The sequence below is a fragment of the Lissotriton helveticus genome, chromosome 3_1 (assembly GCF_964261635.1).
Source record: "Lissotriton helveticus chromosome 3_1, aLisHel1.1, whole genome shotgun sequence".
NCBI classification, from domain to species: domain Eukaryota; kingdom Metazoa; phylum Chordata; class Amphibia; order Caudata; family Salamandridae; genus Lissotriton; species Lissotriton helveticus.
This window is the reverse complement of record NC_136061.1, coordinates 525,267,862-525,412,040: the sequence shown is the minus strand read 5'-3', so window position 1 is coordinate 525,412,040 and position 144,179 is coordinate 525,267,862. Positions and strand designations below refer to the sequence as shown.

General features: G+C 44.4%; 1 long non-coding RNA gene across 1 annotated transcript; it reads right to left on the bottom strand.

The window, feature by feature from the left end:
* Nucleotides 1-129,515: 129,515 nt before the first annotated feature.
* Nucleotides 129,516-131,253, bottom strand: LOC144824649 (uncharacterized). The gene is made up of 5 exons (XR_013609037.1): nucleotides 131,138-131,253; nucleotides 130,946-131,021; nucleotides 130,270-130,382; nucleotides 130,088-130,181; nucleotides 129,516-129,661 (listed from the first exon to the last, which is right to left on the bottom strand). It is a non-coding gene; the product is annotated as an uncharacterized LOC144824649 (long non-coding RNA).
* Nucleotides 131,254-144,179: the final 12,926 nt, after the last annotated feature.

The window sequence follows — 144,179 nt, the reverse complement described above, 5'->3', positions numbered from 1 at the left end:
ACCACTCAGCCCCCCGGCCCCCTAATGCTGAGGCAGAATTGCCACTGCAGCAAAGGACTTAAACTCCTGGAAAGAAAAACATGTAACATTTAATATCATTTCCCACCAATGTTTTCATATATCAGTGTTGCTGAACTCACTCAGTAAAATGTCGCTCATTTCATTAAATCACTTTTAAAGCATGCCTTATAACAATGCACCCAATCCTATGTGGAAGTGCTTATATTAAACATGACATTGCTTTAAGCAGGATAGACAAAGAAATGACACAGTGATGTAAAAGTTTCTTTATTTTTTATACTTACCTAAAAAATAGTAAAAAAGTAAAGTAAATTTCTTTTAAAAACGTAGTACCTGTGGAAGAAAAGTAAAAATAAGATTATAATGTACATTTCATAAAATAAAAAAAAGTAGGAGTCAATAAGAGAGAGGCAGAGAAAACTCTTGGATGTTATTAGTTGTACTTACGTTATAAATATAATATCTGTGGAAGACAGTAAAAAAATATGTTTTAATACATATTTCTAAATTCAATGTAACAAAATAACTCAAACAACATATTAAATGCTTTATTTTTGCTGTCCTCAGAATACATTGATTTTCACTATAAACAGTGATTTCAATATTAATCATCATATAACAGCGGGGAAAAAAAACACAATCAAAATGATTGTGTTTAAAAAACCCATCCGAAATCTCCATACATATTATAAATACCTGAAAAAAACATATCTTAAATGTTTTTCTCAAATTCGCAATTTCTTGAGTAAGCACACTACATCTTCCACAGTTACAAACTAATTAAACTATACGACCTATTTTTAAATATATCTCAAAAAAACACTGTGCAAGTATCTCCTATAAAAATCTATCTTAAGTATCCATTTTCTTCTCTCATACCTTTCCGCATGGCCAAATTGTATAAGTTAACTCATTACCTTTTAAATACCTCTCCCAAAAACTTCCGTCCATATATGTTCTAAAATAATTATCTAAAGTACTCATTTTCTTCTCTCATATTTTTCCACATGGCCAAATACTATGAGTTAAGTAGTTTTTTTCTGAAATTTCTTAATCTTAATCTTATCTATTCTTTTGTGAACCTTTACAGTAAAAATGTGTAACATGCTTTATACCACCAAACATTAACTAAATTTCTACCTGATGTTATCACTATATCAAACACAAATTTCATTTATAGATTTGTAGACCCTCAGTCACATGATATTTGTAAACAAGAAAGTTTCATATCTTTACAGTATTAATCTTCCTACAGCAAGTGATTCTACTGAAATTTGGGTTCCAAAAATAGCAGATAGGAGTTAGTTAAGTCAAAAGGCAAACGTTTCTTAAAAGTCAATTGGGTGTCATTGCAAAGCGTCCAGCCACTTCCACACTTCAAATAAGCTGTGTAATGTCCTGTTGATGTGGAAGGCCCTTCATGAAAAATAATGGCTACAGTTACAAATGTTCTTCTAGAAATAGATACTTGAGTAGCCACAATTTTTTTTATTAAAGTTGACAATTTACTCCCATCAGCTCTGCATCGTTGAAACATTAATATTACATATTGTCCATATCTATGGATAAATAAAGTTGATAACATTTCAGACTTACATTGAGAACAGACCATGTTCTGATGCGCATCTTTAACTAGTTTATTAAAAGACACTTCTTTACAGTCTGGTAATGTTAAATATATAAATCTTTCACTGTGTATATCAGTACTACTTGAAAATGAGCAATTATCACAGTTATGTTCCCATTTATAAGAAAGGCCAAAAAGATTATCAATATCTACACCTTCATCTTCCAAAACTGTAAACATATACATAATAAATTCCTGACAATCTTGCTGAATATTCTGTGAAAATTGATTTACTCCTGCACATATGTCTAAAACATTCCTTAGTTCTGAAACACTTCCTACTTCACTTTCACCACTACTACATTTTTCAAATATAGAATTTAAGGAATAGCAAAATGTTTGCTCCTGATTTTCTACAATCTGTTCCCTAACATTTTTTAGAAAAAAAACAACATTAACTACTACATTTGCATAACAGTTGACACCAGACCTGTTTTCAAACTTAAATCCAACAATCTCTTCAATACTAACCGTTTTCTTATGCCTACCAACAACAGCTACATCTTTTTTTCGTCGTTTCTCAACTACTTCAGCACATTTCTCCTCATTTTTCCTTTTCTGACCAACCATACGCCTTTCAATTAAAGGATATTGAGGTAAACCTGGAGCATATTCTCTTCTTAACCTATTATACTCCTTCACACAATTTAAATCTGCACTAATCTTTGTCTCATCATAATCAATTAAATAAAGTCCACATAAAGTTCTAACTCACGATAAAGCAACATATGCCATACCATCTTTGAATACAGTGCTTCCAATATTTACCAAAGCACAATCTACACTTAAACCTTGAGATTTGTGAATAGTCACTGCATATGCCAAACAAATTGGAAATTGCTTCCGACGGACATATAAGTCTTTCACAAGCAAAAAACGATTTGAACAGCGACTAATTTGCTGAACTTCCTCAATTCCATCAAATTTTATTCTTAAAAATTCAATCTCATCTCTATTTGTATAATTAACAAAACCAACAACATTACCCATTGCTCCATTTACCAATCCTCTTTCTACATGTAAATTTCTCCTTAAAATTATCCGACAGTTTAAACATACATACAGATTTTTCTCTAAGCCAGCAGTTTTAGATATACTTTTTTTGAAGAGAATCCAATTTTAACTTCAACTTTTCAGACAAAACAATAGTACTACCTTCATGCTCTATTCTATCTTTAGCTTCCAGTTTCCTAATTTGTTGATTTTCTAAATTCAACATTTTCTCATTAAAAACTGAACATTCTTTCACAGTTGGCATCAAGCATATCACTGATTTATCTGCTACCTCTTTACTATATATTTTCTCAGGTACATTATCTTCATTAGGAAACAGCTTGGAAAGTAATCGTGTTCGTAGAGTGTGTTTCGCATCTTCAGTTAGTTTTCCAATCCTGATATCTTGAAGAATATTTCCATATTTAGTATCCTTTGCCTGTCGCATATTTTGAATCAGTTCAGTATATTTGAAATGTGACCATATATTAACATTTCCAATACTGCCCAGGCACTTTCTAGTCTCCTCATGCGTAACAGTTTCAAATACAGGTTGTCCTTTCACTGGAGTTAGTTGGAGTAGATCTCCAAAAACTATGACATGTTTACCTCCAAATAACATATCATACTCTGTCTTAAGTATCTGTTGCATTCTTAAATGCACAAAAGCAAGCATTAAATTAGATACCATGCTTACTTCATCAATAATAAGAAGTTTCATTTTTTTAAGCACTCTAGAAACTTCAAAACAAGCTTCTCCAGATAGCTTGTGATATTGTAATTTATTTTCATGTTCAACTGGCAGCATCAGTAAACGATGTAAAGTAATACCTTTAATATTATGTGCTGCCAATCCAGTTGGAGCAGTAACAACACACGACAGTGTTGACTGAGTTCTTTGCTGTAAATATGTAGTAATTCCTTTAATTAGGAAACTTTTACCAGTTCCAGCTTCTCCACTTACATATAATCGAATAGGTTCAAATGACATACATGAGCAATCTTTTCTCTCATGACGAAAGCCATGCTCAATGTGCTCTGTCACTTCATCATATATCTGTCTTTGCTCAATATTAAATTGCTTCTTTAATTCTTCTAAGTTGATTACTTCCTCTTGACCTTGCTGCATTGCTCTTTCCACCTCATCCATGGCAGTGGCTGCTTCATTTTGGATAATTGGTTGTCCCAGTGGATCTTGACTTAATGAAGCCGAACTTTGACTATCTTGTGAACTATCTCTACCAATCTCCGCTGCAATTGTCACTTCTTGCTCTATTTCATCATTCAACATTTGCAGATAATTACTAAAAACAGTACATTCAATACTACTTTTAGATGCGTTGAATGAATCTTCATAATTATCAAAGTCCCCAAGTAGTTCCTCTTCTCTACGCCATGGTTTAAAGAGTTGCAAAAGAGCAAAATAGTAAAATTCTCTTTTGTCAGGTGTTTCGCAACTCAGTTTCCGATGATTAATCAAGTGTCCTTTTCTTTGCTTCACCAGACATCCTTCTTGTCCAATTACAGCATATACACCTTTATCAATGTTCTCTGTAACATTCCTTTTAAACGTGTAGTTTTGAAGTATTTCATACAGACAAATGTTTTCTAGAAGAGTACTTCTATTTGGATAGTATGTATCCAACATATTTGTTTTCAGAATGTCTGTACTGTTTGGTTCTTTCTGGGCTAAATATTCATCTTCTTGCACAGGTTTTAGAACACGGTTTCGTGTTTCTGCAAGACCCAAACTCACCCAGAGAATAGTCCTTGATTTAGCATAAAGACTTGCTGATGATAATCGGTCACAACATTCATATCCAATTTCTCGATGAGACAACATCTTCAAACTGTACGTATACAATTTCTTGCTTAGGCTCTTTTCATGAGAAATGTCTTCCCACATCTCCTTCAGTTCCGTCTTTTCAGATTTTGTGATGTAAGACGTTACTTATCGAGCCACAGCAATAGAGTTGTCTGCAACATATTGTATGTCCATGTTAGCATTCCACATGGACAAAATGACTGGGTTATAGTCATTTATATATTTGGATTCCTCACCTCTTCTTAAATTGTACGTATTTTTAGGTGACCTTCTTCTGATGTTATGTCGCAAAGATGACATCAAATTGTTGACTCTTCCTTTTGAAAGTACCGGTCGTGCAAATCCAAAACGACATTTGGTGTAGAATTTACTCTTTGATTTGAATTTTCGCCGACAATATTTTCCACAACGATGACTTTGAAAGCGTAACACTTTTCCTCCTAAGTCCTTATCAGTTGTACTATTAGGTATGTCACAAGTGGCATACTGTTCAATAAAAGAGAGTACAGTCTCATCCGAGTCTCTTCCAAATTTAGGAGCATCCTTGATCCATAACAGCATATGAATATGAGGAGCACCTCTTGCTTGGTATTGTTTTCTCCAAAAGAAATCCAGTACTTCACCAAGAGGCGGATTTTTCTTGTTTGTAAGAAAATACATCATAGCTTCAAATCTATGATTAAAATATCTGCAAACATTAACCGGATCTAACGAACACAGTTCTCCGGGTGTCTTGTAGTTTATATTTTCTATGTTTGCATTCGCCTCCTGAAGACATTCAAGTAAATCTTCCCAAGCATACTCTGCACAGCTTAGAGTTAAAAACCATGTTGGTGCTCCTAAGTTTCTAAGCATGCACTTCAAATCTCCATGACGACGGTACCAATACTCATTAGTACCACGCTGACAAGCCATTAAATTAATTAGGTGTGAATACAAAACACTATCTTTCTGTTGCACTTTATCCATAAATTCCTTTGCTGAAATATTATGCAGATGAACTCCACTTTTTAAGATATGATTTACTGCATAAGAGGGACCAGATAAGTCACTCTCAAACAGAAGATGAAACAAATATGGAATGCATTGGCGAAACCTCGGATCTTCTGCATATAATCTTGTTGTCCGGTATTCAGATGCAGGAATCTTCATAGGTCGATCATCATATAGTGTACCTTCACCTGTAGGGAATAACTGTGGGAAACAACGACCTTCCAAACTTTCTTCCCACACACTAATCGGATTTCCTTTTGCCTTTTTCATCTGAAATAATTCAATAGCATTCCCTATTGCTTCTTTGGAATGCAGTGGATGAACACTGTAATGTTCATAAATTTCTTCACTTCTGGATAGGTCAACTTTTTCAATTTGTCCAATAGACAAATCACTCTCCTCTTCTTCACTTACATCTTCTTCTTCTACGTATACATCTTTATAGTACTTATTGTTTTGAACTAAATACAACGTTGCCTTTTTGACTTTTCTAACATCCACTAAATCTTGCCAGATTTTCTTACTCTTTGTAGGTACACCATTAACTAGAATAACTAGAGGTTCCTCTTCTACATTTTCAACACCAATTGTTTCCATATTTCTTTTTAAATCAAGTGGCAAATATACAACTCTACCCTTTAATCCTCTTTGTAAATCTGAAGGATTTAATTTACCAGTCTTAGGCTCCATACGAACAATAGCCTGAAAAGGATGTACACATTGGATCAGAATAGTCTCATAAGTATTTAAATCCATCAATTCTGATGGAATATTTATCAACTCTAGATTATTATGAACAGCTCTAGCAGGCATTTTATTTTCATTTAATTTATTATAACAATATTTACAAATACGTTGCTCAAAACCCAAATCAAAATAGTTTTCCACCAACAAATAAGTTGCAAAATCTTTCCATTGACCATTACTTTCATCTTCACTTTTTAAATATAAATCAACTAACCTAGTTTGACTTTTGTAATAAATGCGTCGACAACAGACACAAGAAAAATTTGGTTTCTCACCTGCAATTACCTTAAACTTTATTATTTCCTGTTCAAAATTTTCAATATTAACATGTCCAACATTTTCTAACACATTTCCTTCTATAATTATATCAGTTTCTGCATTACCTTCCTCTGGACCAAAATAACTTACCTCAATTTCTGCACAAATCTTCTTAACATCTAATTCACATCCATACAAAAGAGCAGTATTTAACTGTTTAAGTTTAAGTGCTGGACTTTTTGCATAATACAACTTTCTCACCAATTTTCTCATTTTAGTATGATGCACTGCTAACATCCTGAAGTGATGAAACACACTCTGGCATATTTTTTTAGAAAGACAAGCCAGAGAATGACCTTGCAGACCTATTTTTTCTCGCACTCTGCAATGATCTAATTCTTGCAACATAACAATTTTTTTTCTAAGACTTTCTTTAGTGTACTTACGTAAGAAATTGCGAAAGAAATCAATTGAATCCTGTCGTACACTACAAATGCTACTACAATTCCAACTGTAAACAGGAACATTAGCACGTCCCCCTGAAGCTTCTCCAGCCATCACCTCTTCTGCATTTCTAACCACAATTTTCTCTTTCTCAATTACACATCCCTCCTTCACCTCGTATCCTCGACCACTGGTGTCAACTGCATGCAACAAATCGTTACTTTGAAAGTAACTCTCTTCATTAAAAAATGGTTCAGACGTTGAAGTATGCATCCACTTCCCAGAAAACACTTTACAAAAATTACTCCAATTTATGTGTCTCTTCCATTTACTTTTAGCTTTTAAAACTTGTATTGCCTTATTTAGCGTATTTATTCTATTAAGTACTAAAATAAATAATTTTCTTTTTGTCTCAAACGCGCGCTCAACAATACCCTCTATATATTGTTTCTTCTTAAGAAAAGCAGATCTTCTTTTAGAAACTTTCTCCTTTTGTAATAAATTCGAAACTACTCTGTTGTAAAACATACGCTTCCTGATTTGGCTAAATTGATTCATCCGAGTTTTACTGTACAGATTTTCCTGTCTCCTGATTCCAGAAACATTTTTATCTTTGGTTCCATGTCTCCTTCTCGATACTGGTATACTTTTTTCCTTGTCCACTTCAATACTAACATTTTTCCTTCCACATATTGCTCTCAAAAACTTTTTGGTTTGCTTACCAGGAGCACTCTTCTTTTTATCCGTCCTATGTTCTTTTGATACTTCTTCAATTCCTTTCTTCTTCAAATTGTAAGTCCGTTTATAGAGCTTTCTTTTTTCAGTTCTGGTCGGCATCTTAATTTAAGATTTTGATGAAATTCTCAATCTGTAAAACACAAACATAACAAATATTATAGTTGACTACTAGCATATAACGTACACATTTAAACCACAGATTCATTTTCTAAGTAGAATTAAGAAAATAACAGAAAGTCTCTGAACAGAGTAGGAAATCCTGTAGTGAATGTTGGTTCTTAATTTTATCACACTCCATATCTGTTTTAACATTATAGACAGTTTTTAATTCTAATTTTTAAAGCATACAAACAGTACACTTTTTTCAAGAACTATGGGTCATCGTAGATGTTTTAATCTTTTTTACTACAATCTCTTTTACACTTCATGAGAACATGTCTTATCACTCTCCTAAAGCACATCAACGACGAATAGGACAAGAAAACTGTCTTCAAGAATGCTTTACTATCAAAAAAAAATGTATTTATTGAAATCTTCATAATTTTGTAGAACTTCCACCATTATATCATCAGGGACTTCTTCAAGTCCAAAGTCCTCATCTCCTTCAACCATCTCTAAGTAAGCAGAGTCTAAAGACATGTCCATAAAATATTTTTTTCATCTATTTCCTCTTGAAAGACTGCGTCTAAAATTTCCTCCATCACTTCGTTAATGATTTCAAAATGAATTTGTTTCTCTTCTGAGGAATTCTCCATAACTAGACTCAGTTTATTCTTCTGTATCCTTTTAAAAAAATATAGAGACTAAATTATATCTTTTTTCATAAATGTATAACTTAAAAGTACCTTTACTAATTTTTAAACTACATATATTTTTATAATTTCTAACTTATTAACTCTATATATTTTAAGATATCACGTTCCTCTTCTTTTGAAAAGAAATTGGCAATATAACCCTAAACATTAACACTGATCTTTTTTTTCCATTAAATAATTACTGTTGTTAAAAGACATTTTACTGTACAATTTCTTTTTAGATTTTCTAGATATCACAAATATTGATAATCTGTAGAATTAATTTTTAGAGACCCATTTTTTCAGTTCACCAGTACAAAGAACTATGTAAACTATATGCACTCTGAAGAGAAGGCTCACACTATACAAACCATAGCATTCACTTAACAGATTACTACTTCTCACAGAGACAGTTCCTTTTATGTTTCAACAGCATACTCACCATGTAAAAGTCATAGCATATACAAAATGTCATACTAAGCATGAAGAACAACCTCATAATAAACCTCTGCATGAATATGTAAAACAATGCCTATACATAGTATAATCACAGATATGCAGGAAAGATACCCATCACACCTAGAACCATATCATAATACCTCTTTGTAAATAAAGGAGAAAAACTGCCAAACATAATGCAACAAGATTTCAAAAATCATGAGCACTTCACAAGATTTAAGTAATGGAAACATGAAAGAATTATACTCCAATGATCCGTAAATCTGAACTTAATCAAAAAGAACACATGCACGAAGCCCATTAAAAGATAATTTCAACTGTCAGTGGAGAATATCTCAAAATACATATCTAGTATAAGCAGATACAACCCATGTGAATAATTCAAGATAAAATCATATTCCAAAATGAAATTTTACAAACATTTAAAAAAATCTTCTCCATTATTTTCATGTGCACCCAAAAAAATTGCCTATGCAAAAATACCAACTCACCTGAAAAAAAGAATATAATTCCTCAAATTCTGTAATTCAGAAGGCACGTTGTTGCTTTTCAGCACCAAACACTGTAAAAAAGAAAATAATAAAATTTAATTAACTTATTACAGACTTATTTCTTACACAACATAGAGCCATTATAGCAAAGAACAAGCATAACAGATAAATTCCCCAAGATTCTCTATCATTACAATAAGATACAAAATGTCTCATTTATGAAACCATTGCGCCACAGATATATCACTTTTTCCCATGTTAAAACTCATGCATCAGCGACACAAGGCCTTCATAACTAAAAGCCCATGTGACGGAGAACAAGTGCATAGACAGAAAATACAGGGCCAACCATGGGCATATGCAAGCAGTACACCTGCACAGAACCACCAAACCCCAGGAGCCACCATATTAATATATATCCTTAATATAATAATCCTCTAAGGATGCATACATATTTGCGTAGCGGACCATGGCAGGAATTTGGCGTGCTCTGCCTCTGTTCCACTTCCAAACACCTTGATCCACCCCCCCTCTTCAGTGGGCTGCACGCTCCGCCCCGCCCAAACCCCCTGTTACAGAACCCCCTACCTACGCTCCCTGCACAGGGCTGCCATGACCCTATACCCGCCCCTGGAAAATGTGTAAGACACAGCAACAGTAAAAATCAAAGAATAGGCAACATGCAGAAAAACTACACAGTAGATAAAGAAACGAGGGGCATATTATCAAGGGGGTTTATCTCCGCTTGTTTGGCTTTAAAAGCCAAGAAAGCGGAGATAAAATTATCTCCCTATTACCTAGCTGTCGCTAACACCAGTTAGCGACAGCTAGTAGGAGATAGCATCCATCTTGGGCCCCACTTTGCATGTCAGTGATATTTATCACTAATGACATGCAAAGTGGGCGTGCCAAGATGTTAGCGACTGGAAACAGTCGCTAACATCGCTATCTCCTATTACCAACTTTTGAAGATATTCGTGCTAGGCGCGAATATCTCCAAAAGCTAACACCTGCCCTGAGCAGTTCTTAGCCATGTTATCCAATGGGAGGTGGATAACATGGCTAAGAGCATTAGCTCGGTAATGCATAAATATCGCTGACTTTTCAGCGATATTCATGCATTGCGGCCGTTTTTTATCGCATTTGCGATAAACCTTGGTAATACCAAGGTTTATCTGCGATAAAAATTACCGCAGCGCAGCGGTACATTTTTGTCTCCAACCAAGCAATAGCGATAATTATCGCTATTGCTTGGTAATATGCCCCCATATGTTTAAGATAACCCCATTGAAAAACATGTAGTAATTTTTTTAATCTGCCATGCATCTAGCCCTCCACGACCGCTTTGGAAACTCCTGCTCTAAACCTTTACATTTCATTTTTAAAACAAACGCACGTTTTTTTTCAAAGCTGCATATTAAACGCCTAAACATATATTTAGTCGTCCACATGCAGGCACTTTCAATTACATGACTTATTTAAGTGGAATCCCTGTAATGTTGCATATCTTTCCAAAAATACACCAGTGCCTATTATTATAACGATTTTTTTTCATTCTTCATCAGTGATATTATTTTTTACATATAATGAAAATCACTATGACTTTTTAAACGACAAAGCTTACGCGGTAAAAATCACTCTGCATTTGCTTCCCTTTAAGAATGTAGTTTATCTACCCCACGCATGTGAACCTTGATGTTTTCATCTGGCAGCGAATTCCGGCCTTGAATCACAAGAAATGAACAACAGCCTTATTGTCACAAAAACAAGTTAGCGTAGCATCTGTTTGCGAACATATCTTTCACTTAGCTAATATTCACAGACAACACCATTCCTTATAAAAGAGTGGCCTTCCTTTACAATGTACTAAGGTGACTCCCTTAATTTTAAACACATCCTCCACTTCAAGACACACTATTTTTTTTATAACTACTAACCAATGGTTTAGTGACCGGACTGCCAAAAATTATATCAAGTCATTCTGCTACTATTCACTCCATGCTCTGCGACCTATTTCTGTGGACTTCCTGTTGAACTGCCAGTGCTGCGACGTTTGTGTTCCCATCTCGTTTATTTCAAAATGGATGTCCCTCCTGTCTTCGCAAACAAGCCGGAACACTTAGAACTATTTCGCCAGAAGATGCTTGACTACTACGGCATCTTAGCACTCTCGACTCTGAATACTTCATATCGATTATCATTTCGATATTCCTATTTCACCTGTGTGCAGCCTGTATTTCATTGCCTGAGCTGTGATTTCATGTGGGCCCTGGACTTATGTCTCTGCAACTTGGTACCTCCTGAAGTGAATTACAATCATCTCATGAATCCGTTAATTGATCATGAACAGCTTTGTTGCAACGGAGGGATTATGGCCTTTGCAGCGATACAAGGAGTTCCGGGTCATTGGGATATATTCGCAGCGGCGCAAGATTTCCTGACAGACAGCTACATTGAAAACCCACCGAGCTGTCCTCTGATGGTACTAGAGGCTCCGATAATAACAGATCATGAATGCTGCTTTCCTCTTTTCAATTGGATGGCTGACATGTTTTCGGATCATAACAGTGACTTCTTGTTAGAAGCAGTTGCTGCCTACTTTGCCTATACAATCCTGGGTTGACTGTTATGCAAGCCATTGACGTCCACATTTCGTTTTGCCTCCCTATATTTTTCACGTTTTCTTGGATACTTTCTTAACATGAGCAGACCTATTGGCTTTACTAACAGTGGACATTATGATTTCCTACTGGTTAAATTTTGATCTTTTATGTGGACAAAATTTTTTTTCTTCAGCTACTCGATTTTGAACTTTATTTTTTATTAAAGTCTAATCTCAACAATTCTATTGTATATCTTATCTTATGTTATTTCAAACGTACTCGAACCAAAACTCGCTAATATATGCTACATCTGCCCTAATTAATGTGTAAATATAGAATGAGTTTTTTATAACTGTAAACGCCATTTCGCATTTGAACTGCTTAATTCCGCCTCAGACACCTCTGATCATTTAATTTTCCATAAACTGAAATATTTTGATTACATACATGCACCTCTCGCCATTTTGTCCGTTTTGGCGCGTTTTTTTTCCCTTACACAATAGCATAACAGAAACGTGATAGTGCTTCGCATACAGAGAGCTGATTGATAAAGACATAGGGGTCGATCAGGATGGCGGACGGAAGAGCCACCGCGGCCCTGGAGTAGGCGGAAAAAGCCTTTTCCGTGTCCGCCTGCCGCGGATACTCCGTCCGCCATATCAGGATAGGAAAACGTGTCAAATTTCCGTCCGCGACGGAAAAACACGCTCCGCCGGCCAACTACACACGACCACGCGGCGGACGGAACACATCCAAACGCTCCGCCGTACGCACTGACGTCGAAGACCGTCCCCCAAATCAAGATGGCGTAAAACACACATAAAACCGCTGCGGAAAAACAACCTGTCTTAACACGGCGGAATCCCCACAGCGAACATAGGTGACACAGCCGAGATACCCACCGCAAGCTGACCACCACCATGGACCCGGCGCTACACGCTTTCCCGATGCTCTTCGCGATCCACCACGTCCTAGTCATGGCCTACTATGGACGACGACGCAGGTAAGGTACAAACCATTGGCTGTCTGGAGGGGAACACCAGCAAGGGACGTGACGTAGGGAGGGGGAGTGTCATGTTACCGAAACCACTGATGAGAAGCATATACGAATACACATTAGCAGTACGCAAGCAGGAATGACAACGACAGACCACGAGACTTGATAGACTACCTTTATTGTCAAATAATAGGGGTCAAATCACAGTGTATGCGTGAACATGGGCAAAGTGGGCACCAGAGCAGGTACAACATAGCAGGTAACGAGAGGGCAGCATGCAGTATCAGAGCATCAACAGGGCATTGTGCATTACAGAGCAGGTACATCAGAGGCAGGTAACGAGAGGCCAGTATGCAGTATCAGAGCATCAACAGGGCATTGTGCATTACAGAGCAGGTACATCAGAGGCAGGTAACGAGAGGGCAGTATCAGAGCATCAACAGGGCATTGTGCATTACAGAGCAGGTACATCAGAGGCAGGTAACGAGAGGCCAGTATGCAGTATCAGAGCATCAACAGGGCATTGTGCATTACAGAGCAGGTACATCAGAGGCAGGTAACGAGAGGGCAGTATCAGAGCATCAACAGGGCATTGTAGAGTACAGAGCAGGTACATCATAGGCAGCACGTGAGAGGGGCAAAGTGCATCAACAGTCCATTGCACAGAACAGGCCCATCATAGGCAGCACGTGAGAGGGGCTAAGTGCATCAACAGTCCATTGCACAGAACAGGTTGATAAAAGGCAGCACATGAGAGTGCAGAATGCAGCATCAGAGCATCAACAGGGCATTGTAGAGTACAGAGCAGGTACATCATAGGCAGCACGTGAGAGGGGCAAAGTGCATCAACAGTCCATTGCACAGAACAGGCCCATCATAGGCAGCACGTGAGAGGGGCTAAGTGCATCAACAGTCCATTGCACAGAACAGGCCCATCAGAGGCAGCACGTGAGAGGGGCTAAGTGCATCAACAGTCCATTGCACAGAACAGGCCCATCAGAGGCAGCACGTGAGAGGGGCAGTATGCAGTATCAGAGCATCAACAGGGCATTGTGCATTACAGAGCAGGTACATCAGAGGCAGGTAACGAGAGGGCAGCATGCAGTATCAGAGCATCAACAGGGCATTGTGCATTACAGAGCAGGTACATCAGAGGCAGGTAACGAGAGGGCAGGTTGCAGTATCAGAGCATCAACAGGGCATTGTGCATTACAGAGCAGGTACATCAGAGGCAGGTAACGAGAGGGCAGCATGCAGTATCAGAGCATCAACAGGGCATTGTGCATTACAGAGCAGGTACATCAGAGGCAGGTAACGAGAGGGCAGCATGCAGTATCAGAGCATCAACAGGGCATTGTGCATTACAGAGCAGGTACATCAGAGGCAGGTAACGAGAGGGCAGGTTGCAGTATCAGAGCATCAACAGGGCATTGTAGAGTACAGAGCAGGTACATCAGAGGCAGCACAACTACGTGTCCCTACCAACCCGTCACAGGGACCACAAGAGTGCCACGCAGTTCTCAATGGACACACCATGTGAATTAACATTTGAGTGAAGTGTACAGCACGTCACATCACAGAATCAGGGGGGACTGCGTGAACTACCTGCCTCGGACACACTGGCAGCACCAGCAACAGGAGTGTGAGACACAGCCACAGCCCGAGTGACACACACATGGGCCACGGACCCAGACACACTGGCAGCACCAGCAACAGGAGTGTGAGACACAGCCACAGCCCGAGTGACACACACATGGGCCACGGACCCAGACACACTGGCAGCACCAGCAACAGGAGTGTGAGACACAGCCACAGCCCGAGTGACACACACATGGGCCACGGACCCAGACACACTGGCAGCACCAGCAACAGGAGTGTGAGACACAGCCACAGCCCGAGTGACACACACATGTGCCACGGACCCAGACACACTGGCAGCACCAGCAACAGGAGTGTGAGACACAGCCACAGATGTAGTCACTGACACGTGAGCCACTGACCCAGACAGACTGCCAGCACCAGAAACAGGAGTGTGCAACACAGCCACAGATCTTCTAACTGACACGTGAGCCATAGACCCAGATACACTGCCAGGACCTGCAACAGGAGAGGGCACAACTGACACTGTGCCACCATCTGATACATGAGAGTCAACTGCACCGGCGCCACTGGGACAACTGAAATGATGAGCCACAGGGCTGTATGGGCCAGGAGGCAGGGTGGGCCTGGGAGCTGGGGATAGCTCACCTAGAGCCAAATCGGGGTTTGCAGGTGTCAATGGTGTGTGTCTGCGTTTCTTAGGGAGGTGTGAGTGCACCCTGGACAGGACAGGACTGCCAAGTGGTGGGGACTCCAAAGAATCACCACCCAGTATAGGTGGAGCAACTGCTGCCGGGGATCTGGTTTCGGGGGACGTGCTGGAGCCTGCTTGTCGTTTGCTCTGTGCCTGCCGCCTGGACTCGGAATGATGTGTAATGGGGGATGCAACAACAGGGGACACCCTCCTCTGCTTCTGACTGGCCTGGATGGGAGTGGAGGTATGGGGGGACTCCGCCGCGGAGACATCAGTTTGGCGTTTAGTAGAAAACATCAGCCTCAGTGCAGCCAGGGGTGAAGTATGCCTGTCCTTGATTGCGCCATTGTCCATGCTAGATGCCTTGTCCGTAGGATGTGCCTTATCCTTAGGTGGAGTGTTGTCTCTGGATGTAGCCTGTGCCCTGCTCGCCGCCCTGTTCCTGCCAGCAGACTTGTCGTCTGTGGTGCACCTGCCTCCAGCAGACACCTGCTCCCTGTGTGTGTCGCTGCCCTTGGGAGTGTTCCTATCCACTGCTGTGGGCCTGCTCTTGGGAGTCTCCCTGCTCTTAGTAGGTGCCTTAGTCTTCTCACTGTCCTTGGGAGTGTCCCTTACCTCTGCTGTGGGCCTGCTCTTGGGAGTCTCCCTGCTCTCAGTAGGTGCCTTTGTCTTCTGACTGGCCTTGTCCAAGGAACAGTCCATGGACATGTGAGTATCCCTTGCCTTCGGAGTACCTTTCGTGTTGAATGCCTGTGTAGCTCCGGAAGGCATGTCCCCCAACAACACTTGTGGATCCTGTGTGTGTACTCCAGTGCATCTGACGTCGTCTACGTGAACAGATTTAGCTGATCTAGGGGATGGGGTCTGTGCCCTGCGTGCCCTGACGTGCTGTCTGACGCTGCTTCTAGTGCAATAACCTGTATTTGAGTCCTGCTCTGAATAATCACTACCCCCTGAGACATCCAGCGGTGTAGATGGGGAAACAGAAGTAGCACCCTGTTCATTCGACTGTACTATTGCAGACGACACACTGCTTGCCAATGACTGCACTGTCCTGTGTAGACCTGCAAGATCGCCATGCATCCCTTCCATGAATGCCACCACCTGCCCCAACTTCCTATCATGATCCTGGAAAGCATTTGTCATATTGGTCTGACCCACACACAGCTGTCGCAGCAGATCAACGGCCTCAGCACACAGTGCATTTTGGCTCACCGTGGCAGGGGCAGCGGTGCCTGCACCGAACGCCACTCTGCTCCCCCTACTCCTCCGGCCACGAACAGTACATGGTGCAGTTGGCGGGAGTGTGGGCCCTGTGTGCTGTCTTCCGACAGAAGGTGATGAGTGCCCACTCCCAGTCTGTGACAACAGTGCAGGCTCACCAAGAGTGTCCGACGAGGAGGACGATGGTGTCTCCACATGCGAGTCTTCAGGGACGGTCCTGTCCCCCTCTCCGGCGCTGGCCTCCTCCGTGTCAGTCTGCGTGTGTGCGAAGTCTGAGCCGGACTCATTTCCTCGGCTACTCTCCACCGTCTGTGGCTGAGTGTCCTCTGTCAAAGCTGAAATGCACAGAAAAGATGTGTGAGTCATGGGCACACTCACGTACAGAAGGAACAGGATAGCCAAATCACATAGCAGACAAAGGTTCATGAGCCCTCAGCCTGCACATGGCCCACCCCTACCAGTCATCCTCACATTTTCTGCCATGGGGACATGGACCACTAGGGGATGTGCTTTAACACTCAACTACTAAGCAAGTGGCGTGTCAACATGGCGGACCTGGATGTCAAATGAGTACCACCCAATGGGACCAAAATGCCATCACAGGCATACATACGCAACACGGAACTCAATAGTGTGTCTGTGCACCAATACATGCATAGCACTCACAAGTTTCCTACACAGACAGTATGCTCACCGCTAGTTTGCTGTTGATCGGCACTCAGACTTTCGGCCAGTTCAGGATGCGTCACTGCAATGATACGGTGCATGAGAGGGGTCATGGAGCGTCGGGCCAGACGGGGCGTCCTTGGAATCAGGCCCAGTGTTACTTCCGCTACATTCTTGCTCAGCCTGGAAATGTCGTCCCAGCGTTTGTGGCAGTGTGTATGTCGTCTGTTGCACACCCCCAATGCCCGTACTTCCCGTGCTATGGTCCTCCACAGGTCCTTGCGAAGGTGCAGCTTGACCTACCATGATGGGAGACAAAAGGGTTTAAGTCAGTGGACAGGTGGCCTGTCACACACATAGGGGCAAGACGTTACTGTCAGCAGCCATGCACAATCAGGAACATATGTCTAGCCCACACTACACAGCTAAGATATAAATAGGCCTGATCATTTGGCCCCCTCATGCACACCAACATGTCCCACACTGCACTTACCACCCGTCCCGGTGCGCCGTAGAGGCGTCCATAGTTGCGGAGTACACCGTCCACGAGGACATCAAGCTCCGCGGCGGTGAAGGGTCGAGACCGGATCTCTTTGCCTCTCGACATGGCAAGATCACGGAGTATGGCACTAGAGCAGCAGTCGGTGGTCAGCTCAGCAGCAGCAGCAGCAGGTCGAGGTGATGGTCACAGGCAGCAGTCGGTGGTCAGCTCAGCAGCAGCAGCAGCAGGTCGAGGTGATGGTCACAGGCAGCAGTCGGTGGTCAGCTCAGCAGCAGCAGCAGGTCGAGGTGATGGTCACAGGCAGCACTGGTCCCCAGGGTAGGAAGTTTCATGTTGGCCAAGACACATATATAGGGCCCTCAGCACGTGTCAGTGGCATACGTCGCCAGCAATTGGTCAGCCCTGGAAGCGTGATCGTGAAATGGGCCAATGACTGGCCCTGTTGTTGCGGTGCACAGCTTCCGCTACTTGCGATTGGCCGTATGCGGCCAGCGTCCCTCTTCCCATTGGCTGCATGTGCAGGGACCGTGACGGGCACACATCGGCAACCGCACGTGCAAGCTTCAGGCACGGATGCTTCAGTTGCAACAATGTACTATCACTGGCGCCTCCATGGCGGTGCACGTACACAGCGGGGGAGGTGCAGGCCTATACACCCTGCAGATGTACTCAATGGACATGCCAGTTCATGACCCCCCTTACAGTCACCTTGCATCATCCACCGTACACCGGCCGGAGCGGCCGGCCCATGAACATCCGCCGTGCCCGGCCATGAACACAACCGCCATGGCCGGGCACGGCGGTTGTTCATGGCCGGGCACGGCCATGGCGGTTGTGTTCATGGCCGGGCACGGCGGTTGTTCATGGCCGGGCACGGCCATGGCGGTTGTGTTCATGGCCGGGCACGGCGGTTGTTCATGGCCGGGCACGGCCATGGCGGTTGTGTTCATGGCCGGGCACGGCGGTTGTTCATGGGCCGGCCGCTCCGGCCGGTGTACGGTGGATGATGCAAGGTGACTGTAAGGGGGGTCATGAACTGGCATGTCCATTGAGTACATCTGCAGGGTGTATAGGCCTGCACCTCCCCCGCTGTGTACGTGCCCCGCCATGGAGGCGCCAGTGATAGTACATTGTTGCAACTGAAGCATCCGTGCCTGAAGCTTGCACGTGCGGTTGCCGATGTGTGCCCGTCACGGTCCCTGCACATGCAGCCAATGGGAAGAGGGACGCAGGCCGCATTCTGCCTTTGGGAAGTAGCGGAAGTTGAGCACCGCCATGGCGGCGCCAAATATGTGATCTTGTCAGACGCTGCACCGTGATGTGTTGTGTGCAGTTGCGTCAGGAGGGATGTGAGCGTGATTGTGAAAGGTCATATGTCATACAATATAGCATGTGTGTCCATACAATGGACATCGGTCGGCACACAATGGCCAACAGATGTGCATTCGTACGTGTTGACGTCGGGTTTGACCCTACAGACGTTGTTACATCTTCACAACTACACAGTACATCACGGCTGTGTGGCCAATTCATGCATCTGTTGTCGGTTTATTGTTGTGTCGAGGTGACTACAGTGGTGGTGGTACACATGCATTCCGTGTATGTGATTTATACGTTCTGTCACCATGCATGTCATTACCGTATGCACATCATCATTGGTGGTGGCATTTGTGCTTGATGACATGGCGTGTGTAAACTTATCGTTTGTGTGCATGCAGCTGCATGAGTGTCTGTGATGTGTCTACGATACATTAGGGTGACGACTGGAGTTATGTCAGTAAGGTACACATGTGATGGAGTTGTACACGTATGCGTCGTTTGTACGTTGACCTAAGTTACATCTCTCTCCCACACAGGAGGGCTCCAAATGTGCATCGCCCATACACTCAGCTGGAGGATATGGTAGACGAGGAGGTGATTCGGAAATTCAGGCTGGATCGACGTCGGTTGCTGGAGCTTGTGGCTCAATTGGCTCCTCATCTGCAGCCACGTAGAACGTATCCTGGCTCGTTTACACCCACTGCAAAGGTCATGGCGGTACTACATTTCTTCGCTACTGGCACATTTCAGTATACAGTTGGAGGTGCCGGGGGTATGTCACAGGCAATGTTCAGCACGGTTCTTCGGGATGTGTTAACAGCTATGATGCTGTACAAGGATGAGTACATACATTTCCCACGTCCGGAAGAGTTGCCAGCTGTCAAAGCTGGTTTCTATGCACTGGGCCACATACCTCACGTTGTGGGCTCAATTGATGGCACGCACATCGCGCTCATTCCACCACGGGCACGCGAACAAGTGTTCAGGAATCGCAAACACTTTCATTCGCTGAACGTGCAGGTGGTGTGCCTGGCGAGCAACATCATCTCCCATGTGTGTGCAAGATTTCCTGGATCCGCACATGACGCCCACATCATGCGAACCAGCAATGTCCCACGACTCATGGCAAATCTGCCACCCGGTCAAGCGTGGCTTGTTGGTGAGTGTGCAGTGGGGACTCTTGTGATCTCTGTGTTGCATGGGGTACCCACCATATCTTGTTCTGATGTTTGTCTCTGTCATCCCCCTACATAGGCGACTCGGCTTACCCAAACCGGCCCTGGCTCCTCAGTCCCCTACGTAATCCGAGGACGGCGGGTGAAATGCGGTACAATGAGGCACATGGAAGGACACGGAGAGTCATCGAACGTACCTTTGGACTGCTGAAGTCTAGGTTTCGGTGCCTCGATAAGACCGGAGGGGCACTGCCTTACTCACCAGGAAAAGTATGCAAGATCGTGATTGCCTGCTGCATGCTCCACAACCTGGCAGTACGCAATGACATTGAACTGCTGTTGGACCCTGAAGACGAAGGAGTTCCTCGGCCTCCCATCCCACCCATGTCGACTGATGAGGATAGTGGTGAGGAGGAAGGTGTGGACCAGAGGCGCCAGCTCATTGATCGCTACTTCCCTTGAATGTGAGTATCTACCTCTAGTGGCGGTTGACAATGCCTCATGTATGTTTTCTGGTGTTGTGTGGATATGGGGTTATTCAGCTGGGTGTGGTTTGTGATGGTTGCACATGTGTGTCTTCATGTCTTTGGACATAGGAGTGTCCATGATGTGTGTGCTCCCATCCCATGCTTGTGTGATGGTTGTCGTTTGTGTAATGTTGCTGTGCATTGTGTTGTGATGTGTGTGAATCTCTTTACTGACGTGTGTTTGCTGTCTCTGGTTTTCTCTAGGTCACTCCCGCAGCGCCATGATCATGTGCGACTATGATCCCTGTACCTGTTTACGTCTGTATCTGATGGCAATCATGTGAATAAACATGGAGGCAAAACATCATTGTGTGAGTAAATGCAATTTATTGACAGGTTGTGCTTTTGTGCTGGTGAATATTTACAAGTAAGTGGGAGGGAGGGAGTTGGAGTTGTAGGTAATGGCAGATGAAATGTCCGTGCTGACACCACATTGGGGGGTGTCAGGCTAGTCCAGCAGACCAGTGGCAATGATTGTCTATGTGGGACAGAATGGTTTGCAGGGTGAATGTCTGGCACAGGCAGTGGCATTGTCAAGGTCGTCCCCTCTTGGAGCGTGTGCCTGGCGCTCCAACACTGCTCTCAGCAACTTCCTGCCTCGGCCGCCCCCTCCGTCTCGGAGGTGGTACAGAGGCAGCTGGGAGGGCAGGTTGGTGATGGGCCACATCCGTCGCCAGGGGCTCAGGTGGTGGTGGCGGCGGTGGAGGCGGAGGCGGAGGTGACGGGGGAGGCGGAGGTGACGGTGGCGGTGGCGCTGACACACATGGTGGAGGGGGGGGGTTGTTCCGGGCAACCCATTCCCTCCACATCGTTGCCTGCTGGCCCATGATCACCAACATCTGGCCAAGGATGCCAGAGATCTCGCGCAGGCTGTTGGTGTTGTCCACTGAGTCCTCGTGAACACGATCAGCGTTTGCCTGGGACCGGTCGTATGAGGCCTGGCACCTGGCAAGAGCTTGTAGGGACTGTGCCACTGGCTCGGGTAGCTGTCCCTCCTCTGACCGGCGGTGTGTGGGTCGCCTGATTGGCAGTTGTCCCGTTGCCTGTGTTTGTGGCCCACTCACCCTGCTTGTGTGTGGGGCCGTTGGACCAGCGTTGCGCGCTGGGTCATGCTGGGTGGCACCGGCAGGAGTCGTGGTGCTGGTGGTAGTGGTGGTAGTGGTGGTACTGGTGGTACTGGTGGTACTGGTGGTGGTGGGGACTGTGCAGATCACAGAGACGGGTGCCGCGGGAGTCACACATGCGACGTTGGTCGGTCCCGGGAGTCCCTGTGAGCCAGATGGCCCTGGCTGCGTGCTTGGTCCCGCTCCATCCTCCGCCCCGGAGCTGCCTGTGTCGTCGTCGGCAGAGAGTCCTGTAGGTGTGGGAGGCGAGGCTGGCGGCCGGGTACTGCTTTCCCCAGTCAGTTGACGATCACCTGAGGGACAAGATCGAGCAGGTCAGTAATGTGGACAGTACATGGTTACATTGATTTGTAGACATTTCTGTTTCCTGTCGCACACACCCCACCCTCCACCACCACCGCCACCCTCCCCGTGCACATGGGGGCCTGTTGGGAGTTGTAGTTTGGGCCTCTCACACACCCCACCCTCCACCACCGCCACCCTCCCCGTGCACATGGGGGCCTGTTGGGAGTTGTAGTTTGGGCCTCTCACACACCCCACCCTCCACCACCGCCACCCTCCCCGTGCACATGGGGGCCTGTTGGGAGTTGTAGTTTGGGCCTCTCACACACCCCACCCTCCACCACCGCCACCCTCCCCGTGCACATGGGGGCCTGTTGGGAGTTGTAGTTTGGGCCTCTCACACACCCCACCCTCCACCACCGCCACCACCACCGCCACCCTCCCCGTGCACATGGGGGCCTGTTGGGAGTTGTAGTTTGGGCCTCTCACACACCCCACCCTCCACCACCGCCACCCTCCCCGTGCACATGGGGGCCTGTTGGGAGTTGTAGTTTGGGCCTCTCACACACCCCACCCTCCACCACCGCCACCCTCCCCGTGCACATGGGGGCCTGTTGGGAGTTGTAGTTTGGGCCTCTCACACACCCCACCCTCCACCACCGCCACCCTCCCCGTGCACATGGGGGCCTGTTGGGAGTTGTAGTTTGGGCCTCTCACACACCCCACCCTCCACCACCGCCACCCTCCCCGTGCACATGGGGGCCTGTTGGGAGTTGTAGTTTGGGCCTCTCACACACCCCACCCTCCACCACCGCCACCACCACCACCACCCTCCCCGTGAACATGGGGGCCTGTTGGGAGTTGTAGTTTGGGCCTCTCACACACCCCACCCTCCACCACCGCCACCACCACCACCACCCTCCCCGTGAACATGGGGGCCTGTTGGGAGCCATGGACATGTTAGTGTGTTGGTGTCCGACGTGCATGGGTTGGGGCGTGGGGGATGTTTCTTCTCAGTTGTGTGAGCCTGACCATGTCGTGCTGATCGTGGTGCTTGGTTTGTACTCACCAGTCTCTTCTCCTTCGTCAAGGCCGTCTAGGCTCTCTGGGTGTAGTATCACCAGCACCTTCTCCTCCCAATCGGTGTAGGGTATGGGCTCCGGGGGTGTGCCACCGCCAGTAAGATTGGCTCTGGCGTGGTTTTTCGCTCGGATGCCCTTGACCCTGGTCTTACGGTCATGCCACCGCCTCTGAATGTCGTGCTTGGTCCTCGGCACAGTCCCCGACGCATTCACACGAGTGACGATCCTGTCCCACATGTGGTTCTTTTGCGCCACGGTCGTCTGCTGGACTTGGGCCCCGAAGATGTTGGGCTCCACACGGATAATTTCATCTACCATTACCCGCAACTCTGTCTCCGTGAATTTGGGGGTTTTTTTGGGTGCCATGGTGTGTGGTGCTCAGTGTGTGAGTTGAGTGAGTTGGGAGGTGCAGGTGTGTGGTGTGTGATGTGTAGGATTTGTGTGGTGGGTGTTTGTGTGGTAGGGTGGTGGGTGGGTGTCTTCTATGTGATTTTATGTGAGTTAGCAGTGTCTCGAATGGCCCTCTTGCTGGCAGCAATGCTGTGGTGCAAGGGATTGTGGTTGTGTGGGGGTGTCTTTTTATAGTCGTGTCTCGATGGTTGTTGGCAGTCAGGTGGTAGGTGGGCGTGTTGACTTGTGTGCATTATTGGATAATTGGGACGTGTCATGGTGGCTTGTGCTGGGGGGGGGGCCTTGTCAATGTTCGTATGTTTGCTTAGGACTTGCGGTGCACTTTCATACATTTGTTAGGCGCTAGGGATGTTGTGCGTGTTGGCCTTCCGCCCTGATGCTGTGGTTCTCATTGCATTGTTTCCGCCGCGGACGTGGATGGCTGTGAGTTCCGTTGTACGGGCGGATTTATCCTAATTGCGGCCACGGAGTATTCTCAGGGATGGCGGTACATGTTTTATTTTCCGCGGTCATTTCCGTCCGCGGCAGTGGTTGTTCATTGGACTCCGTCAGACCCGTGTGATGCCTCCCACTTCCCGAGTGTGCCCTGGTCACTCCCTGTCTATGTGCCCTTAAATGCAAAAGTGAGCGAAAGAACACAAATAAGATTGAATCCCATATACGTCTACTAGGGGGAAAAACAACCAATACATAAGCCACCAGAATATACCCCTCTAGGCCGTTTTCCCCCTCCCTCCCTAGTTAAATCTTGATCAAATACCACACCAGGTTAAATCTACATTTAAACTGACAAACCAAGAGCCTTTTAGCCAATAGGTAGTTCTTTCAAATAGTCCTCAGCCTGTATCTCAGAAGTAAAAACCCGGATTTTGCCACGAAAAATAACTTTAAGCCGTGCGGGGTTCATTAAGAACACCTCGCACCCCTTCTTTTGAAAGGGGGTGATCAATGAACGGAGCCGCCACCTCCGTTCCACTGTTGCGTGGCAAAAATCAAGGCGCACAAAAAAAGTATGACCTTCAGCAGTTCTTTTGGCATCAGGACGTTCTTTTTCAAAGATGGCTTGCCGTAGCAAAAAAGTGCCAAAAAAAATCAAGATAGCCCTAGGCTTTGCTCCCGGATCAGGATACTTTTTTTAGATAAGGGGAAAACGATGCGCTCTTTGAATCTCAGTGTCCCATGACCCATGAGAGAGCTCCGGAAAAGCGGCTTGAAACAGCTTTATCACAAAACCTCTAATATCCTGACCCTCTTTTTTCTCTTCGATTCCTAAAAGTCTAAGGTTATTCCTTCGAAGCCTATTTTCGGAGTCTTCCAACTTCCACAATATGTCTGTCAGTCTATCGTCATTGGCCGTTGTTTGAGTCTCAGTCTTCTGTAGCCCTGACTCTAGCTCCACAATCCTTTCCTCGAGCGCAGCTGTCCTAGCAATGACTTCGGAGCATGCTTTGGTGTTTTTCCGGATAGCCCCCTGGATCTTCATTGTAGCCAACTGGGCCCTCTTGTGTTCCTGTCGAGCTTCACTTTGTATCGATTTAAACATAGCATAAATCAGGGTATTGGATGGGGGAGAGTAAGTTTAATTGCGGTCTTTCTCTTTTCCATGGGCCCTAGATCTCCCTGATCCTGTAAGACTAGTAGTAGCCTGGGCGTAGTCCCACTGAAGGTTGTTACTTACTTCAGAGCCTTCACTGTCTCCATCCCCTGAAACCTGGATAAGTGACAGCTTTGCTTTACAATGGCGGGGTGTAGCCCTTTTAAGTGTATCCGCTGTATTTGGTGGACTAACACTCTCCTCGTCCGATGACAAATCCCCACTGATGAAGCCCCCAGTGGACTCCCCCTCAGACTCCTCAGCCACTGAGAAGAAGTTATCCACATCCAAAACCTCCAGCAGGCTACCTTCTTTCGGCTCCTCTTTCCCCCTGCTTTCTCCCCAGCGGGGGTCTGGAAGATACCTGACACCCCCTCCTCCAGCAACGGTCTCTGAGGGGAGCTTGATACCCCTGTGTTAATAAGACCCTCAAGCCCCTCACCATCTCTTGTTGCAGGTTCCGCGACTAAAATGGCTTTTTCCTGGTCTCCAGCACTCTTATCGCCCCATCACCCTTTTTAACTAGCTCAAAGATAATACCTCAATCATCGCTGCATCCAGTTTTTTTTATCAATAATATGTGTATCAGCAGGAGAGGTTATTGTTAAAAGGGGAACCTGTGTCCCATTTTTTACAGAGACAGTTATTCCCGTAAACATATCCGGGACCGTTACAGCTTTCCCCCTTGCAGTTCCATCAATTGCCCCCACCTGTGCCCCCAATTGTGCAGAGTCCTTGATTCTGGAGGCGGCGCTGGAAGGCACTTTCCCCACAGTTTTGTCCGCTGGTTTCTCTATTTGCTTCCCTTTCACCAACTCGGACTTTTTACCACTCACCGCCGCTGCAGTTTTAACTACAGTCTTCTCCATCATGTCAGGTCTCCCCGCTTTCTCCGCTTTCTCCACCTTCTCCGCTTTCTCGGTGGGCAGGTTCTTTCACGCGGTAGCGCCAGTTGCGGGAAATTCTCCCGGCATTTTCCCGGTCGCTGATAGAGTGTTCCCATTCTTGCGGTGAGGCATCGCGGTGATTTCGGCCGTCCTGCTGCTAGTATTCCGTGTTCTCCGTGTTCTCTCTGCACGCCACACCCGCCACACCCCCAGGTGTACACGGCTCCGAAGGGCGGTGATTGCCAGCCGTGCTGACCGGAGCCAGAGTTTCTTCGTACTAAGATCGACCAGCATGGGGTTTTCTCACTCGCAGTTCGCCTCCTTAACGCCAGTTAAATAAACCGGGACTCAGAGCTACAAAATCAGGCAAATCTCTCGCTCATGGACTACAACTGCTCCTTCACACGACCTCAGACAGGGAGTGACCCTCACTCAGATCAAGCGGCCACCATCTTGCCTCAGGACAAACTGTTTTTAAAACACTTCTGCATGATGACACAAGGAACTCTTTGGGAAGTATTGGAAATGTAAATATGTGGATAACCTTTGAATATAAAGAATTTGTTAAGAATATGTGACAAGCAAATGATGAAGATTATGGAAATCTTCTTAAATATATAAGAATTTGTGGCTTGATGAAATGTGGTAAACAACTTTTAGAAACAAGATTACTAAAAAAATTGTTTACAACTGGAAATACAGCAGCTGAAGAAAAGTGCAATATGCTTGCTGAAAACAAGTCTGTAGTTTGTCTAATGCCTACACTGTAAAAGTGTTCTACATTTATTCAACAACTTCTCAAACTGGACAAAACATCACTTGTGTGAAGCTATTGACAAAATTGAACATCCGGGAGTGACAATTCTTCTTACTGACACACTACAGGCTAAATTTCACTCGTTGGAAAATTCTGTATCTAAAACTTAAGGATTAGAAAAGACTTTACATGTATGTAGAAACTGTCAAGTAATTTTGCGGTGTAATTTGAATGTAGAAGAGGGATTATTAAATGGAGCAATGGGTAAAGCTATAGATTTTGTAAATGTTCAAAATTGAGATGGAATAGAAATGTTGCTTATAAAATTTGATCAGATTAATGAGGTGAGACAGATTGGGTGTTGTATTGTACGTTTTTGCTTGTAAAAGACTTGTATGTTCGCAGACAAGAGTTTTCTGTGCCTCTAGCACATGCAGTAACTATTCATAAATCTCAAGGTTTGGGGTAGACAGAGCTTTTGATGATATTGGAAATACAGTGTTTAAAGAAGGAATAGCATACGTTGCATTGCCTTGAGTTGGAACTTTGGTTTGTATTTGATAGATTTTGGTGAGAAAAATGTTACTGCTGATGCAAATTGTGTAAGAGAGAGTACAATCACTTAAGAAGACTTTATGCTCCTGATTTAGGTGAAAATCTCATATAAGAGAAACGTGTAGTGTGTCCAAAATGAAAATATGTCAAAAATGCAACTGAGGTTCAAGAAAAGAAAACAACTGAAGAGAAAGTTCAAAGTGTAAAGAAAAAAATGGAAAGTGTTGATGACATTGTAGGATACCAGTTGGAAAACAGTTCAGGTATCAACTGTTATGTTAATGTAATTCTGAATGTTGTGTTTCATCTAGCAGATCTTCACCATGATTCCATGGATAATTGTGAAAAATTATTCTGTTCTGCACTACAACATCTATTTGTACAGTTGGTTAGTGACAGAAGTAAAACTCTCAGTGTTTCTGGCATTCGGCATCTTTTAGATATATGTAGTGGTTCAGTGACATTTACTTTCAACATACAAAAAGATGCCAAAAATTATTAATGCTGATGCTTGGAGCATTAAAAGATGACGGAATAGACATTAATAACTTATTTGGAGTACATTATTAATGGGAGCATAACTGTGAAGAGTGTTCATTTTGTTCTACTACTCAAATACAAGCAGAACAATTCCTTTACTTAAGAGTACCAGCCTGTTAATCAGTACCTTTTAACAAATTGACAAAAACAGCAAATCAGGATATGACATGCTCACAATGTAAGTCAAAGATATTGTCTAAGTTACATTTAAAAACATTTGGAAAATATCTAATTTTCATGTTACAACACTGTAGAGCACATAAAAGAAAACTGAATTTCAAAATTATAGATTTTAAAAGAAGTCAAATATCTATTTCAGGAAGAACTTTTACACCAGTGGCTATTATTTTTCATGATGGACCCACTACAACATCTGGATACTATACTGTTTATTTGAAGTGTAACAAGGGATGGACGCTTTGCAGTGCCCACCTGGAATTCAAACCTGGATTGCCTTGTCAACTACCAAATAGTTATATGTTATTTCTGCAGCCAAAGTTTTGAGTGCATTGTTCAACATATGGGGAAGATGTCAAAAGAAAGTAAAGATCACTGCAAAGTATCAGTGTTTATGTTTAATGTTATAATTATAATTTGACCCACTTGATATTACTTATAGAAAATTGTGTTTGCAAGCAAATAGTGTATATATTTGTTGTCCATATTGTAGCAGATGTAAAGAAGGTAATACATTTGTGAAATGTATTTCATATAAATTATAGAGTTAATGTAGATGAAGGAAGTGATTATCAAACTGTAGATAGGAAAACAGATAGCTACACATATTTATAATGATGTTCTATGCTGATTTGTTTTTTCTACAATCAATTTGATAGGTTTTTTCCCCCTCTGTTCAATGATGACACTACATTGGACTTACTGTGTATGGTGAACTTAAGTAGAATCTGAGAACAGCAAAAAAGTGAAACTGAGAATATTATGTAATTCTAAATTTATGTTGTGTTCCCAAAAATATATAGTATTATAATTTCTTTTAGACTTGGCATCTTATGCAATGTTTCCCCTGAGATTTTGTTTTCCTACCTCCCGATTTGGACTCTGTTTTTGCTGGCTTATTGTCTCTGCGCACTTTCTCACTGCTGATCAGAGTTAAAGTTCAAGTACTCCAGTTGTAAATTGTGTTATGGATTGGTGTTTCCATGACTGGCATATTTGACTTACATGTTTGTCCCTTGTAAAGTGCACTGAGTGTGCCAGGGTCTGTAAATCAAATGCTGTTAGTGGGCTGCAGCACTGGATTGTGCCACCCACATAATCAGCATGTAAATGTAACTCTGGCCTGCCATTGCAGAGCTCTGTGCAGTCTGGGACTGTCAGGTCGACTTGGCAAGTGTACCCACTTGCCAGGCCCTAAACTTCCCTTTTCCTACATGTCAGTCACCCCTAGGGTAAGCCCAAGGTACCCCTGTGGGCAGGGTGCAGTGTATGTGAAAGGTAGGATATGCCCTGGTGTGTGTGGCATTTCCTGATAGTGAATTACTGCCAATTTAGTTTTACACTACTGCAAGGCTACCGGTTCCCATAGGACAGAATGGGGAGTTTGTTTATAACATCTTATGAACATAACTGGCCCTGGGAACAAGGTAGAGAAATACAGTTTAGTATGACTGAACTCAGAATCTAAAGAGCATCTTTTTGTAAAGCTGATTTTTACATTCTGTGTTTCAGAATACCACTTTTAGAAAGTAGGTATTTTCTTTCTTAGCCATCTTCTGTGCCAATGTGTATTGACTGTCTGGCTTTGGAGTGATAGGGGCTGGGGAGAAGCAGTGGCTCCACAGAGTCTAAATGGGTCAGGGATGATCTGAATCGACCTGGGCTGCATTCAGAGTTGTGGGAGAAGTTGTCACTAGCACCTGAATAGGGCTGGTCTGCTTTTAGAGTGGTGGTTGGAGATTTCCCTTGTACCTGAGTAGGCCCTGTCTGCCTTGGACAATGCTGTCCCCACCTCCTGCTGGGAAGCTAGACCAGAGAGGACCAAACTGTTTTTGACTAAGCACAGAAACTCCCTGCCTGAGAGGACAAAGGAATTCGGAGTATAAATATTGGGGCCCAGACCCAAGAACTTAAGAACTATTTTGGACCAAGAAGAAGTACCACTTTACTGAGTGCTTTGTTGTGTTGGCTTGCTGTGGCTGCTTCTGTCTTGGGCAGTGAGAGGATTGGACTGAACTTTCTATAATGTCTTTCTTTGAGTATCTCCAAGGGCTTGAGTAGAGCTTGCCCCCTGTTCAAGAAGTCTCAGGAACAGCAAAGACTTCAAGTTCTTCTGTCATCAGCACTGGGGACTGTGTGTTTTGTGCTGCAACAGAAGAAAAAGCAACCTGACGCCACCTATGATGCTGCTGCCAACTCCTTGTCCTGAAGGCATGGCAGAGGGCAGCACCGTAATTCCCCACCGAAACCCTGGTCTCCCCGACGATGCCATCCAATGCCGCCACCGAGCAGCCGCTCTCACCGCGACCTGTAGGCACTGCACACCACACAGCCTCGCTTCACGATGCCACCTTGGTATCTCCGACAACGCCACTTCATGCTGACATTGACGCTGCTGCCTGCACCGTGGTTTGAGGGAACCACTTTTAACATTATACGATGCACCGCCCTCATCCCGCACTGTAGCCATGGCCTACCGACGGCAGCGCCCTCGACTCCAGTTCATCAGCCGACGACAGCACTTTAGCAATGATGACACAGCTGCCTGCAATCTGAGCTGCTAGCACCATGACAAGCACCGCATCACTTGACACGTGACCCTCGTCTCATCGACAATGCCACCTGATGCCACCAACGAGCTGCTGCTCCCACTGCAACCTGAGGGCATCGTACGCCGAACCGCTGCACTTTACACTGCAGCACCCGATGCCCGCCGATGCCAGCGCTCCTGACTACAACCACGAGGAGTTCGAGCTGCAATGCGTGTGATTTCAAGGGCCTGACAACTCCTGCAACGACCTCTGGAACCGACGCCTGCATTCTGGATAAGGTTTAAGGAGGATGTCACCGCTGACACAAGCCATCGTGCCCAGCAGCTTAAAAAGACCACTCCATTCGGAGCATTGAGACATCGGTTTATCTATAACCGCAACACGGGATCCCCGCCGGTCCTCCCCCTTATATCCTCCTTGAACCACGCTCCCCGGTGGCAGGCTCTGCCACGGGCATTGACCCTTCACATCCACCCGGGGCCCATTCCCCCGCCAGCAACCGGTCAAGTTACGTTGACCGTCGGATCCTAGGCACGCCAGGTTCTCTTTTCTCCAAGGACCTTGTGAAACCTTCCTCTTCCAGTATCATTGGCCACAGCCACGCCGACCTACTTAGGTCCACTGCAACCTTACCACCCTTGCCTGTACTCAAGGCTTGCATATCTAAATACTCAGGCAATGTAATTTTAGTCCTGATGATGATCCTTTTATTTATGTACAGGATCAAAACGCCGTCCACTGTTAATGTAGTCACACACCAGTCTTTCCATTGTGTCACCTATTTGTGTTTACTACATGGGGTTAGCTAGGCTACTCTCAAATTCTTTAGCAAGCGTCCCCTCGCTATAAAATTGCCTGGATTCACCTCCTTTTTATTTCATTTGGTTTTGTCCTTTATGTGTTATATGTATTGGATACAGGACTGTATCCCACTGTATAATTGTTCACCTTACCCTTATTGATTTTCTTACATTGATTAAATCAGTGTCCGGCTGGAAACATTTTTGCTTATAGCACACATCGTTGTCTATAATTTATTATTTGCTTTTTGCGTATTATATTAAGTTAAAGACCTTTGTTGCCTTATAATACTATCACCCCTGGTCCTTGACTACCTAGAGGGTTCCCTTGTTTCTTTAAACTGTCGATTGTAACTGGAGGCCGAGACTCATACATTCTCCTAATTTTAAGTACTGGAGACCAGATCAGCCAGTCTTCTCAAAAAAGGATTGGAGTCTAAGAGAATAATCTTTTAAAGTTTTATAGCGTGTCTTTTTTGGAAGTCTGGAAGTTTTTAAAAACACTCGGGTTAGAGATCCAATTTCTTGTGTCATTTTGTCTATAAAAAAGCTGTCATTAGTACAATTAGATCCTATGAAGCCAGACACTAAATTCAATAAGACAGCCTCATAGTAAGTCCTCAAGTGAGGTAGCGCTAAGCCCCCTTGTCCTACAGGTAATTGGACTACATTTAATTTCACCTTCGGAGCTTTCCTACCCCAAATAAATTCCCGAAGGATAGTATAAATTTGATTAAAATATAACTGATTTATTTTAATCAGGACATAAAAAAATAGAAAAATAAGCAGAGGGAGTACAGACATTTGAATCATTGAGACTCTACCCACAATCGAAAGTGTGAGTAATGTCCATTGTTCTAGCAGCTTCTTAACCTTGCCCTTCATTTTTAGATAATTCAACTCAAATAACTGATGATGCTGATTAGATATGTATATCCCAAGATATCTCATGGGATCAGTTTTTGTTTCTTGTATCCTTAGACAAGATGAAAAAGAATTCACATCAGCATTAAGGGCCAGAACCTCGGTTTTTCTGGCATTTATTTTATATCCACCTATTTGCTCAAACTCTGAGAATTCCCTCAGAGCTGTTTCGAGGTTCTCTCTATCAGGAATCAGATATAAAATAATTTCATTGGCAAAAAGTTTTACTTTAGCCATACCAGGTATAGGGGGTTGGATAGCAGCATTATTTCGAATCTTTAAAACCAGAGGTTCTATAAAAAAGCTAAAAAGTAAAGGCGAGAGCGGGCAGCCCTACCGGGTTCCACGGTTGATATTTATGGCTCCTGCACAGTTTGAGTTAATTATAACCTGGGCGGAGGCTCCTTGGTATATATTTCATAGCATATAAACTACCTGTGCAGGAAACCCGAACCGGCCCAAGGCAAAAAATAAAGTCTTCCAGTTCACAAGATCGAAGGCTTTCTCCGCATCAACCATTATTATACTAGCCGGGACGGAATTCGTGTTAAAATAATCCAGTGCATATATTAATAACTGGGTATTAGCCGCCATTGATCTCCCGGCTATAAAGCCGGTTTGATCACTGTGAATTATTTCTTGGGCGGCCAGTAAAAAGCATTCTGCCCATACCTTCATCAAAGTTTTATAGTCAGAATTTAACAGACTAATGGGCCTATATGAATTCACATCTTCTGGGGTTTTATCCTTTTTTACGAAGAAACAATTATTGCTTCTTTAAAAACCTCTGGGACTTCACCACCTTTCTTAACAAAGTTAAATAAGTTTATAACACTCAATAGGAAAGCCGTCCTGCCCACAAGCTTTTGCCCCGGCAGTTGATTTAATGGCTGCTAAAATCTCAATAGCTTCTACTTCCCTTCCTAATTCACCAATCTGATTATCTGATAATTTGGGGACATTCATATTACTAAAAGAATACTAGATTTAGTCCTCCTCCACTAAATACTCAGTAGAGTATAGCTGGCGAAAATGTTTCAAAAAATCTGTGAAATATTACTGCTATCAGCTATTTCTTGGCAAGTCAGAGGATCCATAATTTTAGTTATCATAGATAATTCTTGTTTTTTCCTTCTGGAATTTGCCAGAAATGTACCAATTAACTGGCTTCTTCATAAACCTTCTGTTAAAAAAATGTGTGAATTGCAAACCTCTTCTAAAATAAAAAAGTCCCTCAGCGCTGTTCTTGCCTGCTCATATCGATTTGGAAGAAGCTGAAGTTGGAGAGCATACTCTCGATCCACTTCAGTTTGCAACTGGGCCATCTTAGTCCTCTGGGTACTGGACTGGGCGGCCGTGTAAGCTATTATCTGTTCACGAGCTGCTGCCTTAAATCCCCCCCACAGAGAAATCCCAGAAGCAGTATTCTCATTAATCAGAAAATATTCCAAGATCCACTTTCTAAATCCCTGAACACATTCTTCATTTTCCAATAGGAGATGATCCACCTGACACCTTGGACGTTCCCTACCTCTTCCCCCAAGCACCAAATCTGTCCCAACATAGGCATGGTCTGAAAACGGGTTACAGCCTATCCATGCATCTTGAATCAGAAGGGATCTGGAAGTGAGAAAATAATCTATTCGAGATGCTGTCCGAAAGCGGTGTGAGGAGCAGGTGTAGAATTCTTTATCTAGATGGACTTTCCGCCATGGGACCACCAATTGATATTCTTGAACAATGGTTCCCATTATTTTCTTTGTATTAGGTTTTTAGTTGTTTTTTATTTTTATTCGAGGTGTCTTTCCTAATATCCTGTATATAATTAGTCCCCACTAAATACCACCTACCCGGGGGATCCGATCAATAAAGCATTAATCTGAGTCAGGGGTAAAATTTCATCTGAATCAGGACCATAACAATTTATAAAATGTAACGTTTCCCCCTGTAACTTGGCTACTACCCATATCCACCTCCCATGTATATCCCTATGTACTTGTGTGAATTCCCAGAGAAGTTTTTTAGAAAAGTAGATTGCTACCCCTCTAACTGCAAAACCTGAAGAAGCAAAAAAAGCTTTAGAAAAAATCTTAGGTATAAACTGATTAGGAGAATTAGATTTAAAATGCTTCTGTAAAAACAATTTAGTGAAGATAACCATCTAATGAGAGCACCATATTTCCTTTTGTTTAATACACCATTAGTGTTGACTGACAGGATCTTACATTAACTGGTCTCCATAATTAGCCCTAACTTGTGCAATTCCTATACTTTCCGAACCTTTTACTCATCCTCTTTTCATGCTGTGCCCCGCTTCCCACCCCAGAAAAGAAATACTCACCCCTTCAAATGTGGAAAAAACCCCACCACCCAGGCTACCCACATTTCACACCTCCCATCAGACTTCCTGGGTGTCATAAAATTACACCCACAGTGACCCTGCAGATCCCTGGCCCCCGGCAATCTTAAAGAAAAATAATCCATGTAAGTGTATACCAGAGTCAATACGCTAAATATTGCCATTGCCACTGATAACTCTATATATATATATATATATATATATATAAGTCAATATTCACATGCTAGACCCTGTTGAATTCTCTTTTAGCAAAGCCTGTGCTTATTACAGGTCTGAAAAGGTAAAAAACTTTCCTTTAACTAGAACTCTTAGTTTTGACTGTTGAGCAATTGATGCTTGCGCACCATGGGTTTTAAACAAATGCAAGATTTTAACAAATTCTTTTCTCCTGCATGCAGCGGCAGCAGTCATATCTGAAAATATGCGGCATTTGTTAGTCCCATCCACAGGAAACTGTCTTTGCTGAATGGCTCTTGTCAGAACACTCTCCTAGATGTGAAAGTCCGCGAAATTAAGCAGAATAGTTCTAGGTATTGTAGAATTAGGAAAAGGTTGCGCTGGAACACGGTGAGCTTGTGTAAGAGTGAGGTCACCCTCAAAGTCAGGCAGAACCTTCTGTTTAATAAATGTGTTGACCCATTGGAGGGGTTGGGAGCCTTCTATCCCTTCTGGAACACCAACAATCCGGAGGTTGGATCTCCGAGAATGAATCTCCAGTTCCTCCGATTTATTCTCGAGGTAGTTTTTCTTTTTAGCCGCCTCTTTTGCCTCTCCCATGACCACATTCATTTGATCCTCCAATGCGGAAATTCTGACTTCTGCCTCCTGCAATCTAATGGGAAAGCCAGATATTACATCCTCAATTTTTCCCAATCTTTGGTGCAGGGCAAGGAATTTATTTGCTGCGCTTTTTTCATTTCATGTATTTCTTCCAAGATTAAATTCAACATGTCTCTGATGTCTAGTTGATAAACCCCCGTGGTCTCCATATTTTGACTGGAGTTACTTAGCTAGTCATCAGTGCCAATCCTCAAACTGCCCACCTTAGGATTTACCTGTACTAATGCAGCTTCTGGCCATTCCTGTCCTTGAGGTCCTGATTGAGGATGGAGTTGGAATTGTTGATGCGGCTGTGATGACAACGAGTTCGCAGAGGTTTCAATCATGTTCTTTTTAACTTTATCTGCTGAATCTAAGGCCTGCTAGGGAATTTACCTAGACTATGGGGCCGATTAGGATCGCGGACGGACTTGAGTCCGTCCGCGACCCCTGAGGAGGAGGGAACGTCCGCAAGGGCTGCGGCGTTCCCTCCGAGCAGATTAGGATGTGACCGCCAGTGTGGCGGTCACATCCTCTATATTTAACATTGTGGCGGATGCAGCTTCAAGCTGCACCCGCCGCAATGTTAAAAATGCATGCATCGCATTTGCATGCACAAAGCAGCAGGCACTGTGCAGTGCCTGCTGCTTTGTGCATGCAAATGCAGGGGGGTACCATAGGTACCCCCCATGTGCACCCCCCACCCCCTTTCACCCAGGAGGCCCGCAACGGGCCCCCAAAGTGAAAGTCCGTATGCTTTTCCACGGCGGAAAAGCCGCCGCGGAAAAGCATGTATTCACCACCATCCTAATATGGCTGGCGGTGTCTGATAGACACCGCCAGCCATGTTAGAGCTTTTCCGCCGCGGTCGGAAGGCGACCGCGGCGGAAAAGCTGCGGACAGAATTCCAGACCCACCAGCCATCCTAATTTGGCGGTGGGTCTTTGGAGGCTCCGCAGCGGTTTTTCCGCATCCTCCGGGCCGGCGGTGGCTTCCGCCGGCCCGGAGGATGCGGAAAAACCGCAATCATAATCGACCCCACAGCCTTTTCTATTGCACTCAAAGAGGCAGAACGTGCATAGGGTGCTGCTATGGCTTGCCCTTGAGTTGGATCCTGCTGTTGCTGTTGCTATTTGACTCCTAAGTGCTCGGTATCAAAATGTTGCTGCATCGCTGCCTGGTCTTTAGGCGCCAATGATCCTGGTGAGATTGATCTTATCTCTGGCAGTGGAGTTTTGGGTGATATTAAAGCTGAGCCCAAGATCAATGAAGAGGGTGGGGAGGAGGATTGTTGGTGTGGAAGTTGTAGAGTTTCTGAGGTAGTTTTTTTTTATAAACAGTGGAAATGTCTTCACTTCTTTTGCACTTTTCTTCGGGATGCCTTGAACTGGACTAGTTGATAGAGCAACTGCTTTTGTCTGCTCCAACGTATCGTTCTCCTGTTAAACCACTGATTCTACTAGTTCAGGCTGCCCCTGTCCCTGTCCCCGTCCCTCACACTGGGGAGAGGCTAAGGCTAAGGTGGTGGAGGGTTCATCCTCTGAACTCTCAAGAGTGCTGTCAATACCATGGGAGGAGGAGTTGTTATCTTTGTCTTTATCCTTGGGTGCTTGCAGTGAAGATTTTGTTACCAATGCTCGGTGTGTTATCACTTTAAGGCGAGATTCAGCATCTGTTTATTAGATTTACTAACAGCATTTCCATCTTTCTGGGGCTTGCCAATTTTCCCTCACTACACCCACTACACCCTTATCTTCAAAATGCAGTAATCTTCTGTTCTTCTGTACTTCTGCAGCTGCCCTTGTAATCTCTCTTTCCACTTGAATCTGGCACTAGATTGCCATCAAATTGTTAATAACTTGCCAGGGATTTTTAAAAAAAATCTATTTTTTTCCCTTTCTTAATCACAAGCGTCCTCCCACAGTCTCCTCACCTCCTTTCCTGTCTCCTTACTCCGGTTTTATCTATGTGTCAGTGAAAAAAACTGCCTCACGCATCTTCCTGCTGCTAGAATGATAGCAGCCACAGAGGGGAGGAAAACCTGATCCAGGATACACAGCAAAGCTCTGAAGGGCTCTGAAGGGCCGCACACCAACTGTGTCCCACAGGCTGCTTGCACGCCGACTTCCCCACTGTTGCCTCGGCCGCCGCAAAACCACCTCAAGTCGCTGAGGTTCGGGAGACATCCCGAACCTCAGCGCCCTCGCATTCTCAATGCGCTGTATCTCCATTCTTCCATGCTGCCAGAAAAAAATCGCTGGTATCCTTGTTTGTTCTTTTCATTGTTTTTTTTTTATTTGTTCTGGTGGGTGGCCTATACTTTCAGTAGGGGGCTATTTGTTTCTTTGTAAGTAATTTTTCTTTGTTTATAAAGGAAACATGTTGCACAGTTCACTACATTTTCTCCAACTTTTGAAATCAATTTGCAATAACTATTTAATTCACTAGCCCAGTAGTCTGCCAATAAGCCTTTCAGCCAATAGGCCCAGAGCTACATATGGGTGTATGAAACAACTGTCTCTGTGGTATCTGTTGAATTTAAACATCATGTAGGGCATGAGTGGCATTGAATGGAAGTGCAAAATGTATTTTATTTGGTATTTCACTTTTTTTCATGTCTGTTAAAAAATGCCTTTGTTGGATGTGTATGGTTGTGTAATTTGCAAAACTTTTTTAACCCTGTGGATTTTTGTTTTTATTTCAAATTCTATTTATTAGAATTCCCTTTGAGATTGAAACACAAAGCATGACATACGCAACATTAGTCAAGGAAAAAACAGCCCAGAGTTACAGATCACACATGTAGGTAACAGCTTCTTCATGAGGTCTGTGGCGACTACACTTTTAAAAATCAACATAATCATAACATGTTGCAATCTGGCCATTGCTTATGAGCACCAATCAACCCTCTGTCTCGCAAAACTAGCACGGAGCGTTCGTGGTCACAGATGAGCCTCAGGCTGCCTCTTTTCCCTCGTAGGGGATCTCTTCCAACCTCTGATCCACTGTCGTGCTGTCCGCCCAATGGGTCTCCTTGGTGACTCTTCTGGGCACCCTGGCCTGGTAGGGCCCTGGGGTCACACTTTCAATGCTGAGTCAGCAGGGGGACCGGCCTAGTATCCACCGGAGTACTGCCAGTGGCCTTCAGTGTTGTGCTTTCCACAGCACGGCGGCCATGTTAGGGTCAGGCACCAGGCAGCTTAAGATCAATCTTAACGGGGGCCTCTGGGAGCTCCTCCCAGTAATTGCTTGTGATCTCGGGACCCCACCTGCCAGCACAACTCAGTGCCCCCTTTTTACTGTCCTTGCCATGTACGAGTCATTAGATAGGTGCCCCCAGGACTCGATCCACTCCGGCCGCAGGGCATCAGAATCTTTCCGCTGCTCTCTGTAGACACTATGCCTCTACGTGGCGTCTTGCTGGTGTGGGGAGATGTGGCCCGCATTTGAGGAGTCTGTGCATCTGCATATTATGGATCAGATCCCTCGCGGAGTATTCCCGCTTCAACGTGCAAAGCCCACCATTTTGCGAATTCGGGACCCCCCTAGCAGGGTCTACTTCCGCTACCTTCGCTATTTTTTTAGGGTGCAGTGGGGCATCTGAGCTGGACAGGGAGCACCCTCGCTTGCGCCCAATAGTCTGCCTGCCCCACTGATTCCGAACAAAATTTTTGCGGCATTCCTGTCCACAGTTTCTAGAGTCTCCAAAATTACCCACTGTAGATCATTCACAGTGTGGCCTGATTCTTTATAGTGGGTTGACATCTTTGTGGTTGTTTTCTTACAGTTCACATTACTGCGATGTTCACAAAGCCTTTGTTTAGCTTTTCGGCAAGTCATGCCGATGTATCTCATTTGGCACGCACAAGTTATCATATAAATGACATGACTTGTGTTGCAGTTCGTGTGTCTTTTTAATTTCCAATTAAAATCAGGAAGCAGCTGTAGTTCCTTTGTGGGTTTTGTAGTATCGCAGGCTGTACACGTTCCACATGGGAAATGGCCTGTTACTGGACTGTTATTCCACAATCCTGGTATCTCTTTATTTTTCTTTGGCGGGGGTCTTGTGTGTACCAATAAGTCCTTGAGGTTGCGACTTCTCTTATTGGCAAACATCGGTTTGGGCCAATTCAGATCGTTGGAGGTCACTATTCTCCAGTTTCTGTTGATTATTTTTTTCACTTGATTAGTGACTGGGCTATAGATAGTTACGCATGTGATCCTTTCTTCCTTCAGTCTTGGACAAGTCTCTAAAAGTGCTTTGCGGGCAAGTTTCTTGCATGTGTTGATCACCTTTTTTGGGTATTGGCGAACCAGTAGTTTCTCATATAGATCACTTGCTTGACTTTTGTAATCAGAGATTGAGCTGCAATTCCTTTTTAAACGAAGGAATTCACTATACGGGAGATTTTCCCGTAAGGGTCTCGGATGAAAGCTTTGGAAAGACAGCAGGCTGTTCTTGGCCGTTGTTTTAAAAAAGGTTCGGGTCTGTAAAGTATTGTCTTTAGAGAAAATGGTAATATCTAGGAAGTCCAAAGAGTTTTCATTGGCAGTGTATGTAAATTTCAGGCACTCATCTTGGGTATTAAGCCAACGATGGAAATTCATCAAGGATTCCTTGTCTCCCTTCCATATTAAAAAGATATCATCTATATATCTCTTCCAAAAGAGAATATGATGAAGAAAGGGGTTGCTCTCATTCTGAACGAAAGTGCGTTCAAAGGTGCTAACGTACAAACCCGCCACACTAGGGGCAAATGTACTGCCCATAGATGTTCCATGGCGTTGAAGGAAGAGGGCATCGTTGTACTGGAAAAAGTTTTCTGTTAGGGCTACTCTACAGCATTCCAATACGAAATGTCTGGGGGTTTTGTTTGGCCAGTCAATGTCAAAAAGAATTGTCTCCAGAGTGTCTAGTGTTTTTGTTGTGGCAAACTAGTGTAGAGACTCTCTACGTCTAAGCCCACTAAGAGCATTGTTCCTTCTGAGTACTCAAAATTCTTTAACATATTTAAGAGGTCTCTTGTGTCCTTCAAGTAGGTCGGTGTCTTTTGGACCAGTGGTCTTAAGTATTGGTCTGCAAACTCATAGAGTGGTTCCAAAATTGAGTTAATGCCGGACACAATTGGTCTCCCTGGTGGTGGCATTTTACCTTTATGCGTTTTTGGTAAGGAGTAGAAGTATGGTGTAACTGGTGTTCTTACTTCCAGATATTCTGCCTCCTTTTTGGACACCCAATTGTTATCTTCCGCTTCTTCTACCATCATGGATATTGTTCTTTGTAGACGTGCAGTTGGGTCTCTTGTTAGTACTTCATAAAATGTTGTGTCTGCAAGGAGATCCATACACTGTTTGTCATATCCTGCTGTTGTTAATAGGACTATTCCTCCCCCTTTGTCCACCGGTTTTATTACGATCTCTCTGTCGTTCTTGAGTTCAGTGAGGGCCAGTTGTTCTGCCTTGGTGATATTTTGAAAGAGTTTCTGAGGTTGGTAATACAATTGGTCTACCTCCTTCATTATTGCCTGTTCAGTGCATATTTCAATTGGGACTTGAGAGTTGAGAGGACAGAATGTCGACTTGTTCCTCAAAGTCGTGTCGCCTTCTGGTGTCAATTGTTGGTTATCTTTCAAAAAGGCTTTCAATTTTAGGGTACGACAGAAAGCTGCTAGTTCGCATTTTGTTTTGAAGATATCAGTTCTTGGGGTGGGGACATACCCAAGTCCTTTGTTCAAGACACTGAGCTGGTCCTTTGTCAAAATTCTGTCAGTCAAGTTAATGACGAGGTTGTTGGGCCCGATCCCGTCTTGGCCTTCGTTATGCTCCTGGTTTCGACTTGTCTTGTTTGGTCGGACCAGGTTATCCCTTTTTGTCTGGATCGACGGTTGGACTGGCCATTCCCTAAAAAAGGACGTCCTTAGTGATAGTTGTGGCCTCCTTGTTGCATCTGGTGGCTCATGGGTACTTCAAAATACGGATTAGGCCATCCTTGAAATTGTGGGTTAAAAGGGAGGAAAGGTATGTTTGGGCCCCCATTTTGAAAGTATGGTGGTCGCCAAAAGTTATTCTGTCCCCTCCTGTTGCCCCTCCTATTGCGGTAGATTCCTCTCCCACAGTTTGTGGAATCATCCCCACTCTGATCAGAGCTGTCATTTGAGGATATGCTGTTGGAATCATTATTGGATGAATTATCATTTGGTTTGTAATCCTTACTGCTATATGGGTGGATACGTTCTAGCGAGAACCTTTTTAGTTCTTTCGCTAGTTTTTGCAGTTTCGTTTGTGTAAGGTATTCCTGACTTTCTTTCATCTCTTTATTGATTTCTTCCAGCCGAGTCTTGTAGATGGTTATATTTACCGTATTGTTCAATTTGGTTTCAAGGAATTCTATTTTTACCGTCAGTTCCTCTGTAAGTCTCGTGGCAGTTTTTATTATGAGTACCAAGTAATCTCTGGTACACTTCCATGAAATGGACGACCAATCTTTCCTGAAGGCTAGATCCTTAAGGAATATCCGGGGGGGCATTTGTCACCCACAGTCCTCTTGGAGCCGCATTAACCCGAAGGTATTCGGTCATTATAATGCCGTGTACCGCCGTTCTTACTTGTTCTTTTTTCATTTCGCTCAACTCGTCCCATTCTGCAGTAGAAGAAAGAGTTTGAGAAAGGTCGCCTTCTATGAGCAATGGTAGTCTGGCAAGAATTGCTTCTATTTCTTCACTCGTATAGCTGAGTCTAAAACTTCCCGCCATGGTCAATTTCCACAGTGGGTTGACGTTAGAAGGACTCACGTATTGTTTTTTTTTTAACTCCCACAGCTGCACGCTGCTTGACACGTATCATCAAATGGTGGAGGGAGAAAGAGTAGAGATCCTTTCAGTCTCCTTTCAGTAATTATAAATCAAAGTAGAAAGGGTCACTGGTCCTGCATAACCAAGGTCTGCAGGTGAATCGGTAGGTGTCTCCCAATAAAAGACCCTCATACACGTGTTTTTACTGAGCCGTGTAGCGGTATATGATGTGTCCCCGCTTATTGTAACACGTGTTCGTGCGTAATCCTTGGGTCAGTTTTTGTTTGCACCCTCCGCCAGGAGGTTTGACCTTTTGGTTAAAACAGTACTGATGGTGAATAGTGAATAAGTGAGGTAGTGCTTTAAAAATACCCGGACAGCCAGAGGTTGAGCTTTAATGTTTCTGGATTCGGGTATAGAGTTATAGTTGTGCGGCTATGGAATTATTTAGGAATTCTAGCGCACTAGTTAAGTGAGGTTAAAAGTGGTCGACATGTTTCAGCCTTAATTGCCGATTGGTCAGTTGGCTTTCTTCAGGACCATAAAGTGGGTAGGTGGAAAAGAGAAAAAGGTAAATTATAACCTGATTCGTTTGTGGTAGTTGGTCACATTGTACCTGTAATGAGAAAAAGGGGGGGGGGATAGTGCAGCCAAACTTATAGCAAGATAATAGAAAAAGACACTTCAGGAATGCACAATGACAAATGGAAAAACTTAAAAAACATGTGATTGAAAACATGTAATTAGAAATAAAAAATGTAATTAAAAATACGAGTTATGCAGTACTTTACTCAAAGTCACATTCATATTACGCGTCAACTCTCTCATTCTCAAAATTCTATGTGGGCATTAGTGAGATGTTTAACTAAGTCATTCTCAATTTCATATATGTGCTTCATTAGGTTATTGGTTACAGTACCATGATGTTCAAGGCGCTGTTCCAAATATGATTGTTCTCATGATGATTAGTATAAACGCTAACATTGCGGTGCTGAAATGCTGCCTTAGTATACAGTTGAATGTGAACATCATTTCGGGCATGGTTGGCATTGAGTTGAAATGCAAAATGATTTTTTGGGGGTATTTCACTTTTCTCATGTGTGTTAAATAAATGCCTTTGTTGGATGTGCGTGGTTGTAACTTGCAAACCTTTTTAGCACTGTGGATTTTCGTTTTTGGCATCGTTGCATTAAAGCTTTGTTGTTTAGCATTCCTCCTTTGTCAGGCCAGAGTATGAGTTGGTTCGTAATAGTGCATGGGCCAGCATTTGCCTTGGCTGAGCCTCCCCATGTGGCAAGGGGCCATTTTGTAAACTCTGTGTCCATATACGCCTGCTTGAGTTCATTGTTTTCCAGGCCTCCTGCTTGTTGTTGTTGTGAGTAACCATGTGGCTGGTGGCCATTTTGTGGTGGTAGTTAGTGTGCCTTTGCCATAGGCCTACATTTCTTTGCTTTGTTTGTCTTGGCTTATCGCTTCCATCAATTGCCAGCTGCAGCTCCCTGAATGCTGAATCCCAGGTGAATCACAATGCCAAACCAGGTCAGTTACATTTGTATTTCTGTTGCTGTTCTTCTTCTTTACTATCCTTTCTGAGTGTACTGTACACTACAGTACACCAACCATGAAAGCCCTTGTTGTTTTTAAAGTCTCGCAAATGGCTACACTGTATTGTTATGTTTTTTTAATTACTGAGGTAATATATGTAATATTATTACTAACAAGTGTGACCACACACTAAGTTATATATTATATTTTGTTTCTACTAGTAGTAATTGAACCCATATCAATGAATGCCACGTTTCACTGATGTTCTTCTTGCTTCTTTGCTTTTAGTTGCACAAAAGAGGAGGAGACAACATCACCCATTGTACTGCTAGACAGAGGTCTTATTGCCCACAACGTCTCGTGAAGTGTGCCCACAGACATCTCTTTAACTTGTGCCAATGTGTGCTGCTGACATCTTTAGGATGTCCCCAAAGAAAGGTACCAGGCCCAGTACTAAGAAAGGTGCCAGTGAGAAGAAGCCACTACCACCTACCAAGACTGGTATGTCACCCAAGACCTTTAGTCGAAAACCAAAAATTGCACCTGCAGTAGAGGTGTCCGGGGATGAGACTGGGAGCAGCATCCCCACATCATTGGACCCACCCCACCAACCTAGGATCAAGCCCATGTCTGTCGCAGAGGCAGCCAGTCTAATCATGAATCCGACAGCCAACGAGCATTGATGTTGAAATTGCCTTGTCGTTATTGCAAAGTAGTACCCAAATCAATGCAGGAAACTCAGCTAAGTGGGCAACAACAGCTGCAACCACCCCCAATAGCAGTTGTTCCTCCCAAATTAGGGCAGTTCAGGAGATCAAGCTTCCTGCAGAGGAAGAAGAAGAACAAGCCACTCTTTCCGAAGATCCATTATCTATCAGATCCCTAGCAAGGAAAAGGAGGGTTTGTCCATCAACTTTTTCTGAAAGCCCCCATTCTGATTATCTAAATGCCACTTTGAAGCCACCTCAGTCTGAGACTGAGACACGCCTCGAGACAAGGCTGGGAAAAAGGAAGGTTCCAGAAAGCCTTTGAGTTATGGAGGTGGATGTACAAGAGAAGGATGATGATAAGCCAGTCATCATGGACTTTAGTCCTGCCCCAGTGGAGACCGACATTACCCCATCCCATATTGCCGTGAGGAATGTGGCACAGATACCACCAACACAGGTGATACCACCAGCACCACCTCCAGCTTCCATATTTTGCCAGCAGCGACCTACATCCACCACAACCACCTCAGTAGAAGCAGGTACTGCAGAGAGTCAAACGTCACGCCCACCTATATTGCAAGTGGCACCAGCAGCGCCAGAAAATTGACCTCCTCAGTTTGGGACTTTTTTTCTGCTAGCAAGAAGGAGGTAAATATTGCTATATGGTCCATTTGTGGACACAGTGTTAGTCGGGGTAATCTTGGGCCAAACAACCCATCTGAGTAAACAACACTTGATACGGTTGGAGGCCACCATAGCGGCCAAATACTGCACGTGTTGTTTGTGGAAGGGATGAAGAAGAAGAAGCGATTACGGTGGAAAGGTGAAAAAGAGGGAGACATTTGCTCTGTTACACAAAGCAGCCCTGTCCCCAGGAGAGCAGTGGTACCACCCACATCATCATAAGCAACTCCTTAATGGCACAAGAGTCAGGCTAAGACAGCAAGGGGTCACAGGCAAGAGAGTACCACAACAAAAAAGCACATTGAGCCTAACATCTGGCGTCAAGAAGTCACTTGCAACAGTGTACCAGAAAAGAAAAAAGTCCAGGCTACCCTTCTCAGCATGTTTAGGTCGGAGGAGCTGTACAAACGGAATCACCCAATGGCACGTTTGTACAATGCGAAGTTGGCTAAAATGTTAAGACTGGACCTCCTTCCTTTTTAATTTGGTGGAAGGGTTGTTTTTTTTAAATTTGTGACAGCCACCTGCCCGAAATGGAAGGCACCCAACTGGTCCTATTTCGTCAGAGTTGCTCTTCCAGCACTACATCACGACGTTCTGGTATAGCTTGAACAAGCTCTGCAGCAGAGTGCTATTCACACTGTCCACCTGACAACAGACATGTGGACCAGTTGTCAAGCCACTGATTACATGTGCATCACTACACACTGGATCTCTTTTGTGGGGGTTAGAGAAAATATATCTGCAGCAGATGTTGTTGACACTGCTGAGATTTTTAATGCTTCTCAGAAACATGCAACTGTAGCCATGTTCAAAAAGAACAATTGATGGACAGAATGCTGAACAATGTCATACATTCACCCTAGTACAGAGACCTGGGCCTAAATCCATCATTGTTTTGCTCACCATGCCACTCCACTTTGAACCTATACATATGCGAATCAGTCTTGACCCTGTACCCAATGGGAACAGTCCAGCTCGAACTGCCAGGGCAGGTCCTCCCTGGACTGGAAACAAGCATCCTAGGATTGGTTTCGGGCTTTCAGCCCTCAACAGCCAGGCTACCTTGACTACAGTGGCATGGAGGGCACGGGACCTATGTCTGGGCATACCCGTCCCACTTGGGGTGACAAATGCAAAAAAACAATTGATGGACAAAATGCAGAACAATGTCATACATTCACCCCAGTACAGAGATCTGGGCCTAATTCCATCGTTTTTTTGCTCACTATGTCCTTCAAGTTTGGACCCAGCCATATGCAAATCAGTCTTGACCCTGTGCCCAATGGGAACAGTCCAGCCCAAACTGCCAGGCCAGGTCCTCTCTGGACTGGAAACAAGCGTCATAGGACCGGTTTCGGGTTTTCAACCCTCCTCAGCCAGGATAGCTTGACTCCAGTGGCATGGGGAGCACTGGACCCATGTCTGGGTATACACGCCCCACTCAGGGTGACACATGAAAAAAGATTCAAGCTAGCCTGGCTGCTACCCAGAAACCAGACCCAGGATTCTTGTTTCCGGTTCAGGGAAGACCTGACTTTGCAGTTCAGGCTGGACTGTTCCCATAAGGCACAGTGTCAAGACTGATTTGCATATAGCTGGGTCTGAACTGAGGTGGCGAAGTGAGCTAAAGAATGATGATGGATTCAACCCAGGTCTGTGACTAGGGGAGAGTATCTGAAAAGTTTCAGCGCTCCTTCCATTATCTCCTAGTGTTTACTGTAGCCATGTTCGCCATGAAGAAATCTAATATTGCGCAAACATTCTGGAAGACTTTGAAAGCATGGTCTTTGAATGGCTATGACCAAGAGGGCCTAACATTGGTTTTGTTGCCACGGACAATGGCAGTAATATAGTTAAGGCCATGGCCGTTTATGGCTATTTCCGGGTCCTGTGTTTGGCACACTGTATTAACATCATTGTTCAAGACTTTCTAGAAAAGGAAGACCGAGTAAACAACGTACTAACCACCTGCAGAAGAATCTGCACACATTTCAGCCATTCTTTTAAAGCCCAGCAGCTGAGGATCATTCAACGTGATAATAGAATGGCAGCTTAAGAAGTTATACATGAGGTGCCAACGTGTTGGAACTCAACTTATTGCATGCTAGAACGTCTGTTTAAGCAGTACAGACCAATCAATGAATATGTCATGCAAAGAGGGGATGCTACTGTGAAAGGGATGATCATTGAGATGGACCAAGAGGGCCTAGTTAAATGCCTGACAGAGATGCTACTTCCTTTCGAGGTCTTCACACATGAGGTAAGCAAGGAGGACTGTACAATGGGCCAAGCTATCCCATTGTTGCACATGCTACAGGAATAGCTGAAGGTGGTGTCTACAATGTAGGCAGGTGTGGAGCAAAAAAAGAAGCATAGGAGTTGGTGGAGAGCTTAACCTTTCACTTATCTGAAAATGCAAGGGTTCAAAGATGCATTGTGTCATCCAACCATTACATTTGTGCCACAATTCTGGATCTACGGTTCAAACCATTACTGTACACTTTCATTCCTTTTTCAGACAGGGATATTGTCAACTACAAAACTTGGATAGCTGTGGAAGCCAGTCCAATTCAATTCAATTAAGCTTTATTCGACTTTAAGTTGCAAAATCATAAAAGCATACAATCTTTCAGTTATTTACAATGAATAAATAAAAATATACAATTTAAAAGTAGAATTAAAAAAGCCAAATTGCAATATAAAAAGTGGAGATGTCACAAATTTCATCGAGGATATCATTCAGCACAGTTCAGTAGTTAAAAAAAAGACTTTACAATTTACAATTTCAGTATACTTTTATGGGTACTCCTTAATAGGTTTACTGCGCATCTCAAAAAATATGTACAACCTTGTTGGGATCGTTCTTCCATTACGGTTATAGCAGCTTATAATGCTTAATTGAAACACTTTGTTACAAGAATAAAATAAAGGATTAAAAATAGGGGAAATGACTTAAAGAATTGGTAAGCCGGACTCGTTTAACAGAGGGTAGTCTCGATAACCCGCAGATACATAATTGGATAAAAGCTCTTAGTCCCGCTTAATCATTGTAAGTTATTTCTGTGCCGGACAATGCATTTCAAAAGACTGGCAATTATAATAACAAGTTTTTCTCCCTCCAAAAATTGTAGAAAGAGAAATGCGGGGAGACATCTACTGAACCCCATCTGCTTTAACAATGGTAAAAGCCACTTTGTTCTAAACTCACTATAGAACTTACAAAAAAGAATAGTGTGTATTGTAGACTGGTTGGAAGTACCGTCACACGAACAGGGGGGAAGATCTTTTACCCAGTTATTTTTCGTTGGAAAAGCAACTAATCGGTGGAAAAAGTTCAACCTAAACCGTACCAAAAGAAAGCGTTCGTAGCTAGTAGTGTTATAGGTTAGGTATGGTTGAATATCAAAAGTAGTTTGAATAACCAAAGTGTGTCTGACCGATGGTTTCATAACCTCGCTCGTAAGACGCAGTTCTTCGAGATGGTTAAGACATTTTGCCTGGAAGTCCTTCATGGTTACCTCACGGACTGATAGGGGATCATGATAGAATTGTTCCCATCTTATGTCTAAGTTTTTCACAAATGATAACCATCTGAATCTTTGTTCATTCTCTAGGGCCATACAATCAGAGATTATCATCTGTGAGAAAGTGGCTTTATCAGACGTCCAAATACGACGCCACAGTAAGAGTGGTTGGATTCTCACTATATCAGACATGTAGGGGTGTCCCAGCTCTGCGTGACATGAAAAAGTAGCTGTACTCTTTGGAACCAATAGAAGGTACCTTAGAAAAACATTTTCCACAATCTGTAGTGCATCTGTTGCTACATGGCCCCAAACACCTGCCCCGTACAGTGCCACCGAAAGACATTTGGCTTTATAGATCTTTGCTAATTCCAAAGGAGGTCTTTTCCCCAGTTTCCGGGAAAAATTGACAAGTGCTGTGGTAGTTCTAATAAAAAGGAGTTTCCTGGTTTCGGTTGCCGATTTCCAAGTAAGTTTGTTATCGATCATTACTCCTAAATAGGGATATTTTTGTGTGGTCACAAGTTTTTCCTGATTTAGATATATATTCCTCATTTTAGTTTTGTGTCCAATCCCCGCCCTCATGACAAATGTTTTCCCAATATTAATATTTAGGTCTAGACCTGCCATGAAGGTGGAATATCTGTTCAGTGCCTTTTGAAGTTCAAGGGGGTACGGGCTAGTATTACCGCGTCGTCCGCGTATAGCAATGCGGGAATCCGGCGGTTGTTTGCTGTCGGAAGGTCCTGGCTCCCCTTAATCATTTTCTTCTCCAGGCCGTTGGTGTAAAGTGTGAAGAGGAAGGGGGCCAGGACACAACCTTGCCTGACACCCTTCTCCACTTTGAACGGCGCGGTTAGCTCTCCCCCAAGCCCGAACCTCACCCTTGCAGTCGCATCTGAATATAATTCCCTTAGGAAAGTTACCAGGTTCGACTGGACCCCCATCTCTGCCAAAACAGACCACAGTTTAGCGTGGGAGACACAGTCAAACGCGGCTGATAAATCCACGAAGACCATATAGAGGACTCCTCCTTTAATATTAGCATATTTGTCTATCAGGAGTGACAGGTTAAAGGCTTGATCATTGGTCCCCAGCCCCTCGCGGAACCCATATTGGAGATCAGATATAATCCTGCCCTCATCCGCCCAGTCCTGTAGATGCTCGAGGATTACACGGCCCGCCTCTTTGCCAAGGGAGTCTAAAAGCGAAATTGGACGATAACAAGTTACCGACCCCGGTCCCCTTTTTTAAAAAATGGGGACCAATATTGACTTGGACCATGAGTCCATAAGGCCTACCACACATGATGCATTCAGCACCCTAGTCAATAGAGGGGTCCAGAGTTCCATCTGGACTTTAAAGAAATCTACAGGCACCCCGTCTGGGCCTGGGGCCTTCCCACTTTTACTAGCTTTCAGGGCATGAGCAACCTGGTCTACTGTGAATACCAAGTTAATGGGATAAGGGGTGCAGGCCTGGGCATGGGGTGTCACTTCCTCAGTGTTTGCATCCCCACTCACATTAGAGAAAATCTTGGAGAAATGCTCAACCCATTCCTTTTCGCTAATACCAACCTCTATTCTTGGTGAGTCTGCATCGTTATTCAAAAAAGGGGACTTGACCACTAGCCAAAAGGCAGCGTTGTTTTTTTGAGTGGAAGTCACATATAGTTGGTCCCAAAGTTGCTGTTTTAACTAATTTTTTTTAGTCTTTATTGCAGAGTTGTATAATTTTCTTAGGGTGGTGATCTCATGGGGGACCCTAACTGTCCTCCATAATGCCTGTTTTAACTTCGAATAGGCTACCGTGCAACTGTGGTCAAACCAACCCTTCCTCTTCTTTGAAGATCGGTTTGCTTTTACCCACAATGCTTTATTTACGGCTTTTACCACCTCACCGAAGTTAGCGATAACCTCTGTGTCTGGTGTATCCTTGTCCAGACATTTCTGGATGGGGAGGAGGGTACTTGCTAGCACTGTTTTAGTTATTTATAGGGGGTCAATCTTTCCCCACTTTAGCGAATATCCATTAAGCTTGGCCAACGTCAGGTTGTTTTGTGTTAAAGTACTGCAAATATTAATTTTAGAATTTTGTGTCGTCGGCAGGCTAACGCTAAGGGGGTAATGGTCGCTCAGCGCAGTAGTGTGTATAGTGAGTAATGAATCTATATTCCTCACTCCATTGGAGACAAGAATATGATCAATAGAACTTTGAAGACCCCGCCCATGAAAGGTGGTAGCCATCACTGTGTCTGAAGTAGTGAGCTTGTTCGCTACTGCCAGATCCAGTTCAAACATAGTTTCATTAATTCTGCTCCCTAGAGTCGTATGTCTAAAATGTAGAATGGGGTTATTACTCTCATCATGGATTCCACAAATATTTCTATTATTATCCTGGCATGGGCCCAAGTTAAAGTCTCCACCCCAGATAGTTATAACCTTTGTTGGTGACCTCCTTGTTTTAGATAGTAATAATGCACCAATAAGAGATACTAAGTTCGCTGATTTGCCCTCAAGGAGGTTATTATAAAAATTTACCAAAAGGAGGGTCTCCGTTTTATTTACACCGATATCAAGAATCTGAAAATTGGGTTCCAGTTTAATAGATTTTATTTCAACTGTTTGTAATAGATTTGATATATAGATCGTCAAACCTCCCTTTGCTCTCTCAGAGGGACTTCTTTGGGCTGGTGAAAAATAGGTTTTATATCCTTCCATATGTATCTCTTCTACTGCCCACGTTTCCTGAAAACATAGTAATTTAAACCTATGGGTGAAATCAAGCCAAACCTCATTTGTTATTTTAGAGCGCTGGCCTGCAATGTTCCAGAATAAGACATCCAAATTTGAAGTGTTCTCCTCAGTGCTACACCCCTCAATACCCGATGGTAATATTTGAACCAATTCTGGTTTAGATACAGTTAATAACCCCTAGAGAGGGGGTAACAGATACTGTCCTAAATCCCCCTCCAGTAGACTGATATCTTGTTCTTGCTCGTGTATAGGCTTTAAATGACCAGTACATGCTTTAAAGGGTGCATTGTGATAATTTCTAATGTTTTCTATATCCCCCTCTGATAGGTGTATGTCATGTTACGATACAAATGCGGGTCTGGGATGACCTATACTCTTTTCAAAAGAGACTTTGGGGTGACTAGTGGTATGTATTTCTCTAGGGGTGGCGTCTATAATTCCATTTACATCTTTTGGGGGAGCGGGTCAATCCACTCCCTCCAAACCCGATAGGGGAAAAAAGCGATTATAAGTGGGAATGTTGAAACTATGCCCATGCATGTTAAATACAGAAGGAACCATGGGAATCAGAGAGTTATTTAAGAAAGTCCTAGGATAAAAGTATGTTAAACCATATGGTGTGATGCCAACACTTCCTTTCATTTGAAAGCAGTCGGTGATATGTGAAACTGCCCCATGGTCTCTAAAATTGATGATGATTAGATCTCCCTGAATGTTTTTTGATCTTTGTCCCACCCAGTCCACCCGTTGTACGTTTAAGATTTCACCATTAATGTTTGGAGGAAGGGTCTGTTTTGTCGCAGCCAAAATACGACTTTATTTTTTAGTTGATAATAGCCTTCTTTTGCTTCGTTCTCTAAGACTGGGACCCCTGCTAGTATCACGACAAAAGGCACTGCTTCTGGTGGTAAGTTTATTTGTACCTTTTTTGCCTTGTCCAACCTTCCAGGGGGAGGGGATTTAGGTGTATTATCTGGGGAGGCTTTAAAACGCGGAGTTGTTCACCTGCCTCTATCTCTTTGACTTTGTCCCCGTTGTTTCTTTCTGCCTCTGAGCTATAGTATTAGAAAGGGTAGGATCTCTGTTGATGTCTTTCTTTGTAGGGGGAGGTACTATGTGTGTGTTTGGTTTAGTGGAAATTACACTAGACGAATGTAAAGCACTATACGTTGAAAGTTTTTTAAATGAGCTAGTGTTATTTGTGGTCGCCTTTTCCAGTGGGTGTTACATATAGATCTTTTAAGGACCCCATCGAGTTTTTTGTTCTTTTACCACAGTTACTGAGATGACTCCCCTCCACCTTCTTCCTTTTTTTTCGGTGGAGGGCCTTGGACTGATCTTTTATTTTTAGGCTTCTGGGTCTCAACTTGTGGGGTCTTTGCCTTCTGCGTGGAATCTCCTGATAGGACTACCACGGGTGAGTTTAGGTTGGAAGGGGAACGTAAAAAATCCATACTTTGTTCACTGTGTGTACTAGTTGATGATAACCTGTCTTGCAAAAGTAAGGGAATACTACTGTCACTTGTTGAAATATGGGCTGAACTATCTACTTGTCTGATAGGATCTGGTGTAGTTGCCTGCCTGATTGAGCCCAAAGACGAGCGCTTATTGCTTAAAAGTTCCGCCGACAAGCGTCTTTCCGCTAAGACTATCTCCCTTTCTAAGACTGAGGTGGCTCTGGTAATAAAATTATCCAGAGTCCCTCTAACTGACCCTCCCACTCGAGAGGGTCTACCTTTAGGAAAGCGGGAGGTCATGATATTATCTAATCAGTTGCAACAAATGAACACGGTATACACTAAAGAGGAGAACAAGCGGGCAGCGCTTACTCTAAGTGCAAGAAAAGAGGTCTAAGGAAATGACACCAATCTTTAGAAATGTTGGCTTACTGTAAAATCCAATAGATGGGTCCTGTACAATCCGATAACAAGACGGGCCCAGCCCAGCTTCAGCCAGCCCTGGACGGCCATAGACAGCTCGCCCTTTGCCCAGGCTTAGCCCGCGCGCGGTCCCGCGACGCGGGAGATAATGCCGTGATTTAAGCGCCGCTTGGCGCGCTGATCCTAGGTGCTGCGCAAAGGGTGATGGGATATGTAGTCTCGCACCAGGGGCCCCCCCTCCACTCGGCGGTCACACAATGATGTAGGTAATGTGTGTCGGCGGGAGGCGGGCTATTGCAGCAGGGCAGGGAGCGGGATCTTTAGGAATCCAGCAGCAGGTAGAATCGAGTTAGGTGTCTCGGCACAAATGCAAAGTTCCCCGCTCCACCGGAGATGATGCTGTGATTTAAGCGCCGCTTGGCGCGCTGATCCCAGGTGCTGCGCAAAGGGTGATGGGATATGTAGTCTCGCACCAGGGGCCCTCCCTCCACTCGGCGGCCACACACTGATGTAGGTAATGTGCGGCGGCGGGAGGCGGGCTATTGCAGCAGGGCAGGGAGCGGGATCTTCAGGAATCCAGCAGCAGGTAGAATCGAGTTAGGTGTCTCGGCACAAATGCAAAGTTCCCCACTCCACCAGAGATGATGCCGTGATTTAAGCGCCGCTTTGCGCGCTGATCCCAGGTGCTGCACAAAGGGTGATGGAAACTGTAGTCTCGCACCAGGGGCCCCCCCTCCACTCGGCGGCCACACAATGATGTAGGTAATGTGCGGCGGCGGGCGGCGGGCTATTGCAGCAGGGCAGGGAGCGGGATCTTCAGGAATCCAGCAGCAGGTAGAATCGAGTTAGGTGTCTCGGCACAAATGCAAAGTTCCCCGCTCCACCGGAGATGATGCCGTGATTTAAGTGCCGCTTGGCGCGCTGATCCCAGGTGCTGCGCAAAGGGTAATGGGATATGTAGTCTCGCACCAGGGGCCCCCCTCCACTCGGCGGCCACACAATGACGTAGGTAATGTGCGGCGGCGGGAGGCGGGCTATTGCAGCAGGGCAGGGAGCGGGATCTTCAGGAATCCAGCAGCAGGTAGAATCAAGTTAGGTGTCTCGGCACAAATGCAAAGTTCCCCGCTCCACCAGAGATGATGCCGTGATTTAAACGCCGCTTGGCGCGCTGATCCCAGGTGCTGCGCAAATGGTGATGGGATATGTAGTCTCGCACCAGGGGCCCCCCCCTCCACTCAGCGGCCACACAATGATGTAGGTAATGTGTGGCGGCGGGAGGCGGGCTATTGCAGCATGGCAGGGAGCGGGATCTTTAGGAATCCAGCAGCAGGTAGAATCGAGTTAGGTGTCTGGGCACAAATGCAAAGTTCCCCGCTCCACCGGAGATGATGCCGTGATTTAAGCGCCGCTTGGCGCGCTGATCCCAGGTGCTGCGCAAAGGGTGATGGGATATGTAGTCTCGCACCAGGGGCCCTCCCTCCACTCGGCGGCCACACACTGATGTAGGTAATGTGCGGCGGCGGGAGGCGGGCTATTGCAGCAGGGCAGGGAGCGGGATCTTCAGGAATCCAGCAGCAGGTAGAATCGAGTTAGGTGTCTCGGCACAAATGCAAAGTTCCCCACTCCACCAGAGATGATGCCTTGATTTAAGCGCCGCTTTGCGCGCTGATCCCAGGTGCTGCACAAAGGGTGATGGAAACTGTAGTCTCGCACCAGGGGCCCCCCCTCCACTTGGCGGCCACACAATGAGGTAGGTAATGTGCGGCGGCGGGCGGCGGGCTATTGCAGCAGGGCAGGGAGCGGGATCTTCAGGAATCCAGCAGCAGGTAGAATCGAGTTAGGTGTCTCGGCACAAATGCAAAGTTCCCCGCTCCACCGGAGATGATGCCGTGATTTAAGTGCCGCTTGGCGCGCTGATCCCAGGTGCTGCGCAAAGGGTAATGGGATATGTAGTCTCGCACCAGGGGCCCCCCCTCCACTCGGCGGCCACACAATGACGTAGGTAATGTGCGGCGGCGGGAGGCGGGCTATTGCAGCAGGGCAGGGAGCGGGATCTTCAGGAATCCAGCAGCAGGTAGAATCAAGTTAGGTGTCTCGGCACAAATGCAAAGTTCCCCGCTCCACCAGAGATGATGCCGTGATTTAAACGCCGCTTGGCGCGCTGATCCCAGGTGCTGCGCAAATGGTGATGGGATATGTAGTCTCGCACCAGGGCCCCCCCCCTCCACTCAGCGGCCACACAATGATGTAGGTAATGTGTGGCGGCGGGAGGTGGGCTATTGCAGCATGGCAGGGAGCGGGATCTTTAGGAATCCAGCAGCAGGTAAAATGGAGTTAGGTGTCTCGGCACAAATGCAAAGTTCCAGTCAAGTAGAAAAGGAATGGCCAGGAATTTGAGGCCCACTCCTCCATGGCACAACAAGTACTGCAGGACAGCTGGCTTCAAGTTCAACTTCAGCAGCTTAGGGCAGTGCGGTTGGCTCACAGCAGCCAAATCCATCACCAACAAGAAAAAGAACAGGAGCATCAGCCCCAAAATCAACACAGGAATTGTTTCTGCAGCAAGGGCTTAAGTCCAGTGTTGAGGCAAAGGCAAAAGAGGCTGAGCAAATCGGAGCACCCATGAGCACTGAGTAAATGGTCCAGGCCTTTCTGGATGACCCAGATGAGGTCTACTTTGATCAAAACCCATTGCTGTATTGTTATGGGAAAAGGCGCTAATGGCCAGTGCGCAATAGGCTGGTGATAAACTATCTGGCTTGCCCTGTCGCAAGTGTCTCTTCTTAGCGTGTTTTCAGTGCTGCTGGTGCCGGTCTGAGAGTCAGAAGGACGAGTCTCTTGCCCCAAAACATGGGGAGGTTAACCATGATCAAAATGAATCATCACTGTATCCACCGGATTACACCATACGTAAAGTAAAGTAGTACATTAGGTGACCTACTTCTGGTGGGTGAACCACCCGATTTTGAGGATGAGCTCTACTTTCCTGACAGCTAGGCTTTTGTGTTGACTCAAGTTAACCTTTTCCATTTCCCTCACGACAGACATTGGATTAATAATACAACAAATTTGAATTCGTACATACCTCTAAACCTGGGCCCAGACTATATATATATCCCTTCTGAGACTAGAGGGACTGACCCAGAAGAACAGGTAAATGATTGCATGCATTGCACACTGAGTGATTGCTGTTTGTTGTGCTTGATGTCTACTATTCTAAATCTACACACAAAAAGTGACTCAAGTCAATCTTTCTATTCTTGTTGTTCAATAACAAAATTGAACTACTGCAGGTAGTTCCATTGCATTTTTGAGTCAGGATGAGTCTGGAGTCTGAAGTCTGGAGGACTTGATTGGGAGTCGGGACACTGTTGGTACAGAGTTGGCTACCATACCATACTCGCAGTCAGAGTCAAGAGGATCTTAGATGATTGATGGAAAGCATAACTTAGGGGATGAAATGACCTAAAGGCAAACATAAACACCAGACCAGACTTACATGTCTGTGTAGTGGTGGTGGTTTGGCTGACAGTGGTGCATTGATTTTTTTTACTTAATTAAAACTGCTATGTTGCTGTGTGTGTGCTCAGTGCTCCTATTGTCTAGCTCAAATTTGAAGCTAAGTGGAGGTTGGATGGGGGGCCCAGTTCCTGTTGTTGGAGGTAACTAACTGCCGGAAACAGACATGATTTAGCCATGCTGCCTCTGAAAGTCTTTTTGTTTCACTCCTCCTTAATTATGCAGTTTAATTTTTCTCCTTGATTTTTCAATATCCTTTTTGTTTTTACATCTACAGGCCCTTTACCCTGATCCATACTGGGAAAAATAACTTTACCCCACTCCTTACTGAGAAAATAAACTCAGACTTACCCTTTCAAACCGCATCTGCCAGGCACCCAAAATTGATGGACGAAGAGTCCAAGGAAGGACCAAGATGAATGCGGGGAGATGCAATTCCAGACTTGGCAAAAATATATTACAGTAACCATATCTTCTTCATTTGATTCATTTATTTTGGTTCTCTTCACTCATTACAGTTGTGTTTGTTGTTTTGTTTGCTTATATTTTACTCCAACAGATATTTTACCTTTATTTGCTATCTTTCAAAGGAAGCCTGGTACAACAACATAATGTATGTATGTAACTTGGGTGTCTCTGGGGCAGACATGCAATTGCATTATTAACATACTGCCCTGTACTAGTCTAGTACTACTCCTCATCATGCATGCATTTCATTTTTCTCGCTTGACAGATTTATGACAGTCAGCTGCCAAGTTAAATGTGCAGTGTTTGACTTTGTCTAAGCTTTCCCTCAAAACCTCCTTCCCAACCATTCATGAAACCCTCTTCCCCCGGGATGTGTGATTTATATTGAGGTGTGACTAAATTAAGTTTACCCCAATAATTGATCACAGACTTGCTGGGGCAAATGTGGTGAAAGCAACACTAACTCTGGGCAAGGTGAGGATCTTCTGCTCTAAGTATATGTATATATGTTCAATTTTTTTCCAGAGGAACATAATCAATCATAGCTAATTGCTGGCATTGATTCATCATCCTTCCAGCACTAAAGGTTATGCTTGCCCACTTCATAGGTCGAGTCAACTTCAGTTTGTAACTTGCACTAGGCTATCCCCGCCACAATTATGTTTTATTTTACTTTAGCATTGCTTATCATCAACATGGTTTCTTATTTGCCAGTCTTCTTCTTGTGTACTGTACTTCTACTACTCATTCTCTAGTCTCCCTCAGGTGACTGACTGTCTCTTTTTTTTAGCTAATGCTACTGTCTACTACTGCTACCACCAACACCATGGCACCTTGGGAAACCAAACCATCACCATGCAGCCATTGCTTTGCCTAAACATTAATCACAGGTAAGAGAAGAAGTATGGGGGAGGCAATACTGTATATACTATGGAAATTATTAATTCACACATACACATCCTTCTGAGTAGGTAGGGTTTTTAGTTGCAGACTGCATAGACTAGGAGGAGAAACTGACAGTAGTAGGAAAAGTGAGTGTTCCGCATCTATCTGTTGGTGTGTTATACTATCAGTGGATTTCTAAAACTGACTGCGGCCCTCCAAAAGAGCAAACAAGGTGAAGTAAAAGATTGACCAACCCAGAAGAGGTTTACATCATATGTATTGTAAAACTATACATAATGTGTTACCCTACCAAAAATACTAGAAGAAACGTACAACACCTGACCCACCCCTCTCCCTAACCCCAACCAATGTCCAGTAAATGTCCATGTCCACTCTAAATGTCCATAAAAAAGAACAACAGACACATGTTCCCCTTCTCCCAACATTCCCACCCTCTTCCCAACACATCTCACCCACCATAAAAAAGATTAAGAAAGGGGCTACGGTCAAGAAGACTGAGGTCTAATGGTGGGTGTAAGAAATGGGGTTACCAAATCTCCAGGAGGGTAGCACGGAACCAAGCGGGCAGGCCAAATTCGGAGGACATGTGAAGCATCCACGCAGTACCCACATACGACTCATCAGGCACACCACAAAAGAGGCAGGACACCAGCTTGAGTTGGAAAAATAAGAAGTAGTTTAGTATATCTCCAACATGCTAGGCAAAAATGCAAAAACAGTGGTAATCACAACACGGCGCCAACTGGCGCCAGAGCCAAGTGTATCAGGGGGGATTATTTACAAGGGGGACAATGGGAAAGAGGTTCAGTCCGTATGTCCATGGCTGAAATGAAAAGAATGTGATCAAATTGTCATGAAACCTGGGGTCAATATGGCGGGGCCAACTCAGGCTCTAATCCTTAGTAGTAGGCTGTAATTTGCAAAATACAACATTAGCATAAGTACACACCATGCACTATAACTCCAACACGACCCCTGTAAGGGAAATCTTCATGGTATCACAGCACATATTAACAGACAGGAGCACCTGTAATAAATCAGCAAAGCTTGCTCATTAACATGGGGCATAACAAGGGCCAGGAATAACACGTCCGGCCAGCATAGGGGCTCACCAGGCCCAAACCTGTAAGAAAAGGCACATTCACTTGCCCTGTGGGCACAAGAGCATACGATCAACCATCAAGTGTAAAACCTCAGGATACCTTGGCATCAGTAACATTAGCCACAGGACACCCTCAATCAGGGACAGGGGGCGCCGTAACTGGGTGCAAGTCACCACTGTGACCATTAGGACCATCCTTGGCGTAGGGGCAGTAGGCCTGACCTATGGGCGTCTTGGAGCAGCGTGGCTCAGTGGTTAGAGGCGGCAGACCCGGAAGCTGAGATCAGCCGTGGACCAGGGTTCGATTCCCCGCCTCGGCGGGTCTCGGGCACAAAAATTCCACGGACTCGACAATTCTCGCTCCGGTGCCTACTCGACTCACGGGGTCACACTCTGCGACTCTGGGCAATAGCTTGCTTAATCTCCACTATGGCCCCTCGCGGCGGGATGCCTGGCTTTCACCTTGTGAATACCCTGCCGGGGTATCTCACAGGGGAATACCAGGACGGGTTCCCTAAGCAAGCGCCTTGAGACCCCTGGGTGATTAGTGCGCTATATAAATCGAAACACATTTACATTTACATTTACATTCTCAGCAGCATAACGCATGGGGACACCCACCATTAACAGGGGCAATAATACTAGGCCATCAGCACACTGGGCGCAAAACCATCTGCCTAAACATCCACCCAGCATTAACATAAGACTTGGACCTAACTCATGGAGGTCATGCCGGTAGCAGTCACCTAAACACTAGGCCCGAATCACATTGAACCTGGGGGGATTTATGCATTTAACATGTGCCTGACTCTAGGCCTATGAACCTCAACATAGGGCAATCCCTCCTCGGGGCATAGACAGGTAGATTGGATGTCAGGCCTAAACATTTCAGGGAAAATCAGACAACAGGTAAAAATGTGCATTTCATTGAGCATATCACTTGGCTATACATATCGAACCTTTCCCTGGGGGCCACTACAACATTCTACCTTTCCCCCGTGGCCTTTATGATGAGCAGGGGACTCTGTAGGCAGATCAGAAGGGCCTAACTGGCATTCCGGTGGTTAACCAATCCCCCAGCGGTCACTAGCGGCTTTTACTCGAGTTCTGGGCACTCGGGCCCTTTTCAGTCAACAAGGGGGGGGGGGCGGACACCGACCCTGTGTCCCGTTGCCCTCTCTACCCCCCACACAGTTTGCTTAAGGCCCCACTCACCGGGCTCCTGATGGCTTTCCGGCGTCTTCAGGGCCTCTGGCTTCTCTGCACAAGCGGGGCGGGGCTCTCCCCACAAGATGGGAGCCCCCCCCTCCGGAGTGCAGACTTCCTCCGGCCTGCTTCCCTTCTGCAGAGGCTCCTCAGGTAGGCCTCACGCGACCTCCTCGCAATCTCAGGCCCTCTGGGGCATGGGCTGGCCGATGGGGGTTCTCGGGCTGCTCTAAGCCCTCCGGCGAGGATACCCGGCTGTCCCCGCTACCGCATTCACAGGGTGGGACTTCTGCCCACGCCGCGCCTGGGGCCCAATCCCAGCGCGGCTCTCCTTCTTCACCCAGGCCCCTCCTCCCTCACAGGAACCCGGGGCACTCACCGGTTCACAGGGGTAATTGGGGCTCCCTCTTTCCCATGGGAGCCCCGCAGCACCGCTGGCTGGGTTCTTCCGGCCTTCTCAAACCCGGGGCTCCCCTCCACTCACTGCGGGCCCCGCAGCACCTCCTTCGCCTTCACCCGGGCCCCTCTTCCTCACTGGGCCTGGGACTTCTAAAGCGGCCTCCGCGAGGCCTCTCCCTGCTGCTGGGGCTGGTCTCAGCCCGGGAGCCAGTCAGGACGCGGCTCCCAGGGGCGCGGCAGCGCCAACCAATCGGTGCGCGGCGGGCTGGGGGTGCGGTCGGTGATGTCACCAGCGCCCCAGCCACGTGATGCCGGCCTCTCCGGCTTCAGGCCTATCGCGGTTCTCACTCCACTTCGGCGGCCCTCTCCTGGTTCCGGGGGCCGCCGCAACATAACACCCCCAGCCGCGGGGGTCTCATCATACAGCGCTGGGCCGCGGCTGTGATTTCCGGCTATATACAACCGGCGCGAGGCAGCGCCAACACTCCCCGGGATGCGGTGGTGATGTCAGCGGCAGTAAGGGGTAGGCTCCCTTTTATTTAAATATTTATATTGCGGCAAGCGCACCAAAACGAGGGGTAGGCTCCTGTGGCGCTATTCCCCTCACAGTTCCCTCAGGCCACACAGCGCTTCAGCGCTGCCAGGCACAGCGCTTCCGGTGGCAGGTTGGCACCTCGCAAATTGTGGTGCTCAGGGCTTCATAGCACTTCGGGGCCCTGGCGCACAAGGGGCCTCACAGCACTTCAGCCAGCAACAGTTCCTATGGGCATAATCTTCCCCATGCGGTGCTTCAAAGGCAGCTCCTCACAGCCCGGCGCTTCAAAGGGGCCACAGCTTCACAAGGGAGGCGGACAGTCCCACAGCAGTTCCTCAGGGGCACGCTCCTCACCTCCTGGGGCTTCTGTCGCGCAGCGCTGGTGTAATTCACGGTCCCCACGGTGTCAGGGACCTAGGGAGAGGGGCCCTCCTTTGGCAGGGGCCCCAGGGACAGTAGAGGGGGGGTTTTGAGGGTTGCAGGGCCCAGCTCAGAGGCACGTGTGGCGGTAACACCTCGCAGCAGGTCCCCTCACGTTCCTGTCCCAGCTCTGTCTGACTCTCTGGTGACACATCCCCCTTACTTATACCCTCCTCCCAGGCAGTGCCAGAACCTTCTAGAATGTTGGCAAAGCTGGCCTAAACTGGCTCAAGGGGAGGGGTTGAGCACCCTGGGTGCCAGGCTTCCCTCCAAAAGCTAGGGGTGGCTGGGTAATAATATCTAGACTGCTGACCTACGGCAGTCAGGTGGCAAAACCCATGGCCTTGGCAACCATTTTAAATACAGAACATTTCACCAGGGTACATTTTACAATGGGGGAAATTTACAAGTGCTCACACCATTACATGGCATTACATATTTACAAGGTGTCTCACACCACACATGGCCTATACTGGTTTATTACCATGGGGAGACATTTAGGGGGGCAAAAGCGAAAAATTTCGGGGGAAAGGCCAAGTCCAACTGTGGGAGTGCAGGCTAGTGCGCTCCAGGACCTCCTCCAGCCTGGCTTCTAGATGCGCTATCCAGAAGAGCATGCAGCGCCAAACGTTCCTGAGGAACAACAGGGGTGGGCAGCAGCGGTTGAGGATGAGTTGCGGCAGGTGGCATTCAGAACACAGCACCTTACCACTGGAGGCACAGGGGTGCCTAGCTGGGGCCTTTGGCATTGGAGGAAGCTGCATCTGCCTCATCCTCCTCCTCTGCCAGGTCAACCAATCAGCGAAATTATGCCCAGATGGCCTCCAGCTTCTGTTGCCATATCCTGGCTGCTAACTCTTGCCTGCAGTAGCTATATCAAGAAAGAAAAAAGAAAGTTGTAATCAACACTCTTAGCAAAACAGTAACACAAAATGAAACACATAAAATGATAGTGGCACAGTAGCACTAGCAGTACATAACATTTGTGGTATCCAGACTTCCTTGGCGCCTAAGATTTGGATGTGATGATGATTAGACTTTCAGGCATTAGGCACTATTGTGTAGGCAAGAATTCTTCTGCTCTCTCTTGTTTAGCTCAATTCATCTTTTAGGCATGTCAGCTCAGTCAGCTTGTTCCCTAGACTGACATACGTGAGTCACAGACTCACGTTACTTTACTACTGTCGGCAGGTGGGGCAGCTGTACTACACAAGTATCTATTTTTCCATTAGGGCCATGCTCTATTATATTAATAGCAAATGCTCAATTTCACTTTCACAATGACTACTACAACAAGGCACATGATATGCTTAAAATAAATGATTATGATGTACGGCACAACATCACGTCACGTGATGATGACATGACATACTACAATTGTTTGATTGTAAGTTAACCATGCAGTCGATAGGCCACTCAGGGCTGACACAATCAAAACGACATGGGTAGAGAGTGGGAGTGTGCCTTGGAGTCGGAGGGAGGTGATTGATGATGGGTGGGTACATAGTCATACACAATATATATGTTGTGCTTGCAAACTACTGTGAGTCAAGGGAGTATTCTGAAATACTACCTCAAACCTATGAATCAAAAACCTTGAAAAAAAACAGTCCTTGTTTATTTTTTCCGGGGTTTTTCCATTTATCATTGCATTGCTGTCTCCACCCTTGGTTTTTCTATTCTGGCAAGGTTTAATTTTTCGTTACATTCTCTTCAACCAGTCTGACTCTTCACCTACTATGATACCATCCAGGCATCCATGCATCCAAAAATGGCTAGGATTCTTACCCCCAGATTTATCAATGTCCCGATTTGCGAGTCCTTAATAGCGATTATTAAGGAATCGCTATTAAGGACTCGCAAAACGGGATGCATGTAGAAATCGCAAAATTAATAGCGATTTCTACATCTTCCTTATTTGCGATTCGCTAATTGCTAATCGCAAATAAGGAATGACTTCCCATTCCTTCCTATGGGGCAAAGGCCCATAGGAAGGAATGGGGAGTCAATCCTTATTTGCGATTAGCAATTAGCGAATCACAAATAAGGAAGCGATTTCAAGGGTGCCAGGGTGTCCAAAGGACACCCTGGAGCACCCCTGAAATGGTGATTTACACAGGTGTTGCGCACACACATGTCCAAAGGACATGTGTATGTGTAACATACAACTTAGAAAAATGCACTAAAGTGCATTTGTCTAAGTTTTCGCCATTTACCACGAAGTTACACTTCGCGGTAAATAGCGGCCCCATATTGCGAATTCGTAATTTTTAAAAGGTTCATGAATAGCATTTAAGGAATCTCTAATTGAGATTCCTTAAATGCGATTCTTCGCAACTTGGCGAGTTCTGTAATAGCGATTTTTGCATTTGGGATGATGAATCCCAATTGCAAAAAATGCGCTCGCAAAGCGCCAGATTCGCAGAATCTGGCCCTTTGCGAGCCGATTTTTCTTTCATTAATCTACCTGTATATCTCAACAAACCTTTCACCAACAGCGTTCATTTGCCATTTAAACCACCACCCATGCTTCCTTGCTTGCCTTTAAGTCTTACCCATCAAACCCCCAGAGGATTCCTTTTGCCAATACAGTTTCACTCACTAAGGCAGGCATCCTTTCTTTCACCTTTGACCCATCCTTCTACCACCCAAGCATCCTATCAGCCACCTATATGCATCCTGGGGCCCCTTCTTTTACACACGCATCCTTCTCTTCCAGTCATGTATTACATGTCGTCCGACTCTTTGTCTTCATCATAAAACTTTCTCTGCTGAGTTTAAGATAGAATCGAAATGGCCATTAGTTCCTCAACTCCTGCTAATGCTAATGTTAAGTAAAGGGTGTCTTCTTCAACTGTACACAAAAAGTTAGTCTCAGCAGCAGTACAGTGTACTGAGTGTACAACCTTGCAGCGAGTGTATTTATCATTGGCAATAAGTAAGGAATATGACTTATCACCGCTCGCCACTGTTGCTGGTTCACCCCCAGCAGCTGAAGAATCTGCTCCCTCCGGAGTGGCATGGCCTTCGCTGCTGGCCCCGACACTGGTGGTCGGTACGACTGGAAAAAAACATTTCAAATTTTTTAGATGCCATATACGCCTTCCCTATTCATACTTTTCATTAGCAAGATTGAAAATACATAGTACAAAACATACACCACACACACATCACCACAATTCGGTACTAGAGTAGAGTAGACAGTATGTCCTATCAAAAATAACTAAATATTAGGTTGTGCATTCTGTTGGTGCCAATTTTTTACAACATTTCGAGAAGAGGACAACCCAAAGGACTGGACTCAGTGGCTAGAGCTATTGGTGCATATGATTTTATGAAAAGAACAAAAAGAGTGGCCAAGTGGGCGGACAATCGGACATGAGGTCTCTGTTGGTTGGAACATAATGGTGCTGTCCTCCTCATACATTTCCAGCCATGGTGCACGGTAATCAATTGTTAAGTGTTCACCATCAACTGCTGCTAATAAATAAAGTACTAGGCCTAGATGACACTAAGTGAAATACACCACTTTGGAGGTTTCCAACGTGAGTGACCATTATTTACTGATAGAGCATGAGACAGTAAAAGAAAGCCTTCTCATCTCACCAAACATGCGTAAAATATCTCACTTGGGAATGCAATCTGCACAGCAGATTAGTACCACTAGTAAAAAAAATAGTTAGGTGTCCTTACTACTAGTACTAGTAGCAGGGCCAATGGGTTCTCTGAGTCTTACAGTACCACCACTAGGCAATCTACAAAATATATATAGGGAGAGGGAAAGTTGAGTGTAAATCCAGAAGAAAGAGCAAGCTACAGACAGACTAATACAGAGTCAGAGGCAGTTTGATTTGATGTAAAAACAATTTTTTTAAAACAGACACAAAAATATAAATAACAATGTTAGTAAGTAATTGGAGCAATACCAAAAAATGTAAATTAGGAAATGTAAACAATAAAGCGGTAAAAGATAAGGAAATATATATTAATATTAACACATGGAGACTTACTGGGGCCAGCAGAGCCATCTGAGGTCACTTCCTGTTTCTGGCTCTTACACCCGACTCAGCAGACCCAGTCTTCTTCTTGCCCCTGGATGCTGATCGTGTAAGACATAATTAAAGGGACAAGAAATAATTGGTGTTAAATAAATAAATATTAACTAATCGCTCAAAAAAGATTTTTAGACAGGAAACGGCTATTGCAATAAGATTGACCTATCCTAAATCAGATCAACTAGTAGTAGACTAGTATTGTGGTCATGGACCGTCCTATCTTTATTATTCCACCGTTCCATTCTGATTCCTAAATCCTAAAACTACCTAGCCCACCTATTCCAAAGACTTAAAGGAATTAATTGCGAAAAAATTATATCTGCTACTAAGTTCCGATCTCATTCGCAACAATCTCTCAGTTTCAACCCCCTTTGAAGGGCCAATTCACTAAGTCTGCCTTTAGTCTTCTTAAATGCATAGATGGATGCATGCATATTGCATACACCAAATTGGTTGGGTGCTATTCACGCACTATATGAACTACAAAAGGTTATTTTAGGATTGAAGCCACATGAGAAGACGAGTCTCGCAAGCCACTTAATTACAAATAATACAACTAACTAACTAACTAACTAACTACCATTATGATGAGAGAAAGGAGGTGCACTGATCCAGTCCAGTATCTAGTATAAAAAGATTCTTTAGTCCAAATTCATTTACAGTAAATGCAAACCAGCCAACACGTTTCGTTCCAAATAAACACTCATGGAACTTCATCGGGGCTGTAATGAATCACATAAAACACATAAATACATACCAGACAATACCATACATTATCAAAACATTTAAAAATACCACACTAATAACCGTAAACTAAAATTGTAAGGAGGCACATAGGATGCACCATGAACACAATAAAAGGCAGCAAAATAATGCCAACTTGATAGAACCACATATTTTGAACATTTAAATAACATAGACCTACAAAGCAGAGAAGATACATAACTTATAAATGTTGAAAACATATTACAAATAATTCATACGTTCATACTTATACCCACATACCTGCCCATTGATTATCCAAAAACTGCTGGGGATTTCTCCTTAGAACAAAGAAGATATGACTCTTAACTATGAAAAATAGGACAGTGAAAATCAATATAATTAAAATTATAGCAGATACATTGCACAGCAGAATAGAATAGAAGAAAAAGTGAATGAACACCAAATAGAAAAACAGGGAGTCTGCATGAGCCTAGTAAGCGAGATGTGTAACTAATTAAGGTTGTATCTACATACATAAAGCAGTATAATAGTGGATTTAAAATCTCAACATGAACTCTTAGCTTTATATTAGAGTAGGCTAATATGCCATAAGTATCCTTAGTGATCCAGCAGCAACCATTAGTATAAATGGGAAAGCCCAGGCCCGAAGTATGCCACCTAGTGTGAAAACTATTGAACACACTTCAATAAAGCTCTGGTCGAGATCATTTTAGAAAAGGCAATAGTAAACCCCGTAGGAAAATGATACTGGGGCTAAGGAAATGAATGTCTAGAAAACAATTAAACACACTTCAATTAAGGGTGGGTTGGGATAGTTTTTTAATAAAGACCAAAGCAATAGTAAAACCAATAGAAAAACAATATTGGAGCTTAGGACATTAATGTCTAGAAAAAGGACACCAAATCTCCGCCATACACAGAATCGAATGAGTGGATCCTCACTGGCATCACACTTATGCCTACCTACCCCCCACACCACCCTCAAAGCCATTTACATAATCAGAGATCAACGCGTTTTAAAGCTCAATGCGATATCAATTCAATTCAATGATCTTTATTAAAATATGCAGTATCCATAAAAGCACAAACATTTCTCACATATTTTAATCACAAACATATGCATCAAAGCATCATCTAGGTTTAAAAACGTACTTAAAAAACTTTTACTATATAAAACAGTTCAGTGAAACATCACAGAATTTTCACAGGTATGTCTGGTAGCAGCATCATATGATAAAGTGCCAAAGTGCAAAGTGCAAATGATTCTGGGAGAATAGCAGCAGTGATGGACAAGCTAATAAATCACATAAAATCATCATCTACATTCAAGTACATACATACAAACTTTAACAATGCAATATCAATGATGATTAACCACTTCAGCGCTAATGACAAGGGTAACTCGTCATGGACTTTCCATTGATTTCAATGGAAAGTCAATGGAAGCTCATCAGGTGCCTTAGCAGCCAAGTGGTTAATATTTGCCTTCGCATAAACGTATGAACTCAAATTGTGCACCAAAAGGACTGACGACATGTGGGAAAAGAGAAATCCATCTTACATCCCAACTGTGCACTTGAGAGCATTCCCTAAAACTGGACCCTCATAGCCCAAACCACTATGAAACAATACCACTGCCACATCCATTAAGAATACAATTGCTCAAGTTTAAAAGAGAAATCCGACCCAAAGCATCAGCTCATCACAGAGCGTACAGTGCGACGTGCGGCCATCTTTAAACATGCACACTGTGGAGAGTCCCCCATTCAATAGAGTCAAGCTGCTAGATGCTACTGTCCGAAATCTAACAAAAAATGCAACACCAATACCTATATTTATACTAAATTAATAACACGAAACAAAGACAGTATACTCTTAATTGCCTGCCAACATTGGCCACATCTCTTTAAGTAAGCAATCGAATATTGTGGCCATCTTTGAATGTGCAAACAGCAAAATCCTTGCAAATAAACTAAGGACAATAACCCCCAAAAAAGGGAGAGAGCAGGGTGAACGTAATAAGGGGAAACAGACCAGAAGATGATAAGTGAAAAAACGTAAAAGGAGATAGAAGTACAGTGACAGTTAAAGGAGCTTAACTAGTATATATGACACACCTGCCCTTGAGTAGCGCTGTTTAGAATCGGTATAGAATTATAACTAGCAATTGAGACCTAACAATACAGGTGACACAAAAATGTATAAATAAACATTATGTGTAATGCAGGACTTACTAAATGAACAATAAAGGCCTTCTTGCATGTCGCATTAAAGAATAGACACAGTTCAATGACAGCTAAATAAGCTTAACCAGTAGAAATAACACACCTACCATTGAGTTGTGCTGGTTACAATCGAAATGTAAGTATACCCAGCAATCGTGACCCAACATTATAGGTGACACAAGACTTGTTTGATAAACATATGTGTTGCAGGAATCAACAAATAAACAAAAAGACCTACTTGCATGTCGCAGTAAAGAATACAGTTATACTCGAAACAAGTTGTACCCTCTTGTGAACAAAGTTAGGAATGATTGAAAACTAAAGTAAAGGGCCACTAGTATGGTAGATTACATACAGTAGTCTTAGTGTTGAATTGACAAAGAACATAATATTCTGATTATCACTGCTCAAAGTTTAATCTTAACCTCCTTCAGTTAACTCAGAAATTAATGAAATTCATCATCCGTATTATGGCCCCAGATAATCGCCGTTAGCCGAGAAATCCATTTAGCTTCCCCAGGAGAGGAGTAAAAAAGAGAAGGCGCAGGTAAGGGATTTGAGGATACCTGGTTGCACTATGAGAGAGGAAGTATTCAGGGAATAGAAACTGCTTGACAGGAACAGCTGTAGAAACAGAGGGGACAAGCGGTCAGGGTAATAGAATTAAGGGTGTACGCTGGGTGTAGATATAGAGCAGGTGTTGGCTTGAGAGCCAGCCATAGAGACATACTTCTGACACCATCAACCAAACGCCAAAATGTATGCATTCTATTTGTCTCTACTTACAGCCCTTCCAGGAACAAGATCGGCAAGATAATCATAAAAAACTGGACCTTGCTCTGGACTTTTCCATATTTCAAGGAACCTCCCTTACTCTCATACAGAAGAGGCAACAACCTCTCGGACAAACTTGCCCACGCCATCACGTGTCCACGAAAAGAAAAGAACAGTCAATCAGTAACATCTTTATGGGGGCTTCCACCCATCATAAGCCATATTAAATGGCAGACGTGCAGCATTTGTGACCTTACCAGTAACACCAAAGTATTTGTCACCACAGAACATACCTATCAGCGCAAACAGATTTCCAATTGCCGCACAAACAACGTTATTTATGCGATCCGTTGCTCATGCAATTTACTTTATATTGGCCAAACTACCCAAATGGTGAAGCAACGCATTGCCCAACACAAGAGCCGCATTATATGCAACGTCACTACAGCACCCCTGGTGACCCATTTTAAAGAACACAACCACTCTGAGACAGACATGACATGGCAGGTCATAGAACGTTCACTACTACCCATCCGTGGCGGCAACCTCCAACTAATACTGAATAAATGTAAATGTAGATGGATCACACGCTGCAACTCTGTCGCGCAGGGACTCAACTCTCTCGATGAGTGAAACACAGCGATCACAGCATATTAGAAGCCATACCTTGTGAGCAATGCTCTGCCCTACCTTGCAACCATGAACCTTGTTGTAGCTGTACCTTGTCCAAATCCACTTGGTCCACTTGTACTTGTTTATATGGAAGTATCCCTTGTAACCACCGTCCATGTATCTGACAGACCCCCTCGGGTAAAAATTTCCCGGAAAGCTTGTTATAAATTACCTTTTTTGAACGTACATGTTTCCTTACACCTGCGACTTAGCCTGCAACCCAATTCAAATTTCATTTGCCATGTGCATGTATTTGGAACCTGTTAATTTATGACCTTTATAATTTCATTTGTGTGCATGGCAACTTGATGCAGATCAATATGCACGTAATTTTGGAACCACCGTTTTCCATTTCCGCGTAAAAGAGATACCCATGTGATTGTTTTTCTATCCATTTCTACAGGTCAATTGGAATTTCATGATGTTCATGTACATTTAATACTACTTCAGGTTCTTATGCATGCCCATCTAATGCTGCCTATCCAGTGGGCCAATTTGTTTTTCCAATTTACCACGGTTTAAATACATTACAATCCGTTTTTATTTTGCCGAAATTGTGATTTTAAGTTAATTCTTATTATCTGCTATTTATGCTATTTCTGCATAAGCTATTCATTTGTTTTTGTTTTTATCAACTTCTTCAATTGTTTAACAGAAATATCAATGCATCGCCATTGTTTCCGGTTTATTTCTATTCTGCAATGTAAGATGGCACACTAATTCGGTGTCTTTACTCTGACGGCCATCTTGCTTTGGCCGTATTTTCCTCTACTAGTCACCCAGTGGTACGCGATACGTCATCCCATACACACTAGCTCCCAAATGCCTCCCCTTACACGTGACTGGGCTGCCTACCTGACATGTCCCTCGTACTTGTTGAGACATTTTATTCGGCCCTCCGGACTCAGACCGGATTCCTTGATCCCAACCTGCCCGATTGTGCGAACCCCAGCACTGATCGCCTCAGCAACCCCTCCTGCCCATGACTTCTACATGCCGAGGTAAGACCGCCATGCGGACAGTTCCTGTCCATACTTTGACTGGCTTATCGCTCCTTTCCTGCCATGATCCCTTGCTCGTGTCCCCTTCCTTCTTCTTTTAGACTGCAACTCCCAACCCTCCGGTCTGCATTGACGACGCGCAGGTACTTCCCAAGCCGACACCTGCTCTATATCTACACCCAGCGTACACCTATAATCCTATTTCCCTAACTGCTTGTCACCTCTATTTCTACAGCAGTTCCTTTTACATGGATTTTCTTTCCAGGATACTTCCTCTTTCATAGTGCAACCAGGTATCCCCAAATCACTTACCTAGCGCCTTCTCTTCTTTACTCATCTCCTGAGGCTAACTCAATTTTGAATACTCCTCATTTCCTTTCTAATCCTATACAGCGCTATATCAAGAAACTAAGTAACCATCGTCCTGATGATGACCTTTAAGTAAATAGGTCGAAACGCCGTCAACTCCACAACGCCATTCGCGGCTGTTAGAGGGTCATTCGCAAAAAAGAAACTGTACCTGCAATTGCTAAAATCATTTGTTTGACCCCTACAATTTATTGCTTGTACTGTTTTTTTGCCACCTCATGTTGTTCTCTAATCACTTGTTTCACTGCTCCGTTCACTCACACCAACACTTCCAGTGCACAATTGGTTGTTATGGTTACTGCAATCTAGTTGCATCATAGTGCTGATATAACTATATGCAAATAACAACCCTTCCACTCTACCTTGGTCTCCCTTGGCCCTTTTTTCCCGACTCCTGTGTGATTGCTACACCTTCTATGAACAATCCCCCTGAATGATGTACCTGTTGAGACATTGTTCTTTATACTATTTCGCAAGGCAGGCGGCAGCCGCTCTCCATCCTCCTCCTCCCCTGCTTACTAGTCATCTTCAAGTTATTAGTCATGGTCCTATCAGAACTGGGGTGCAGAAAAGAAAATGTAGGAAGTAAAGAAAGGAAGTAAAAAAAAATAAAAAGCCAGTAATAGAAAAACACAATAAAAACACACAAAAAGTAGAAAAAACGCAAAATATACATTTAGGAATAGAGATAAATAGATAATAAATAAAAAGATCAGAAAAAAGGTTTTAGAAACAAAGGATTGAAAAGATATATGGAGGGTAGAAAAGCAAGTCTGTGCCATTATTTCTTGTGAAAGACAAGTTAGATGGACGGCTTCCAGATGTTTTCGCATTGAAGATGTGCCACAGGAATAATTTTTTTAAAGTGTGTTACTGACTTACCCTGACTAGGATTGTGATTCCTGCTTGGACAGGGTGCATACTCTGCCAAACAGAAACCACATTTCTAACAGCACACATTTATACAATTACAGCTTGTAGTCATGACCATTGGTCTGTGCTCTCTGCTGAGAGGCCAAGGGTGGGAAAACCCCATATTCCGAACATCTTTTTTTCCCATTGACAAGCATTTTGAGAAACCTGCACTTCCTTCGGAGCTCTCAATCTGGCCTGTTATAAACAACTGTGGGAAACTAATTTCAAAGTATACACTATGCAAGAGTAATATGCTACACAGAAAAGTACAGCAACACAACATCCTGGAAACTGCTAACCCTCCTAGGGAATGAAGTTTAAGTAAAACATGTGAAATATAAACTGGAACAAAATCTGTGACATAGATTACCTTAGTGTTTTTTACATTTAGTGTTCCCAAATTGATCAACGTTTTTACCAGAACATTTTGAGGACATGAATATAGGACCGACAGGGAACAATTTCAATGTCAGTTTTAAAGTATTACTGGGTCTGTGACCCGTGGGGATCCGGCCCACTGAAAGCCCTTGATGGCTTACAGGTAAAATAAAATCAAACTAATAAAGCTTTTCATTTTTCTTGGTTTGTTTTTCAAAAGTTTTTTTTAATACCTTGGTACTTAACTGCTTTACTTTTATTTTATCTTACTAACGCTTTTACATATGCTAGCTTATTTCGCTTCCAGCTGAAGCCACGCATAAATCAAACTGAAAGTCTGATTATTGAAATTATACGTCAGTAATCAAAAAATGACACAGTTTTCGGAAAATAGATTTTCTATTGTTTAAAACTGACAGATTAAACCTTGTCTTGATTCATATAATGAAAGACAACTGTTGAGGTACGTTTGAAAAAGGAAATGCAGCAGGTGTGAAGACAATGAAGAGTAAATAGCAGCAAGGGTAGAAATTAAATGGTAAATGGGTCAATTCACACACAATTATAGCTAAATTGGATAAAATTGCACCTAACCATGTACAGTGCTGGTTTCTACAAAATACTCAAGTAATTAAGAGGAAGGGATTTCTCGACCCAATTGTTTTTCTTTTCACTGAGCACAGTGATGACTTCTATAACCTTACTCAGATGCGCCCACCAACTCGAACAATTACAGACAAACAGTTTGACATAATTACATGCTTATTAATGTTGCTTTCCATCCGATCATTGCATTTACAACAACAGTGCGCCATTATCGTCACTGTGGGCTGAAAGCAGAACAATTTCTAAAGAAGGTGCTTGCTTCTCTGTTTGTTATGATGATTGCATTGTTTTACATAAGCCACTTTCCTTGGAGAATATGCAGGGCTGGAGCTAGGAGCATTTATTTTCGGGGGCTTGGCACCAAGCAAAAATAATGAGAAGGTAGGTTGTAGGGATATGGGTTCTGAACATTTGAGAACAGTCATCAGCTAATGTAGCTCAATGCAAGAAATTGGTTTATTAGGTGCAATATATACATACTTGCACTTAGGTGCAATATATATTACCTACTGGCGGTCGCCAGTAGGTAGATATAGTTAGGACCTAGTTTCCTTAGGAAATCTGCAACATTCTATTTGGAATAACTTTGGCGCCGTTGGATGAATCTTTGTGAATTTCTCCAAGAAAATGGCCTGCTCGGCTCCGCTCCTTCCCTGAAGGTTTGGGGGTGATTCGTCAAGTGGGGGCCAAGAAAAAAGGGGGGTCCCAAAATGTGTTTTCCCAATGCAATTTTCCATAGGGACCTTTAGCCAGGGCTACACTCCGAACGGCTGAACGGAATTACACCAAATTTGACAGAGAGGTAATGTTCGGGTCGCAGATTGTGCTTTTTGTTAAATGGTGTAAATCCGTTCAGTAGTTCCTGAGAAAATCAAAAGTAAAATCATAGCGATATCTAGGCACAGATTTCAGAAGTCTGTACAGTAAGCGTACCTTCCGGAGCACGAGCTGCATGCTGATTGGGTGTCAACTGTCTGTCAACACTCCAAACTAGGAAGAGTTGGCAGCCATCTTGTGCTAGAACCGAGGCACAAGAAAACAGAAAAAGAAATGCGAAAAACGCGAAAAGGGGGCAGGGTAGAAACACCCTGACCCCCTAGGCCTGCTCAGGGGGTCCCATAAGGACCCCCAAGGACCCCCCAAAATTATTTTTTTTGTTGGAAAAATCGTGGGGTATGGGTACCATGCCAATCCCCCCCAAAAATGTAAGGCACCACTCTGCAAATGCGCCCCCTGGCGCATTTGCAGAGGGGGAAATAATTCCCCTTGAATACTGGTGGTCCCTGGAGGCCAAGTAGCCCACCAGGAACCTCCAGTATGTGCCAGGGGGCTGCCTTGCAGAGACTTGAAAAGAGGCCACGCCCCTTTTTACACCTCTCTGCAATGCAGCCCCCTGGCGCATACTGGAGGTTACTGGTGGACTACTTGGCCCCCAGGGACCCCCAGTATTCAAGGGGAATTAGTCCCCCCTCTGCAAACGCGCCAGGGCGCTGCCTTGCAGAGATGTGTAAAGAGGCCATGCCCCTTTTTACACCTCTATGCAAGGCAGCCCCCTGGCGAATACTGGAGGTTCCTGGTGGGCTAGTTGGCCCTGGGGACCCCCAGTATTCAGGGGGAATTAGTGCCCCCCCTGCCTCCTGGCCAGGGGGTGCCTTTGCAGAGTGGTGCAATCTATCACCTCAAGCCCTGCTCCCTCCCTGCACCACTCTGCAAACGCGCCCTCTGGCCCGTTTGCAGAGGGGGAAATAATTCCCATTGAATACTGGGGGTCCCTGGGGGCCAAGTAGCCCACCAGGAACCTCCAGTATGTGCCAGGGGGCTGCCTTGCAGAGACGTGTAAAGAGGCCACGCCCCTTATAACACCTCTCTGCAACGCAGCCCCCTGTCGCATACTAGAGGTTCCTGGTGGACTAGTTGGCCCCAGGGACCCCCAGTATTCAAGGGGAATTAGTTCCCCCTCTGCAAACGCGCCAGGAGGCTGCCTTGCTGAGAGGTGTTCTGAGGCCATGCCCCTTTTTACACCTCTCTGCAAGGCCTCCCCCTGGCGCATACTGGAATTTCTTTGTGGGCTAGTTGGCCCCCGTGGATCCCCAGTATTCAAGGGGAATTAGTTCCCCCTCTGCAAATGCGCCAGGGGGCGTGTTTGCAGAGTGGTGCAATCCCTCACCTCAAGCCCCACCCCATCCCTGCACCACTTTGCAAACATGCCCCCTGGCGCATTTGCAGAGGGGGAAGTAATTCCCCTTGAATACTGGGGGTCCCTGGGGACCAACTATCCCACCAGGTACCTCCAGTAAGCGCCACAGAGCTGCGTTGCAGAGTGTTGTAAAAAGGGGTGTGGCTTCATTACACCTCTCTGCAATGCTGCCCCCTGGCACATACTGGAGGTTCCTGGTGGGCTAGTTGGCCTCCAGGGACCCCCAATATGCAAGGGGAATTAGTTCCCCCTCTGCAAATGTGCCAGGGGGCTGCGTTGCAGAGAGGTGTAAAAAGGGGCATGGCCTCAGAACACCTCTCTGCAACGCAGCCCCCTGGCGCATACTGGATGTTCCTGGTGGGCTAGTTGCCCCCCAGGGACCCCCAGTATGCAAGGGGAATTAGTTCCCCCTCTGCAAGCGCACCAGGGGACTGCCTTACAGAGAGGTGTAAAAAGGGGCGTGGCCTCATTACACCTCTCTGCAACTCAGGCCCCTGGCACATACTGGAGGTTCCTGGTGGGCTAGTTGGCCCCCAGGGACCCCTAGTATGCAAGGGGAATTAGTTTCCCCTCTGGGAACGTGCCAGGGGGCTGCATTGCAGAGAGGTGAAATGAGGCCATGCTCCTTTTTATACCTCTCTGCAACGCAGCCCTCTGGCGCATACTGGAGATTCCTGGTGGGCTAGTTGGCCCCCAGGGACCCCCAGTATGCAAGGGGACTTAATCCCCCAACTTAGAACGTGCTACGGAGCGTGTTTGCACAGTGGTGAAGGTAGGGGGCGGGGCTTGAGGTGATATGTGTGCAAACATGCCCTGTAGCGCATTGTAAGTTGGGAAATTAATTCCTCTTCAATCCATAGGTCCCCTTGGGGCCAACTAGTCCAACAGGTACCTCCAGTAAGCGCCACGGAGCTGCATTGCAGAGTGTTGTAAAAAGGGGGTGTGCCCTCTGAACACCTCTCTGCAACGCAGCTCCCTGGCGCATACTGGAGGTACCTGCTGGGCTAGTTTGCTCACAGGGTACCTTAGGTTTGAAGAGGAATTAATTCCCCTACCTACAACACGCCACAGGGCATGTTTGCACACATGTCACCTCAGGCTCTGCCCCCTTCCTTTACTATTAAGCACAATATTCCTCTAAAATCAGCGGACCTACGAATTCCGATTTACTCACCTGTTATCACGAGAGACGTCAGTGCTGCATCTTTGAGCCCAGTACAGACCCTGAAAAGTAAATGTAAGCGTACTTACCAGTAACGTGTATTTCCTTCCATAGGAATCTAGTGTGTGGTTTTCACCAGAAAAGTTTCTAAGTGTCTATTTTTGAAACGTACAAATATTCCTGTAAAATCAGCCGAAGTACGAATTCCAATTTACTCACCTGTTATCAGGAGAGACCTCAGTGCTGCATCTTTCAGCCCACTACTGATCCTGAAAAGTAATTCTAACAATACTTACAGTAACTTGAATTTCCTTCCATAGGCTAACATTGACTTGTTTCACTTTAAAAAATTCCTATAAAATCAGCCGAACTCTGAATTCCGATTTACTCACCTGTTATCAGGAGACACCTCAGTCCTGTATCTTTCAGCCCAATACTGATCCTGAAAAGTAATTCTAATCATAGTTACAGTAACTTGAATTTCCTTCCATAGGCAAACATTGACTGGTTTCACTTGAAAGTTTTTCTAAGTGTGGAGTTTTGGAACTTTAAAAAATTCCTCTAAAATCAGCCGAACTACAAATTCCGATTTACTCACCTGTTATCAGGAGAGACCTCAGGGCTGCATCTTTGAGCCCAGTACTGATCCTGCAATGTAATTCTAACCATACTTACCAGTAACTTGAATTTCCTATCATAGGAATCCATTGTCTGGTCATTTGAGATGTCATCAGTGATGTCACTGACAGTGTCATGAATGATGTAATATGTGACATCATCAGCAGTAGATTGCGGGCGCGCGAGATATAGTTAGTACAACTAACTATATCGGAGGAATTTCAATGGTTTTGTACAAATGAAATGTCCAGCTAACTATAACACCCCTAAAACCTACAGTTTTTCAGTGAATTTTTAAGGTTTTTTAAATGCTAATTCCGCACCAGAATACACAGTCTCATCTGAGCCTCCCATTGGTGGGTGTGTCATATGGAAAATGGAGAAGTTGGTTAGTGGTTGCGCACACCGCTTCCGTTAAAGCCTCAGAAGAGAAGCATATGGAGCTTCGAAACGCGTCAGGCAGATCCATTACGGAGCGGCATCTACAAGCGGATCCCCGTCCTCACCGATACATAAATCAAGCTGCTGCTCGTGTGCTACTCAAAGGTGGACAACCTTGAGCGACTATTTATATGCGGCCGTCCAGCCACGGAATATGTACCACCCCGGTATCTTTGGGGGTCACGGAAGTGAAACAGCAGCTGTACACAGGATCGAGGACGGGCCCACTTGTGAGGTCCATACAGGACTTGATTATGTGCTTTCGGCACCACACTTCCCAGAATACACAGTCTCATCTGAGCCTCCCATTGGTGGGTGTGTCATATGGAAAATGGAAAAGTTGGCTGGTGGTTGCGCACACCGCTTCTGTAAAAGCCTCTGAAGAGAAGCATATGGAGCTTCGAAACGTGTCAGGCAGATCCATTACGGGGCGGCATCTACAAGCGGATCCCCATCCTCACCGATACATGAATCAAGCTGCTGCTCGTGTGCTACTCAAAGGTGGACAACCTTGGAGCGACAATTTATACTCGGCCGTCCAGCCGCGGAGTATGCACCACCCCGTTATCCTTGGGGGTCACCGAAGTGAAACAGCCGTTCACGGGATCGAGGACGGGCCCACTTGTGGGGTCCATACAGGACTTGATTATGTGCTTTCCACACCACACTTCCCAGAATACACAGTCTCATCTGAGCCTCCCATTGGTGGGTGTATCATATGGAAAATGGAGAAGTTGGTTAGCGGTTGCGCACACCGCTTCCGTTAAAGCCTCTGAAGAGAAGCATATGGAGCTTCGAAACGCGTCAGGCAGATCCATTACGGAGCGGCATCTACAAGCGGATCCCCATCCTCACCGATACATAAATCAAGCTGCTGCTCATGTGCTACTCAAAGGTGGACAACCTTGGAGCGACAATTTATACGCGGCCGTCCAGCCGCGGAGTATGCACCACCCCGTTCTCCTTGGGGGTCATGGAAGTGAAACAGCAGCCGTACACGGGATCGCGGACGGGCCCACTTGTGGGGTCCATACAGGACTTGATTATGTGCTTTCCGCACCACACTTTCCAGAATACACAGTCTCATCTGAGCCTTTCATTGGTGGGTGTGTCAAATGGAAAATGGAGAAGTTGGTTAGCGGTTGCGCACACCACTTCCGTTAAAGCCTCTGAAGAGAAGCATATGGAGCTTCGAAACGCGTCAGGCAGATCCATTACGGAGCGGCATCTACCAGCGGATCCCCATCCCCATCCTCACCGATACATAAATCAAGCTGCTGCTCGTGTGCTACTCAAAGGTGGACAACCTTGGAGCGACAATTTATATGCGTCCGTCCAGCCGCGGAGTATGCACCACCCCGTTATCCTTGGGGGTCACGGAAGTGAGACAGCAGCCGTACATGTGATCGAGGACGGGCCCACTTGTGGGGTACATACAGGACTTTATTATATGCTTTCCGCACCACACTTCCCAGAATACACAGTCTTATCTGAGCCTCCCATTGGTGGGTGTGTCATATAGAAAATGGAGAAGTTGGTTAGTGGTTGCGCACACCGCTTCCATTAAAGCCTCTAAAGAGAAGCATATGGAGCTTCGAATCGCGTCAGGCAGATCCATTACGGAGCGGCATCTACAAGCGGATCCCCGTCCTCACCGTTACATTAATCAAGCTGCTGATCGTGTGCTACTCAAAGGTGGACAACCTTGGAGCGACAATTTATACATGGCCGTCCAGCTGTGTAGTATGCACCACCCCGTTATCCTTGGGGTTCACGGAAGAGAAACAGCAGCCGTACACGGGATCGATGATGGGCTCACTTGTGGGGTCCATACAGGACTTGATTATGTGCTTTCTGCAACACACTACCCAGAATACAAAGTCTCATCTGAGCCTCACATTGGTGGGTGTGTCATATGGAAAATGGAGAAGTTGGTTAGCGGTTGCGCACACCGCTTCCGTTAAAGCCTCTGAAGAGATGCATATGGAGCTTCGAAACACGTCAGGCAAATCCATTACGGAGCGGCATCTACAAGCGGATCCCTGTCCTCACCAATACATAAATCAAGCTGCTGCTCGTGTGCTACTCAAAGGTGGACAACCTTGGAGCGACAATTTATACGCGGCCGTCCAGCTGCGGAGTACACCACCCCGTTATCCTTGGGGGTCAAGGAAGTGAAACAGCAGCCGTACACGGGATCGAGGACGGGCCAACTTGTGGGGTCCATACAGGACTTGATTATGTGCTTTCCGCACCACACTTCCCAGAATACACAGTCTTATTTGAGCCTCCCATTGGTGGGTGTGTCATATAGAAAATGGAGAGGTTGGTTAGTGGTTGCGCACACCGCTTCCATTAAAGCCTCTGAAGAGAAGCATATGGAGCTTCGAATCGCGTCAGGCAGATCCATTACGGAGCGGCATCTGTAAGCGGATCCCAGTCCTCACGATACATAAATCAAGCTGCAGCTTGTGTGCTACTCAAAGGTGGACAACCTTGGAACGACAATTTATACGCGGCCGTCCATCCGCGGAGTATGCACCACTCCGTTATCCTTGGGGGTCACGGAAGTGAAACAGCAGCCGTACATGGGATCAAGGACGGGCCCGCTTGTGGGGTCCATACAGGACTTGATTATGTGCTTTCCGCACCACACTTCCCAGAATACACAGTCTCATCTGAGCCTCCCATTGGTGGGTGTGTCATATGGAAAATGGAGAAGATGGTTAGTGGTTTCGCACACCGCTTCCGTTAAAGCCTCTGAAGAGAAGCATATGGAGCTTCGAAACGCGTCAGGCAGATCCATTACGGAGCGGCATCTACAAGCGGATCCCCGTCCTCACCGATACATAAATCAAGCTGCTGCTTGTGTGCTACTCAAAGGTGGACAAACTTGGAGCGACAATTTATACGCGGCCGTCCAGCCGTGGAGTATGCACCACCCCGTTATCCTTGGGGGTCACAGAAGCGAAACAGCAGCCGTACACAGGATCGAGGATGGGCCCACTTGTGGGGTTCATACAGGACTTGATTATGTGCTTCCCACACCACACTTCCCAGAATACACAGTCTCATCTGAGCCTCCCATTGGTGAGTGTGTCATATGGAAAATGGAGAAGTTGGTTAGCGGTTGCGCACACCGCTTCCGTTAAAGCCTCTGAAGAGAAGCATATGGAGCTTCGAAACGCGTCAGGCAGATCCATTACGGAGCGGCATCTTCAAGCGGATCTTCAAGCGGATCCAATTTGCTATTTTGCTCTCCCCTGAGGCGGAAAGCCGGGGGAATCTTCCTATACCTGTAATTACTGCTAATTTCACATCTAGTCGCTGACTCACAAACGACGATTTTAAAAAGTGTAAAATATTTTAAAAAGTGCTTTTTTAACCTGACATTACCTCGTGGGTGAGATTACTTCACCAGAGGTCTCTGTGTAGTTGCCAGGCAAAGCGCGCTGCTAGAAGGCGCCCTGACCTCACCTGACCCTCCCGAGGCGCCATCTTGGTGAGGGAAGGTCAGCGCTGCAGTGGATAGAACCCTCCCGCCCTCCCAGGTACTTAAGGCAGGGACAGGGTTGGTGAAGGTAATTTGCTATTTTGCTCTCCCCTGAGGCGGAAAGCCGGGGGAATCTTCCTATACCTGTAATTACTGCTAATTTCACATCTAGTCGCTGACTCACAAACGACGATTTTAAAAAGTGTAAAATATTTTAAAAAGTGCTTTTTTAACCTGACATTACCTCGTGGGTGAGATTACTTCACCAGAGGTCTCTGTGTAGTTGCCAGGCAAAGCGCGCTGCTAGAAGGCGCCCTGACCTCACCTGACCCTCCCGAGGCGCCATCTTGGTGAGGGAAGGTCAGCGCTGCAGTGGATAGAACCCTCCCGCCCTCCCAGGTATTTAAGGCAGGGACAGGGTTGGTGAAGGTAATTTGCTATTTTGCTCTCCCCTGAGGCGGAAAGCCGGGGGAATCTTCCTATACCTGTAATTACTGCTAATTTCACATCTAGTCGCTGACTCACAAACGACGATTTTAAAAAGTGTAAAATATTTTAAAAAGTGCTTTTTTAACCTGACATTACCTCGTGGGTGAGATTACTTCACCAGAGGTCTCTGTGTAGTTGCCAGGCAAAGCGCGCTGCTAGAAGGCGCCCTGACCTCACCTGACCCTCCCGAGGCGCCATCGTGGTGAGGGAAGGTCAGCGCTGCAGTGGATAGAACCCCCCCACCCTCCTCTACCCAATCACGAATAAAAACATGGCACCATCCCGTCCGCGCAGCGGGCGGGCGCAGCGGGCGCGCCGGCGGCGCGCCGAAGGCGCGCCAAAGGCAAGCCCGTCTGCGCCCGTCCGCGCCGGGACCGGGCCGAGGGCCACGACCCCTGGCCCAACTCTTAAAGATTCCATTATGGTATATCCAGAGGACGCTCTCCTCAATTTAAGAATTCCGAGGAATCATGCCTGCACTATATTCGATTTCTGTAAAACGCATAATGAAATCGAACAATGTTGTCCTCACTGCCTTTTTACGACATTGAGTCAAGGCAAGAATAACCCCCTAAAACTGAAACCTATTTCGAATAATGTTGCCATAGCCCTCATTAATGCACGGTCCTTATGCAAACATAGCCAGGAAATCGCTGACCTGATAACAGATTCAAAACTTGATTTACTTTTTATTACTGAGACCTGGACAGATGACTCGTCCGATCCGGACGTGGTCATTGCCACACCTACAGGCTACAAAGCCTATAGACAAGATAGACCTAGACAGAAAGGTGGAGGGATCGCGATCATAGCAAGAGAAAATCTGGAGGTAACAGTGACTCAAATACAGGACATTTCGTGCGAGGCCTTGATGTTCTCAATCAAACTAAGCCCACAATTCAACTTTAAAGGGCTTCTTATATATAGGCCCCCAGGAGGCAAAACTGGCTTCTTAACGAATATTAGTACACACTTGGAATCATTAGCACTAGAGGACTCGATCACAGTATTAGGTGATCTGAACTTCCACCTAGATGATACTAACCATAAGGAGACTCAAGCTCTCATTGCGGATATGGAAGTCTTGGGGTTACAGCAGTTGGTGACATCACCTACTCATCAAGCTGGACACATTCTAGATGCTATATTCTCAAGTGTCCAGGGGCTCCAGGTACGTGACATCCTTCCGCTTCCATGGACAGACCACTATGCGGTTTTCTGTACCTTGGCTATGGAAAAAAGACCAGCAAGAGTCACTTCTCTCCCCCAGTCTATATCCTTTAAAGCATGGCATAATGTCAACAAGTTGGACCTAAAAAACCACCTGGATAATACTTGCCCGCTAATCTCGGCTAATCCCAACCTGGCCATACAACAATTCCATGACTGGTTGGGACATGCCATGAACTCATTAGCCCCTATTAAGAAACTATCTAAGAACAGGTCCACCCCTACCGCACCATGGTACACAGATGAACTAAAAATACAAAAACAACAGAATAGATACTGGGAAAGACAATGGAGAAAGTCTTATGATCCAATAAATAAAACCAAATATAAGGATGCTTTGACAACATACAAAGCCATGATTATAAAGGCAAAAAAAGAGTATTACATGATGCAAATTGAGCAGGCAAAGAACTCTAGCAAAAAACTGTATGACATAACTAAAGCGCTTTCGGGCAACACCCCCGATTTGGCCCCACCTCAAACCCAAGACATGTGTAATGCCCTGGCTAACTTCTTCTTCTCTAAAGTGGATGATATTTATCAATCTTTTTTGGATAAAACCATGCATACCAAGGTTCCCAACATTATTCTGGAGGCCCCTAAATCTACAGAAACATCATCTTTCACTAATTTCACACCACTTACAGAAGATCAGGTATTAAAAATTGTATCGACAATTAAAGCTGGATCCAAGCTGGATCCTTGTCCATTGTCAGCGCTCTTACCGGTGATGGACTCGATCATACCAGTCCTGACACAAGTCTGTAACTCCATCCTGCAATCAGGGATATATCCACTTAACCTAAAAACCACACTGCTCAAACCACAGTTAAAAAAACCTGGAGCCGATAAGCTAGAATTAAAGAACTATCGACCCATTGCCAGTCTCCCGTTCATGGCCAAGGTGGTGGAAAAGGCCATGAACATACAACTGACTGAGTATATAGAAACCCATAAAAAGTTGGACGACACTCAGTATGGTTTCCGGAAATACCATGGGACTGAAACCGCCCTTATTAAAGCATCTGAAGATGTAAGAATAATAAGAGATCAAGGCGGTACAGCGGTGTTGGTACTGCTGGACCTTTCAGCAGCTTTCGACACGGTCGACCATAGTACTTTGGTCGACCGTGTCGGAAAAATGGGCATCTCGTCCACGGCTAGAGCTCTTCTCGCCTCATTTCTCTCTGAGAGAACGCAGGCCGTCACTCTGGGCCCTTACCAATCCGCTAAGTTGTCACAACCGTGTGGGGTACCTCAAGGCTCATCCCTGAGTCCGACACTTTTTAATATCTATGTGTCGGACCTGGCCAATGTCATCAAAGCCCATGGGATGAGCCTAACCTCCTACGCGGATGACACTCAATTGGTGATGGCAATAAGAGGTGATGGAGAAGAGGTAGCTAAAAGATTCCAGAGAGGTTTGACGGAAATAGGCGAGTGGATGGCAGTGAACTGCCTAAAACTTAACTCGGAGAAAACCGAGGTAATGATTTTTGGACAACTCTCACCAGAATGGCCCGCCTCGTGGTGGCCCCAAATTTTTGGTGCTCCCCCCAATCCGGTGACCAAAGTAAGAAACCTAGGAATACTTTTTGATGACCATCTAAATTTCATGGATCATGCTAGCAAAGTGGCCTCAACAGCTCATTATAAACTACGCATGATCCGGAAAATAAGTCCTTATCTCCCTACTACTGCCATCAAAACTCTGGTGAGCTCATTAGTCTTGACATCCCTAGACTATTGCAATGGGCTTTTTATTAACGCCCAAGTTAGAGTTATAAAAAAACTGCAGATCATACAGAATGCGGCAGCACGTCTTATTCTGGGAATTCCTAAGTTTGCCCCACTCTCTGATGCTATTCCAAAACTACACTGGCTGACGATTCAGAACAGAGCCAGATTTAAATCACAGTGCATTGTTTACAAGGCACTAAATAAACAGGGCCCGCAGTTTCTTCAAGACCACCTATGTCCTTACCAACCTATACGCCAGTTGCGCTCTACCAACAGCAACCAACTAACGGTACCGCGCACCAGAACAGTGATGTGGGGAGACCGACGGTTTGTGGTAGCAGCTTCCAAGCTCTGGAATACTCTACCCCAGGACATCAGAGCATGTCCCACACTACTCCAATTCCGCAAAAAACTGAAAACCTGGCTGTTCAATAAATAAGATCAAGGTATAGAACAGAGGTCTGAGCATGGCAGCTTACTCAACATCAAGCTGGCAAATTTATCAGCGCCAAGACACCCTAGGGTATATGCTGCGCTTTATAAATACTAATAAATAAATAAATAAATAAATAAATAAATCCCCGTCCTCACCGATACATAAATCAAGCTGCTGCTCGTGTGCCACTCAAAGGTGGACAACCTTGGAGCGACAAAATATATATATATATATATATATCCATCCAGAGCAGGAACCCCATTGAGTGAAAGCCACGAGGAATTGCATCAGTACACTCTTTATTTGTCAACAGCTTGCCGGCAGGCTCCTAGCCCAGAAAGCACTTCCAAATAAAAACGCCAAACGCGTTTCGGGAATGTAGTCTCCCTTCGTCAGTGGCGGAAGTCTATTTCAGAAATGGCAGCATAGTTCGTAACGCACTGAATTTGTTCGTGCCTGCCTCAGTGGGCGTGTCCAGTGCTTGGCATTATGGATAATGTAGTGCCGGATAAGATCCCAAGTGGGTGCGACCATTTCTTTCAACATAAAGACGAGTGAAATCCCAAGTGGGTTGAAGCAGAGTCTGGGCGGGCGCATGCCCTGCTTTGCAGCTGTTGATTAGAGGGTCAAGCAGGTCGCTCCCTGCAAAGCGCCAACTTGCATTCCTTCCAGAGTTCTGAAGCACAGGTAACTTCAGAACGGACCTGTTGATAGCAGAGGGCTTTCTCTCACGACCGGGTAGGCCGTTATATATCCATCCAGAGCAGGAACCCCATTGAGTGAAAGCCACGAGGAATTGCATCAGCACACTCTTTATTTGTCAACAGCTTGCCGGCAGGCTCCTAGCCCAGAAAGCACTTCCAAATAAAAACGCCAAACGCGTTTCGGGAATGTAGTCTCCCTTCGTCAGTGGCGGAAGTCTATTTCAGAAATGGCAGCATAGTTCGTAACGCACTGAATTTGTTCGTGCCTGCCTCAGTGGGCGTGTCCAGTGCTTGGCATTATGGATAATGTAGTGCCGGATAAGATCCCAAGTGGGTGCGACCATTTCTTTCAACATAAAGACGAGTGAAATCCCAAGTGGGTTGAAGCAGAGTCTGGGCGGGCGCATGCCCTGCTTTGCAGCTGTTGATTAGAGGGTCAAGCGGATCCCCGTCCTCACCGATACATAAATCAAGCTGCTGCTCGTGTGCCACTCAAAGGTGGACAACCTTGGAGCGACAAAATATATATATATATATATATATATATATATATATATATTACCTACTGGCGATAGCCAGTAGGTATATATAGTTAGGATTTTTTTCCTATGGGATTTTTGAAAATTCTATGTCGAATAACTTTGGCGTTTGAGGACAGAATTGGCTGAAATTTTCAGGAAAATGGAACATTTTGTTTCTGAGCAGCCCCTGAAAATTTGGGGGGGTTTTGTCAAGGGGGGGCTGAGAAAAAAGGGGGGTCCCAAAACGTGTTTTTCCCATGCAATTTTCCATAGGGCGGTTGGCCTCACTTTTAGCCTGAACGGCTGAATGGATTTACACCAAACTTGGCAAAATTGTAGGGACTGGTAGCCCGATGTGCCTTTGCTATGTCTCAAGATATAGGCTCCAGTGGTTTTTACGAAAATTAACTTTGAAAAATATATATTGGGCTACATTGGGCTATATATATGTTGGAGCCCAAATGTAGCCCAATGTAGCCCAATGTAGCCCAATGTAGCCCAATGTAGCCCAAAGATGGCCACCAGAGACAAAAAAAACAAATGTAGCCCAAATATCAGCCAGATGTAGCCCAACTATAGCCCAATGACAGAATGTCCCAGAGTGTTCTAAAGAACAACTAGAGTGCTAACAGTCCTACTTATTACAAAGGTATGGCACACCTGAAGCCATCTTGATTGGAATAAAGTGGTAACTCTTAAAACATTTAATTTAAAAATGAACAAAATGAGGGGGTTCATTTTGCCATAGAAAGTATGATTAGCGAATATATGACAAAATCCCGCATACCATCAGTCCGCAAAAAAACTCCTGCATGTACTATTAGGCCGCAAATTAAAATAACGAAAACTTTTAGAACGAATATGCCTTTAGCATACACTAAACAACTAAACTACCCTAAACCCTAAAACACTACCCCCAGCATGACCCTACACTACACAAACAGTACAACACTACCCTAAACCCTAAATCACTACCCCCAGCATGACCCTACACTACACAAACACTACAACACTACCCTAAACCCTAAAACACTACCCCCAGCATGACCCTACTCTACGCAAACACTACAACCCTACCCAAAACCCTAAAACACTATACCCCAGCATGACCCTACACTACGCAAACACTACAACACTACCCTAAACCCTAAAACACTACCCCCAGCATGACCCTACACTACACAAACACTACAACACAACCCTAAACCCTAAAACACTACCCCCAGCATGACCCTACACTACGCAAACACTACAACACAACCCTAAACCCTAAAACACTACCCCCAGCATGACCCTACACTACGCAAACACTACAACACTACCCTAAACCCTAAAACACTACCCCCAGCATGACCCTACACTACGCAAACACTACAACACTACCCAAAACCCTAAAACACTACACCCCAGCATGACCCTACACTACGCAAACACTACAACACTACCCTAAACCCTAAAACACTACCCCCAGCATGACCCTACACTACGCAAACACTACAACACTACCCAAAACCCTAAAACACTACACCCCAGCATGACCCTACACTACGCAAACACTACAACACTACCCTAAACCCTAAAACACTACCCCCAGCATGACCCTACGCTACGCAAACACTACAACACTACCCTAAACCCTAAAACACTACCCCCAGCATGACCCTACACTACGCAAACACTACAACACTACCCTAAATCCTAAAATACTACCCCCAGCATGACCCTACACTACGCAAACACTACAACACTACCCAAAACCCTAAAACACTACCCCCAGCATGACCCTACACTACGCAAACACTACAACACTACCCAAAACCCTAAAACACTACCCCCAGCATGACCCTACACTACGCAAACACTACAACACTACCCAAAACCCTAAAACACTACCCCCCAGCATGACCCTACACTACGCAAACACTACAACACTACCCAAAACCCTAGAACACTACCCCCAGCATGACCCTACACTACGGAAACACTACAACACTACCCAAAACCCTAAAACACTACCCCCAGCATGACCCTACACTACGCAAACACTACAACACTACCCAAAACCCTAAAACACTACACCCCAGCATGACCCTACACTACGCAAACACTACAACACTACCCAAAACCCTAAAACACTACACCCCAGCATGACCCTACACTACGCAAACACTACAACACTACCCAAAACCCTAAAACACTACCCCCAGCATGACCCTACACTATGCAAACACTACAACACTACCCTAAACCCTAAAATACTACACCCCAGCATGACCCTACACTACGCAAACACTACAACACTACCCAAAACCCTAAAACACTACCCCCAGCATGACCCTACACTACGCAAACACTACAACACTACCCTAAACCCTAAAACACTACGCCCAGCATGACCCTACACTACGCAAACACTACAACACTACCCTAAACCCTAAAACACTAGCCCCAGCATGACCCTACACTACGCAAACACTACAACACAACCCTAAACCCTAAAACACTACCCCCAGCATGACCCTACACTACGCAAACACTACAACACTACCCTAAACCCTAAAACACTACCCCCAGCATGACCCTACACTACGCAAACACTACAACACAACCCTAAACCCTAAAACACTACCCCCAGCATGACCCTACACTAAACAACCACCACAACTCTACACTACACTGACACAACACTACACTACACTACACAATCACTAACCCACGAAAAAATTAACACAAACCCACTTACCTCTCTCGTCATCGTGGTTTTCACAACGCAAATGCATTTACCATACATGCCTTTATTTTTATTTATTTTTTTTTTTTTTTTTGAAAACCTTTATTGTACAGAGAATGCTCACAAATACGGGCCTACAACCCAACGGGCTGGCCACCACATAGCAAAAGCATTAGTAGCAATACAAAAGTGTCCACAGAATATGACGGCAAGGAGACAGGAGAAACACCAAAAGCCATAGAGCAATCGCAGGAACAGGAAATTAGAAGGGTAGTTTTCTCTTTTTTTTTTAAATGGGGCGGGGAGTACAGGATCATGACGGGCAGTGAGGCAAACCACAAGGGAGGGACCGTGGTGCGCCGCGATCCGGCGGTCATAAAAATACAGGATAAAACCAACATGAAGGAAACATATCAATAAACACAGGCCCAATCAGAGGTCCACAAGGAGAGGCAATTGCGCTCGCCGTCCAACGCTCACCCACCACAGCAACCTCCCGACATACCAAACATCAATGAAAAAAGACCCCATCGTGAAAAACAATACAAAACGCACCCCAACTAAAGAAAGGAAACCCCCCATAAAGGGGGGAGGGGAAGGAGGAAAAAGGAAAAAGAAGGGACTCCTATCCAATCACGCGCCCCCCGGCGACAAAGCAGGAAAACAAAATCCGGTATAAAGTATACAGTAAAAGTCGATGATAGAACACATAGCTAACCATAATCACAGTACTACCGGAAGGTAAATACCTCAGAAACACGCCAGGGGGATACATGACGAGACAGAGCCCCGAAAAAAGGGGATACTCAAGAGCCATAGAACAAAAGAAGGGAGAAAAAGGGGGAGGAAAAAGACCCCCCAAAATGACAGACCCCCCCACCCACCCCACAAGCCCACCCTGCACCCCTGCAGAAGGCTATGGCCTACCCCCCAGCAGCGTGCCTGTCGCCCTAATTAGAACCCGAAATATAGAAGAGCGAGGACAAGACAGAAACAAAGGACAAAAACGGGAGAGGGGAAGGGAGAAAGGGAAGTATCACGCACGGGAGAGGGCCAAGGGACAGTATTATTTGCACCCGCCCACCCGCCTGAGAGAAAGGGGACCGGGCCCACGGGAAGTCAAAAAGTATCAGGATACAGTTCAGGAGCCCCGTAAAGTCAAACATAATCATACCAGTACATGCCGATCATCAAACCAATACAAGACTATCGCACACAAGGGCAAATTCGTATCAGCCCTGTCCTCGTTTGTCCAAAGTTGTAGTCGTCCGATCTAACAAGAACCAGACAGCGAAGAACCGAGGGCATAGAACAGGGGGATCTGGCGGCAGTCCGGAGAAGAAACGTGGTGGAAAATACGGAAGATCCAGGAAAGTCATGGTATATCGCACACATCGCAGGCACAGTTCCAGGGACAGTTCAAGAGAGGCAGACCCAGCTAGGTCGGCGCAGGAGCCATGGCCGGGCAGCCGAGGCGAGAAGGAGCAGGAAGAGTCATCAAGGCCAGGCCAAACTGGAGCCGGCCCCCGGACCAGTGGCAAAGGAGACAGCACAGGACGATGAAGGGTGACGGAGCTCCGCACACCCACGGATGCGGCCGTCGCCGGGGCCATAGTTCCTAGGATAGTTCCAGCCGCACCCTGCAACGAGGAGGCCACACCCGATGCTGAGGGCCCAAACGGCCCGAAAAGAGGTTCCACCTCCAGAGCGGAGACGGGTGCAGCCACAGAGGTTCGCCAGGAGTGCAGGGCATCCAGGATATCTCGAAGAGTAGGAAAACTTTCACAATATCCGGCACCCGGGCCATGCGGCGGGCCTCCAGCGCTCGTCCAGGCCCGGCTGAGACACTCAGGGTCGGCCGCCATCTTAGAAGCCCAGCGAGGCCGCAGCGGTCGGCCACCCCCGTCGGGGCAACAGCAAGGCAAATGAAGACCAGCCGACCGGCGGCAGGGCACCCCGGGGCAGGAAGGAGGCCCACCAGAAGAAGGGGAATCACCGGCCCCCCAGTGCCGCCGGCCCCGTTCTCCGAGTCCGGGCGGAAGAAATCAAAATGGCCGGACCGGAGAACAAAGGGGGGGATCAAGCCGGATATATGAGTAGCCCCGTCAATGGAAGGCAGCGCCTCCACCCCAAGGCCCCCGGCCCACCGGGGTCGGCCAGCAAGCACAGCCGGCCTACACGCACAACGGCCTCCACGACCACGGCCACCGCGCCATCAAGGGCCGATCATCGTGCTCCGTCCCGTCCGGGCGCCGCCGAGAGGTCCAGGCCAGCCCGCCCCGGAGGCTCCGAAGCGAGCGGGAGCGCTGCACAGGATCCACGGCACCCAGGACCACCGGAGCAAAGGGTAAGTGCCTGCGAGGCGTCGTAGCACTACAGCACAGCAAGGAGGGCTTCCCGGGGCAGGATAACGACAGGATAGACGAGTAAAACAGGCAGGCGGACGGAGCCGAGCTAAAACGCGGCCATCTCGGACGCGAGCTAGGCTCCTCCTTTTGGCCATACATGCCTTTAAAACGTAATTCTTTGTAAAGGCATGCGCGATAAATGCACATGCGTTTTGAAAAAATGCGGGATAATGGTATGCGAGGTCAATGACCTTGCGGGATAATGGTATGCGGACTGAAAGTCTGCGGAATAAAAAATGCGGGAAAATGGCTGCAAACCATGATTAGCAGCAGACTTCCCTGGTGAGCACTAGCTTTACTACAGTGATCTAATGAGCAACTAGAGTGCTAACATTCAGAATTTATGGCAAATGTGTGACACATCTGAATGCCTTCTTGATAGAACCAAAGTAAACAAGCATTGAAAATGCAATAGATCTCGCCCTCGTTTAAGTTAAAGCCATTCTGTTTGTAATGAGGTGGCTTTTTAGCTTTGCTTTTATTAGTGTTTTTAAAACTTTCATGTAAATAACATGCATATGTATGCATATATGTATATGTATGCATGCATTTATATTTATATAGATATGCAGATTATATATGTTTATATATGTATATTACCTACTGGCGATAGCCAGTGGGTATATATAGTTAGGATTTTTTCTCTATGGGATTTCTGAAAATTCTATGTCTAATAACTTTGGCGTTTGTGGACGGAATTGGCTGAAATTTTCAGGAAAATGGCACATTTTGTTTCTGAGCAGCCCCTGAAAGTTTGGGGGGGTTTTGTCAAGGGGGGGCCGAGAAAAAAGGGGGGTCCCAAAACGCGTTTTTCCCATTCATTTTTCCATAGGGCGGTTGGACTCACTTTTAGCTCGAACGGCTGAATAGATTTACATGAAACTTGGCAAAATTGTAGATATGGTTTGCCCGACGTGCCTTTGCTATGTCTCAATATATGTGCTCCAGTGGATTTTGAGAAATTAACGTTTAAAAAAATATATATATCTGTGACAGCGCTCCGGTTAGCGCCCCGGTTCGCATACCTGACGCGTAACGGAACTTCGCGAAGCGAAGCTGATTGGCTCTCCGGTGTCTGTCAACATTCTAAACAGTCCGGAGCGTCCGCCATCTTGTCTCTCGGTACAATCGAGAGACAAGATGTGGTGAAAAACGAAGGGGGAAATGAAGGAAAGGGGGCAAGGTAGACCACTCCTGACCCCCTAGGATTGATGAGGGGGATATTAAAGTGCCCCGCGGGGCAAAAAATAAAAAAAAAATTTTTTTTGCGATTTTACGCCGTAGAGGCGCGTCCCGGTACGGGAACCGGGCAGCTCACCGGGCAGCTCACCGGGCAGCTAACCGGGCAGCTAACCGGCAGCGTAGCTGTCAACATTGTAAACAGTCCGGAGCGGCCACCATCTTGTCTCTCGGTAGGTTCGAGAGACAAGATGTGGTGAAAAAAGAAGGGGGAAATGAAGGAAAGGGGGCAAGGTAAACCCCTCCTGACCCCCTAGGATTGATGAGGGGGATATTAAAGTCCCCCGCGATTTTTCGCGGTAGAGGCGCTTCCCGGTACGCGAACCGGGCAGCTAACCGGCAGCGTAGCGGGAGTCCGCCATCTTGTGTTTTTGGAGCGTCCGGTTCGCGTACCGGGTAGCGTCCCGGTAAGCGTAACAAGGGGAAAATCAAGAGAAACAGTAAAAAAAAAATTAAGGGAATAGATTTCCAGCAAACTTGGCAAAATTGTAGGGACTGTTTGTTTGATGTGCCTTTGCAAGGCCTCAAGATATGTGCACGTGTGGATTTTGTCTAATTAAGGTTAAAAAAAATATATATATCTGTAAGCGTGCTCCAGCACGCTTACGTTACGGGTTTTGTTTGCGCTGCAGAGCCGATACGTCACGGTTATGCGACGCGTCATGAGGCGTCTCACGTGGCTACGTGATACGTCACGTAATAAAGAATATATTTTACAGCTATAGATATTAGCTTTTAAAAAACCAATGAAATTCACTGAAAAAACCATAGGTTATAGACCATATATAGTTAGGAATTTGCATTTACAAAACCTTGAAAATTCACTGAAAAAACCATAGGTTAGAGACCATATATAGTTAGCTGGACATTTTATTGACATAAAACCAATGAAATTCCATATATAGTTAGTTGCACTAACTATATATCGCGCACCCGCAATCCACTGCTGATGATGTCACATATTACATCATTCATGACATGGTCAGTGACATCACTGATGACATCACTGATGACATCTCAAATGACATCTCAAATGACATCACTGATGACATCATGACACACCAATACCAGTTACTACATACGCACTCACTGATTCCTACGTCTACACAAACATTTACTCATTCACCCATACAATCACTCATACATACAGTCACTCATTATTACAACACTATCATATGCACTCATACACCTATGCAGACACTCACACACTGCCACTCATCCATGGAGTTACTCACACACCTAGTCAGTCCTGTAAAGAATCAATCACAGTTCCATTTCCTCATCTATACAGTTAAACACAGAACACCATACTTCAGTGACATCACTGATGACATCACTGATGACATCTCAAATGACAACACTGATGACATCTCAAATGACATCACTGATGACATCATGGCACACCAATTCCAGTTACTACATACGCACTCACTGATTCCTACGTCTACACACACATTCACTCATTCACCCATACAATCAATCATACATACAGTCACTCATTATTACAACACTATCATATGCACTCATACACCTAGTCAGTCCTGTGAAGAATCAATCACACTTCGATTTCCTCATCTATACAGTTAAACACAGAACACCCTACTTTTCACACATATACTAACACATACTTACTCTCTTATACAATCACTGATACAAGTACACATTGATATGCACAGAGTCACACACCTCCCAGCCAGCCACACACACACTCAGTCTTCCATACATCCACTCATTCTTCAATATGTAAAACATATTTAAACTTTACAAAAACACACAGACACTAGATTATGTCATCAGTGATGTCATTTGAGATGTCATCAGTGATGTCATCAGTGATGTCATTTGAGATGTCATCAGTGATGTCATCAGTGATGTCACTGACCATGTCATGAATGATGTAATATGTGACATCATCAGCAGTGGATTGCGGGTGCGCGATATATAGTTAGTGCAACTAACTATATATGGAATTTCATTGGTTTTATGTCAACAAAATGTCCAGCTAACTATATATGGTCTCTAACCTATGGTTTTTTCAGTGAATTTTCAAGGTTTTGTAAATGCAAATTCCTAACTATATATGGTCTATAACCTATGGTTTTTTCAGTGAATATATATATATATAGATATATATATAAATTTCAATCGTTGCTTTCCACCGCCTTGATTCCAGGCAAGAAATGAAAAGTCGACCCACAACTCTGGTGCCAACAAATTTGAATTTTTTATTTCTCCGACCAGCCAGTCCGCCATGACGCGTTTCGACCCCCACTGGGTCTTGATCATATATATATGCTGCTTACTCCATTTCGTGACACTGTTTCACTCCAAAACAACGGACGTAGACCCAGGTTTGGTGCAATGCTATATTATTTTCTTGCGATAACGCCCTGCACCACCGCCATGATGCGCTTTGGGCAACACAGTGCCCTTGATCACATGACGCGCATGTGGAGTGCCTCCGATATTTAAAGTGACAGTGCAAGGGCAAAAGTTACCACGTCATAGGCATAGACATGAAAAACATACTCAGTCATTTCCTGATTACAAACAGAGTCAAATTCTAATCCCTCTGCAATTATGCTTTATACAATAGATGTTAATAAATACATATTACCAACATTTCTATAATACATATAAATAAGCATAAATTATAGTAAAAGCATCTTAAAAACCCTCGTAATGAGTTTTAAAGTTTTTCAAATAAAAAAACATAGCTTATAGCACAAATCACATTCAATTACATAATTGTTTGAATGTTAAAATATGTGCAAATTCGCAAAAGGGGAAATGTAAACATAAGACTTTGTATAATATTGCCCAAGTGGGCCATAATTAATGATGTTTTCAAGATTTAAACAGCCTAAAAGTGCTTGTGCTAAAGAAATGTGTTGACATATAATGGTCACAGCCGCAACCTAATAATGTGCAAATGTGCATGAAAGAAACAGGAACGAAAAAAACATATTATTGTGCAGGCAGCAGTTAAATATGGAGTTTTTAAGATCTAATAAAAAAATTAATTTAAAAGCTAAATTCAGATCACAGACATGTATAAAAATCTTTACTTGAATTTAAGCCCTGGGGTATCTTACTGCCCAGTTCCAAAATGTACCGTGTTTCTGACCTACGCAGTAAAGCCTCCCGGTTCCCCCCTCGTTTCTGGGGCAGAATGGAATCTATGACAAAATATTTAAAATTGTCCAACTTGCTGTCATGATATTCTTTAAAGTGGCGTGCAACCGGGTAACTTACATCGTGGTTAACGATTGCTCTCAGATATTGGAGTACTCGCTTGTGTACCTGCAATTTAGTGCTTCCTATATATTGCAGTTTGCATGAGCACTCCAATACATATACTGCGTATTCAGTTTTGCAGTTGAGACTCTTGTTTATTGGTACTGGATTCGGTTTGAACGGTGTATTGTAGTTTGTTTGGTCAACCCCATATTTACATGCTTTGCATGTTTTACAGCGTGGAAATCCATTTTTTGGACTTAACCAGGTTTTAGTCACCAAAATCTCCGGACTACTTTTTACAAGGGAATTGCTCATTGATTGAGCCTTCCTAAAAGTTAGATTTGGTGACCGGATAGATTGGTTATTCAAGACTGGGTCACTTTGTACCAAAGGCCAATTCTTGTTCACGATTTTGCGTATAGCTTTGTGTTGTAAACTGTATATTATAATAAGTCTAGTTGAGGGCACATCTTGTGCAGTCACTAGTTTTTCACGGGTCGTGAGTGCCTGTGTTTGGTTAAGGATAGCTGTTTTTCTCATGGCAGTATCAAGTATTTTTTCTGAATAGCCCCTGTCCAGGAACCTATTCTTGCTCTTTAACTGAGCTATCCTGCACTTATTGTCATCATTGCATACCCTGCGTATTCGTAGCATCTCCCCGTATGGAATGCTGTTAATCAAATGAGCAGGGTGATGGCTTGTAGCATGTAAAATAGAGTTTCCAGCTGTTACCTTTCTATGTAATTTGGTTTTCACCCTGTTTTCTGAAATATACACTTCCACGTCATAGTCTCTCTGCTCATGTGCGTTGTAAAACCCAGATTAAAAGAATTACAGTTAATACCTTTCACAAATCTTTGAGCACTTTCTTCAGTTCCCCTCCAAATCAAAAAATATCATCAATAAATATGTACCAGCATAAAACCTGACTTTCTAAAACTTCCAGATATTCATTTCTTAGGACCTGTTCCTCCCTGTAACCCATATGGAGGCACGCGTAACTGGGAGAAAAACAGGCCCCCATAGCTACTCCCCTGATATGGTTAAAAATCTGGTTGTTAAATAAAAAGAAATTGTTTTCAAGACAGGTTAAAATCATGTTAGATAACATTTTGTTTGCAAATGCATGTCCTCTGATCTTGTATTGAAATAATACTCCAGTGCCCTGATTCCATCACAGTGATTAATGCTGGTGTACAAAGTTGTAACGTCCAGAGTTATCAATAGATAATCCGCTTGCCATTGTACTCCACTCATTTTTCTCAAATAGTCACTTGTGTCCTATATATACGATGGGAGACTTTTGATGTGGTTCTGTAGAAAGAAGTCCACATACCGTAATGTGTTCTCTAGCAGCCCACGACAAGCAGATATAATAAGCCTACCAGGGGGGTTAAAATACATTTGTGAACTTTTAGGATAAAGTAAATTGCCGGAAGTTTGGGGTGATAACTTTTTTAAAATTTAAATTCATCCATAGAAAGTAAACCTGCTGACTTCCATGCTATAAGTTTTCCATAGAACTCATTGCGTGCTGCATTGACTTGTAATTGACTACAGCGTCTGTAGCAATCTCTGTTGTTCAGTTGACCCAGTGCTTCTTTCATGTACATGTCGTGTGGCCACAACACAATGTTGTCCCCTTTGTCAGATTGGCGAATTATAATTTTTTGTAACTTCTTCACCAATTTGCGATACTCATTATTTTGCTGGTTACATTTTCTTGTTGAGTGCATTGTCTTGTAGTAAAGTGATTTTAACTCCTTAGTAACTTTTTCACTAAACAAGTCCAGATTGTCTCTCAGCATTAGGGGGCAAAAAGTTGATTTGGGATTGAATAGAGTGCGCACATTTTCTCTTGTTCCCATTTCCATAGGCTGGAATCCTTGTGTGGTTGTACTGCTCTCTACATGCAATTTCTCCAAATCATTTAATAACATGCCATCTTGTGTTGATAACTCTTCGAGATTAACAGCAGGCAATGCATATGCTGGCCCTTGAGTTCCTGTGCTTGCCCCTCGCAATGTGTGATATTTGCGTAGCTTCAGTTTACGTACAAATTTATACACATCGATCCTGGTGTTAGCATAGTCAAAATTCGCTTGTGGGCTGTATGATAATCCAAGAGACAAGGTTTCTGTTTCCTCTATGCTAAGTATGACAATGTTTGTCAGATTGATGATTGTACTAGAGTTTGCATCTTTCATTAATGCTTCCGTTGCCACCTTTTGTTCACATTTTTCTTTTTGTTAGGTTTTGCTGCATCTGCATCTTGCTCTCCGTTTTTCATTCCTGCTCTTGCCACATCTGCATTTCTTGCATTGGACCTGAGGGTTTGTTGCCTGCCAGGGATCGTTTCGGAAACCCCATCGCCTTTGATGCTCCCGCTTGGTCCAATTCTGATTCACTGTCAATAGCAGAGCTGAGGTCGGATGCAGAGGACTGCATAGTGGGATTTCCGCTAGTACTCGGTTGTTGTTCTCTAATCCCTCTTGCAGTGCTGATTGTTTTGGCATTGTCATACTTTTTAGTGAATATGAACACACGCCCCTGCTCATAATTGCATTTGTCTCGGTGAAACTTAAAGGTCTTTCTCTATTTTATTATATCCTCTTCCTTTTGTAATCTGACCAACATTTCATTTCTGTGTCTTTGTATTACTTCTGTTTGTTCCAACTTAGAAATTTCATCATTGGTTTCTTTGATATTGCGTTGCAGAGTTAATCGGTCACTTTCAGCGTATTGACCACAATCTCTAACAAACGTCGTGAAGATTCTAAATTTGTCTCAGCCCATTCAGATAGCATGCAGGGGTCCGGAATTTTGGTAGCTAGGGGCTAGCTTTATTCTTAACCCCCTCAGGACTCTTCCCACCTCCAGATAGCGCGTAAGTGACTTGTGCTCCACCATTTTGATTGTTCCATTCGACTAAACTTCTCCAGTTTTTTTAACAGCTCTGCGGCGGTTTGGTTAGCTATGGGGGCTAAAGTCGAGCTTGCTATCATCAATGTCTCCCCACTGGGAGAGTCATTAGACATATCCGTCGCTGCTGCCTCACGACTCCTCAGTGTGTCGGCTGACACCAAGGTTTGGTGCAATGCTATTTTATTTTCTTGCAATAACGCCCTGCACCACCTCCATGACGCGTTTCGGCCAACACAGTGCCCTTGATCACATGACGCGCATGTGGAGTGCCTCCCATATTTAAAGTGACAGTTCAAGTGCAAAAGTTACCACGTCATAGGCATAAACGTGAAAAACATAATCAGTCATTTCCTTATTACAAACAGAGTCAAATTCTAATACCTCTGCAATTATGCTTTATATAATAGATGTTAATAAATAAATATTACCAACATTTCTATAATACATATAAATAAGCATAAATTATGGTAAAAGCATCTTAAAAACCCTCCTAATGAGTTTTATAGTTTTTCAAATAAAAAACGATAGCTTATAGCACCAATCACATTCAATTACATAAATGTTTGAATGTTAAAATATGTGCAAATTCGCAAAAGGGGAAATGTAAACATAAGACTCTGTATAATATTATATATATATATATATATATATATATATATATATATATATATATATATATATATATATATATATATATACATACATATATATATATATATATACATATATATATATATATATTCACTGAAAAAAACCATAGGTTATAGACCATATATAGTTAGGAATTAGCATTTACAAAACCTTGAAAATTCACTGGAAAAACCATAGGTTATAGACCATATATAGTTAGGAATTAGCATTTACAAAACCTTATTTTACTCACACAAAACCATTGAAATTCCATATATAGTTAGTTGCACTAACTATATATCGCGCACCCGCAATCCACTGCTGATGATGTCACATATTACATCATTCATGACATGGTCAGGGACATCACTGGTGACATCACTGATGACATCTCAAATGACATCACTGATGACATCACTGATGACTACATCCAGTGACTGTATGTTTCTGTAAAGTTAAAATATGTCTTACATATTGAAGAATGAGTGGATGTATAAGTGTCTGGACGAAGGATTTAGTAGGTGCATGACTGACTGTATGAGTGAGTGATTAAATGTGTCTCACTAAGTGCATGGGTTAGTGACTAAACTGTCTTAATTTGTGCATCATTATTTCTGTTGTTCTGTAAACTGCTGCATGTGTTGATCAGTAGCTATATGAGTAACTATATGGGTTATTGATTGGTTGCCCAATTATTTGTATGGGAGACTGAGTGTGTGTGTGGCTGGCTGGGAGGTGTGTGACTCTGTGCAGATCAATGTGTACTTGTATCAATGATTGTATAAGAGAGTAAGTATGTGTTAGTATATGTTTGAAAATGTTATGTGCTCTATGTTTAACTGTATAGATTAGAAAATGGAAGTGTGGTTGATTCTTTACAGGACTGACTAGGTGTGTTAGTAACTCCATGGATGAGTGGCAGAGTGTGAGTGTCTGTATAGGTGTATGAGTGCATATGATAGTGTTGTAAAGATGAGTCATTGTATGTATGAATGATTGTATGGGTGAATGAGTGAATGTGTGTGTAGAAGTAGGAATCAGTGAGTGCGTATGTAGTAACTAGTATTGGTGTGTCAATGGTTTCAAAAATTATACTCTGTATTAAACACTGGGTGTAACAGAGGTTATATTAAAGTGTGAGGAGATGCATTGTATTGTCACATGAATGATATCATCAGTGATGTGATCATTGATGTCAAATGAGATGTCATCAGTGATGTCATCAGTGATGTCATTTGAGATGTCATCAGCGATGGCATCAGTGATGTCACTGACCATGTCATGAATGATGTAATATGTGACATCATCAGCAGTGGATTGCGGGTGCGCGATATATAGTTAGTGCAACTAACTATATATGGAATTTCAATGGTTTTGTGTGAGTAAAATAAGGTTTTGTAAATGCTAATTCCTAACTATATATGGTCTATAACCTATGGTTTTTTCAGTGAATTTTCAAGGTTTTGTAAATGCTAATGCCTAACTATATATGGTCTATAACCTATTGTTTTTTCAGTGAATTTCAATGTTTTTTTAATAGTAAATATCAAAAGCTTTAAAATATATTCTTCTTTAAATCGAAAAATATATTTTATATGTTTTTAATACAATTTTTTTATGTATTTTTTTTTAATATTTTTTTTTGTTTCGCTCCCGGTCCGCGAACCGGGTAGCGTCCCGTTAGCTCAATTTGCTGCCGCGACCAGGTCCGCAAACCGGTAAACGTTCCGTTTGCGCAACTGCCGCGTTAAAAAACAACATGGTACATGGTTGTGAAAAAAAACAACAACATGGTGACGCGTCGTGTAACCGCGACCTATCGCGTTGTCGCGTAATGCGTCATATGACGCGTCGCGTTAGCGCACCCGGAAGTGCTCCGGTACGCGAAGCGAGGTGCGAAGCGCAGCTTCCCGGAAGCGATCCGGGACGCGGCGCGGAGCGCGTAACGTAAGCATAACAGGTCATGTGACTTGTTAATAAAACCTTTCATTGGTTCATTTCACTTTTGGTTTCCTAATGATGTAAGGCTAGGTCATGTAACCTAAAAATAACACTTTTCATTGGTTCAGAACTATTTTTTTTCCCAAATGATAAAAACCCCTCCTTGTTTTCTCACTCTGACTTTCATCTTTGTGAGAGGAAGACCTTTTTTCATCACTTAGCAATGGCAAGTGTTGTAGCTTCAGCTGGTGCACCCCCACCACCACCACCACCTCCTAGCAAGAGAGGACCACCTCCTCAGGTAATCCTCAATCAAGAGGAGGAAGAAGAGGAAGAAGAAGAAGAGGAGCAAGAGACAAGGCAGTTTTTGGAAGAAGAGCCTAGGACGTCCCGTGTCAAAGAGAGTTTTATTTGGCAATTTTTTAAATATCCCCGGGGCCAAAAAAAAGTGAATGCCCGGTATGTAACTTGCCTTATATGCAAGAAAGATCTGTCCAGAGGGACAAATAAAAAATACAGTTATGGCAATTATACGATGCATCGCCATATGGAGAGGTGGCACCCTATCAACTACAGTGCTGCGCAGCTACGTGACCTGCAGGACAACCCCCCTCCTGTGGCCCAAAGATCAAATGTAGAGGAAGTGACGGGACCAGAGGCTAGGGACATGGTCCCAAATATACAGATGAGGTTCGGGACAATTAAACAAGTGTGCGTGCGTTGCGGTCAGTTGATTTGCTACAGAGAAAGTAGCATCAATTTAATCAACTTAGCAATTGATAATCATGATTGTCCGAAACGCCCCAGAGAATAAATTCTTTTTTTTTTGTTGCTCCTGTTGAGCCCTTTACAATGAATCGTTTTCGTTTCCCCCCCAAAAAAAACAAAAAATATATAAAACCGTTCAAAAAATACAAAAAAAGTAAAAAAAAATTCAGAAAAATAATAAAAAAATATAAAACAACAAAAATAATTTAAAAAAAAGTTATTTTCAGAACTACCTCCCCTTTATAAAAAAATTGCTAGAATGTTTAGCACTCTGGCACCCTCTATTTCTTTTGGTTCGCTTCCCGGTTCGCTCGCCGGTACGCGAACCGGAAGCGAAACAAATTTTTTTTTTTTTAAAAAGAAGAGTAAGTATAAGGGAAGGAAACAGAGAGTAATGTTAAAAGAAAGACAGCTATAGGGAGTAACACAGAGATACTGTTTAATAGATCTATTTACCGAAGAAAAGATGGAAGAGGGTATAATTGTGAAAAACAAAATAGATAAGGAAGTGAAAAAAAAAAAGGAGAGTAGAAGAATAATAAACAAGAGTTTCTTACAGAATGTGAGTGAATGTTCAAAATAAGATTAAAACATGTGGAATAACAGAGAGAAAAAACAGAAAGCAGAAAAGAAGAAGTAACAGAAAAGGAATGATTGAAACAGCAAAGAAATGTAAATAACATAGGGGCATATTATCAACATAGGTGATAAAATTATCGCTGCTTTTATCAGCAGAAATCTGCCGCTAAAGCCGCTTTTGCGGCAGAAAACTGCCGCTAAAGCCGCTTTTGCAGCAATTTTCTGCCGATAATCGCTGCTTTTATCGGCAGAAATCTGCCGCTAAAGTCGCTTTTGCGGCAGAAAACTGCCGCTAAAGCCGCTTTTGCAGCAGTTTTCTGCCGATAAAAGCAGCGATAATTTTATTGCCTGTGTTGATAATATGCCCCTTAGTGTGCTTGAACTACAGGGAGAAAGCATAAAGAACTAGTAGTGAAAGAGTGATCAGTCAGAGACAGTGAGAGTAATAGAGACGGAGTGAGTGAACAGGAGTGAGGAACTATGAGAACAGAGGGACTGAGAAAAGGAGTGGAAGGAGTAGAGTAAGTAAGTAATAGAGAAAGGAATGAGAGAAGTAGCAAAGGCAGGAAACTGAGGGTTAAAGAAATGAAGCAGTGGAACTAATAGAAATTAAATGTGATAGAAATGTAATGAAAAGAGCACAAAACATTTACCTTATAATTGTCGTTAACTTAGTCACTTGTTATTTTTATACTTTCAATCTGTGAAAGAAAGAACAAAAATTTGAAAAATATTAAAACATGTATTTAAAAATTTGAAAAGACAAGGGAAAAGATTGAAGGACAAACAGTTTTTCAACAACTTTGACACTTACAGTAGCCTCTGCTTCTCCATGCCCCCTACACAGTCCTAAATATATACATTTTAAACTAACAGTATCTTGTTGCAGATGAAGTGAGGCCTATCTTGCAACATGGTGCATCTTTTGCATCACTGCTGCATCACATAAGTGATGCAACAGCGGCACAAAAGAGGCGCACCGCCATCATAAATCTGTCCCTAACATTTTAAATGATTGATTCAGGATGACGATAAGGTGTGGCCTATCCAGAGGTTTGTTTGAGGTGAGGCCTACTCAGGGTTGCAGATGAAATTTAGGCTTATTCAAGAGTACAGAGGAGATAATACATGTGCAGGCCTACCAATGAAGTGAGTCATGGCCACTTCACTCTTGAACAAAGGCCAGACCTCTTCTGTGTCCGTGGACAGGCCTAAACCTCATCTGCACAATGTGATTCGTAAAGTTAGGAAACACAGGTGATGTAATTGAAAAATGTGGAATTTCTTTTCCTCATTTCACAATCACATCACCTGTGTTTCCTTTGCTTAGGTATCTCATAGTGCAGATGGAGTCTAGCATATCAAAGAGTACACAGAAGTTGAGCACTGTATACAACAATTTTGACATTTACAGAAGATTCAGCTTCTCCATGCCCCCTACACAGTCCTAAATGTTTACAGTTTAAACTGACGGTATCTTGTTGGAGATGAAGTGAGGCCTGTCTTGCAACATGGTGCATCTTTTGCATCACTGCTGCATCGGTTTCATGTGGCACAGGACTTTACAGCATGACACATCTGCCTAGATCCATCAAGTTGTAAATATGTCGCAACATAGCAAATCTTTTGCACCGCCGCTGCGTCACAAAAGTGACGCACAGCGGCGCAAAAGAGGCACACGGCTATCATAAATCTGTCCCTAACATTTTAAATGATTGATTCAGGATGACGATAAGGTGTGGCCTATCCAGAGGTTTGTTTGAGGTGAGGCCTACTCAGGGTTACAGATGAAATTTAGACTTGTTGAAGAGTACAGAGGAGATTATACATGTCCATGCCTACCAATGAAGTGAGTCCTGTCCACTGCACTCTTTAACAAAGGCCAGACCTCCTCTGTCTCCCTGGACAGGCCTAAACCTGATCTGCACATTGTGATTCGTAATGTTAGGAAACACAGGTGATGTAATTGAAAAACGTGCAATTTCTTTTGCTCATTTCACAATCACATCACTTGTGTTTCCTTTGCTTAGGTATCTCATTGTGCAGATGTAGTCCAGCATATGAAAGAGTACGCAGAAGTTCAGCACTGCATGCAACAACTTTGACACTTACTGAAGCCTCAGCTTCTCCATGCCCCCTACACAGTCCTAATTACATACATTTTAAACTGACAGTATCTTGTTGGAGATGAAGTGAGGCCTATCTTGCAACATGGTGCATCTTTTACACTGCTGCTGCGTCACAAAAGTGACGGAACAGCGGCGCAAAAGAGGCGCACGGCCATCATAAATCTGCCCTTAACATTTTAAATGATTGTTTCTAGATGCTGATAAGGTGTGGCCTATCCACAGATGTGTTTCAGGTGAGTCCTACTCAGGGTTGCAGATGAAATTTAGTCTTGTTGAAGAGTACAGAGGAGATAATACATGTGCAGGCCTACCAACGAAGTGAGTCATGTCCACTGCACTCTTGAACAAACGTCAGACCTCCTCTGTCTCCTGGAACAGGCCTAAACCTCATCTACACAATGTGATGCGTAATGTTAGGAAACACAGGTAATGTAATTGAAAAACGTGCAATTTTTTTTGCTCATTCCACAATCACATCACCTGTGTTTCCTTTGCTTAGGTATCTCATTGTGCAGATGTAGTCTATCATATGAAAGACTACGCAGAAGGTGAGCACTGCATGCAACAACTTTGACGCTTACAGAAGCCTCAGCTTCTCCATGCCTCCTACACAATTCTAAATGTATATCATAAATACAAAAAGTACAGAATTAATTATACATGTTAAATGGTTTATTTTTGCTGTTCTCAGAATATATCAAATTTCACTAAAAACAGTGACTTGAAGGTATTCATCATATAACAGCGGGGGAAAAAAACACAATCAAAATGATTGTGTTTAAAAAACACATATAACATAACCAATCAAAAATCAGAACTCCTTAAAATTAACTTACTTTCCATGACGTCGAAGGATATCCTATGAACAGCTTACACTCTGTTGTGCTGTTATTATTTTCAGCCCGCCACTTTCTGAAAGAAAAGCTCCATCGTTTTGACAAATATGTTACATACAATAAATGACTTCTCGCTCTCTACCACACTTTTCCACAAGGCCAAATCGTGTAAGAGCCATTTATAACTCTTGGAATTCTTCTAAGCAAATCCCGTCATTTTCTTTTTCCGCAACTTTCAGAAAGAAAACGTTCAAGATCACTTTCACAATTCTGTACTAGTAATATCTCACCCTTCTTGCTCACTCATGTTCCACATTTCCTATGACACTGATACTGCTTACTATGAAGCAGACTTACACTACCTCTATGACTACTACAATTATTTAATTCTCTACATCACTTTTAATCACAAAGCAATTTAAAACAGTACATAAAATTACATCAACCCCTAGAATCATTATAGGCCACTTACCTACTGTTGGACTTGGCCTTTTCCCCCCAAAATTTTTCGCTTTTGACCCCCTTATCTAGATTGTCTCCCCCATGGGATTAAACCTGTATAGGCCATGAGTGGTGTGAGACACCTTGTGAAAATGTAATTACCTGACATAATGTGAGCACTTGTGAAATCCCCCATTTTAAAACTGCACCCCCATTTTAAAACTGCACCTGACTGAAATGTATTGCTTTTAAAATGGATGCCATGGCCATGGGTTTTGCCACTGGACTGACATAGGTCAGCGGTCTAGATAATATTACCCAGCTACCCCTAGCTTTTGGAGGGAAAGCCTGGCACCCAGGGTGCTCACCCCCTCCCCTAGAACCAGTTTAGGCTAGATGTGCCAACATTCTAGAAGGTCCTGGCACTGCCTGGGAGGAGGGTATAAATAGGGAGAAGTGTCACCAGAGAGTCAGTCAGCGCAGGGACAAGAAAGAGAGGGGACCTGCTGTGAGGTGCTACCGCCAAATGGGCCTGTGAGCTGGGCCCTGCACCCCTAGAACCCCCCCCCCTCTGCTGTCCCCATGGGCCCCTGACAAGGGAGGGCCCCTGACTAGGTCCCTGTCACAGTTGGGATCTTGAACCATGCCAGCGCCGCGCTGAAAGAGTACTGGGAAGGGAAGGAGCTAATTGGATTCCCCCCAGGAGGTGAGGAGTTGCCCCTGAGGAACTGCAGTGGGACTGTCTACCCCCTCTGGAGGAGCTGTGGCCCCCCTTGGAAGTGCTGGGCCGGGTGGAGCCGCCTGGGGAGGATTGAGCCCCTGTGAGGTGTACCTGCTGGACGCTGTGCTGTGGAAGCGCTGTTTTGGGGAGGTTGGTGCCCCCAAGGAAGCTGTGGCCCCCTTTGCCAGCTGTGTGAGGAGCAGTGCGCTGTAAATAGCGCCATCTGCTGAGGAGAATCGCGCTGTGCAGGTGCTGAGGAAACTGTGAGGAGGAATAGCGCTGAGGAGCCTACCCTCGTTCCAGCGCGCTGTCCGCTATATAATTAATTAATTACAAGGGAGCCTACCCCTTATCGCCGCTGGGAATCACCGCCGCGGCCCAACGTGTGTGGGACCCCCCCCACTGCTGTGGGCCTCGTTGCGGCGGCCCCCGGTGCCAGGAGAGGGCCGCCGAAGTGGAGTGAGGGCCGCGCTAGGCCCTGAAGCCGCCGTCTACCTCGTCACGTGACGGGGGCCTGACCGCGTCATCGGCCCGCCCCCGCCACGCACTGATTGGCCTGCACGGCCGTGACCCCTGAAGGCCGCGTAGGGATTGGCTATCGGCCGGAAAGGCCGGGAGAAGGGGAATCGAAGCCCCGGGTCCCCGTGAGGTAGGAGGGGGACCCGGGTGAAGCTCCGTTGCGGGGCCCCCGTGCCGAGGAGGGAGCCCCGAGAGAAGCGACCGGAGCGGGAGGCCACCCCGCCGGTCTGTGCCCCACGCGAGGGGCCGGTGGAGAAGGCGGGGCCGGGGCACGCTGTCGGTGCCGGCCCGCCAGAGCGAGGAGAGCGTCGCCAAGCCCTGGGTCCCCGTGAGGGAAGGGGACCCAGGTGAAGTGTTGGTGCGGGGCCCCCGTGGTCAATGGGGAGCCCCGAATTGGAGCGACCGGAGCGGGAGGCCACCCCGCCGGTCTGCGGTCCTAAGTGAGGGGCCGGGGCACATTGTCGGTGCCAGCCCCGCCCCCTCCAACGAAGCCGGCTGCAGGAGCCTTGTAACGTGGGAGGAAAGCCAGGCAGGCTTCCCCCACGGGTGCCCAGACACCGTGTTGAAGCCCCAGGCCCCTGTGAGAGAAGGAGGCCCGGGTGAGGCGAGAGTGGCCATCCAGAGGCCGTTTTGGAACCCCTGGGCCCCGGGTGACGCCGCGGAAAGGGGGGCCTTGAGGCACATTGTCGGTGCCTGGTCTCCCCCTGCAGAGGAGACCCCAAAGGACGCCCCGCAGAACCTATTGAGCCCGGTGAGTGGGGCCTACATTTAACTGTGTGGGGGATAAAGAGGGCAACGGGGTACATTGCCGGTGCCCGCCCCCGGGGACTGTGTTACTTTATCAGGCGGCCCGTCTGGCAGAGGGCACCTGCAACTTGGGCACGAGAAGTATTGAACTGCCCTACATCGCCTGTACCTAACTGTCCTTCTAGACAACTCAGGAGCAAGCCGGTTGTCCTTATCGCATATTTTGGGGTAGAGAGTTTTATTCTCCCTTAGTGCAAATATAGGTCCCTGCTGAACGGGTTGCCCTGAGGTCCCCAGTTATTAAGGTACCCTGAGGAAGGAAATGTCTAAGGGAGTCCCGAAGTAAGGAGGGTTGACTGCTGTGTACACCCTGATGTTGATACCCCTTAGTGATGGTAAAGGGAGCCTAGTTGAGTACTGACAGGTTTTCCTGATCTAGGAGGAGGGCCCCTACCTGATATCATGCTGGGTGATGTATATTCCGCCTAGGTTGGTCAACGGGTTGGCCTGATGTTATTCCAGGCCCTTGTTATGTACCAGATTGATGGGCCAGATAGGCTGATTTATTGCAGGTGTTCCTGCCCATGTTATGCCGTGATGCCCTAATGTTTTCTTTCCCTAACAGGGGTTGGGTTGGTATGGTCACGCATGAGGTGTACTTACGCTAATGTTGCAATTTACAATTTCAGCCAACCCCCTAAGGATGAGAGCCTGAGTTGGCCCCGCCAGATTGGCCCCAGGTCTACTGTTATTTAATCACAATTGTTCTTTATTTCAGCATGGACTACTTCCTATGTAAATAATTCCCCCATTTATTCACTTGGCTCTGGCGCCATTTGGCGTCCTGTGTGACACTACTGTTTTGCATTCTTTTGCCTTGCAGGTTGGAAACCCTACTAAACGACGTATCTTTTTCCAACTCAAACTGGTGTCCTGCCTCTTTTGTGGTGTGCCTGGTGTGTTGACTGAGGGTACTGCGTGAGTGCTTCACATGTCCTCGAAGTTTGGCCTGCCCGCTTGATGCCATGCTACCCCCTTTGAGACTTGGGCAACCCCCAATTCCAACATTTGGTGGCAAAGCGGTGGGATAGGACTTGTGTTTGCGCAGTACCACAGCGGCCACAGGTTACACCACAAGTAGAGCCTTGTGGTGGGGATTATTGTTTGGAAGATTGTTTGCTAAATTGCTTCCTCCTGAAGGGTGTTCTGAACTGTCCCCTTGTTCCACTGGGAGGGTGTGTCCCGGGTGTATCTCGCCACAATGGGGTTGATTTACCAGGAAGTGGAACTGATGGAGTACACCGAACAGGAGGTGATAGACTTCCTCCTGGAGAGAGGGATACCCCCAGTAGGGAACATTAGGAGGAATTTGTTTCTCTATGAGGCCCTCAAGAGGGGAGAGCCCTTAGAGATTGATGGGGACTTGTCTGACTACCCCCCGAAGTTTTGAAGGGTCAGGGGGTTAGAGACCAGAGAGAGGGCTCCCCATCCAGAACCCTGGGAGGTAATTGCTCCGATGAGGAGGAGGAAGAGTCTAGCAGGGCAGAGACGCCAGTAGCTGTGGAGGGCACCGAAGATAGGGAGTCTCGCACTGGGTCCAGTCCCGGGGCACTGCCCCATCCCTTTCCCTGTCCCCAGAAGAATGGGTAGATAGGAGAGAAGTAAGGGAGTATCAGCTGGCGCTGGCAAAGCTCAGGCATGCCGAGGGCTTAGCGCAGCTGAGGGTAGAAGAGCAGCGACTAGAGACTGAAAAAGTCCTAGCGCTGGAGAGGATGGCGGAGGCGGAGAGGGCCTTCGCCAGGGAGAGATCAGCTCAGGTGGGTAGGTTGTCCCCTGAGAGTGGTTTTAGGAGTCTGGATTCACCGAAAAGGGTGGGATCCAGTGGTGGCAGCGAGTGTAGAGCCAGTGCAAGGAGTCCCACTCCCGAAACCCAAGAGACTGTGCCTGATTCCCCGGAAGAGGAGGACGGGTTAGTGTTTAGGGGCAGGGGAAAGCTGTTCCATCAGTCCTGGGGAGAGTTTGAGGAGGAGTGTTGGACTGTACTGGAGGATTGGGTGGTGAGGAGAGCAGTGGAGGATTGGGAAGGGCTGTGCCATGCCGTTATCCGGGAGCACATGCTGAGGAGTTGTGTCCCAAGACTGCGTCACCATCTGTTGCAGTGCGGGTTCTCAGACCCCAGGGAACTTGCACGGGAGGCAGACCTCTGGGTAAGTGCCAGAGCGTCTGGGAAGGCTGAGGGAAGTGATCCTGAAGGGAGTGAGACGGGGAGGTGTCCCGAGATGCCCCAGCTGTGGTCACCGGGTCTGGAGTGTTCTTTAAGAGAACCCCAGGTTGGGAGTCTAGGCTGTCCCGATGTGTCATCCAGAGGAAGGGATCCCCTCATGTCAGGAGGACCCGGAGCCTCAATAATTGGAGCTCCAGTGGTTCGGGGGTTTGACCAGTCACAGGGTTTAGATCCTGGACTGGGGTTCCAGGTTAAGGGGTTGCCTGACCTGGAGGGTGGGGTACCTGTAATTCAGGTTCCTACCAATTTGACTCCCAGGGGTACTACTCCCAGTGGGAGGGTGCGGAACTCTGGGAGGGGGTACAGAGGGAGGAAGGTCTCTTCTCTGTCACCAGCTCAGCCACAGGGCGCAGATCCTGGGTTGGGTGGCCAGGGACAGGGGTTGCCTGCCCTGGTGGGAGGGACATCTGTAACCAGAGTCCCCCCGGAGGTGACTCCCAGGGGTACTACTCCAGTTAGGAGGGTGCGGAACTCTGGGAGGGGGTGCAGGGAGAGGGAGGACTCGCCCCTGTCACCGGTTCAGCCTGTGGGTTTTGGCTCCAGGTTGGGGAGAGAGTTGTTTGAGGGTGTCCCCCAGCGTAGGAGATGGAGGAACCCTAGGAGGAGAAGTAGGGGGAGGAGAGCCTCGCCCCTAAGGGCTGGTCAGTCTGAGGGTGTAGACCCCAGGTGGGTGGACCAGTGGCAGTTTGGAGAGAAGAGAGTGGTCCAAGGGAATTACAAGCCTGAGGCTAGAGCCTCCCACTCTAGGAAGGAGAAACATCCCACTAGGGAACACCAGTGGGGTGGTTTTGTTGGTGAAGGGAGGGTTGCGAAAGAGAACCATCGGGTTCCAGAGTGGAGGAGAGACTGCAGGTGCTCCTGTAGTTGCAGGCCTGCGTCCACCTTTTTCCGCCCCAAGCAGGGAAGCCCATCAAGGCATTGATATGTCTACCCTGGCTTTTGGCTGGGGGGGAGTCGTGTTGGACTTGGCCTTTTCCCCCCCAAATTTTTCGCTTTTGACCCCCTTATCTAGATTGTCTCCCCCATGGGATTAAACCTGTATAGGCCATGAGTGGTGTGAGACACCTTGTGAAAATGTAATTACCTGACATAATGTGAGCACTTGTGAAATCCCCCATTTTAAAACTGCACCCCCATTTTAAAACTGCACCTGACTGAAATGTATTGCTTTTAAAATGGATGCCATGGCCATGGGTTTTGCCACTGGACTGACATAGGTCAGCGGTCTAGATAATATTACCCAGCTACCCCTAGCTTTTGGAGGGATAGCCTGGCACCCAGGGTGCTCACCCCCTCCCCTAGAACCAGTTTAGGCTACATGTGCCAACATTCTAGAAGGTCCTGGCACTGCCTGGGAGGAGGGTATAAATAGGGAGAAGTGTCACCAGAGAGTCAGTCAGCGCAGGGACAAGAAAGAGAGGGGACCTGCTGTGAGGTGCTACCGCCACATGGGCCTGTGAGCTGGGCCCTGCACCCCTAGAACCCCCCCTCTGCTGTCCCCATGGGCCCCTGACAAGGGAGGGCCCCTGACTAGGTCCCTGTCACAGTTGGGATCTTGAACCATGCCAGCGCCGCGCTGAAAGAGTACTGGGAAGGGAAGGAGCTAATTGGATTCCCCCCAGGAGGTGAGGAGTTGCCCCTGAGGAACTGCAGTGGGACTGTCTACCCCCTCTGGAGGAGCTGTGGCCCCCCTTGGAAGTGCTGGGCCGGGTGGAGCCGCCTGGGGAGGATTGAGCCCCTGTGAGGTGTACCTGCTGGACGCTGTGCTGTGGAAGCGCTGTTTTGGGGAGGTTGGTGCCCCCAAGGAAGCTGTGGCCCCCTTTGCCAGCTGTGTGAGGAGCAGTGCGCTGTAAATAGCGCCATCTGCTGAGGAGAATCGCGCTGTGCAGGTGCTGAGGAAACTGTGAGGAGGAATAGCGCTGAGGAGCCTACCCTCGTTCCAGCGCGCTGTCCGCTATATAATTAATTAATTACAAGGGAGCCTACCCCTTATCGCCGCTGGGAATCACCGCCGCGGCCCAACGTGTGTGGGACCCCCCCCACTGCTGTGGGCCTCGTTGCGGCGGCCCCCGGTGCCAGGAGAGGGCCGCCGAAGTGGAGTGAGGGCCGCGCTAGGCCCTGAAGCCGCCGTCTACCTCGTCACGTGACGGGGGCCTGACCGCGTCATCGGCCCGCCCCCGCCACGCACTGATTGGCCTGCACGGCCGTGACCCCTGAAGGCCGCGTAGGGATTGGCTATCGGCCGGAAAGGCCGGGAGACGGGGAATCGAAGCCCCGGGTCCCCGTGAGGTAGGAGGGGGACCCGGGTGAAGCTCCGTTGCGGGGCCCCCGTGCCGAGGAGGGAGCCCCGAGAGAAGCGACCGGAGCGGGAGGCCACCCCGCCGGTTTGTGCCCCACGCGAGGGGCCGGTGGAGAAGGCGGGGCCGGGGCACGCTGTCGGTGCCGGCCCGCCAGAGCGAGGAGAGCGTCGCCAAGCCCTGGGTCCCCGTGAGGGAAGGGGACCCAGGTGAAGTATTGGTGCGGGGCCCCCGTGGTCAATGGGGAGCCCCGAATTGGAGCGACCGGAGCGGGAGGCCACCCCGCCGGTCTGCGGTCCTAAGTGAGGGGCCGGGGCACATTGTCGGTGCCAGCCCCGCCCCCTCCAACGAAGCCGGCTGCAGGAGCCTTGTAACGTGGGAGGAAAGCCAGGCAGGCTTCCCCCACGGGTGCCCAGACACCGTGTTGAAGCCCCAGGCCCCTGTGAGAGAAGGAGGCCCGGGTGAGGCGAGAGTGGCCGTCCAGAGGCCGTTTTGGAACGCCTGGGCCCCGGGTGACGCCGCGGAAAGGGGGGCCTCGAGGCACATTGTCGGTGCCTGGTCTCCCCCTGCAGAGGAGACCCCAAAGGATGCCCCGCAGAACCTATTGAGCCCGGTGAGTGGGGCCTACATTTAACTGTGTGGGGGATAAAGAGGGCAACGGGGTACATTGCCGGTGCCCGGCCCTGGGGACTGTGTTACTTTATCAGGCGGCCCGTCTGGCAGAGGGCACCTGCAACTTGGGCACGAGAAGTATTGAACTGCCCTACATCGCCTGTACCTAACTGTCCTTCTAGACAACTCAGGAGCAAGCCGGTTGTCCTTATCGCATATTTTGGGCTAGAGAGTTTTATTCTCCCTTAGTGCAAATATAGGTCCCTGCTGAACGGGTTGCCTGAGGTCCCCAGTTATTAAGGTACCCTGAGGAAGGAAATGTCTAAGGGAGTCCCGAAGTAAGGAGGGTTGACTGCTGTGTACACCCTGATGTTGATACCCCTTAGTGATGGTAAAGGGAGCCTAGTTGAGTCCTGACAGGTGTTCCTGATCTAGGAGGAGGGCCCCTACCTGATATCATGCTGGGTGATGTATATTCCGCCTAGGTTGGTCAACGGGTTGGCCTGATGTTATTCCAGGCCCTTGTTATGTACCAGATTGATGGGCCAGATAGGCTGATTTATTGCAGGTGTTCCTGCCCATGTTATGCCGTGATGCCCTAATGGTTTCTTTCCCTAACAGGGGTTGGGTTGGTATGGTCACGCATGAGGTGTACTTACGCTAATGTTGCAATTTACAATTTCAGCCAACCCCCTAAGGATGAGAGCCTGAGTTGGCCCCGCCAGATTGGCCCCAGGTCTACTGTTATTTAATCACAATTGTTCTTTATTTCAGCATGGACTACTTCCTATGTAAATAATTCCCCCCTTTATTCACTTGGCTCTGGCGCCATTTGGCGTCCTGTGTGACACTACTGTTTTGCATTCTTTTGCCTTGCAGGTTGGAAACCCTACTAAACGACGTATCTTTTTCCAACTCAAACTGGTGTCCTGCCTCTTTTGTGGTGTGCCTGGTGTGTTGACTGAGGGTACTGCGTGAGTGCTTCACATGTCCTCGAAGTTTGGCCTGCCCGCTTGATGCCATGCTACCCCCTTTGAGACTTGGGCAACCCCCAATTCCAACACCTACCCTAAATTCTTTCTTCTGAAAACAGAAAGTAAGAATATTTTTATTAAGATGTGTAATAAGTGGATGTTGTCAAAGGACCATCATGTCATATAATAGCTGCAGTTAGAATTTTTTTTCTAAAATCAACGAGTGTGTAGCCACAACATTTGAAATTAAAGTTGAAAACTTATTTTCATCAGGTTTATATAGTTGGAATTTTTAAATGACATTATAACCAAACGTTTGTTCAAAATATGTTGACAGCATTGCAGACTTACATTACCTCTACTCCATGTTTTGATTGGCTGCTTGAATTAGCTTCTTAAAAGAAACAGTTTTTCTGAACTCATTCAGTTATTTTTCCATGACGTCAAGTGTTATGGTAAGAACACCGTTTGCTTTGGGAAATACTCTGTTGTCCTTTAACTAATCCGTGCCCATCACTTTCTGTAAGAAAACCTTCTTTTTTTTCAGGAACTACTTAAAACTGAAAAATAACTTTTGACTCTGTACTACACTTATCCTCAAGGCCAAATAGTGTAGGAGCCATTAGAACCTCTTGAAATTCCTCAGAGCAAATCCCGAGATTCTTTCCCTAAAATTTTGGTTGTAAAAACACCAGGTAAGAATTTTTAAGGTCAAAAGGCAATTTTTTAAAAAAAGTTAAAACAGAATCATTGCAGAATGACCAGCCGTTTCTAGACTTCAAATAAGCTGTGTAATGTCCTGTTGTTGTTGAAGGACCGTCATGATATATAATTACTGCAGTTACAAAAGTCCTTCCTGATATTGACAACTGCGAAGCCACAAAAATTTTAATTAAAGTTGTCAATTTTGTTCCATCAGGCCTACATCGTTGGAACATTAAAATGACATACTGGCCATATGTTCGTATAAATAATGTGGACAACATTTCAGACTTACATTGGCTACACTCCATGTTGTGATCGGCTGCTTTTACTAGCTTATTAAAGGACACTGATTTACTGTCTGGCAAAGTTAAATATATATAAATTTTTCTGAGTCTACACTAGTAGTACTTGATACCCTACAGTTCTCGCAGTCATGCTGCCATTGATAAGAAAGACCAAACAGGTGATCTACATCTACACCTTCATCTTGTAATACATCAAGCATATACATTAAAAACTCCTGACAATCTTGCTGAATATTTTGAGAGAATTGCGTTTGACCTGAACATTTGTCTAACAGATTTCGAATTTCAGACACACTTTCTATTTTTGTTCTATCAGTGCTACATTTCTCTAACACAGAATTCAACAAGCTGCAAAATCTTTGATCCGAATTGACCACAATCTCTTCTTTTAAATTTTCTAGAGAAAACAAAACATTAACCACTACATTAGCATAGCAGTTGACACCAGAACTGTTTTCAAATTGAAAACCAACAACATCTTCAACAAAATCCTTTTTCTTTCTGCTTATAATTTCGGGTTCATCGACTTTTCGTCTTTTTGCTACAACCTCTCTACTATTGGTCACATTTCTTCGTTTCCGGCCTACCACACGTTTCTCAAACAAAGGATATTGAGGCAAATGTGGCGCATACTCTCTTCTTAACCTATTGTATTCCTTAACACAATCTAGATCCGCACAAATGTTTGTGACATCACACTCAATCAAGTACAATCCCGATAAAGTTCTGACTCGTGACAATGCCACATATGCCATACCCTCCTTGAACACAGAACTGCCAATATTCACCAATGCACTGTCTACACTTAAACCTTGCGATTTATGGATTGTCACCGCATATGCCAAGCAAACAGGAAACTGCTTACGGCGAACATATAAGTCTTTTACAAGCAAAAACCTAGCAGAGCAACGACCAATTAGCTGTACTTCCTCAATGCCATCAAATTTAATTTTTAAAAATTCAATTCCATCTCTATTTCTGTATTTCTCAAAATTAACAACATTACCCATTGATCCATTTACCAGACCTCTTTCAACATGTAAATTCCTTCTTAAAATGATACGGCAATGTAAGCACACATTCAGAGTCTTTTCAAAACCTGCAGTTTTAGATATAGTCTTCTCTAATGAATCCAATTTTGATTTCAAATTCTCAGACAAAATAATTGTTGCTCCCATATGCTCTATTCTGTCAATAGCTTCCAGTTTCACAATCTCTTGGTTTTCTAAATTCAACATTTTGTTGTTAAAGATGGCACATTCTGCAAGAGTTGGCATCAAACATATTCCAGATTTCTTCTCAGTAATTTTCCGAAAAATATTCTCAGGCACAACGTCTTCTTCTGGATACAAATTTGATAGTAATCGTGCATGTAAAGCTTCTTTCCCATGCTCGGTCACTTTTCCGATTCTAACATCTTGTAGAATATTCTTATAATCTTCATCCTTGGCTTGACGCATATTTTCACGCAGTTCAGCATAATTGAAGTTTAACCATATATTGACGTTGCCAATGCTCCCTAGGCACTTCCTGGTATATTCATGCGTGAGCATTTTGAACACAGATTGTCCTTTCACTGGTGTCAGCTGCAGAAGGTCACTGAAAACAATGATGTGTTTGCCACCAAATAACACATCATACTCTGTTTTGAGAACTTCTTGCATTCTCAAATGCACAAAGGCAAGCATGACATTGGAAACCATGCTTACTTCGTCAATGATAAGAAGTTTCATTTTCCTCAAGACTCTTGAAACTTCACAACAAGCATCTCCAGATAACTTGTGGTATTGTAATTTGTTATCATGCTCCACTGGCAGCATCAGTAGACGATGCAAAGTAATACCTTTAATGCTATGTGCTGCCAGTCCAGTTGGAGCGGTGACAACACAAGACAGCGATGACTCAGTCCTTTTCTGCAAATAACATGAAATTGCTTTAATGAGGAAACTTTTTCCAGTTCCCGCTTCTCCACTCACCTACAGTCGGACAGGCTTCAACGGCGTACATGAGCACTCTTTCTTCTCATGACTTAATCCATGATCTATTTGGTTGGTAACTTTGTCATATATTTTCCTCTGCAATCATGGCAGTGGCAGCTTCATTTTCGATAACTGGTCCTCCTAGTGGATCCTGACTCAATGAAACAGAACTCTGACTGTCCTGAGAACTGTCTCTAGAAATCTCGGCTGCAATCGTTGCTTCCTGCGCGATTTCCGCATTCAACATTTCTAGATATTTGGGAAAAACAGGACATTCTATGGTCTCCTTCGCGGCATTGAAAGAGTCTTCGTAACAGAGGAAATCTCCAAGCAGTTCCTCTTCTGCATGCCAAGGCTTGAAAAGTTGCAAAAGTGCTAAATAGAAAAACTCTTTTCTTTCAGGAGATTCGCCACTCAATTTTCGATGGTTTACCAAGTGGCATTTTCTTTGCTTGACCAGACATCCCTCACTTCCAATTACAGCATACACTCCTTTATCAATATCTTCTTTGATGTTCCTCTTGAATATGTAATTTTGTAGAACCTCATACAGACAAACATTCTCGAGGTGACTGCTTCTATTTGGATAATATGTATCCAACATGTTGGTCTTCAAAATATCTGTACTGTTTGGCTCCTTCTCCGCCAAATACTAAATTTCCCGTACAGGTTTCAGAACTCGATTACGCGTTGCAGCAAGACCAAGACTCGCCCAAATGATACTCCTGGATTTGGCATAGAGACTTGCAGAAGAAAACCGGTCAGAACATTCGTAAGCTCCGATTTCTCGATGCGACAACATCTTCAGACTGAAACTGTACAACTTCTTACTGAGGCTCTTTTCATGGGAAATGTCCTCCCACATATCCTTCAATTCTGTCTTTTCTTTTTTGGTGATGTAAGATGTCACATACCGAGCCACAGCCATACAGTTATCAGCCACAAACTGTATATCCATGTTAGCATTCCACATGGACAAAATCACTGGGTTGTAGTCGTTGATGTACTTGGACTCTTCGTTCCTTTTCAAATTGTACGTATTTTTGGGTCATTTCTTCATCACATTATGTTGCAGTGAAGACATCAAACTGTTCACTCTTCCTTTAGAAATCACCGGTCGTGGAAAGGCAAAACGACATTTTGTGTAGAACTTGTCCTTGTTTCTGAATTTACGACGACAGTACTTTCCACAACGATGGCTTTGGAAGCGTAAAACGTGTTCTCTTAGGCTTTTGTCTTTCTTTGCCTTTGGAACAGCACATGTAGAATACTGTTCTATGAAACTCATCACTAAGTCATCCGGATCTGTTCCAAAATTGGGTGCATCTTTGATCCACAGCAGCATATGTATATGAGGAGCACCTCTTGCTTGGTACTCCTTTCTCCGGAAGAAATCCAACACCTCTCCAAGAGGTGGATTTTTCTTGTTCATGATGAAATACATCATAGCTTCAAATCTATGATTGAAGTACCTGCATACATTCACTGGATCCAAGGAGCACAGTTCTCCGGGTGTCTTGAATTCGATATTTTCAATGTTTCCATTTGCCTCTCGTAGAAATTCAAGTAAGTCTTCCCAGCCATACTCGGCACAGCTGAGAGTGAGGAACCATGTGGGAGTTCCTAAGTTCCTCAGCATACATTTTAAATCACCATGACGACGGTACCAGTACTCATTAGTACCACGCTGACACGCCATGAGATTAATCAGGTGAGAATCCAAAATACTGTCTTGCACATTGACTTTATCCATAAAGTCACTTGCCGAGATATTTTGCATCTGTACACCACTTTTCAAGATGTGGTTCACTGCATATGACAGTCCAGACAGATCGTTTTCAAACAGTAGATGAAACAAATAGGGAATGCATTGACGAAACCTAGGATCTTCTGCATACAATCGTAAAGTCCGGTATTCAGAAGCAGGAATTTGATCAGGTCGCTCATCATATCTTCCTCCTTGACCTGTTGGAAATAGCTGTGGAAAACACCGAGCTTCCAAACTTTCCTCCCAAACACTAATGGGACTTCCTTTGGCTTGTTTCATTTGAAACAACTCAATAGCATTCCCCATGACGTCCTTGGAATGCAAAGGATGAACACTATAATGTTCATATATTTCTTCATTTTTAGAGGCTTCTACTTTCTCAATTTGATCAGCACACAAATCGCTATCCTCTTCTTCACTTACTTCCTCTTCTGCAACATATACATTCTTGTAGTACTTATTGTTTTTCTTCAAATACAATGTTGCCTTTTTGACTTTCATAACATCCACTAAATCTTGCCAGATTTTCTTACTCTTTGTCGGAACCCCATTAACTAAGATAACCAGAGGTTCCTCTTCCACTTTCTCTACTCCAATTGTATTAATGTTTTTCTTCAAATCTAGAGGCAAATAAACAACTCTTCCCTTTAATCCTCTCTGTAAATCTGATGGAGGCAATTTCCCTGTCTTTGGCTCCATTCGTACAATAGCCTGAAAGGGATGGATACTTTGAATCAAAATAGATTCATAAGTATTTAAATCCTTCAATTCAGAAGGAATCTCAACCAATTCCAGATTATTATGAACCGCTCTAGCAGGCATCCGGTTTTGATTTAATTTGTTACAACAATAAGTACACACACGTTGATCCAATCCCAAATCAAAACAATTTTCTACCATCAAGTATGTTGCAAAATCCTTCCATTCACTATTATTTTCACTTTCACTTTTCGCATATAAATCCACTAACTTAGTCTGATTCTTATAATAAGTGCGTCGACAACACACACAAGTAAAATTAGGCCTCTCACTTGATTTCACCTGAAACGTGGCAATTTCTTTCTGAAAATTATCTGTACTGGAAACCTGTACACTATCTTCCACATTACCTTCTTCTTCTGGGTCAATTTCAACATTCTCCTCTTTACTTGCAAAGTAACAAAACTCAATTTCTTCACAAATATTCTTCACATCTACTTCAGAACCATGCAAAAGAGCAGTGCATAATTGTTTAAGCATAATGGCTGGACTCTTAGCATAATACAACATTCTAACTAATTTCCTCACTTTATTATGATGCACTGCTAGCATCCTGAAATGATGAAAAACACTCTGGCATACTCTCCTGGAAAGACAAGCCAGTGAATGACCATGCAAACCAGTCACTTCTCTCACTCTGCAAGGATCTAATTCTTGCAACAACTTCATTTTCTGTTTTAAAGTTTTCTTATTAAATGTCCGTACAAAATCACAAAGCAAATTGATGGAATCCTGTCGCACACTGCAAATACTACTACACTTCCAGGTATACACTGGTCCCTTAGGAAGTCTTCCTAAAACCTCATTACCTAACACCTCTTCTGCCTCTGTTGTCACAAGTTTTTCTTTTTCAACTGGACAACCATCTTTCACCTCATAAGCTCGACCACTGGTGTCAACTGCATGCACCAAATCATTATCCTGGAAATACCTCTCCTCATTAAAAAATGCCTCACAACTTGAACTATGCATCCATTCTCCTGAAAAAACTTCACAAAAATTACAACGATTAACTGTTCTCTTCCATCTACTATTTCTTTTGAAATCATAAATTGCCTTGTTTAGCTTCCTAATTCTATTGATTATCAAAATAAATAACTTTCGCTTAATTTCAAATGCCTGATCAATAAGTTTCTCAACTTTTTTTTTCTCTTATAAAGAACCACTTTCTCTTGACCTTTCTTAATATTTTTTAACAAATTGCCAATTATCCTGTTGCGGAACATTCGTCTACGAATGTCCCTAAACTGATTTTTCCTTCTACTACCATGCACAGAGTTATCTCCTGCTCTAGCAGTAACATTTTTGATTAGCCTTTCCTTTCCGTTTAAATTGGTTCTCTTTTTCTGGACTAAAACATTTTCTGTAGTACTACTTTTTTTTCTACAAATGTTTCTTAGGAATGATTTCGTTGTCTTACCCGGAGCTTACTTGGTGACTTGACGAGTTTTTATTGTAGAGGACTGCTGCAAGCATTTAGTAAGCTGCTGTCTTTGACGTTTTGTAGCCTTTCGGTTTCGTTCTTTAGATGGCATTATGTACTTTTGAAATGATCTGCAGTTGAATCTGTGGTAAAATATAATTAAAAATGTTATTAACCACTATTACCAAACAGTAAATCAATAACAGTCGTCAAAAATTTAACACACTACTTGTCATTTTTACATACAATAATTTTTAGTGCATTGGCAAATTTAGTAGTCACAAATAGTAGCAAAGAAATGGAATGCTTCTACATTTGACCTGTGCTGTTTTATATGTGAATCTGAACTAATTTTATGAGCATATTTGACTATTTTATTAAAGACACTACACACAAGCTGTTTTTGAAGTTGTGTTTAATTTTAAATGAAACGGTTTACATGTTTACTTTTCATTTCCAGTAACTTTTAAAAATAAATGTTTATAGTTCCATAGGCTCAAGCAGGTCAGCTTCCCACCCTATGTCATACAATTCTGACAAATCGGCATCCTCATCATGTTCTTCATCATCCTCAGGATTTAAATCATCCAAGGGATCTACTTCCACTGATGTTTCAATCACAATTTCAATGATAATATCGAGATCAACAGATTGCTCATTATCACTCATGCTTGATGTTGTCGTTAACTTTAAAGAAAGAGAACAACAATGAGATGTTGCAGAGTAAGAGACAAATCTCACAGACTATAATTGTAAAATTGTTTAACAAGAGTAACATTTTGCAGATATTATTTAACCATGTCCAGCGATGCTGTTTCAAACAGGCGTAAGGATTTGATTCAGCAATGCCATAAATGTGACTCAGTGAAATCTTCTTAATTTTACTGTGTTAGTTTTACAGGGCTTTCATGCAAATGACTGGCCACCCTACAACAAAACGCTCACATGAAATCTGACGCAGGTTTCATGTGGCACAGGACTTTACAGGATGACACATCTGCCTAGATGCATCAAGTTGTAAATATGTCGCAACATAGCAAATCTTTTGCACCGCCGCTGCGTCACAAAAGTGACGCACAGCGGCGCAAAAGAGGCACACGGCTATCATAAATCTGTCCCTAACATTTTAAATGATTGATTCAGGATGACGATAAGGTGTGGCCTATCCAGAGGTTTGTTTGAGGTGAGGCCTACTCAGGGTTGCAGATGAAATTTAGGCTTGTTGAAGAGTACAGAGGAGATAATACATGTGCAGGCCTACCAATGAAGTGAGTCATGTCCACTTCACTCTTGAACAAAGGCCAGACCTCTTCTGTGTCCGTGGACAGGCCTAAACCTCATCTGCACAATGTCATTCGTAAAGTTAGGAAACACAGGTGATGTAATTGAAAAATGTGGAATTTCTTTTCCTCATTTCACAATCACATCACCTGTGTTTCCTTTGCTTAGGTATCTCATAGTGCAGATGGAGTCTAGCATATCAAAGAGTACACAGAAGTTGAGCACTGTATACAACAATTTTGACATTTACAGAAGATTCAGCTTCTCCATGCCCCCTACACAGTCCTAAATGTTTACATTTTAAACTGACGGTATCTTGTTGGAGATGAAGTGAGGCCTGTCTTGCAACATGGTGCATCTTTTGCATCACTGCTGCATTGGTTTCATGTGGCACAGGACTTTACAGCATGACACATCTGCCTAGATGCATCAAGTTGTAAATATGTCGAAACATAGCAAATCTTTTGCACCACCACTGCGTCACAAAAGTGACGCACAGCAGCGCAAAAGAGGCACACGGCTATCATAAATCTGTCCCTAACATTTTAAATGATTGATTCAGGATGACGATAAGGTGTGGCCTATCCAGAGGTTTGTTTGAGGTGAGGCCTACTCAGGGTTGCAGATAAAATGTAGGCTTGTTGAAGAGTACAGAGGAGATAATACATGTGCAGGCCTACCAATGAAGTGAGTCATGTCCACTTCACTCTTGAACAAAGGCCAGACCTCTTCTGTGTCCGTGGACAGGCCTAAACCTCATCTGCACAATGTGATTCGCAAAGTTAGGAAACACAGGTGATGTAATTGAAAAATGTGGAATTTCTTTTCCTCATTTCACAATCACATCACCTGTGTTTCCTTTGCTTAGGTATCTCATTGTGCAGATGGAGTCTAGCATATCAAAGAGTACACAGAAGTTGAGCACTGTATACAACAATTTTGACATTTACAGAAGATTCAGCTTCTCCATACCCCCTACACAGTCCTAAATGTTTACAGTTTAAACTGACGGTATCTTGTTGGAGATGAAGTGAGGCCTGCCTTGCAACATGGTGCATCTTTTGCATCACTGCTGCATCGGTTTCATGTGGCACAGGACTTTACAGCATGACACATCTGCCTAGATGCATCAAGTTGTAAATATGTCGCAACATAGCAAATCCTTTGCACCGCCGCTGCGTCACAAAAGTGATGCACAGCGGCGCAAAAGAGGCACACGGCTATCATAAATCTGTCCCTAACATTTTAAATGATTGATTCAGGATGACGATAAGGTGTGGCCTATCCAGAGGTTTGTTTGAGGTGAGGCCTACTCAGGGTTGCAGATAAAATGTAGGCTTGTTGAAGAGTACAGAGGAGATAATACATGTGCAGGCCTACCAATGAAGTGAGTCATGTCCACTTCACTCTTGAACAAAGGCCAGACCTCTTCTGTGTCCGTGGACAGGCCTAAACCTCATCTGCACAATGTGATTCGTAAAGTTAGGAAACACAGGTGATGTAATTGAAAAATGTGGAATTTCTTTTCCTCATTTCACAATCACATCACCTGTGTTTCCTTTGCTTAGGTATCTCATTGTGCAGATGGAGTCTAGCATATCAAAGAGTACACAGAAGTTGAGCACTGTATACAACAATTTTGACATTTACAGAAGATTCAGCTTCTCCATACCCCCTACACAGTCCTAAATGTTTACAGTTTAAACTGATGGTATCTTGTTGGAGATGAAGTGAGGCCTGTCTTGCAACATGGTGCATCTTTTGCATCACTGCTGCATCGGTTTCATGTGGCACAGGACTTTACAGCCTGACACATCTGCCTAGATGCATCAAGTTGTAAATATGTCGCAACATAGCAAATCTTTTGCACCGCCGCTGCGTCACAAAAGTGACGCACAGTGGCGCAAAAGAGGCACACGGCTATCATAAATCTGCCCCTAACATTTTAAATGATTGATTCAGGATGACGATAAGGTGTGGCCTATCCAATGTGATTCGTAATGTTAGAAAAACAGGTGATGTAATTGAAAAATGTGGAATTTCTTTTGCTCATTTCACAATCACATCACCTGTGTTTCCTTTGCTTAGATATCTCATTGTGCAGATGGAGTCTAGCATATCAAAGACTACGCAGAAGGTGAGCACTGTATGGAACATGGCTATGTAACTCAAAGAATCAAAATCTAAATTTGCCAAGCACACATGGGGGCGTATTTACAAGGACCTTGCACCACGGGCAAATGTCTTAAATTAAAATGGGAAAAATAACATCAAAGGGACTCAAAGGCCTTGCAAATATGCCCCAAGCAACCTATGAAACTCTAGCAGTACATATCAAGAAACCTAATTGATTTCAAAAAACGTTTTTAAACACATCATGTAAAGCAATTATATACCTACATTCATGGGGAAGTGACTTAAAATGCCCTAAGACACATGAAAGCGTTTTTTTAAGGCCCTTGCACCATTTTTGCGTCACTTTTAACATGGCTATGTAACTCAAAGAATCAAAATCTAAATTTGCCAAGCACACATGGGGGCGTATTTACAAGGACCTTGCACCACAAGGAAATGTCTTAAATTAAAATGGGAAAAATAACATCAAAGGAACTCAAAGGCCTTGTAAATATGCCCTAAGCAACCTATGAAACTCTAGCAGTACATATCAAGAAACCTAATTGATTTCAAAAAACGTTTTTAAACACATCATGTAAAGTAATTATATACCTACATTCATGGGGAAGTGACTTAAAATGCCCTAAGACACATGAAAGCATTTTTTTTAAGGACCTTGCACCATTTTTGCGTCACTTTTAACATGCTTATGTAACATGGCTATGTAACTCAAAGAAACAAAATCTATTTTTAAAACACTTGACACAAAGCAACATTTTAAGTACACAACTTTCTTCATAATTTACTCCTTAAAGCATACTATTCTCTATTTAAATTAAATGAATCTTTTCACTCCTTAGCAAATACTTTTTGAGTTTTAAAACAGTCTCAGACACACACCAATTTGTCTTCAGCACAGCAAAAGGTATGCACTCCAGAGGCTGCAACCAACAATGGCACAGAAATGCTGTAATTCATCACACATATCTCTCATGTCACCCAATCAAAAATCTTCCCTCACTTTTTTCAAATCAACACCCTTCCCCCCTCTGCCCTTTCTGCCTTTTTTCCATAGCAACCACCTCCTGAAAGACCTCTCATGTTTGCAAGTTCACACAACAATGTTTCAATTGAACTCTGAACTCTCAGTGCACCTGCGTATCCAGTGCAATCTTTCATAAAATGATTTTTTCTTGACCATTCAAATTACATCTTTCAAAGAACTCATCCATGCACCCTAACTTTCTGTTTTCAGCAATCAAAATTAACCAATCACTGCCACTGCTTAATTACTACTGAAACTCCACAGTTTTTTTCATTACATACTCCTACTGTTTCAACTGCCATTTCATTACCACACTTCATCTGACTGCAGCAGAACCTCCTCTCACCATGTTTTCTGTCTGGATTGTTGGACATAGTTATATCCACTGGGCTCAAAGGTATGCTGATAACAGAAATGTACACAACCTCAATTTACACAATGTGGAAATCAACTGGATTGGCCACAGAGGATTAAGATGTCACCAATTGATACCATTGGTGAAAACCTTTTTGCATTTGCCAAAACCTGACCTGTTAATTGTGCACTGTAGAGGAAATGACTTGGGCACTTTGACTGGGGTAGGTCTGGAAATGCTTTTAAAGGACACCTTTGAGCAATTGATGGCACTATTTCCTCAAACTGCCTTGGTATATTCAAATATATGCCAAAGACAGAAATGGAGGTGGTCCAACCAATTTTGTCCACAAATTGAGAAATCGAGGAAGCATGTAAATAAGTCTGTTTCAGCTTACATGAGAGACCATGGAATGGGCTCCATCTACAACAATAACTTGCGTTACTACATGCAAGATATCTACAGAGCAGATGGAGTTCACTTCTCAGATGAGGGGAACAGAATTTTCATCCTCAATTTAAGACTGTGCATTGGTACCTACTTGTAGGTACCTACATCAGCCACAGGACCCAAATGCTCTTTTCAGAGCTACCCTACATCTGATCACTCACAATTATTATTTTACTCTAACTTTTTCCACTAATTTTCACCAAAGTACGCTCCCCGGAGCGCTACGCGGTACGCGCACCGGACGCGAACCGTGCAAAAATTTGAAAAAAATTGTTTTTTTTCCCCACATATGGGCCTCCTCAGCCACCCTCAGAAAACCTAGGGGGTCAGGATACGTCTACCGTGCCCCCTTCTACCCATTCTCAACATTATTTGCCCTCCATCTTGTATCTCAATTCTACCGAAACACAAAATGGAGGACTCCCGTAACTCTGCCGGTTCACGTACCGGGGCGCGCACCGGGAAGCGCTTGCTCAAAAAAGGTGGGAAAGTAATTCACAGAAAAACCACTGGAGACACTTTCACCAAATATAGATTAGCTCATACTACAACCAATCCCTACCATTTTCACAAATTTGATTGGAATTCCATTTAGCCATTTAGCCTGTAGACCTCTCTAAATACCCTGAGGTAAATTACTTCACAAAACACATCTGAAGTGTTGGAATTGACAACCAATTAAAATGTTACTTTCATTTTCTACTTTTTTTACCTGACATTTGATTGGTTATGTACCTGAATATATATAAAGAAAGAGAGAGAAACACAGCCATTTTGACTACTACTTCCTGAACTACATTGCAAGATCATTTTCACTCACAACTTAAACTTGTTTTTAAAAGGTAAGATGTTATTTTATAAATTTGAAAACATTTTCAGATAGTTATATACTATCCCTCTGTAAGAGTTAGACATTGAGAAAGGCTTGTTTATTATAATTATGGATTGATTTAGGTTTCTGTGGTATAATTATGAATTTACTTAGGCTTTTTCACAGGCACTTTTTAATAGTACTACTTCACGCCTCAAAAGTACCTGTCTGAACTTAAACCCAAAAGTGCCCTATCTCTACTGATATATTTATTTTATATGCAAATTTCAGCACACAAATGGAAGGAGAACAGAACGTTTCCTTTGAAATTGTCCTAGACATGAACAATGAGGAAATCATTGAACCCATTGACTTGGAATTCATGGATGAATCACGAGACCATGAACTTCTACAATATGTAGAATCTGTGGATTTCTTACTTTAATATGAGGACGGTCAAATGTGGGAAGTTATGTTCAGTCAAAAAGAAGACATATCGGACAGTCAAATGTTAGACGTTCTATTAAATTTTGAAAAAGAATCAGAAAAATAAAATTATATTTAATAATGAAAAATTGTTTGAGTCTTTAATCATTTTTATATGTAATTCATAAACTAGTACCAAATTGATTATAATGTAAAGTCAGACTTATAGTATACTGTGCACAATCACAAAAATAAATGTATATTTAATAATCAGAAATACTGCTACTTAAATAAAAAAAAACAAAAAAAAACAACAAAAAGAACAATCAATAAACATACAATATTTCAAAATATCATAGTCTATCATTCTTTTTTCCTTATAGTACGCTCCCCAGACCGCTTCCCGGTGCGCGTACCGGGCGCTCCCCAAGTAAAAAAAACAAATTTTTTTATTTTTTTTGCCCCGCGGGGCCCTTTTAAAGCCTCCACATCAAACCTAGGGGGTCAGGGAGGATCTACTATGCCCCCTTATGGTCATTTCCCCCTTTGTTTTGGCCTCCTCTTGTCTCTCGATCCTACCGAGAGACAAGATGGCGGCCGCTCCGGACTGTTTAGAATGTTGACAGACACCGAAGAGCCAATCAGCTTCGCTTCGCGAAGTTCCGTTACGCGTCAGGTACGCAAACCGGGGCGCTGCCCGGAGCGCGCTTACAGATATATATATTTTTTTGAACGTTAATTTCTCAAAATCCACTGGAACACATATATTGAGACCTAGCAAAGGCACATCGGGCTACCAGTCCCTACAATTTTGCCAAGTTTCGTGAAAATCCATTCAGCCGTTCGAGCTAAAAGTGAGGCCAACCGCCCTATGGAAAATTGCATGGGAAAAACACGTTTTGGGACCCCCCTTTTTTCTCAGCCCCCCCTTAACGAAACCCCCCCATATTTTCAGGGGCTGCTCAGAAACAAAATGTGCCATTATCCTGAATGTTTCAGCCAATTCCGTCCTCAAACGCCAAAGTTATTCGACATAGAATTTTCAAAAATCCCATTGAGAAAAAATCCTAACTATATATACCTACTGGCGACCACCAGTAGGTAATATACATATATATATATATATATATATATATATATATATATATATATATATATATATATATATATACATAAGAAAAAAAAACAGGTTTATCAAGCACTCTTACAAATTATTGTGTATTTCAGACGTTAATACTTATGATTCACAAGATCTTCGGGTAATGGAACACATTATTCATTCGACAATTGTGCTTAAATTATTTAGTGGGGATAAAGTCCATTTTCAAAAAGTAAGATGCCAAAATACAGATCCAGACACGATGTTATTCTTCAAATTCTTTATTTCATACACATTAAAAGTTTTTCCAGCTCACACCGCCGACACGTGTTTCGTCTCAACATGAGACTTTTTCAAGGCTGGAAGTATAAAAAATGTCACAATAAATATTCGTACAATATGCACTGAATATAAGCACATACATTAATATACAAGCAAATAACAAAAACAACAAAAGAAAGTCATAATAGCTTAATAGACAAACCACAAAAAAGAAACAAGCACACAGTGTCCTTATTACATCCAAATGTTGTCAAAAGTATTAATAAATCAAGAATTAGCAAAAAGAGGAAAAAGGGATCACTATGTTCTCCACTGCATCGTCATCCCCCACAAGTTCAAAACATAACTAACATGTGTTGATCATTATACCATAACATTAGGATATCCTCCTTGTGCTACCACGGTTGCCACTACAGTGTAGATCTTGATACCTTCTGTCTTAGGACTCACTGACCCCCCATATTGTAGTTACAGATCATACAACAATATGAAATAGAACGTACCCAAGGATATCATTAGAGGGTGTTATTTAAACACGAGTCCGGTCACACAGTGTAGGAATTAATAAAATCTAGAATCACGTAATCAATATAGGTCCTAAAGGAACAAGAAAAGAATACATATTCAGCATATATCACAGTTTGGAAAGTGTGTATAGTAATGCTGGAAGTGTTGCAAAACATACCGCTTGGAAAAATCCAAGTGGAAGCGATCCTTTATGTCCTGGTCAAGTCAAACGAAATATTCATAAGGCATAACATGTAGTCCAATGTCATATCTGAGGTTGGGATATAGTTCCTAAGAATAAAGGCAATAAGGGATGAAGTAAACCACACATAAGTATGGTTAAAGGAAAATGAAAACATAAATGCAAAAATATCTACAACAATATGTCAAATGAAAAAATATTTAGCCATACATAATAATCCATAGGACAAGAACAGTCCTATCCTTTGGAAATTAGGTGATCGATAATGCGAGGTCAACCTTTACACAATCACTAAGTTACTAACCATATTATCTGGCTTCTACATAAGCCAAACAACTAATATATAAAGAAACGCCGCTATTTATATGTGTGAATGCAGGATTAGCAGACGTGTTATGTAGGCGAAGTAGGGTATCACTGCACAGAAAAGATTAATAATGCACTGAACTAAGGCTGTGGAAGACGAGTAAACCTGGAACATGAATACCAACTAAAAACGATAGGTTGTGATAGACAAAAAATCACAAAACATAAGATCCATTGTATTATTGTATATAAAAAGTTACTGTGATATAGGTTAGAGGAGAAAATCTACTTAGCTTGACTGTTAATACAAACACGACAAAGCTATATATAAAGATTGAGGACTCACCTAATAATTAGAGAAGTCTTGCCTCATGGAGGTTGAGTCACTATTTCATAATGTGTGAGGGGACCATGATAAGTCACTGGAAGATAATAAACACACAAAAGTTGTATAATCTAAATAATAGAGAGGATAATATAACTACTAACACCATTAAGCTATTAAGAGGAAAAAGCAAAATGAGGGGAATAATAATACCATGACTAAGGGGAAGTACAATTGCACGAAAGAAGTCACATATGACTATGGACCAAAATAGCTAAGTACTAATGTAATATCTTCTGTAAAAATGAACAGGTCCTTCTAAAGAAAATAGGGGCTCCCCATGATCTATCTTAGTACGCAAAAAAGCCCTAGATCTTACCTCCTTTAAAGCGAAGTCAAACGGAAAACCTCCACTGCTACCAGCTACCAGAACAAGTATGCCGCGCTATCATTTAAAGGGAAGCAGGGAGTGGCCTCAGCTCGGAAGCCAGGTGTAAGCAATAATATATCTACAGCCCCAGTTCTATGCCATGTAAATATGGCGGCCATATTGTAATGGTGAAATTGCCATGAGAATCAATCTATAGGGCCGATAATTCGACAGAGAGAAAATATTGAAGCAAAGGAATATAACATTATTAAGCAATTAAAAAATGTATTAAATATAAAATATATATATAGTGATTAACCAACAATAATGGATAAGAATGAATTAAAACTACCCGATTCCTCCTCTGACCAAGAAGTCCATCGTCGCTCTCAATGTCACTAGAGCACTCTCGAAGTACCTGCAAAGACCAACCATAACTCACTGTGCAAAAGGAGGCACATTATAGTAATATACCTGCACAAATGTCCGTTGGGGAAGACATGTGTGTAGTAAGGAACCCCCATTATGCACTAACCAGGAGCAACTGTTTTTTTATTCTTTTTGTTGTTTTATATTTTTTGATTGTTTTTTGAAATTATTTTACTTTTTTTTTCTTTTCTTAACAATTTTATTTTTTTTTTGAATTTTTTCTGGGTGGCAAACAAAACACAGGGAATTGCAAACAGCTCAACTGGAGCAAAAAAAAATAGAAAAAAATTAAGGTCGCTTGCTGCAGTGATGGTTGTCTGCAGCTCGATTGAGTAAAGTGATGCTTTGCTCACCATATGAAATTGATTTGTTGCAATATTTGCAAACAAATTTATAATCCCCAAACTTAGTTTGTACATTAGGGACCATCTGCCTAGCCTCTGCATCCAATAGAGTCAGTGATGTCATCAGTGATGTCATTTGAGATGTTATCAGTGATGTCATCAGTGATGTCACTGACCATGTCATGAATGATGTAATATGTGACATGATCAGCAGTGGATTGCGGGTGCGCGATATATAGTTAGTACTACTAACTATATATGGAATTTCAATGGTTTTGTGTGAGTAAAAAAAGGTTTTTTAAATGCTAATTCCTAACTATATATGGTCTATAACCTATGGTTTTTTCAGTGAATTTTCAAGGTTTTGTAAATGCTAATTCCTAACTATATATGGTCTATAACCTATGGTTTTTTCAGTGAATTTCAATGGTTTTTCAATAGCAAATATCATAAGCTGTCGAATGTCAAGTACGTGGTAAGAAAAAACATTTCCGTGTTTATGCACACTGATCTGCTTTGAATGCTGCCCCCCCCCCTCATTTCTATTAGGAGTACTCTCTCTTTGCAGATAGTGAAGGGTAGTTAACGCAGGCCTTTGCCCCCGTTGTAATCCGTCGTGCCTGCTTCTCTCTCCATTTGATTGATTGTTATCCAAGCATTTACTGTTTTAGAATTGGTTCTCTTTGGTTCATTCTCTATTTACAAACAAGCACAGAGTCGCAATACTCTGTTTAGTCTTTGCAGATAGCGAAAAATCGTGTACAAAAACAAAAGGAATCGAGCAAAATCAGTAGGCCACTAATGGGATCTCTTTTTGACCTCGCTAAAATAGAAACATTAGGAACAACCCCTCATGACAAATACGAAACTAGTGAGATGAACTGAACTCCACACCATGATGGCTGCAAGACAGCTCGGCTCCGCCACCCACCCCGCCCAAAATAACGATAAACTCTATGCAAATATATACAACACACCAGCAAAGTAACAGGGTAAAACATTTTATTAAACAACTATTTACATAACTATTTTAAACTTTTTGTTGCCCGATCCGGCTAGCTCAATCGATCGAGCATGAAACTCATCCACTCTGATGATTCAAAGTTTTGAAGAGTGCTTGTAACACTGTCTGAAGCCTATTTGCACTTGCTTCATCTTCACTATTCTAAAAGTAAGTGGGGGCTGTTTGAGTACGTTACTGCATTTGTAAACAATGTGATGCGGTGCCACCCTGAACCGCTTAACGGAGGCCCCCGAGGGACGGTGTGATGGCGCGGACTCGGAGGGGGCGCTTGGCTCCGGCCCCCTCCCCAAGTCGTGTTCTCCTGGTGTGGCCTGAGATCGCCCCCGACATAGGTGGCCGGCTCCCGGGATCAAGCGGAACTTTTTGCCTTTTGGTAACTCTTCCATTCTTGACCTTGTCCCACAATCCGTTTCACCTAAAGACACGCTGTAGTGGGGCGCCCCTTTACCATTTCAGTTGCCATTCCGCCCGCTTTTGCTACACTGTGCCTCTTCCGCTATTCAGCTGTTTACCGCCCGCTCTTTCGACTACAACGTCTCGCTCACCATGTAGTTGAGTTGCTCCCGCTCTTGCGGTGCAGCGATAGGCGGCTGCCACAGGACTCTCAAAATGGCGGCCGGCTCTTCAGATTTGGGCGTGGTCCACTAAAATGGCCCTGCGACACCTTGGAACTCGGACGCTTGTCTGCTAGAGTTTGGGCTCCATTCTCGAAAGCGTCCCCTCAGCCTTGAAGATTCTACAAAAGTCTTGGGGGCCCCCGACTCCCGCAGGCTTCTGGTGGGGAGCGGCTAGCATGATTGCTCGTGGAATGGCCACGACGGAGCTACGAAATGGTGGTGCTCTCATGCTAACGCCAGCTTCAGTCTGAAACATCCAGAAACTCTGTAGACTACCAATTCGATCAGTTCCGGTAGCGCCCCAACGTGACCCGGTAGAGAAGAACTTGCCCTCCCCTCTTTGACTGATGGTTCTTGTTGCCTGTCCCTTCTGTTGTCATTTAACAGAACTATTTACCCTGCTGAAAGGGGTTGTGTTCCGACCGCTGGTTGGTGGAGACATTTTGACTATATTCTGGACCTGCGTTGTCGCGTAATGCGTCATATGACGCGCCGCGTTAGCGCATCCGGAAGTGATCCGGGGCGCGGCGCGCAGCGCGTAACGTAAGCATAACAGATCATGTAACTTGTTAATAAAACTTTTCATTGGTTCATTTTACTTTTCTTATTCTAATGATGAAAGGCTTGGTCATATGACCTAAAAATTACGCTTTTTATTACTTTCGAACATTATTTTTTCTTAAACATATGTTATAATTTTCCAGGCTAATGTACTTTCCCGGAAAATTTACAACTGTCCTGCAAGTAAAATATATTCCTTTTTCGAGAAAAAGGGCGTTTCTTCGTCCCATGACGGAGCCGTTGAGCAAAAGAGGGTCGGCCTGCTGTCTTAGTCGCTGATACGCCAGAATATCAGATTCTTATCGATCACTTTATGTTGCAGGAGTAGAAAACACAACAACCCTTGACCATTTATCTTTACTGCGTTCCTTCGTATTATACCTTTTACCCTTCATGTAATTCGAATGCTTTATTTCACTTGCCTTTTACTGATTCTAAAACAGTGACTATTATTAAAAACTTTACCAATGTAAATACTACTACCATGTTTTCTTTTAAAAACCTTTATTGTGAAAATGTCAGTATACAAATACGGGCCTATAACCACGTGGGCCGGCCACGGAGCAAACTGTAATCGTATATGATGAGTAGACATTTACACTGTAGAGGAACGTAACGGGCGGGTTATTAGGTTGCAAGAACTAAGGTGTCTAACAGTTGCGGAATCGGTGGACGTACATTTTATAATTAAAATACGACAGGGCCAGTTACAATAAAATTATCTAGATATACATTTGCGGGCAAGTACCATGGGTGACATTAATTCGAACTTTCAATAGTACAGTAATCAATAACACATCAGAACTTAATATCAATAGGGATGTCGAAATATTCAATCAATTCTCGTCCCGCCCGCCATGTGCTTCAAAACTGCATACGTATCTCGTGATTTCAATGTTCTGCAACCAGTACACAACAAGGAGTTACGACTCCCATTTATTCTGGCGCCATTTTGGGCGAGGACGGGCAGGTCCAGGATATAGCCAAAATGTCTCTACCAACCATCGACTATGATGATGTTCATATGCTGTATTTATTAGAGTAACACTCATCTGTCCACATGAAATTAATTTGCCACAATCTAAACATGTCATTTTAATCTTTCCAAAGTTCTTCTAAATATTTGGGACCGTTTCCCTTGCCTCTGATGCTGTCAGTGCCAGTTCTTTGATGAATGTACTGGCAGGTCGGGGGTTCTCCTCCAAATCTCTCTTTTATGCAGCACTATAATTAATCGGTGCCACCTCTCCATAATGTGGAAAAGTAAATTTTGCCATGTTCTGTGTCCCTACGCGTCCTCCATCATATGTTATCTGTGCATGATTAATATGCATATGTATTCCCCATGTTCGATTAATGACGCAATTACAGTTGTGTCCATCTCTAGTATGTCTATTTCCAGTTCTCGTGAATACTACGAATATCAGGCCTATTTAAAGTTACGTTGCCACGTTTCTCAGTGTGCACGTTATTTCATTGTAAAGTCCCCGTTTCTAGGCCTCAAAAGGGCCCGGACACCAGATTCAGCTCCTGTCTCCTGAGCTTCGCTGAGGAGCGATACAGCCCCCACCTGTATCCCTGACTCACTTCCTGCCTCGCAGTGCCTGGCCCAGCCTGGTTCTGCCTCTGAGTCTGCCAAGAGTATGTTATGATTCTAGTTATCAGTCCAGCCCTCCTTCTCTGCATTCCTAAGCTACTGAATCGCATCAATAGTTTCCGTCATAGTCTAGCCTCTACGTCTCCATGTTAGAGAAATACTGTATTAATGGTCATTTAATATTCTTCATCACGCACTACATGTAGAATAATGCATGCTCCAGTCTTAGAGTCTGTTAGCCTTTACCCCGATAGCTTTTGGATTCTATCAACATGTTCTCTAAACATCAGATACTAGATACTGTTTAGGTACATGTCGCCCTGACTCTCCAGACTTCAGTCTCTGCTCCTAGCACAGAGTTCGTAGCCCCCAGCTTCTCCTAGTAATACGTCATTGCCAGCTTGCGCGCACCATCAGGTTAGAGGTCCCGGCTCCTTAGGTAGCCCCCTCCATGTTTCCGCCCCATTCATGACATATTCTGTTACGTTTGCATCACATATCTATGTATACGCCCTGTTACACCCACTTTTCACCCTTATCTTTCGCGACTGCTACGCGTCACACCCTTTGCTCCACCCACTGCTCCTCATATGTACTGTAATGCAACTGTTTTACTATATATGCCTGTGTATTGTTATTAAATGTTACGCCAGTCCTTTCCCCAGAGCGCGCTCATCCCAGATCCAGCCCCGGCAGCTGCCGGGCCCTGCCATCCTATTCCTATGCAGGTTGTCCTGTTCCTGTCCTTTATACTGTAATAAACCTGCAAAACTCCTACTACCTCGAATCTTGACTCTTATTTATTGAGCTATCTGTTATTCATTTATTCATTCAAAAATAGAGGTATTATTTATTTATTTACCACATAATGGCGCCCGAACAGGGACTTGCCCTTTCCCCACGCGTCGGTGAAGCCACGCCGGCCCCCTGACCCTCTGCAGTCGTGACGGAACTCTTCTGCGCACCGGCAGATATTTCTGCTTTAAGTATCCCTCAGGCCCACGGAGGAGACGGAGGAGGCGGTCCAGCATCCAGACGAGACGGTGGAGGAACGCGGCGAGTCCCGACCAGAGCCCAAGCCGAGAGTCCAACGTCCGAGGTATCCGGAGGCCCACCCGTAACAGAAGTCCGAAGTTCGTCCGGCCGGCGTCGAAGCAGTCCAGTCCAGTCCGAGGCCTTCCGTTCTTGCTGCCCGGTGAGTACCGTTGCTGGGGTAGTATCTAGACAGGGTCAATCTAAATTGTCTCTGGTCCGATGGGTCTGGGTACGCAGATCTGAAACGAAGTGTTCACCTAGGTGGATACGGGTCTTGATGCGTCCCTTTATGGGACCGGTATGTTCCGTGCTGTTTCAGCAGCGCATCCAGTAATTCTAGTCTGTTCCGTTCTCGAGAAATTCATGTGTTTCTGTTCTCAGTGTTCCAGGTAGTATTCTGTCCGAACTGTTGCTTCATAATGTTATTCAATGTATTTTCAATGTTGTGGTATGCCTGAATTGTTTTCTCAATTGTTATTGTTCCTCGTGTATTGTATTGTGTTCAGATTCAAGTTTGCAATGTCCCTCTTTTCGAGATTACGTCAGTTAAAAACTAGAAAGGGTCTGCTAGAAGAAGCAGTTCCTGTCCCGCCTAGGGACAGTCCAGGTCATTTTATGTATCAGAAACATGGCATAAGCGCCATATTATATCTAGATTTATGGGTAGAGTATACCAAGGAGTTAGAAGAAAAGTATAGATGGCCCGTATCAGGTACGTGGGATGCCGAGTGCATCATGAGAGTAGAAGAAGCATTATGGAAAAAGAAAGCCAGACAGTCACAGAAAGATGCCATCGAGTTATGGCGCAAAGAATCTCATAAAAGAACCGAAAGAGAAATCAGAAAGTCAGAATTAAGTAGAGAATCCTTAGAACGAGCCCAAGAAAGGGAATTAATCGAGATTGGTGAACGAGTCAAAACCGAACAGTCAGACAGACAGAGGCATGCCCTTATTAAGGGTATGTATCCTCTTCTTGCCGAGGGCTTGCCAAAAGCGACCCCGGAGGCATCCAGTAATTTCCCGCCACCATTAGTTCCGCTCAAGCTACGTCACAAACTGACCGCAGCTGATATTTTCATTTCGTCCTATTTGGACGACACAGTCCCGGAATATGCAAATCCCGCTCCGCCAGTCCCTGTAAATCAGGCACTTCCTGCTCCTCCAGACACCGGGGCACCCCTTGCAGTACCTGCTACGGTCCCCCAGGTTCAGTCCGCCATACAAGTTCAGCCCGCATTTCAATTTCCCGCCGCGCTAGTACGAAGAGCATCAGTCGATGATTCCAGTTTAGGGGCCGCAGGAGGAGGTCCTCCTGGTACCCCACCACCGCACCAACGTAAAACGTTGGCCGAGTTACATGAATGTGCGTCACAGCGTACGCCCAAATATCAGTCCGCTGCAGATATCCGACGAGTCCTTACTGAATGTCGCTATGATCCAGTCACAGGTGATGATAGTATGATTCTATATTCTATACGTGTAAGACGGGTGCTCGGGTTTTTAGACACCCTACCAGATATGAAAGAAGATCTAGACAGAATATATCGTTTCATCCGTACAGGGAATGATCCAGAAAGTATTAGTGACGTTATGTGCCAAAGAAAAGTTGAAGTCCAGCTCATGCTATTAAAGTTTCTGATTAATTGTCTAATAAGAGAACAAGATTATCCGACCAAAGATCAAGCCGAAATGAGAACCCTGACAAGATGGAGTGATAATATAGCTGACGGTAAGCATAGAACTATCGGTAGTATAGAGAGTATGTATAAGAAAATTCGTAAGGAAATAATAAGGTTACATGATCAACGTAAGGCAGCACAAGTAAGCGAGAAAGAAAATGACTCTGCGGAAGAAGTAGAGGACGAGAATCCCGCCAGAATAGCGTATGTAGGAAAATCTAGATTTCCAGACCGCCATTTACGCCTAGAACACAAGTCAGTTTTACATCATCCAGCACCAGAACAAGGTTCTCTGGAACAAGTATTTCAAGCTACCGACCACATTCTGAAATCACGAATCGGTTATAACGAGTTAAGTACTATGCATGAACAAGAACTAGTCCGATCAGCAGTCCGATGGATTACTGATTCTACCACTTTTCCAGACGAAATAGTGGCACAAATGTTTCTGAAATTGCCCCCAGCCGAGCAACGACTGGCGGGTATGTATATGATCCAGCACCTCATTACATTGTATGAGGGTCAACATTCTGATCCAGGTCCGTTACATGATGTCCTGAACGAGTTACTCCAGTATAAATGGAAAGGTTTAGGTACTGATTTAATTAGTGTCATTCTAGAACAGCGCCACAAATATAGTATGTTTTTGAACCCGCATTTTGTTCATGTCTCACCCCCAGAAAGTAAACCCTTTTACATAGACAGACAGAATCCGTTACGAGAAGTGCATCCAGTTAAGACAGAGGGTGGTGAAATGCAACGAGTGTTTGTTTACACCCCTATTACAAAGATGGAACTCTTAGAGATGAAAAAATTAATTCCCTGTCATGATAAAGATCCAGCAGGGTTCCACCGAGAATTAAAAGACATGCTCCGTATGGGAGAATACACATATCCAGATATTATTAAAATGCTAAAGGTTCTGTTGCCCGCAGGGGTATATGAGAAACTCAAGGAAAAAGAATGGGAGGTGGGAGAGAAAAAGATCGATTGGGCAGTTCTAGAAGCTGAAGATAAGGCACGAGTACCAGGTACCGGTCTTGGAGATAAATGTAAAGAATTACCTGAACTGTTAATACAAGTTTTGCCCAGACTATTAGCAACTAAAAAGGAAGACTGGGATGCAATCTCAGCCTGTAAACAGAAACAAGATGAAGATATTAGTGATTTTTATTCTAGATTCGAGAAATGTTTTATTATAAACAGTGGCCTCAAGACGAGTAGCGAGTCATACCCTCACCTTTTTGTTACTAAATTAGTCGAGAATTCAAGTCCACTAATTAAAAACCGAGTTTTGAAAGTCGAAAGTACCTGGCAAGCTAATACCCCGTCCCAGATGTTACAGATGCTTCAATATCACCAGAATAGAATCAGAGAAGAGCAAGAACACGAGAGAAAGCGTATGAAAGACACGAAAATGAAAGTACTAGTTGCACAATCTGTCCCACAAGACGGTCAGAAGAGGGGTCCAAATCAAGCCAGTCATCCTACAGCTCCCGTTAAAGGGAACTGCAATTATTGTAAACAGCCAGGTCATTTTATAAACGAGTGTGCAGTTCTGAAACACAACATAGCTACCGGTAAGACTAAGGAAAGACCACGTCCGCCTAGACAAGAACAAGTTTCACAGACTTCTCAGCCACAGAATGCACAACAGACAGTTACTGTACCGCAGCCCATCGCTGCAACACAGCATGTTACACAGCAGATGTACCAGTATGCACAGTCCGAGTATCCAGAGTATCAGCCATATTCATGAAACAGCCTAGAGAGGGAGGTAGGCTTGCCTCTCATCGAGATACCTGTAGATCAAGAAGGTCCCTATGTTCATAGTCAAGTACTAGGGAAAGACAGAAAGTTTCTGATTGATACAGGGGCAAGTAGGACCACTATAAGTCACGCCGAAGTTCCAGGGGCTCCGCTCTCAGGCTCTAGAAATGTTTCCCTTGGATTTTCAGGAAAGCCTATCGTAAATGAAATATCAAAGCCAGTTACTCTAGAAGTAGGTCCATTGTCCCGCACTACTGATCTGTTACTTACTAAGTCATGTCCAGAAAATCTATTAGGCATTAAAACACTGAAAGAATTAGGTGCAGTTATATGCTGTTCCCCAGAGGGAATACGATTGTTCCTACGTGACTTCAAGGGTCACTATGTATTACGAGATTTTGATCCGAGATTGTCCAATGTCCCGCAGCATCTATGGGCACAAGGTCCAACTGATGTTGGTTATATGCAAATCACACCCCATCGTGTGACTCTTAAACCAGGTATAGTCCTGCCACGAATCAGACAGTACAGATTGCCACCTGAGGCTGTAGCAGCCTTATCCAAAATTATTGACGAGCTCATCGCTCAAGGAGTAGTTGTAGAAACCGACTCCAATGTATGTAATTCTCCGATCATTCCTGTCATGAAACGTACTGATCCAAATGCACCTCCAGTATATCGTTTAGTGATTGACCTTCGAGAACTCAATAAATGTATTATTCCCCAGTACCCAGTTGTCCCAGATATCTCTTCCCTATTGACAGCCATTGATTCCGAAGCCACATTTTTTTCGGTCATAGACCTCAAGAACGCGTTTTTTAGTGTCCCCATTCATCCGGACAGCCAGTTTCTTTTCGGATTTTGTTTAAATGGAAGGAGCTATATGTTCACACGCGCTCCTCAAGGTTTCACAGAAAGTCCTAGTATTTACAGTCAAGCACTCAAGAGACAACTAGACAACATTCACATGCCAACTGACACTGCCCTGCTCCAGTATGTCGATGATCTACTGATCACAGCCCGTTCTGAACGTGCTTGCGAGCGAGCATCCCTTACAGTCTTGTATTTCCTAGCCGAGATGGGGCACAAGGTGTCCCCTTCGAAGCTTCAATTCTGTGTCCAGCAAGTGATCTACTTAGGCCACTTACTGTCCAAGAGGGGTAGGCAGTTGACACCCGACCGTATCCAGTTGATAGCGAGTCTTCCTCAGCCCAAGACCCAGAAGGAGGTACGTGCTTTTATTGGCCTCACTTCTTATTGCAGACAATGGATTCCTCAGTATGCATTTCTAGCTAAACCACTGATACAGTTAACAACACAGGAGGCAGCCGTATCGACTGTCCTCCCTTGGACATCTGAACATACACTTAGTTTTAATGCATTAAAGAAAGCCCTATGCCAAGCTCCAGTTCTAGCAACACCGAACTACAGTAAGCCTTTTACACTTTTCGTCACAGAACGGGAAGGTACAGCATTATCTGTTCTCACACAAGATCAAGCAGGACAATACAAGCCTTGTGCTTATTTTTCGAGCACATTAGATCCTGTAGCCCAGGCTCTGCCTGCGTGCCTCAAGTCAGTTGCAGCCACAGCACTAGCTATCAGACAAAGTGATTCCATAGTATTAGGACACTCTCTGACAGTACAAGTTCCACACTCCGTGGAAGTTCTTTTAAACCGAACACAAACTCAGCACTTGACAATTGCACGTTTAACAGGTTATGAATTGACACTGTTTCAGCCACACATAGAAATCAGACGCTGCAACGTCCTAAACCCTGCTACATTGTTACCTTCAGCTACTTTGAATCCTGCCACACACGACTGTGTGGAAGTAGTTAACATCATGACAAAGCCAAGACAAGATCTGACAGATATTCCATTACCAGATCCCGACCTGACACTTTATGTGGATGGTTCATGTATGAGAACAAGTACAGGAGAACTAGTAGCCGCGTATGCAGTAACTACTGACACTGAAGTTATTGAAACACACCGTATTGACACCCTGTCTGCTCAAGCAGCAGAGCTAGTTGCTCTGACTCAAGCCTGCATACATGCCAAGAACCTGAAAGTTAATGTTTACACAGATTCACGTTACGCATTTGGAGTCGTACACGACTTCGGAGTGCTCTGGCAGGAGAGAGGTTTCATGACTTCTCATGGAACCAAGATTCAGCATGGTCTCCTTATTCAAGCTCTGTTAGATGCCATACATTTACCGACATCCATTGCTATCATGAAGTGCAAAGCACATACGAAAGTTACTGACATTATTTCCCAGGGTAATGATCTAGCAGATCGCACAGCCAAGCTTACAGCTCAGACTCCAGACATTCCAGTTAATAAGACACCGACACACACTCCAGATCCGACTACATGTATGACAGTTAAGGACCCTACACAAGATGTCATAGACATACAGTTACATGCTACTCCTGAAGAAATCAAGAAATGGTCCGAACAAGGAGGGGTCCAGACAGATCAAGGATGGTTAACGAAGGGCAGAGCCACATGGTTTCTCCCCGACTCTATGGTTCAAGTCATTATCAATACCGCACATAGTCCAGCACATTTAGGAGAAAGAGCTATGTTAGACAGTATCCAGAACATTTGGTTCAACAAGCATTTACGAGCTGCAGCCAAGCAGAAAGTCCGTACCTGTATGATATGTTGCCAGTTTAATCCAGGTAAAAGTGTCCCGGTGGAACAAGGGGGATTCCAGCCTCCTGACCACCCTTTTGAAGTCCTCCAGATGGATTACATTCAGATGGAGCGATGTCGAGGTTTCAAGTATGTCCTTGTAGTTGTATGCGCTTTGTCCAGGTGGACAGAAGCATATCCAGTCCCAGATTACACAGCCGCGACCACTGCCAAGCAGTTGGTTCGTGAGTTCTTCCCCCGTTATGGACTCCCTAGAGTCGTATATTCTGATAACGGCCAGCCATTCTCATCCGAGCTAATGAAACACGTGTCCCTTTTGTTAGGGTACCAGTGGAAGTTCCATTGTGTACGCCATCCTGAAGCAGCCGGTCTCATAGAGAGACATAATCAGACCCTGAAAATTCGCATTGCCAAAGTATGTCAAGAGAAAGGTGTGGACTGGCTAGTAGCTCTGCCAGTTGCTCTGTTCTACATGCGCATGGTCGCACATTCCAGATCAGGTCTGTCCCCGTACGAGGTCGTATTCGGCCGCCCCCCTAACATGTGGGGTACACCTAGACCTCGAAGTATTACCGATGTTTCAAGTAATATGCTGACAGATTACCTAGCTTCCTTGATGTCTGCCCTCAACTCTTGTCGTTCACAGGTTGCCGCCGCATTTCCAGACAATACCGAGGTGGCACCGCATGAAATCGTTCCCGGATCCATGGTCTTAGTGCGAAATTTTGATCGTTCAAGTCCGCTGGAGCCTCGCTGGAAGGAGCCCCGACAGGTCCTCCTGGCCACCCGTACAGCCGTGAAGTTGGAGGGACGCAAAGGCTGGGTACATCTTTCGCATATCAAAAAGTTTTATGGATTGAAGCCCGTTTCAAAGAACATTTCAGATCATTTAAAGGACTGCCAAAGTACTATTCTTAAGGACTGTCCCGCAAAAGACAATGATACTGCACCCTCCCTGTTAGAGACAACTCCGCAACAGGAGTATAAGAAAAAGTTAAGGTCTAGTAAAATAAGTCAGCCAGTTTGATTGTCTAAGTCCTCCCCTAGGTGAAACGGTTAGACCGGTTTCTGACATGTATAAAATAGACCCCCATAGTGAGAGAGTTAGTCAAAACTCAATCCGATGTATCGTTTTTCTAAGTTTCGTATTATTTCTCAGTATTAT